The 144,179-nt window shown below is 38.3% G+C and overlaps 3 protein-coding genes across 5 annotated transcripts in view; 2 read left to right on the top strand and 1 right to left on the bottom strand.

The window, feature by feature from the left end:
• Window positions 1-34,516: 34,516 nt before the first annotated feature.
• ablim1b (actin binding LIM protein 1b) lies at window positions 34,517-105,074 on the top strand. The gene is made up of 27 exons (XM_073815363.1): window positions 34,517-34,776; window positions 47,145-47,279; window positions 57,825-58,008; window positions 59,582-59,691; window positions 67,607-67,733; window positions 67,923-68,016; window positions 78,601-78,688; window positions 80,945-81,003; window positions 83,550-83,627; window positions 85,533-85,691; window positions 87,040-87,084; window positions 87,629-87,667; window positions 91,271-91,306; window positions 91,486-91,615; window positions 91,842-91,934; window positions 92,179-92,193; window positions 97,320-97,412; window positions 97,743-97,790; window positions 98,640-98,786; window positions 99,212-99,297; window positions 101,304-101,427; window positions 101,509-101,558; window positions 101,656-101,716; window positions 101,963-101,970; window positions 102,295-102,369; window positions 103,102-103,182; window positions 103,622-105,074. Exons 1-27 carry the CDS (start codon window positions 34,755-34,757, stop codon window positions 103,733-103,735), a joined length of 2,301 nt encoding a protein of 766 aa, XP_073671464.1. The 5' UTR covers window positions 34,517-34,754; the 3' UTR covers window positions 103,736-105,074.
• A 10,040-nt stretch (window positions 105,075-115,114) lies between these two features.
• Window positions 115,115-144,179, top strand: part of afap1l2 (actin filament associated protein 1-like 2) — a 46,075-nt gene continuing 17,010 nt past the window's right edge. For 2 of the 3 annotated variants that reach the window (XM_065262546.2, XM_065262545.2), the window contains exons 1-5: window positions 115,116-115,278; window positions 130,470-130,598; window positions 133,711-133,773; window positions 135,693-135,781; window positions 141,277-141,385. In XM_065262546.2, coding sequence (XP_065118618.2) covers window positions 115,263-115,278; window positions 130,470-130,598; window positions 133,711-133,773; window positions 135,693-135,781; window positions 141,277-141,385 — 406 coding nt within the window. In that variant the 5' untranslated portion in view covers window positions 115,116-115,262. Of the gene's footprint in view, window positions 115,279-130,469; window positions 130,599-133,710; window positions 133,774-135,692; window positions 135,782-141,276; window positions 141,386-144,179 lie in introns of all 3 variants that reach the window. The other variant, XM_065262547.2, reaches the window with a different exon arrangement.
• On the bottom strand, window positions 136,063-138,360 carry LOC135744424 (kelch repeat and BTB domain-containing protein 13). Its single transcript, XM_065262548.2, has one exon. It carries the CDS (start codon window positions 138,328-138,330, stop codon window positions 136,777-136,779), a length of 1,554 nt encoding a protein of 517 aa, XP_065118620.2. The 5' UTR covers window positions 138,331-138,360; the 3' UTR covers window positions 136,063-136,776.

Below are 144,179 nucleotides of genomic sequence, written 5' to 3'. Positions count from 1 at the left end.
GAAAGCCACACTTTTTGACCGACGACGTATACGGGAGGCTTAGACCGGTGGCGATCGGCTTTAGCCTTGGTGCGCGCCCCCACCCGGAGTAGAGCTTCACGAGCTCTAGTCCAGGTGCGGTGACACCTCTGGACATAGGCGTGAGCGGAGGGAACCGCAATCTCGGATTCCATACTGGGAAAATTAGGTGGCTGGTAACCTAGACTACATTCAAACGGAGATAGGCCCGTAGATGACACTGGCAACGAATTGTGTGCGTACTCCACCATAGAGAGATGTTGGCTCCAGGACGAAGGATTCTTGGAGGCCAAACATCGTAACACTCTTACAACATCTTGGTTGGCTCGCTCGGTCTGACCATTGCTCTGGGGATGAAACCCGGAGGACAGACTAACAGTCGCTCCTAACAACTTAAAAAATTCTCTCCAAAATTTGGCCACAAATTGGGGACCCCTGTCGGAGACCACGTCTGTCGGAAGGCCATGTAACCGGAAGACGTGGTCTACGACAGTAACCGCTGTCTCCTTGGCTGATGGTAATTTGGGCAAGGGGATGAAATGAGTCGCCTTCGAGAATCGGTCCACTACGGTTAAAATCACCGTATTCCCCTGGGAGGGTGGGAGGGCGGTAATAAAATCTAGCGCAATGTGGGACCAGGGTCTCGAAGGGACTGGCAGCGGTAAAAGTAACCCGTCAGGAGGGCGATTCGAAGTCTTACCAGTGGCACACACCGAGCAAGCCAAAACAAAATCGTGAATGTCACGAGCCATACCTGGCCACCAGAATCGTTGTTTGACTAAAAACTTAGTGCGACTCACCCCTGGATGACAAGCTACCTTGGAACAATGACCCCACTGGATTACGTTGGACCGTAACTTCTCCGGCACAAATAAGCGGTTCGGTGGGCAACGAGACGGGGGCGTTACCCCTTCTAAGGCTGTCAAAACCTTCGATTCGACCTCCCATGTGAGCGCGGAGATGAATAGAGTCTCCGGTAAAATACGCTCGGGAGTAGAAGTGCGATCGGAACGCTCAAAAAGTCGAGACAAAGCATCGGGTTTAATGTTTTTGGAACCCGGACGGTATGAAAGAGTAAAATCGAAACGTCCGAAAAATAAAGCCCACCGAGCCTGCCTGGAGTTAAGTCTTTTGGCAGTTTTAATGTATTCGAGGTTCTTGTGGTCGGTCCAAACGATAAAAGGTACACCCGAACCTTCTAACCAGTGACGCCATTCCTCCAAAGCCAGTTTGACTGCCAATAACTCTCTGTTACCAATGTCATAATTACTTTCCGCCGGAGATAACCGATGAGACAAAAACGCGCAGGGATGAACCTTTCCGTCTGAGGGTGTGCGCTGGGAAAGCACTGCTCCTACCCCCACCTCTGATGCATCGACCTCCACTATGAACTGGCGTGTGCGATCAGGGGACACGAGAATGGGAGCTGAAACGAAGCAGCTCTTGATTTTGGCAAACGCAGCCTCGGCTGCGTCTGACCACCTGAATGCAGTACTAGGGGAGGTCAAGGCAGTCAGAGGAGCGGCTAGTTGGCTGAAATTGCGAATGAAACGCCTATAAAAATTGGCGAACCCCAGAAATCTCTGCAGGGTCTTGCGAGAATCTGGGGATGGCCAATTCACCACAGCCTTAACCTTATCAGGATCCATGCGGACACCCTCAGTCGAAATGATGTGCCCTAAAAAAGAAACAGACTGTGCATGAAAAACGCATTTTTCCGCCTTGACAAAAAGCCCATTCTCTAGCAACCGCAGAAGCACTCGTCGTACGTGTTGCACATGTTCCTGGAGAGACGACGAAAAAATCAATATGTCATCCAGGTAGACATATATGAACTGATCTATCATGTCTCGCAACACGTCATTAACGAGTGCTTGGAAGACCGCTGGCGAGTTCGTCAATCCGAAAGGCATGACGCAGTACTCAAAATGGCCACGAGGGGTGTTAAAAGCAGTCTTCCATTCATCCCCCTCCCTGATGCGGACCAAATGATAAGCATTACGTAAGTCCAATTTAGTGAAGACGGACGCTCCTTGCAACCTCTCGAAAGCTGAAGACATTAACGGCAAAGGATACGTATTCTTTACCGTAATGTTGTTCAACCCTCGGTAATCAATACAAGGTCGCAAGGATCCATCCTTCTTCCCCACAAAAAAGAACCCCGCCCCCGCTGGAGAAGAGGAAGGACGAATGAACCCCGTTGCTAGAGAATCAGAAATGTATTTCTCCATGGCCTTCATCTCAGGAACAGATAAAGAGTATAACTTGCCTTTAGGCGGAAAAGTACCGGGAAGTAACTCTATAGCACAGTCATAGGGACGGTGAGGAGGTAGAGAATCAGCCCGCGACTTACTGAACACCTCCTTCAGGTCATGGTACTCTGCGGGCACGTTAGATAAATCCACTGCTTCCCCCTGAAACACAGACTCAGAAACAGTTAGACACGCAGACAAAAGACAAGACTTGTGACACCCCTCACTCCAGCTGATAACAGTCCCAAGACGCCAGTCGATCTTCGGGTTGTGTTGGTGAAGCCAGGTGTGTCCAAGAACGATGGGTGAGAGAGGGGAGTCTGTGACGTAGAATGAAATGTTCTCGTGGTGATTGCCCGATGTGATGAGGGAGACAGGTTCCGTGATGTGGGTGATGGTGGGAAGCTTGTGTCCATTAAGTGCGAACGGGGCAATCTGGTGAGTAAGCTGTGTGAGTGGTATCTGAAGTTTACGTGCAGTGGCGTGATCGATGAAACTCCCCTCAGCTCCCGAATCCAAAAGTGCGTGACAGTCGTGAGAATGAGTGGACCACCGTAGTTTCACCGGGAGGAGCGTAGATGTCGATGAGGTCTTCATGGAGGAGATCCCGCCCGATAGTAGCCTCAGATTTACTATCGGGCTTGGTCTTTTACCGGGCACTGATGGATCTGGTGCCCGGCTTTACCGCAGTATAAGCACAATCCAAGGGACCTCCGCCGGAGCTTCTCCTCCCGGGAAAGCCGAGCTCGACCCACCTGCATGGGCTCGAGATCGTTGGAGGGGCTGACCGCACCGCTGTGGCTGGCCTGGAGATGATCCAGTCTTACGGGTAACGGCGTGGTAGCTCTCCGGCGTGCTGCTTGGCTGAGTCGGGCGTCGACCCTTATGGCCAGGTCGACGAGAGCATTCAGGGACGTGGGTAGATCCACCACATGAATTTCTTGTTGGATGCGGTCAGCCAGCCCATGCAGGAAATGATCCCACTGCGCTTCTTCGTTCCACCTACACTCCGCCGCCAGGGTGCGAAATTCGATCGCGTAGTCAGAGACTGTCCTCTCCTCCTGACGGAGCTCTGAGAGGCGTCTCGCGGCTTCCTTCCCGGCGACGGAGCGATCAAACACCCTCTTCATCTCATCGGATAGGGCGGAGAACGAAGAACAGCAGTCGTCACGGTTCTCCCACACCGCCGTCCCCCAGAGGGCAGCCTTCCCAGTCAGCAGCGAAAGCACGAATGCCACCTTGGTTTGTTCGTTGGAAAAAGTTCTGGGTTGTAATGCAAAATGGAGAGAACAGTGAGATAAGAATGTACGGCAAAAATTCGGCTCACCCGCATATTTGTCGGGGATAGGAAGTCTGGGCTCCGACTGGGAGGCGCCCTCTGGTGAAGAAGATGTAGCTGGGGGTGTGGGAGGCGCAGTGGGCGGTAGTTGTTGTTGTTGTTGTTGTAGGGCCAGCTCGGACACCTTCGTCACCATTACTTGGACTGCTCGACCCATCTCCTCTATAACCTTGTCCTGACGGTCCATCCTCTGAACCGCCCGCTGGAGAAACTCTTCGAGAGGAGATGGGGAGTGATTTCCCGCTGCTTCCATTTCTGGTCAGATCCTTCTGTAACGATAGAACACGCTGGAAGCAGATGCAGGAAAAATAACACAGGTTTATTTTTAAGATGCAGACAAACACAGGGACTTAAACAAACACAATGTCCAGATGATGGTAATGGTGCTCGAAGGACTACGGTGGTAAAGCGGGTGATGGTGGTTGTGATGGTCGTTGGTGGTGTAGGTCTGAAGTGGAATATAATCCTGGAACAGAGACCGGAACATCCAACACGAAGACGACACAAAAACAATCCACACACGCTGTACAAACAATCCAAAGAGACACGGAGGCCAAACAAAGAGTGAGGATCTGACGAGGAACAGAGAGCAGAGTGAGTTTATATGGAGAGTCTGTAATGATGAGCAGCTGGAGTGAGACAATCAACACAGGTGAAGGGAATCGGGATAACGAGCACATGACATCACAGGTGAGTAAACACCATACACGAGACACAGAGAGAGCAGTGTATTTACCCACCGTGACAGACCATCTCTGAGGAAAGCCAGATGAGATTTTGATAGAGCAAGAGGGAAGACATTGATGATTTCAACATGCTTTTCATTTAATTGGCAAAAAAGAGAATGTGTATTGCCATCTACTACATAAACTTTATGTGCATTTTTAGCACACAAAGATAACTTGCATATATTAAAATGCCAACTTCAGTGTAGCTCTTAGATTTATCACTGAGAGGCTGCTTTAATACTGCAGAGAAATTAAAATCTCTTTAAGTCTCTTTTGTCCACTTTTGACCACTTCTGATTACTTTGAGGGGCAATTTCTGAAATAAGATCGCGCAACTTTCACACGCTAGCAAAATGAAACTACGCGGAAATCAGCCGCTTTAATTTTATCAATGAAAGGCTAAAAATAGCGCTGAATATGAAAAGACGTAAAACATTGTTGTCAGTACCTCAGATTAGATAAATGGTCGGAGAGAAGGCGATCTCCTGTGGCTGTTGGAGCATATTCAACCCATAGACTGCAGTTCTATCTATTGTTTTATTTCCGCTGTCATCATAAGTAACATGAAATAAAAATATGTTTCCACACACCAAACTTACACGACGCTGGCGCATCCTCCAACTGCGGGCAGACTTCCTTTTCTCTCCCACTTGCCATTTCTACTAGAGCCCGACCGATATGCATTTTTTTGGGCCGATGCCGATACAGATATTACAGAGTAAAAAAAGACCGATAACGATATATCGGCCGATATTCATTATGTGCATATTATAGTACAGTAAACATATACTACAGTATATTATACTACTACAGTACTGTACATAGAATACACTATATACATTAACAGAATATACTATATATGAATACTTTTTGCAATGATCACTCTATGATCACACCACAAATGTGGTGATCAAACACTTAAAATGACGTGACAAAGATATGTAATATAGGCAGGTGTGTTTTACAAGTTAACAATAAACTTTATTATCCAAAATGATTCTGATATAAGTGCACAAAACAGTAAATTTGACTTATTATAAATAACTTTAAAACACAAACAAAACAAAATACATATAAATTAAACCATTGTCAGTTTTAACGAGAATAATGTTATATAGGGTTTATTTTAAAAAATGGAAACTTATAAAGTCATTGTTTATTAGCTTTAGAGTAAGTTATGGACTTCACAAATTAATTAAAAACTTACCGTTAAGACGACAATGCTTGAATTACTGACAACATACTGATGTAGGCTAATGTTTAATGTACTGCACAACTTTTTTATAACACGAACCCACAGTGTTCTGCCGGGACTTTAAACTTTTATAAAACTAAAGCGTCTGCTCTCCGCCTCTTTTATTTAAGAAAGGGTGTAAAGTTGCGCGAGCTTATTTAATCAATTGCTTTGAAATGAGCATGTAACAGCACAAGCAGCTGTACTCCCACAGACTGCGCGTCAGTTTAAGCGCGTCCTTTCTCCGCCTCGCGTCATTTCTTCCGCTTGCGTTTGAAACAACTCGCAAGTGGACAAAAAAGACTGATTAAAACCACCAAATGTAAACAGGAATGTGTCTCTCTCGTCCACTTATAATCCAATCGACCAAAGCGCGCCTTAATACCAGGTGTAAAATGTTTTGAAGAAACCGCGTGACTGCCGCGGCCGCCATCTGAACTGAGAGACTGACTGAAGTGAAGGGGGTGGGGGATTGGCTGATGTCACTACAGTGAGTGACCTGAGTCGCCATTAGCAACCAATAGGGCGCACTCTGCTGGACAAACAAGTACTTACATCTTTCAAAAGCATTTAATGTGTTCTGTAAGGAACGTTCATATCGGCTTCATATCTGCAGCTAATACGCCGATACAGATATATCTGCGACATGCTCATATCGGCCGATAAAATCGGCAAAACGATAAATCGGTCGGGCTCTAATTTCTACACGTAACATAACCCGCAGTATTTATACTCCAAACCAGTCACCTCTTCTTTCGCGCGAAAGGGAAACACGCTATCTGAGGTCACATACAGGGCATGAGACTACATTGCGCATGCCATGGACCGTTGAACCGTGCGGTACACACGCGCTCCGAACCGAGACAAGCGAACCGAACGGTTCGGATTTTTTTCATGGACCGTGCCACCCCTAATATATACAGTCTTGTTCAAAATAATAGCAGTACAATGTGACTAACCAGAATAATCAAGGTTTTTAGTATATTTTTTATTGCTACGTGGCAAACAAGTTACCAGTAGGTTCAGTAGATTCTCAGAAATCAAACAAGACCCAGCATTCATGATATGCACACTCTTAAGGCTTTTTGGCTAATTGGGCAATTAGTTGAAAGGGGTGTGTTCAAAAAAATAGCAGTGTCTACCTTTGACTGTACAAACTCAAAACTATTTTATACAAACATTTGTTTTCTCGGATTTAGCAATCCTGTGAATCACTAAACTAATATTTAGTTGTATGACCACAGTTTTTTAAAACTGCTTGACATCTGTGTGGCATGGAGTCAACCAACTTGTGGCACCTCTCAGCTGTTATTCCACTCCATGATTCTTTAACAATTCATTCACATTTCTTGGTTTTGCTTCAGAAACAGCATTTTTGATATCACCCCACAAGTTCTCAATTGGATTAAGGTCTGGAGATTGGGCTGGCCACTCCATAACATTAATTTTGTTGGTTTGGAACCAAGACTTTGCCCGTTTACTAGTGTGTTTTGGGTCATTGTCTTGTTGGGTCACCCCTTCAAGTATTTTAACATATGCAAACTGATCCATGATCCCTGGTATGCGATAAATAGGCCCAACACCATAGTAGGAGAAACATGCCCATATCATGCTCCATGCTTCACTGTCTTCACTGTGTACTGTGGCTTGAATTCAGAGTTTGGGGGTCGTCAAACAAACTGCCTGTGGCCCTTGGACCCAAAAAGAACAATTTACTCTCATCAGTCCACAAAATGTTCCTCCATTTCTCTTTAGGCCAGTTGATGTGTTCTTTGGCAAATTGTAACCTCTTCTGCACATGCCTTTTTTTTAACAGAGGGACTTTGCGGGGGATTCTTGAAAATAGATTAGCTTCACACAGACGTCTTCTAACTGTCACAGTACTAACAGGTAACTCCAGACTGTCTTTGATCATCCTGGAGGTGATCATTGGCTGAGCCTTTGCCATTCTGGTTATTCTTCTATCCATTTTGATGGTTGTCTTCCGTTTTCTTTCACGTCTCTCTGGTTTTGCTCTCCATTTTAAGGCATTGGAGATCATTTTAGTTGAACAGCCTATCATTTTTTGCACCTCTTTATAGGTTTTCCCCTCTCCAATCAACTTTTTAATCAAAGTACGCTGTTCTTCTGAACAATGTCTTGAACGACCCATTTTCCTCAGCTTTCAAATGCATGTTCAACAAGTGTTGGCTTCATCCTTAAATAGGGGCCACATGATTCACACCTGTTTCTTCACAAAATTGATTTCTCAGTGATTGAATGCCACACTGCTATTTTTTTGAACACACCCCTTTCAACTAATTGCCCAATTGCACAGCCTTAAGAGCGTGCATATCATGAATGCTGGGTCTCATTTGTTTTCTGAGAATCTACTGAACCTACTGGTAACTTGTTTGCCACGTAGCAATAAAAAATATACTAAAAACCTTGATTATTCTGGTTAGTCACATTGTACTGCTATTATTTTGAACAAGACTGTATATATACACACACATATTATTTAAATTGCATCTTGCTGATATTATTTGTAATACAAGAATTTGTTTTAACCTCCTAAGACCCGAGCTTTGGTTTTTTCCTTTTTTTCAGATTTCTTCCAGCTATTTTGGTGTTTGGAAGTAGGGATGCATAACGATTAATCGCGATTAATCTATAGCAGAATAAAAGTTTTTGTTTACATCATATATGTGTGTGAACTGTGTATAATAACTTTGTATAGATAAATGCACACACATGCATTTATATAGTTAAGAAATGTTAACATGTGTATATACATTTGTATATTTATGTTTAATTTATATTAGATATAAATACTTAATATATAAATATATATTTTTTCTTAAAATTATACATGCATATGTGCATATTTATATATACATTATTATTGTACACAGTTCACACACATATATGATGTAAACAAAAAGTTTTATTCTGCTTTAGATTAATCGTGATTAATCATTATGCATTCCTATTAGGAAGCACCAATAAATATAATACCCAAATATATTTCATTGAACATATGTGATGTCCACATATGTGGACATCCCAGTCTTAGGAGGTTAAATTAGAAATAGTGATGATCTCAATTTTTTGAGCCCTGCTGTATATATCCACATACAGTACTATTTATTTATTTATTAAATTGTTTCGTTTTTAATTCTGATAAAACACAGCTATGACTGCTGCACCCAATGATTGTGTGCATTGTGCAGCACCCTTAGTGGTGTATGTAAAACAGGGACTATTTGTTTCACCGGAAGGGAGGCTTTTAGTGATTTTACTTCATGAAAGTTGTATTGATTCATATTTTATTTGGCTTTAATATTTGTATTGTGTGATAACCGTTTTATAAAAGCTTATTCTACATTACAGCACAGCCTCTTGTACACACACACACATACACACACACATGTGAGAATGTATCCCTTGCAGGTGTGTGAGCACCAGATGGAGCCCATCACTTTGATTCCAGCTGACCCCACACTCCTGTGCTCTTTATTCCCCCTGGGCTGCTGATTTTGTGCTTCTGTGCTAAAAAAATGCCATCTAGCCTAATGTTTCATCTGCACTCAGCTCCAGAGCCACTCATGAGCCTGCAGAATAACTGCTCAGCTTCAGTTTAGCCTTTATCTTAGTGTTATTTGCTGAAACTTATCAAACCACGTTCTCCTGAGGTCTGGTTTGAATCAAAACCTGTCCCCCTTCCTAGCTTATCTTTCTCTCTGAACAGAAGTCAATGACTGCGTTTACATGCAGCCAATAACCCGTTCAAATCCGGAATATTAGCAATAACCCGGTCGCGCACGTCCATGTAAACACCGGCAAAAACCCGAATATGCTCATATTCCTGTTTTTAAAATCCCGAATATTACCCCTGGGTTACCTCTTTTCTAACCCGAAATTTTGGTCATGTAAACGCGCATCGGGATATTCCCATCAAAAGGAACATTGATTTGTGTACTGCGCATGTTTTATTCGCAAGGAATCTTGGTCTTTTGAGTAGAAGAACTTCTTGTATGCGCCAAAGAACCCACAGGGAGTAGAGGTAAGCATGGTGAGAGAGATGCGCCACACTTTTAGAGCGAGGAGGAAACCAATTGCAACAACCATGTTTTTCACGTTAAATTAATATATAGCTATTCTTGTTTTTCAAAGCATACATGTATAATAAAGGCCAAATAGATTGTCAATAGTTATGAGAGTAACTTGTGTGAATTTGAATTCAAAATGTAATATGCTATTCATATTTCGTTAAATACAGTGAATGTGTGAAAAAGTTAAAGATGACAGAATAACTGTAGCGTCGTCTGCATCTTGATGCAGTTTCTAAGATTAAAATTACTTTAATTTAACTGATCAACACAAATACAAAGCGGCATATAACTGATTGCTTACCAGCATTAAAACCACTTAAAATAAAAACCTTAGGTTTTTTCTTTGTATACAGCGTCCGCTCCGTGGATAAGGATGTTGCAATAACGCCGGTGGCTTTATTATTAACTGACTGAATACTTATACCTGACATTTAGATATGAAAGTTTATCATCAACAGTACCTGCATGAAACATTATAAACATTGGTGATCATCTGCCGACCAGGGGCGGGTCTAGAGAATTTTTCATGGGGGGGCCGGACTGGGGCACAGACTTAGAGAGGGGTGGCACATTTAAATACATATAAACAGTGAATTAGTGTAACTTGCCCTACATTAAAGTTAATAATACTGTATCCTGATACATTCAGTACATTTAAACCTCCTGATGTGTTTTTGTTTTAACCTCCCTCTGGTCTCTGCATGTAATACACATACCTTGGTTTGCAGAAAAGTCAGTGGACTACTGCTGCGTCTTCCTCTCTTCCCTCTCCTCATGCCTTTCTGCTTCTATCTCTCTTTTTTTCTTCAAAATGAAGAAATTCTGAATTTTTTGAGACCTTTTCATTGGTCCTATTGCCTGTATCTGACTGTCTGTCTGTCCCTAAAGAAATAATAATGCATTTTTCTCAGTTACTTTGTCAAGTCATAAACTAATTTATTTCCTAAAGTTGAATGTTGTCCGCATATCATCTTAATAAAGATATTACATTTGGTAGGGATGTTAACCGATGACCGTTTGACCGATGGTTGACCGACCGTATCAACGTTAACCGGTCAAAGTTGTCGGTTGTCCGTTAAAAAAAGGGATCTGTAAATTAGGCTATTATAGACAGTGGACTAAACCCTACTACAGTTAGTCATCTCTTTCTTTCCAAGATCTTTTTGTGTGAAGTGAACAAATCCCTCACACTCAGTTTTTCATAACTGGTCTGTTTGTACTTTATAAACCAATAAAAAAACATTTGGCGCGAGGTCACTGCTTTTGGTTTCGCATGTTCACAAGGTTTGCGAAAAGTAAATGCTACAGGCTATTTTTTGATAAATTCCTTTATTCGAATAGTAAATAAAATACAGTAATACAATAATTAAAATTAAAGTCTCTCCTGGTTGTGTTCCAAATTATTAACATTTATGTCTTTTAGGCTAACAGTAAAGTGCAGAGTAAGTTTTGTTTCTGTAAATCCTCAGCCATGATTTTTACCACTTTATTAAGTTTTGCTTTGTAGAAAGCATTTCTTTGAAGTGAATTTCGTTTTGTATAAATTGTATCTTAATTTTAATAAATGTTTAATCAACCAAATGCATGTATTTATTAAATAAAAACCAAATATAGCAGAGTATATAATTACCGGTCCGTGCATGAAGGCGCCGGCACTGCGCGTTCACTTGCATTGCATTGTTAATTAGAACGCACCTCATCATAAATAAATAAAACTCAGTGTAGGCCTATATGCCTCATACAAGCATTAAATATCTTTGCTGCATTTGTTCTAGAACAAAAACAGTGCGATACCTGCTTTGGCCGGTGCTTTTACACATTCTGAAGGTGCCCGTTTAATCCATTGGTTTTATCGTGTTGCAGTCTATTAGGCAACATTCCGCATAAGATGGGTTTAGATTTGGAAATACATTACATCTATATTTCAGTGGTAACAGAAAAGGTGATGATGATCATCCTATGTCTTTAATATTAGGCTACTACCCCAAACTAAAGCGCAGTCTCTGAGCTGTCATTTTATTAAATGAGCCGCGGCAATTTTCAAATGAGCTTCACAAACGCCTTTATTTTCAAGTTCAACGCGATCACCTAGTACCTAAACTATTTCGAAACTAAGCACGGCGCCGTTTGCAGGACTCATGTTTCGCGCTGTAGGGGATTTAAAAAGTATTGTGAGGTCTGTGTGTGTGTGTGAGCCGGAGGCAGAGCGCAGAGAGATGCGAGTTGCGAAATTGCAGGCGCGGCTCGAAATGGCTGTTTATTTTAAATAGCATAGCATATTTTAAACTAATAGGCCTATCAGTTAACCGGTTTCAACCGGCCTAACATTTGGTTGTATTAAATGGCATATTGCACAGAGCCCCAGTGAGTTAATGTATAGAAAAAAATAATGTTTATGTTGTTTTCTTTAAATATGCTTCTGAGGCTGTGGTCTGTTGCATGAAGCTATTTGAACAACAAACTCTTAATTTTCAAAATTCAGAGTAAGTTTGGAGTCGACAAATCCAGATAAATCCAAACTGGTTTAGATCAGGATCAGATGTTGGACAATGCTTGGTTTAAACTTTGTGTTTTATCTAGAGCTTGCAAAGCCTGTGCACCTGAAAGTGAAACCTGCTTCATGCAACAGAAAATGTACTTAACAAAAGGAAAACAGTTAATAGCAATGAAAGTTTAGAGGCTGAGGAAATTCTAGACGTTTATTCAGTCGTATGACATGTTAATGTTTTTGCATGCGCCGAATCAACGCAAAGCTCTCTCCGTGTGTCGACTATTGAGGGCACTTGTCGTCTTAAATAAACCCATGCACACACAGACGGCGCAGCTTAAACAGTCACTCCACATAAAAACGTTACGTTGTTTTTCATTGATCTATTCCATACACTATGAGATACAATAGCGCAACTCATTTACACATCAATATTTGAAGGATATAGGGAGGATTACGTCTGATTGGAACGGGACCGGACACATTTAACCTGTCATTGCATACAGCTACTCACTTAGTGCCTTTTTAGTGTTAAATTGCTTAAAAGCACTTGAAGGTTAACATTTTAAAACACGTGTAAATTATAAACTATCCCTGTTTAATCCGCGATCGAATCGCATGCGGGTTGAAACGTGGGTTCTGATCCGTATGGATAAACTGCGATCTAACACACGACTATTTATTACAAACGCAAAGGCAAACGTGACTTTATATATTCTTTTAATGTACCGTTAGGTTGTCTTCAACTTTAGTAATGAGCATTCTCGACAGTAACAGAGAGGAGCTAGCTCTAACTTACTAATCGCAGGTTTCCACATTTAAGGAAACATATCAAAACTCAGCTCACTCACCTATGACTTTGTTGTCCTTTTTCACTATCTGCATAAAACTCCTTTCTCCGTCCTCTGTGTTTTTCCTTGCTTTTCCTTGCTTTTTATTGGTGCCACCACCGTTCGTTACTATAAGTGTGCGCCTACTAATTGACTCCGATAACAACATGTCACGGTAGAGTGGTTCCTCGGGTCTAGACAATTTTTCATAGGCGGAGCCTCCACAAAAATTTATATTTTAATATTTTAAGCTAATAAAAAAAATGTAATATAAATAAATCAAAGCCCTGTAAAATATGAAGTTTTATTTTAAGAAAAGCAAAACCACTAGTACATAATTAATACTGACGAGACTGATGGTGTGGGAGGGGGGGCACTTGGGGTGGCCAATCAAATTGTGGGGGTGGCCCGTGCCCCCCCTGGCCCCCCCCCCTGGCCCCGCCCCTGCTGCCGACTCGACTGTTTCTGCACGTTCTCAGTCCGCTTAATTAACGGCTTTTCGTTCTATTCGCGTGAGGTAAACATTTTTGTTCTGTACTTTTTTACTTGCATGTATTTCTACATATTTTCGGCCAAGTAACACTCAGGATATACTGTAAGTTATTATAGATAGCATATAAGCTTGTTCTGAAAGGATGACAATTATAAAAATTATCCATCCAGCTTAATTTAGCCAAAATAATGATTTATTCGTTTTCATACTTTATAGATGTTAATTTATCTACTAATATATTATTGAAAATGCCATGAATAAATATTCATTGCCTTCTGTAAGCTATTGCATTCGTTTTGTACATTTCCAGGTGCATGAATAGCCTACTGTCTAATTTTAATTTCTTTAAGACACTGTTGTGTTCTGTATTTACCGATGCTCTGTAAATATGCACTTAAAAAACCTCCTCATAAAAGGAAAGACATGTAACTTAGCTTACCCTGCTTCTACATCGGTGCAGCTTGTTCTGGATTTAAATAATAATTTTATTTTAGTAAATGAAGGCGGTAAAACCGCATTGCGCAATAGTGAGCCACGCAAAATCACCGCATTTACCTTTTAATCACAGTTTACATCGGGATATTGCCAATTCCATGTATACAGGGGTAACTCTCTCTGCTCACGCATGTAAACGGGTTATTCCGAATGTTTCAGAAACCCGAAACCCGACCTTAACCTGACCATAACCCGAATATTTACAGCATGTAAACGTAGTCAATGTGCTAGGCAGTGGGAAAAAGGGTCGCTGATATTGGCTGTCAGCCAATTTTTTTCCCAGTTTTTATCACACAATTAGGAAGTGCATTTGAACTCTCTTTTGATTGGAGATAGTGTGGCTGGAGTATCTGAATGTATCTTACTTATTTCTATCTTACTTCATGTCAGCCAAGAAAATAGATAGAATTTTTTTTTTGAGTTATAAACATTGACTAAACAATGTTTTAGTCATTATCAATCTTATGGTGTGACGCAAATATTTATATTGTGATACTCGCTCTAGATTACTTGCGAGATTACTTGTTTCTCGTGTCACTCATGCAAAAATAGTTGTGTCATAAATACAATAGCTAGCTTCCCTCTATTTTCTGATACAACTGGATGTGTCGAATCGAACGCGTCCATAAGCTCTTTGCTCATTGGCTTGCACAAAAATTCTTCATGCTAATTTCCTACTTGAGTTGAATTTTTTTATATTATCTTAAGCGGAAGACGCGTCTATAGACCATTTCATCGAACAGTTTCAACGGACGCGTTTCATAGTCCGAACTTTACATCCGGTTTCTGTTTGTTTAATGGTCTGACTAGTTGTTAAACATATTTAGTTGTTATTAAAGGTATTGCGAAGGATTTTCTTTTTCCGGGTGGATCATCAAGACTATTGGTCCTCCTAGTTGTCAATCAGGAGTGTTGCGCAATTGCATTTTTTTAAAAAGTGGAGAAGGCGGTTCTAAAATTCGAGAAAATCCTCCGCTATACCTTTAATTCTTAGTGGAGTTTACCGGAAGTTACGTGTTTTTCACGAAAGCCGCTTGTTTATGTTGTTACTGCTGTAATAATCTATTCACACCTTTGCGTTGACTTGTATGTTATCTTACGTGAATAATTAAATTCGCATTTGGTGTGCACCAAGGGCGTTGGTTTGATTCTGGCATTGGTGGGGACATAAATAAAATGGTTGCATTGCAAAAACTGTTTATCACCGTTTACTTGACATAAACAACAGACAACTCAGTATGCACTTTACTCAGTGACATCTGACTCGCCACCCCCGGTGCCAAATTTGTTATGTCCTAGAGCCTAATAAACAGTATTTATAATAACAGACCGTGTGAAAAAAATAGTTTAAGTTTAAAATGCAACCTTACATTATGTCTACATTTGTGCAAGTAATGACCACGGTGCAGTAATGTAAAGTATTCAGCAATCATGACATGAATTCATGTTTTTACCATGTTGGGGTTATTTTCTTTCATGGATTAGGGACCCCCTAAATAACCTTGCCACCCCATTTATAAAAGGTTGACACAAGTTTGCAACTCCTCAGGTTAACATGGGATTGTCGTGTATTGGTGAAAACACTGTCCTTGAATCATTATGTGACACAACTTTTTTTGTGCATGAAACAGTTACAGTGGGTATAATAATACTTTCTTCCTCACTTACCTGTAGCCCGAATAATCGCGCGCGTCTTGTTGAGCGAACTTTGGCGCGTTGTACAAAAGTGAAACCATCCTATCACACGTAACGAGTAAAGACAAGCCCATCATAAAGTGATGTGAAATAGAGAGGCGGGACTCAAGAAATGCTAATCCAATCATATAAGCAATGTGAGTTAGAGATGCGGGACTAAAAAAATGCAAAGCCAATCATATTAGCGATTTGAGTTACGGAGGCGGGCATTGCAGAGAATGAAAGCTGTTAACCGTTTGTGTTCCACATAGAGCGTTATTTTTACAGAATGGGATTGCAAAAGATTTCTAATCTAATTTAAATGATTCCTGAAAAAAAAATATAATAAGTAAAAGATAGAAAACACAAGAATAATACGGAAATCAGTAGTTATATATAAATACAGATTAATTGATTGGTCGAAATTATTGCTAGGGACAATTCAGTCTTCCCTGAATATTGGTAGGGACATGTCCCTAGCGTCCCACCCTAAATCTACGCCCATGGTGTGCACACAACGTTAATAAATGCAAAAAAAAAAAGGTTTGTGGGTTAGGATACAATAAAAGTAGGAGTAAGGTCAGGAGTAGAAAATATCTCAATGTGAAAATTAAAGTCCGTGGAAAGTTCACTTCATACCATGACAAAAACAAATTTTTGTGTGGTTTCGTGTGGTTTGTTGTATCAGAATTGCACATTCTTTTAATTTGCTGCATTTTTAGACCATCTGTTTTTATATGTTTTGCATTAGAAAGCAGATTTTAGATAGATAGATATATAGATCTCATTTTCTAGCTTCTGATTGGTCCATTTGGGAACATTTATGCACATACTAAAACATAAACTGAAAACAAAATCAGACACTCAGGGGGCCCTATCTTGCACCCAGCGCAATTGACTTTCAGTGACGCATGTATCATTCGTATTTTGCAACGGCGCACAGCGGGTTTTTCCCTCCACAGACGCACGTCGGCAAACTAGGGAATGAACTTGCGCTCCCTGGGCGTTTCAGCGCAAAAAAAGAGGCGTGTTCCCACGCAAACCATCCCTGATGCTATTTTGCAGTTTCAAAAAACAATTGCGCCACTGACCAGAAAAAAAAAGTTTAAAGTCAGTGGCGCGTTGCGCGTTGTTCATTATGCTATTTTAAGGGCGCATGCTTGACCATAATGTATAGCCTGCACAACGCGCATACACTTTGAATCTAATCTACACAGATGCAACAGTTATTTTTGCAAATCATAAATTGTTACACTAAAAAATATTAACACATGAGATAAGGGGAATCATAGTGGTGAGCATTGTGGTGATAGTTTTTATTTATTGTGTGGCTGCGTTAAAAAATTCTCATGCAAATAACGATTAAAATATTTTCATAAGTTTGTTGTGTGGCTGTATTACGTTTATTTTATGTAAATAATAATTTAAATGTTTTCATAAGAAACTTTAATGTATATGAACATGATTTGTTAGTCTACTTTGGGGTTGGACCTTGCGTTTCTTTGGGTCCGATTTCAAAGCCCCCAAACCCTTTCAGCGGTGAGGGTGGACGCAGCGATGACCTCTGCTGGCGTCAGGTCCTGAGGCAGATCCACCTCCCGTTACACGGCGTGCCCGATTTATGCTGGCAAGCTTGGGATTCCCCCGTACAAGGACGTTGGTCTCCTTGGCTGTGAACCGCTCCTGGCGTGCGCCTGGTAAATCCGTCATAATAATAGCAACCCGCCACGGAACTTGCGCCCTTGCGTTTAAAGGGAATGTTGGATAGCGTTCTGATTGGTTTATTTGACGTTATGCCCAAACCACACCTATGAATAATGAACCTACTTCAGACCAACCCCTTATTGATTTGCGCCCGGCGCAAGAGTTATTTCTCACGCCGGGAAAATAGCAACAGCGCCCAAGATCCGCCCACAAACTCACTTGCGCGTTGCGCTTCGCACTTGCGTTTCAGATCGTTAAAATAGGGCCCAGGATCTTGTAATCTCTAGTTGAGCAACATTATAGAAGCCATATTTGCTGTGTTCCTGGCAAAAGTGGGTTTGTGGGTCATCCACAGGGTCAGGGCAGTATGAGGTCTTAACTACTGCATCCAAGACCACCTGCAGTAAGAGCAGCAGCAATCACATTAATTATATCTTAGCAGGGCACTGTTTCATTAATAACAGCTCTGCAGACTGTCAGTCGGAAGCAGCACATGAACTTCTAATAGGATTGGACAGAACTGTAACGCCAGCGTCCGTTTTCTTCCCAGGGCCTGCCCTGTGTATTTCATTTACTCATGCAGCTTTCTGTAAACCCATAGGGTATCGAGGCAGGCCTTTTTTGATCCCAAAACCGATGCTCTGGGAATGCTTGATGCCTATTTCTGGAGATATGTACTCTTCTCCATCCAGTGAGCTTTTCAGTTCATACGACTTATGTGCAGAATTTTATACATTTGGTAAACCCTTTGAAATCTCTTATAGAGTAATTATAATTTAGATTTCAAGCCTTCAGACTCCTTTTACTTTAGTACTACTGCTTCTTTTAAGATCAGCTAGCCATGTACCGCCATAGCTGCTATGATTACAATGGTAAAGGAGAGCAGATGAATAGTACTTTGTGCATGCGACAAGGCCGTTGCCAATGGCTACATGACATGGTTTTAAAGCTGCAGCTACATGCAACATCTTTGTGTTGCCAGATGCTATGTTTTCTCATTTGTGTCACACTTTTTTATGTCCTGCACACTGCAAAAAGACACATGATTTTTTTTCTTAATGCTACTAGTACTATGTGAAAGTATGAAAGAAAGTAGTGCATCAGATTTTGAGCCAGTCCTTTAAAAGGGACATAGCATGAAAATCTGACTTTTTCCATGTTTAAGTGCTATAATTGGATCCCCAGTGCTTCTATCAGCCTATTAAATGTGAATAGGATCAACCCAGTAACTTATTTTGATAAACCATTCTCTCCAAGCATGTGAAAAAATAGGTCATTGAAATTTGGCTCCCCCTGTGATGTCAGAAGGGGAAAATACAGTCCCTTAATCTGCACTATCCAACCACAGCACTGCCATTTACTGCAGAGATCAGCTCATTTGCATTTAAAAGGACACACCCAAAATGGCACAGAATTGCCTTATAGCATCATATGCTGTAGCTTTTTCACAATCACTGCAGACAGACAAACTGCTTGTCTTTACAAACTTGTTGTAATGCACCTGGTGGTTTATTTATCATTTTGTCTTGCTTGCTTGCGCCTTGTTCTCCCTTGAGACATTGTGAAGGGGCTAGATGGTTTTGATTCTGATCTTGGCTGAAGGTCTTAGGGTTATCTAAACAAATAAACAACCCCACACCCTTTTCGAAGAGCCGCTGCTACCCTCTCTATGTACACGGTAGAAACGCCAGGAACATAACTCGAACCAGCCCTGCATAAAATACAGAGAGGAAAAAGAAAAAAGATGGAAAAGATTACAACATTAAGAAAGAATTTCCCCACCATTTCCCCGGCTCTAAAGTGAGCATTGACTGAACAGTTGTTTAAAACTAAAAGCATGAGGTTTGGGTTTGTTACAATGTCCTATCAAGTGTAACCATTTTGTACAGGGTTGATAAGGCTCTCTCTCTTTCTCTTCTTCTTTTTTTACATTCACTTTCTCTCGCAGTGCTATTTATGGAACCGTGTGTTTTTGCATTTTACACTTCAGAACAGATGTGGCACATGCCTACTTTTCTTTGTTGCAGAGCGATTTATGATGAGCCAGTGTTTTTAGGTTCTGAACATTACAGTATATTCACCTCCATCGCTCCTGTAGAGCAGTCATCTGTGCCTGTAGGGATGCAGTCGTTAAATATGAGGAAATGTCCAGTTCCATGTTGTAAATTCTGCAGGCACCTTGGTCTACATTTCTCAATTCCTTCACATGCCTTTATCAGACAACAACATTCTTGTGGAGAGATATGCTTTCAAAATCTCTGTAATGTATTAAGGTCCAGCCAACTCCAAGTTCTCCAAGTTCAGGTTTTTGAGTTACGGCTATGGTTAGCGTGCACAAACTAACTTGGGGTTAATTGTAACACAACTATTTTACATACACTGTAGTTACACATGGTCGAGCAATTTGTGCTTTTGGTCTTTTTCTCGTATACTTTTAGAAGGCAATTTTGCGAAAGCTTTTTATTTTTATTTCTGAGTTGGGTGTGTAAGTCACCAAATCCAGCATTATATGATCTTAATCACTTACTTATTATCTAAAACATGCAACATGATATCATGAGAGTTTGTGTGTATTTTTGCGTAAAGTGTGGTTGTACCACACGTACTACGTTTTCATACACATTAAAATGTATGATATCAACGTATTGACAGGACTAATTCATTAATTATTTACTAACAGCTTTATAGGCATACAGATTTGTATGTTTCTCTAATAATATATTTTTAAAAGCACATATTTCATTGCTAAAAAACAACATTATTTTGTGTATTTGGTAAAATACAATGTGTTCACGTTGTTTATGGTTAAAGAAACAAAATTTTTGTAGCTACAGATTTCACTCTCTTCCTGAAATTTCACGGATTACAAAAGTTCTGGCCTGAATACCTCTGACGTCAGCCAGAAATGTGAAGCTCCTTACCATGTTTGAAAGATTCGGTCACAATGCAATGCAAACAGGAGTTTGCGGAATTATGAAGTTAGAGGAATTATGATAATGTCGGTCTTGTCTACATCACCAATCACAGGAAGTAAACTGTTGCCTACAATCCATGTGTTTGTTGTAGTCCAACAAAAGAGATTTACGTTGGAGACGATAACTCGCGTCATTGTTTACTTTGGGGTATGTACCTCTTGCATTTCGTTAACATGTACTAATACACACTTACACACTAGGGGTGTCCTCGACTAAGGATTTACATATTCGAATCAGAATTGTCGAATCTTTCCATAGTGGACCGATAGTCGAATCATCTTTGTTTGTGTGCATGGGTTGGGACGGGAACCAGACCAGGTACAAATTGGTAACTTTTATTTTCTTTCACAAGCAGCACACATAAACAACTTTCTGATAAAGTGACCAAAACTGTCTTTCAAGTGATGAACGAAGACCAAACTGACGATGCATTTATATATATATATATATATATATATATATTTTTTTTTTTAATAAAATGTAAGGCAACATTTGTTTAATTATTCCTCATAACATTTTAAAGCCACGATCTACAGAACATCACACACAAAAAAAAATTTGATAACTAAACCTAAAAAAAATAACAAAAGTGATCCTGCCTTGAAAACCCGGGCTACAATTCAGTGTTTTTATTTAATTTGGAGATTTAGTGCGTCAAAGCAGTCATGACCAAAAAAGAGAAATGACAAATAATTTGTGATTGTTACTGTAAATGATAAAAACTAAGCTTTATATACAATTCATTAAACGTTAATTTATAACAAGAAAACACTGAAATTAATGATTTTATAGACACTACGCATTATTATTTAGCACAGAAATACCTGCTTGCTTTGACTTTGATCATCTCTGTATTCACTTTAGATACAAAAAGACCTGATGATATTATTTATTTCAGGAATCTCTTTGCTATCATTTGAAAGTGAGCACCGATCATAATATTAAATCACAAGAAAGACAGCCGTGTCAGGCATAAATATAGGTTCGATGCAGATCGCCGAAATGTAAAGAAACGGCATATCTGTTTTGTAGTTTAACATTTGACAAGATAACCACTCTGTTTTAAATACATTTTAAAAACTTATACCCGTCGAAAAACATCCGTTTTTTAATGTTTAGTTTGATGAACTCCTAAATATGAGACGCAGAGTAGAGGTCTACACGGGTCCAAAAATTCCTACCCGAACCCGATCAGACCCGCAAATGTGCTACACTGAACCGACCCGGACCCGTCTGTTGTTATGAAAGCTGGACCCGGACCCGACCCGGACCCGTCTATTATTTAAAAGCTGGACCCGGATCCGACGAAGACCCGTCTATAATTTAATATCTGGACCCGAACCCGTCCGGGAAGACACAGACCCGACCGGCAAATATTCTTTAGCTAAATGTTATTAAAAAGTCAATAAACAAGTAGCGAAAATTAAACTTTTTGTCTTACCCATAGAAGTTAGTCTTCTCCCTCCTTGTACCTGTCTGTGTGATGCACAATCCTTATTTCCAAGAAAGTTCCATCCATGTTATTCCTATCTTGACGATTGAAATGTTTAATGCTTATTCCAGCTTTTAAAGTCCACTTTACAGTCATGGTGATTAATAACGCAGTTTCACATCGGGTCAACTTGCTTAATAATGTTTGCCCATTTGGATTATAATAACGATTGCTCGTTCAGTGCCATGGCTGCTTTCGTTTGCTTCTTTGCTATCATCTCTGTGCTCTTTGAGTCGCGAAAACTTTAGATATAACAGCAAGACGGTCAATTTATAATATTATTATAAAAATGAGAGAAGTCAGTGCAAAATGCGCGGTACGGCGGAATAGGTCCCGCCTTCTAAATAAAAGAGCCAATTGTCAAAGGTAAAGTCATTGCGTCTCACTGCAGAAGCTCCTGACTGGTAGCCAGAGAAACATTACAAGAGCACATGCGCGTTAGCTGCCTGGTTGGAGCAACCAAATATAAACTTTTTAACGCAATTTTAGCGTCATAGAAAAAATTTATGCTATGCGACAGTTCATCTAAGTTTTTGTTGCTGATTTTGAAATATTTTATTTAAATGTGAGTGTGTGTTCTCCGAGTCCGATTGACCTCGGGTATTATCCACAATGTTAAACAGACCCGGGACCCGAAGTAATAGATTGAGACCCGACCCGGACCCGGCTGATTATTTAAAATATAGACCCGAACCCGTACGGGTCCCGGGTCGGGTCCCGGGTCTTCGGGTCTCGGGTCTTCTGTGTAGACCTCTAACGCAGAGCATCTAGCCAATTCGGCTAAATTACATGCGCAAGCATGGCCAGCACGCAATAGCGCAAAATCGATACAACGAAAAGCAATCCAAAATGTACAGACTTAAATTAGATCAGAATTTACGTTTATAATAAATACCATTTTTTAATAAAATAAGGTCAGAAGTAACAAAGTGCAGAACAAATGTGCAAAATGCCTGAAGTGCACGGAAACAAAACACAAGCCAATAGATAAATCAGATAACCCGGAGTGATTTATAAATAAAATAAAGAAATTATTAAAAGAACAAAAGTATTGCCAGAATTGCCAGCTTTGTCTTTTAAATGTAGAAACAAAGAGGCAATGGTTTATTAACATAGAAACTCTGGCCGTGTAGCCCGGTCACAGGGGTTGTTGGATTTATTAACGCATTTTAAACATATTAATTACAGCATTATAATAATAGGCTGTATATTAATATATTGGGAGAAAGCTGTTATATGTGAAGTCAGATAATGTGTGCACCCATATACGGCCAAAATTGAATGATCCTTATTTCATAACACATCTGTGACGATTGGACTGTGAGATTGGTAGTCAAATCAGGCTTCTCCTATCGAAGCATCGAATCTTCGACTATTCGGGGTCACCCCTATTACACACTAAAGAAAATTTTAAAACGTGAATCAGACAATAGGAGCTCTTTAAAATCGCAGGCATTGGCATTTCTTATTTATATTAAAGACATGTTTCAGATGTATTTTCTGACTTATTTATTTAAGACGGTTTATTTATTTACCTAATAAAATGTTCATGACTTTCAGAGAATTACCTTATATTAAACAAGACCTTGAATAATATTTTTGTAATCATTTAACCATTTTGTAATATTTATTTTGTTTCATGACACACAAAATTAGTTTTCTCCTCTCATGCAACAATAAATACACCAAAAATTCTGTCTGTTTGTTATTTTTTATATTTATAACAGTACATGCTTTTAATATGTGCATTATACAAAAATAATACATTATATATTTAATTATTTAGTATAAAAAGGTTTTGGTTTAGGGTAAGGTTTGTGTTAGATTGTAACATTATCAAAGGGAAATTATACAGCAATCCTTATGGTATGAAACATTTGTAAATGTTTTTTAACGTTTTGTAGTTGCAAAAACGTTATTAAATGTTGCAAATACGTCTACATTGTACGCTTCAGCATTTTTTTTTTTTTTTTTTTTTTTAAATACCTCTCCTTGTGCACTGATGCATACAAGGATGGTAAGATGAAGGATCATGGATTTGTGGATATCTATTTGTTACAGATGTACAATATCCACCTCTAGGAATAATATTTAATTATTTTTGTGTTCAAATTGAATTTTCTAGCAAGTGTTACAACAAGCCCTCTGTCTGTTACAATTAATCCCACCAATGGGGTAAGTTGCAACATTTGCACTTTTGTCACTTTATGTGAATTGTACAAGAACGGTAAATTCAACATAAAAAACTTTAATTCATAATATATAGCAGAGATGCATGTGTTAAATGCTGTGTAAAATTAATCTAACTTTTTTTTTCAAAATAGGTTAGGTTGTGCTCTGCTCTCCCCTATAATCCATGCAATATTTATATGATTTTTTTCTGCAGACTACCTGTAGGAGGCATTACATTACTAAAAGACAAGCTAATATTATTGGGACCTGACTGCTCTATATTGGGTGCAGTTATGATTAGGTGTTTGCGTTTTCAAATTTGTTTTAGCACCTTATTATATTATGTGCATGGCATATTCATGATGTACATGCTTACAGATATTTCACACTAAGAGTGAAATTTATTTAAAACTGGTAATAGTCATGTTGTGCAGTGGACTGTTTTTTCATTGAATTAGATTTGCTGCAATTTTGTCCCACAGCTTCATGTTGTTGTTTGTCTTGCATTTTTAAGAAGTGCCGCTAGAGGGAGCAGCCCGTGAAGATAATACAAAGTGCAATTTAATACACAAATATCTGCAGTTATCTGTATTTTAATGTTTATGTACTCCCAAACGGGAGTTAAAATAAAAATAAATCACAAAAAATAATCAGTGTTGTATGAACACCAATCAGTAACATTTAGGCTTTTTAGCGTTATTTGTCTCTTTTAGATGAATAGTTATGTCAGTGTTCTTTTCGTTGTGATCGATGTTCATGTTGATGTAAAAATTTAGTACAGAAAAGCAGTGTTTGGCTGTGGTGACTGTGTGTGTAAACAATAGCAAACAGATACTCCGAGATCTCAGTAGCTACATTATGAATAGTAGTGTGTCGTGTTATATAATGCAGCTGTTCTTCATTTTGATGCATTCATCTGTCAAGCGATTTACCTTGGCTGGATACATTTTACAGTCTACGTCTATACTGAGCAAATGCATGAGCGGGAATGTTATGCAATGAGATTTGGGCTTATTTGATGATGAAAGGGAGGTTATTAAACCTCACGAAGCCTGTTTCAGAAAGCTGGGTCTAATGCAGTAAAACATCCCATCCCTTACTGCTGATTGGCTACAAGCGTGTTTTGGTAGTCGGCCCAGCTTCCTTTTCCAAAGTGTTTTTTTCAGAAATTGTGCACTCCGCCTTTAATTTACAGACTGTGAGTCAAAGCGGGAGGAATTATGATAATAATAATAGTCGGTCTTGTCCACGTCAACAGGCCCAGGAAGTAAACTGTTGCCTAAAATCAGTGTGTTTGTTGTAGTCCAAGAAAAGAGATTTAAGTTGGAAACCATAACTCACGTCATCGTTTACCTTGGGGTTTGTACCTTTTGCATATAGTTAACATTTACTAATAATTTGCATTTCTCTGATATTTTTAAGATGGTCCTTGATATAACTGAGAGTTTAGGTGTCTTTTCACAGGAATAATAGGCAAGGCAAGTTTATTTGTATAGCACATTTCATACACAGATGTCATTCAAAGTGCTTTACATAGAAATGAGTTAACAGTATATAAGAGAAAAAAAATATGCAGAAACAAGAGACACACAAAAAATATCAAAGATACATGAGAATTTAAAATATCAATTAATAGAAAATAAATGTGATTTTAATAAAGGTAATCGATTAAAAAATAATTATTCATCATAATTTTTTGTCATGCTGATATTTGTTTCTCATAGCTGTGTATTGGTTTAACCTTTATCTGTAAACTTGTGGCTCTGTGGTTGCTCGACACAGCAAGAGACTGACAAGAGAATGACAACACTTAAATGTCAGCAAGACTTAAGCTGCCATTGCGGTGCTATGTGTGGCATTTCGAGCATGTGTGTGCTTGTAACATAATGAGATAAAAATACTCAAATAATAGACAAGGAGTGTGTTTGAATGGTGTCTTTTTGCATGAGATAGACCCCTTACTGCATATAGACCTCACAGATGAGTGTTGTCTGAGTACTCAAAATTGTTTTGTCTATAAGCTTTGAGCCATCACTGGGACCATATAAGGTTTCCTCTTCCTAAAATAAGCAATGTGGAGCATAATACTGCTACATAGCGTTAAAAGAATGTGCGTGTGCGTGTATTGGGTGTTCGGTTTTTTATAAATATTCTGTATCAAAGCCCTAAACAATCTATAGCTGCCTTTAATGATTCTTCTATTTCATTTACATTTAATTTCATTTAAACTGATAGCTTTACTGCTAGTCTATACATATATAGCGGTGTATGTGACAAATACAAATCTTAATGTTTAATCTACACAGTGCCCAGAAAATGCCACAGTAGTTTTGACGTAGCTTTTTTAATACCAAACCAAAACCTGATACCGAAGCCTACCTAGACTTTCCTTCATGTGCAAAATTAGACACTGTATCTTTAAATTGAATCCACCCACCACTTTCGGACTGTTGAGCTTGTTGGCCCACGTACAACATAGACTATAGTCATCTCATAGAGTATATAGTGTGGTGGTTATGCATATAAAACTCCCTCATAACACTCTCTGTCTGGACCCTAAGTGGCCTGGACAATTACTATGCGGGACTCTGTCATAAAGACTCATTATTATATACAATGTATCCTTGCCCACATAACCTATAATGGATCATACTTAGCTTTATGCATTTGTAATGTCACATTCATTAACTTAATGTTCAAGGACACCCACAGGTGAGGAGCTTGCTCAGTGAAAAGTCTTGGTAAAGGAATCTGATTATCGCATTGTGACACTTAGGATATTTGGTTTGGAGTGTGAGTGATGTTAGAGGCTTTTGAGCAACAGAAAGGTCCTGTGGATGTTATTGTTTTTTTATGGAACCATACATAGGAACATTTTAGAAACTTTTGTTTATAAGAGTGTAATTTACAATGTGTAATCATTTTGGGTTTGTTTTGGGCAACCCAACCATGCACTCTTGCTGATCCTTTTATCATCTCCTCAGTCTATCGTGCCAGGAATCAATATGAAAATATGAGCGCAGTCAGAGACTGTGTGTGTGTTGTATGTGTGTGTGTTACAAGAGAGATAGAAATCATTAACTTTAATTTCAGCATATCGAATGAGCAAATATTGCACACACATCTTTCAATATATGACCACTGTAATGACTTATAACAAAAAATTGACATTTTGATATAACACTTCCTTTGAATACAAGTCTGGGGAGACCGCTTTATGGCTTTGAGAAAAAAATTGTAAACAAACATAGTAGTACATGTTAGTCAGGAAAAACCTTATAGACCCATACACGTAAAGTGATAGTTCACCCAAAAAAATAAAATTCTGTCACTCACGTTGTTACAAAAGATATTTTGAGCAATGTTTGTAACAAAACAGTTTTGGGGCACCATTGACTGCCATAGTAATATTTGTTTCTACTTTGGAAGTCAATGGTGTTCCTGTTTCCTGCTTACAGGGATTATATATATAATCCTATAATAGTCCTTTGTGTTCAGGAGAAGCAAGAAATTCATAGTTTCTTTTTTGGGTGAACTATAAGTGTCTTGAACTGTTTTGTTTGATTTGTTAAAGCCCCCCTAACCTAGAAAATGCACTTTTTAAATGTGTTTCTATCAGAAAACAAGTCATCAGTGTGTGTGCAGAAACATCGGGCCTTATCTTGCACCCAGCACAATTGACTTTGTCAGTGACGCATGTATCATTCGTATTTTGCACCGGCGCACAGCGGGTTTTTCCCTCCACAGATGCACGTCTACAAACTAGGGAATGAACTTGCGCTCCCTGGGCGGTTCAGCACAAAAAAGTAGGCGTGTTCCGGCATAAACCATCCCTGATGCTATTTTGCAGTTTCAAAAAACAATTGCGCAACTGACCAGAAAAAAATAGTCTTAAGTCAGTGGCGCACTGCGCATTGTTCATTATGCTATTTTAAGGGTGCATGATTGACCATAATGTATAGCGTGCACAACGTGGCTGTTTTACGTTTATTTTATGTAAATAATAATTAAAATGTTTTCATAAGAAACCTTAATGTATGTGAACTTGATTTGTAAGAGTACTTTGGGGTTAGACTGCTTGTGTTTCTTGGCTTTCAGCAGTGTGGGTGGACGCAGCGATGTCCTCTGCTGGCGTCAGGTCCTGTGTAGAGGCAGATCCACCTCCCGTTACACGGCGTGCCCGATTTATGCTGGCAAGCTTGGGATTCCCCCGTCTCCTGACATCATTGTAGCGTTTGTGGCGCAACGTCCTGGGGATGCCAGCTGATGAGACAATTGTGGCTATTTCCTCCCACGCCTATTTAAACTAGGCTGATTTGGGCGGGTTTCTCCTATCCCCATACAAAACAACTTCTCTGTCTTTGACTGCTCTTACAAAAACGTCGGTCTCCTCGGCTGTGAACCGCTCCTGGCGTGTGCCTGGTAAATCCGTCATAATTATAGCAACCCGCCATGGAACTTGCGCACTTGCGTTTAAAGGGAATCTTGGATGACGTTCTGATTGGTTTATTTGACGTTACGCCCAAACCACACCTATGAATAATGAACCTACTTCAGACCAACCCCTTATTGATTTGCGCATGGCGCAAGAGTTATTTCTCCCGCCGGTAAAATAGCAACAGCACCCAAGATCCGCCCACAAAGTCACTTGCGCTTTGCGCTTCGCACTTGCGTTTCAGATCGTTAAAATAGTGCACATCATGTTATTATAAAAATCCATCTTTTCTTCTTTGTGTTATCTCCTTTTAACCGCAACAGTCACACAAAACAGGCTGTTGGGGACCCCATCAATGTGATGTCACATTGATTCACTCCACCCATAACCGCTCACAGACTCTGCCTTATGAGCGAGTAGTTTAAACTTCTGCCAGACACACATATTTTGATGTAGTCCAAAGCACAATTGTAAGCGCTCAATCCCTACTTTGCATACGGGGCGGGGAACAGAAGCTTTCTTTGCATTTAAAGAAATTTTTTTTAAATTTTGACTTTAACTTTGTAACATTTACATTTATGCATTTTCGGACGAGTTACACATTTTTTTTTAGCGTTTATGTGTGTTCCCTGGTTTCGAACCCCTCGCTTTTTGAGCTATACAGGAACAAAACAAAGTTACTAAACAAAGTAAATGCTCCAGGGTTTGCAGTTCTAAAAGTACGACAAGGTGCCCTACGGATGCTTGGTGATGTGCCAGGTTAAATGTGGACGCTCATTTGGTCTAGGGTTTACATATAAGCTCAGATAAAATCATGTTCTGTCTGATAGGATCTATATTTTAATCATTGAACTGAGCCAACCAGTGCTTGATTTCCTATTATATCCTCAGTAAGCCTACAGAGATGTAAACAATTTAATTTAATTCCTTATAAAATAATCAAAGTCCATCGCGAATGGTTTTATTTAAACATGATCAAATTGTAATAATATGACCACAATACCAATAAATGTTAACCTGTGTAATCTTCTATAAGACGTACCCACTCATAGAGGATTAGGCTGTGATGCATCTGTATTCGATATTACAGATGATTGCAACTTTCAGTCGCAGGACACCCAGTCATAAAGTCTTGACTCTTACTGGCCCAGCCCCAGACAGGTGCTCCTTTTTCCCTCCTGTGAAGATAATCACTAAAAATACATTAGCCGTAATCTTCTTAAGGAAACCCAGAGGAGCTTTCTGCATATCCTCCGAGCTCCTTTACCAACCACACGTAAATAAACCCTGGCGATCTGGTTGGTTAATCTTGAACCCGGGCTTCCGCTCTCATATGGCTCACTGTTATGTGACCAGGTGATTCATCTTGTATACAGTAGTATCTTCATTCAACAACCCACTGGGCAAAATAGTTTTGCCATGCCCAATTTACCCAATCTGAACAGCTTTGGCAAAATGTGCGGCTCTGGCCGCAGTGACGACCAGGTAGTGCTGGATAGGGTCAAGAGGAAAAACTCAGTTCGGAGAATGTCCATTATTGAGGATGGGAATGTAGCCGAGGTGCTCTACCTCATTCCAAAACAGTCCATGATGGAGCAGCTGCCTTTCCTCAACCCTAGTGAATATATCATCCTCGAGAAAATCGCCGCTCCGGACATCGGACCCGGTAAGAGAGAATAGTAAAAACAGGGGAGATGCAGGACTCCACATTGAAACAAGAAGTTTAAGTTATGTTACTGCCTGTGTTTTCGTACAGTTAAGTAGACAATTGTGCCTTTGAAAAATAATTTGGAGAAAATTATCAAAAATACGTTTTTATTAAATTTATTTTGGAGTCGTGTGTTTTCTTTTCTTTGGTAGATCGAGTCACAATTAGGGTTTGAGATTGTCAACTTTCCGAAAGGAATATCAACTAGCTTTAATCAGATTAATTGAGATAAACAGATGTTGGCATGTTTGTTTGCATTGTAAAGTCAGCGGGATGGAGGACTAATCCAAAGCTTGAAATGGATCATGGCACTATCCTGCTGGGAAGCCGTACACACATTCCCTTAAAACAAAATGTTTGTAAAAAGATTCATGAAAGCAGTAAGGCACTGTGATAGCTTTCAGTGGGTTTGTCCAATCTCATGGCAATTCTTATGTATACGAGGTGGCTATTTAGTATTAATTCATACGACCACGTTTGTAAATTTTTGTATGATTCACTTTTGCCTTGTGACATTAGGGTTAGGGGTGTGGTTTCAATTCACTTAGTACAGATTCATATAGTTAGCTAATATTCATATGAATTCTTGTGAGATCAGGCTTGTTTGTCATCATATCCTAATGTACAGTAGCTTCCAAAATCCTCCAGTTTTGTAGATGATATTAAAAATCGCTGGCCATATATTGGTTAGGTTGTATTAATACAGTGTGAAACTTTCTTTATCTTTTTATTTTTATAATTCTTTCGTTACAGTTAATATCTCTTAACCTTCAGTTATGAATATTAATATTTTACTGTCACTGTGCAGTTGAAATTACATTTTAAGTTGTAATATGCTTTACTTGATCTAACCCTATTAAACGTTACTATGTTGTGTTTGTACTAGGGGTGTCCCGATTCTCCAAATCCTCGATTCGATTACATTTTCGATTCTAAGGTCACGATTCGATTCGATTTTTAAATTATTATTATTTTTGATAGACAAAAAAATGATATGCCTTTATTATTATTATTATATTAACATGCACATTGCGTGCTTTTCCTCACATGGGGGTTTGTGGGCTTCACTTTACGCGAGAGAGCTTGTATGTAGAGAGAGGATTCCTTCCTGCACGCACATGGACTTAATGCGCGCGTCTTGGACTCCTTCTAGCATCTGAAATAAAACCGGTGCGTCATGAGCAGCTGCGCTTCTTTCTGTCTCACATGCACGCACTCTTGCATCTGTCCAAAGTCTAAACATAAACTAAAGTAGTAATCCTTATGTATTTGTTCAGTTTTCATGCGTTTCATGCGAGCTGAGGCAAACTATCCCTTTTGTTTAAAATATAACCCGGTGCATTTTGGCGGGTCTCTCGCGCACGTGCAGAGTGAGATCTGGACTTTGTCCGAAGGCAGATCACTAGGTAGTAATCCTGTTTATGATATGCATTACAAGGAGTTGTAGCAATACATCCCTCGTGTTTAAAATACAAATCGCGTTCCGCTGGACCCATGTTTTTAAAGGCACCTCTGAGAGGTTTATTTTCCCCGCTTGATAAGCCGACCAGACGTGACATGGGGGCGTGGCAGCATCGACGATCCCATTTTTTAATCCGAAGTTCGAGGTTGTGACTTAATTTCGATCGATTTCGATTTAAGATCGAAATCGTGACACCCTTAGTTTGTACAGACTGATCTTACATGAATTTGTAACCTTGGTACGAGGTACTGTAATTGTATTCATTCGTACAATGTGATTTAGCCTATATGTTTTGTTGTAGAAAAAAGCAATAATGAAGCCCCGACCCAAAGACCAGTGTGACTGGGGGCAAAATCAGAAACATATGAGATCGTACAAATTCATGCGAATTAGGCCTCGTAAAATAGTTTAAAAGGTGCTATGAGATTGTGTTGGTGTGTGTTAAAGGAAAACACCACAGTTTTTCAATATTTTACTATGATCTTACCTCAACTTAGATGAATGAATACATACCTATCTTTTTCCAATGCGTGCACTTTTAATCTTTGTACAGCGCTTCGTGAATGTGTTAGCATTTAGCCTAGCCCCATTCATTCCTTTGGCTCCAAACAAAAGTTTTATTTTGTGTCACCATACCTACTCGAATAACTACTCATGTAACAGTCTTAAAATAGGAAAAACATGGAAGTGGTTGGTGGCTTCTAAATTCATCCCTGTTTGGATCCTAAGGGATGAATGGGGCTAGGCTAAATGCTAACACATTCACGACACGCTGTACAACGATTAAAGTGCATGCACTGAAAAGATAGGTATGTATTAATTCATCTAAGTTGAGGTAAGAACATGGTAAAATATTGAAAAACAGTGGTGTTTTCCTTTAATGTGTATTTGTCTATGTGTGTGTACACACGATATTTGATACAAGTATAGTCTGTGTGTTTAGAGACATGTTCAGATGGTTATCAGATAATAGCACACCGTAATTAGTACTTAATGATTTCCAGAAGATCTATTTGATAGGCCATTCCTAGATGCCTTGCTGCTTGTATATTGTTCATACTGGCATTTACTTGTACAGCTATTTTTCTGCATTATTGCTTGGCAAGCATCACTATTACAGTACTCATACATAGGGTTATGGATTTTTCAAATAGGAAAATAAAATCCCTTAGACTTGCATTAAACAAGGTCACCAGTTCATTATTAGGGTGAGAATGTTATAGAGCCTGACAGCCACACACAAAATCTTATCATCATGCTGGTTAGTTTTGCACAGGCAAGCAATTTTTTCTTTACATTGAAAAATATGGGTTATTAATCATTATTGTCTTTTGTCTTGTATAAGTTTTTTTAAAAAGTGTTGAAGAATGTCAGATAGATTTAAGAAATGATTTGATCATTTGCAACCAATTTAAAACCCAACACAGACTTTCAGTCAACCCAGGCTGATTTTGTTCAAAGCTCATCGATCTGAAAAGCGCCGTGTCCCTGAATGGCCAGCTAATCTGTACATTGTGATTGGCCTGAATACCTCTGACGTCAGCCGGAAATGTGACGCTCCTTACCATGTTTGAAAGATTCACTCACAATGCAATGTTAACCGGAGTTAACTTACAAGCCGAGTCCGAACGTTAGGAATTATGATAATATCGGTCTTGTGAACATCACCAATCCCAGGAAGTAAACTGTTGCCTACAATCCATGTGTTTGTTGTAGTCGAAGAAAAGAGATTTATGTTGGAGACGATAACTCGTGTCATCGTTTACTTTGGGGTTTGTACCTTTTGCATATTGTTAAAATGTACTAATTAATCGTGAATCGGAAGATAGGTACTCTTCAAGTCATACAATCATTGTACTTTTATTTTTACCTGGAAATATAACGGTTGCTTTTTTGAAATAGAACCTGACATATTAAACCTCGATGACGTATAAGGTCGACCAATGCAACCAGAGGACCCACCCGAAATCCTGGCCAGGACGTGTCCAAGAAAAATGGCACTTATGGTCACCCTAGATATTGCCATTGCAACACTGACGGGCTAAACACACCAAAAGTGAATTCAACACTTTGCGTGAATTGATCACATACAAAGTCAATGCAAAGACACGAATAGATGAAAACTCTTGCGGGCGATGCGAATGACGAGAATCGGGTGGCGCGATTGCAGCAAAAACATTCGCTATTAAGTTAAGTATACATACTTAACTTTGTTTTATTTTAGAATTGAGAACACAGTGAATTCTGGGTAATTTGTCAGAGCAGCCCCATTCTCTCAATGCTCGGTCGCCCCCAGTGACGCCACTGCACCAGTGTGAATATTAATAATGCCTCTCAATAAACTCCCAAATTCAATTGTTGGCCTAGTAATCCTATAATCTACTCCCATAGCTCGTGGATCGTCCATAGAGAGTCATGTTGATCCTTCAAAGGCCAGTAACTTTGTTTTGTTTCACATGCCACGTCTGTTTCACATCATCTGTGGATCAACGAAAATAAGTTATTTTCTGGAAAAATTCCTCATTTCAGTGTGGCACAGAGACGGCACGGCGAAACAGTTTTGAGAGGTATTAACGCCAGTCAGCAATTCACTGAAGTAAACACAGCTAATTAGTATATGAACAATGACAGATAGATGGTGTTTGTGTATGAGAGAGAGAGAGAGAGAGAGAGAGAGACCAGGAAGGATTAGAATTGTTCAAAAGATAAAAACAAGACATGGTTCCCATATCGGTCCCCTCCATGTTAAAAGAATTTAAGGTGGTGTCTGGGACTCGGAAAAGATTATAGCTATGGAATCTGCATTTGTCACACGGCAGCTGCAACCTGGTTATTTCAGAACAGCGAGGGCAGAGTCCACATGCACACACACACACATAGTATGCATGTGTATGAGGAGGGGGGGCTGCTTGAGAAGCAAAGACCAAGCCTGCAGTTGCTCATCGGCTGCTTAGTTCGAGAGTGCAATCTCTGTCTGCCTGTTCTTGAGCTTTCATCTCGCTTTTTCTATTGCCTTCTCTCTCTCTCTCTCTTGCTCTATCTCGCTCTGTCTCTCGCTCCCTACTGTCGTATCCTCACGTTTGGATTCACCAGAGGAATTAAAGAGCCCTCTCTTTCCCTGATCCTCCTCATCTGAGCACCAGCAGAGCATTGAGGAACCAATGGTCATGGTGAAGGAGAAAGGTAGCATGGCTTTTCACAGCTTCTGCATGGGTGGGGACCGGAAGAGGGCTACAGAGAAAGCTTATGCTCGGCCGGTGGGAGATTCTGTACAGGGTTGTTCGACAGAGTGTGAAATAGAAATGTGATACTGCGGTTTTGGGAAACATGGGACTGTGTTTATATCAGTCTGGCCGATTAATTTGGATCATTTGGAGATTATCGGCATTGGCAGAGACTTTAGCTGTGCTTGACTGGTGTTAGTTCTACAACCATGAAAGTGCTGTTTGGAGTTTCACATATATGTTGTTGTTATGTCGTGTGCAGCTTTTTAACCAGTTTCTATTGCATAATTCACATTGGCGTACCTGTTTCCTTGATGTTCGTATGCGATTTATTTAACACGAATCATGAATTGTAGTCTACAGTATGTGTGTGTGTTTGCTTGTCTCTGTCTCTATGTTGGGCTGGCGTTAAAGGTTTCAGATAAGGATTATTTCAACATCCAGCATGTGGGCTGCACATTGGGTTATACAAATATTACGTGGATGATTATCCAGAAGGCCATGTGTGGGTCTATTTATTTGTTTCTCTCCCTGTGCATGAGCTTTTGTTTTGATTTTGGCATGAAAATACAATGAATTCATCACAAGTCTATTCATTTACAAGTGCATCAGAATGCATAGTTAAATTTGGGTTAATATACGTTACATCATTGTTCCTGTGTTAGCAGTGCACAAGTTGTAGGTCTGATTCCCAGGACACATGCATGGTGATGAATGTATAACTTTAAAGGGATAGTATGGTAATAGGGTAAGCACACAGTTGAGAGTATCCATTGACTTCCATAGTAGGAAAAACAAATGAAATGGCAAAAACTAAAGTTTCAGTTTTATCGGTTGAGGGTAGCCGCATTAGATGAGAGCATCTGCTGAATCTTAAACATGAAGTCATCTTCACACAGGCCTCAGGACCACATCACCTGATTCAAAACAGTACTTGTTTACATCGAAAGGCACTTAGGACACAAGGGTTTGTTGTCCTTCATACCAGCAAAGCTTTGAGTAGAAATGTTGTGTAACACTACATTTAGAAGGCTATTGAATTATTTACAGAATGCATGTCCCCACAATGTTTGGAAATCCTCTCAGTAACGGTGAATGTTACGACTTGGAAAGTCAGCCGAAGGATGTTGTGAAGCAGTGATGTTCATGTGTTTTGAAAAGTAGATCACGTTTTCGTAAAGCTAATAGTGGTCTGCGCAGAATGTGGGAGGGGGAGACTGAGAGAGCGATGAGAGTGAACTCAATAATGCATTTAGACTATTGCTGTCGCCATGGCAACCGGGCGATGACTGGTCTGTTGCTGAGGCCGTACCCCATGTGAGTCATATCCCAGAAAAAACATTGTGCAATCTCACCTTACACACCTGTATTCACACACGCACACACATGTATGTTAATGTCTTCATATTGTGCACATGTATGCATAGGCTTTTAATCATTAATTCATCTGTCAGAAGCATCATGGTAACACTTTACAATAAAATTACATAGACATAAAGTTTACACTGAACTACTGTACCAATACACAATGCTTTTAAAGTATTTATTAATATTGCTTAATGTTATTTTTACATGTACATATTTAGCATTACAAGTTGTATTTGTGAAGTTAGTGTTACTGTACTGTAGTTCACGGGCGTTAACGCATACTTATCAAATTAATTGCTTAAATGCATTGTTAAGTCTCTTTGGGTGATACCCAAGAAATCCAGATTTAGAAGGTGTCCAGCATCAAATTTTTTAAAAAGCCCTTGAAGCCAAATTTACTTACTATCTATAACCATTATTTTTTGAGGATTTAAAAAATATTTCCTAGTATTATTTTTTAGATTATCATTATAAAAAATTATGATTAGTGCAACAGGATATTACATTATGCATTTACAAACTCATGCTTTGGCAATGAGAACGAAAAAGTTGTCTAGGTCAGTGGTTCCCAAACTTTTTCAGCGTGTGGCCCCCCTTGTGTACGTTGCATTCCTTCGCGGCCCCCCAAAGAAAATTTCTGACAAAAAACAGTTCTAAAACTCATTTTAATAAAACAAAAAAAAAAAAATTAAATTATACAAAAAAGTAGTGCTTTTGGTTAGTAGTCTTTTTTTAGGTTTAATTACACAGAATTCATGATAAATTAATGTATTTCATAAAATGTCATAAAACTGGGGCCCCCCTGGCACCATCTCGCGGCCCCCCTGGGGGCCCCGGCCCCCAGTTTGAAAACCACTGGTCTAGGTACTATGACAAACAAAATTTCAACTTTTATCTGGAGAGAAAAAATAAGAACTGCTTACCTGGTAGCCATCTTGAGTGTCACAGTCAATTATGTCCCTTCCAAAAAATTTTTTTTTAAATGTTAGGTCGTTGAGGGCTTAAACAATGATTGAAAATTGTTGCGGAGGATGAGAAAATTGGTCTGGGACACATTTATACTCCTTATTATTGTCTCTACATTTACTAATGATCCCCAAATACCGCATGTTTCTTTAATGTAAATGTTTATAGTATAACATGCACTGATGCTTTATATTTTTTTAATTTTTTTATTATAAATATTTAAATGTCAAAGAACCCAAATCCAGTCATGGACACGTTGTAACTGTATGCTTATTATTTTGATACTCTTACTGCATTTACTTTTTTTATCAAAATGTTTCATGACACCTCATAAATCGAATTTCGCAAGAATCACCCCTTTGAATAAGAGCGTCTTCCAAATTTCTAAGTGTTAACATAATGAATTATGAACTAACTTTTTTATGCATATAAATCAGTATACCGTCCCTATTGTTAGTGGCTCCTTTCAATTGTATTCTTTAAATATTTTCATTACAAATCATTCGCCAAATTGTATCTCAACCCCCCTTTGTGCTATAAGATTTGCAATGTCCTCCATGCATGCAGCAAGTATCTGAGCCTATGACATCACATATACACACACACATATGCGTATCTCCACTACACTCAGCACTTGCTACAACAGTATCTTGTCTATCAGTAGTAAAATGGGAATGCACAGTTGGACTCTACAAGGCTCATAACTCTGATAGCATTTTCCATGAATGGTCACATAGTGGTTTAGATGATTGTAATGTGATCACTGGTTTGTTAATAGTGCTATACTAGTATTAAAAACCTAGACATCAGATGCAAACATAATACATTTTATCAGGGTCTTATGTTTTAGGTTCAGTAATTTTCCTTTGGTGGCAATGAAAAGGTTATTAGTCAGTAACTGATGCCTTATTTTCAGAATGTTATTTTATTGGTATTTAACAAATTTGTTTTTTGCTGCAAAACCCTTTAAGTGCATGCAAGCTTTTTTGGCAAAAACCTCCACTTCTAAAAAAATTCCACTTCTTTGGACAGTACATAATAAACAATTGAAAGAAAGACACTAAAGATGGAACTAAAAACATTGCAAATGATTAAAGTAGGAATAAAAAGAGTAAAAATGAAGAAACTGAACCACACATGAGGGGGATATATACTATTTTTGTGTATATCTATATACTTTACATTCATGGATCTGTTTTAGTATGCAGTATATTATGTTAAATATAGTAAGCCAAAAACAGACCAAAGGCAGACCAATTTTAATATAATGGATCAAATGCATGTGCTAGATCTAAATGTAGCCTCACATGTGCACTAAATATCAGCTGTTTCACTAATGTGCCTTTGTCCTGACATTTAATTTTGTTGACTTGCTTCTTAGGGGATTAGCTGACCTGAAATGTCTCAATACTTTTAATGGCATTTTAATGTGAGGGAAAGTTCAGAATGATTGAGCTCATAAAATCATCTGTCAGACAGGAGATAACAGATCTGATACAGATATATGTGTGTGTGACCACATGGCCACTTCATTATTATTAGCTGTGGGTATATCAGTCAGTTATCTTCAGCACCTCATAGGCAGTACAGATATGCTTATCACATTTTTACTACGGTAAAAGTGTCCTTTGGCCACCTGGTGAGTTTGGTTTATATATTGCTGGACAAACAGAGAATTTACATTAACCATTACCTGTAAATAAATGTAAATTTGGAAGAGCTATACTGTATATTTAATATGTGTGATTCTTGGAATCAAACCCATAACTTACATGTTGCTAATGCACTGCTGAACACTACAGTAAGCTAGACAGGATACTTACGTAGCTACCAAAGCTATTAAAATCTCTGTATCTGCCCAGCCTCTTCTTTTTTCCTTTATTTTTTTAACACAATCGATTCTCAATCAGTGACAAAGCAAATCTTGATGAGGTGTCTGTAGGCCCCACCCACACTTAGTGACATCATTCATGTGTATTTTCATCTAGGTGTGATTAGGTCTAATGCACCTATAACCATATTTGAACCATGTCTTTTTTGTTTTTGCATTGTTTATATATTCTTACCTTTTTATATATCAGCCATTAATAATGCATGAATTAACCGGATTTAGTGAGTAAAAGGAAATTGTAGATTTACTAAAACATTGACTGTAAATGAAAGATATTTCACAGTGATTCTATATTGGAGTTTCTTGACCACGTTTTTATACAGTTTATACAAGAAAATGTCAAAAAATGGTCCCTAGCTGTCACTTGGGCGGTACCCTTTCAAAAGTGCAACTTTGCACCTAAAGAGTTTATATTAAAGGCAGCGTCCATGATCTCTGAAAGCCAATGTTGATATTTGAAATCACCTAAACAAACACGCCCCTACCCCAATTGAATCTGGACCTTCTGTTGATAGACGCGCCCCACACATACGCAACCCAGGCAACAATGTCGGTTAGTAGACACGCCCCTTACTGATGATTGCCTACAAGTGTGTTTTGGTAGTCAGTCTGACTCCCTTTTCCAAAGCATTTTTCAGATATCGTGCACTCCGCCTTTAATACCTCATACAGTACTGGTACCAAAGAGTACATATTAGTACCTTAAAGGTGCATATTGATACCAAATGTATACATATCTGTGCCTAAATGGTACATATGAAGACCGTTTTAAAGGGTATTGCACCAGTGACAAATTGGGAACATTGTTTGACCATTATTTTTATTTTTTTGACAGTGTATGTGACAATTTGGATCACTGCCAGATAGTCGATCACAAACATGCAATGCAAAATCGTTGTAGGTAACAGTGTTGCCAGATTGGAAATGTCCAAGGATCATACCAGTAGCTTAAAACTATGGTATTTGGAAAAAAATATACCCAAGTCAAATGTGTATAATGCAGCTATTTACCTAGACAAACAACTTTTGATAGCCTGCAGACTTGTCCAGTACACTGAAAAAAATTATTCATTCAATTTACTCAATTTTGTTAAGGTAAGTGTTTGCAATCAATTTATTTAAGCTACATTTAAACAAAAGTTTTTTTTATTTTATTTTATTTTACTTTACTAATCTTTTTTGCTTAAATTTAGCTTAAATAAATTGATTGCAACCACTTACCTTAAAAAATTGAATAAATTGAAAAAAATTGAGTAAATTGAATGAATCATTTTTTCCAGTGTAAATAAATAACTGGGTGTACCTTAGTAGGAGGGTCGAAACTACTGACCTAAGCGGCGTAGCGGAAACGATATGTCTGGAGAGAGAGATTCATTCTCAACGATGATTGGCTGAAAGACGTAATGTGAGAGGAAATAGAGTTGTAGCTAGAAGGGATACAGCAACCGACGAAATCTCACATGATGAGCATTGTTTTTATCGTAATCCCACCACCAAACCAAACCCTAAACCCAAAATTTCACTGGATTTAGGCATAGCTGTATGCCATCTCGCCAAAACTAAGATATGGAAGACATGCGCTGCGTAACACACATCTGAGTTCTCCTCACAATTTTAATGGTGGATGTAGTAGAATCCACAGCTAGATCAAAGAGTATAGACGCCGTATGATTTCAACGACCATTTGAAGTGTCAAAAAATTATCGAAATTATGAAATTTTTTTCATTATTGATTGTACAGACGTCAAAATGACGGTACAAATACGATAATTATCTTACATATGGCAACACTGGTAAGCAATGAAATTAGCTTTCATTAGCAGTCTCGCAAAGCATGTGTCTAAATAAATGCCTTATTGGTGTCCGTTGACGTGCATTTTGCAGAAGCCGCCGGGTCATTGTTTCTCTGAGGTCAAGTGTTGGGAGGTGCACTTATGCTGAGATTAGTACAGGGGTTGTTCTGAGGTTAAACTCGTATCCAAAGCAGCAGAAGTCAAACAGTATCCCTTAGATACTATTTACCTTATGAAGGGATGTATCATAGATGTTTGTAAAAGGTCAGATTTGTTTTAAAATGGCAGGAGGTAGCGGTTTATAGGAAAACATTGAGTCATGATGTTCACACATGTACACGCTTACTGTACTTTGAGTCAGAATGCCAGTTTAACACAAGACACATTTTTGCCTCAGGATTAGGGAAATCTCCCAATATTATTTCAATCTTAAAGCCTGATTTAAACCAACATAGGCAGTGTAAATCTGTGTTTATGTAGGAATGTATATAAAACCACCATGGGTCAGTGATTATTAGTAGAGTCACACCCCTTAGCTTAGACCAGCATGAATTGTCTATGATGATTTTTCAGTAGCACTTTACAATAAGGTTGTATTTGTTAAAGGGGACAGAGAATGAAAAACCATTTTTACCTTGTCTTTGTCGAATAATAGTAGTCTACCCGCATTCACAAACATACAAAAAGTGCTAGACATGCTAAACATCTCAGTCTCATAGCAATTCCTCCTTTAGAAATGTCAGCCAGAAAACAGCCCAATCTGCAAAACTGATGCTTATGACATCACAGGCATCTCACTGCCCCTCCACTTTAAAATAATTGGCTACATTTTTTGAATGGCAGCAAAGTCAGCCAATCAGTAATGAGATTGCAAGTTAAGCCAGCAGGGGGAACCAAATAAGTGCAAAACCACTTGTTTAAAATCTGAGAGAGGTTTTTAGGAAGCTTCTAAGGCATTACAGACTCAAACAAAAAAATTTTCTGTCTACATGTCACATCACAGAACAAGGATAAATACCCCGTTCAATCATTCTATGTCACCTTTAACAAAGTAAATGCTTTAGCTAACATAAACTAAAAACATGCAATATTCCTGTAATTCATCAGAGGGATGCATCGATTTATCGGCATTGGCTTTTCCCCCGACTATTGGACATTGGACGATTGTTTGAAAACAGGCAATGATCAGGGCAAAATTATATTTTGGAAATCAAAAAGGGCGAACATTTTGTTAATTTTTGAAGTTGGGCACTAGTGCTGCTGTGGTCATTAAAAATTATATTTAGTGTGACAATGATTATGAGTTTTGTGATTTTATAATGCACAAATGCACAAGCCTAGTTTGAATAAAAATTATGCTAAAACTAGGGCTGTCAAAAGATTAAGTGCGATTAATCGCATACAAAATAAAAGTTTTTTGCATAATTAATGTGTGTGCACTAATTATTTTATATATATAAATACAAACAAATTAATATTTGTATTAAAGAAACATTTACATTTATATTTATATACATTTTATATTATAAATATAAAAAATATATACCTAAATAAAAAATTTCTTAAATTCATACATGTATGTGTTTATTTATATATACATAATATATACACACAGAATTCACACATATATTATAATGTTTATTTTGTATGTGATTAATCATGATTAATCACATACAAAATAAACATTTGTGATTGCATAATATATGTGTGAATAATTAATCTTTTGACAGCTCTAGCTAATACATAAACAGTGACTTTATGTAAATATTGTGTGGCACTATGCTGCATTTATTACAGTTAAACTGTATTGTGGTTAGTTTGTAAATAAGATGTGGGTGCATTTGAAATTCATTGTTTAGCTGTGTTGTTTTTTACCACCTGCCCACATTCCCTCACACCGGCATCACCGATCACCGCGGTGGCATGCTCCTCATCCACGCTGTTTGGCAGAAAACAAAGATTGCATAGCTCATAAATGGACCAGTGTCCAAATGTGTCCCTTTTGTGTCTAATATGATACTGTAAAATCTCTTGTACGAGTGGCAGCACATCATGAGAATCTCAGCTTCAGTGTGTGATTGAAACAGGAAATGTTAATTCTTCCCTGTGTTGTCTATCACTTTGCAGCCTCACTCCAGGGTTTCACCGCATGAGCTCCTGGTGACACACTGTTGCCGCCCTGCTGAAGCCGGTTGCCATAGCAACAGCTGTTTCAGGCAAAGTGTGCTTGTTTGAGATGAAATCCCCTGCTTTAGTTTCAAGAGCCAAGGAACATTCCTGAATGACCAACTCTGCCAAAATCTTATCATAGCTACTTAGTGGCTCGCTCGCACCCCTCCTTCATCCAAATTCCTAAAAACTCCTGCCGTCCATTGAGTGTCACACATGAAACATGTAGAGTAAAACTTTAAGGCATTGTGATTATTTGGACAGGAATTAAAGCTTATTGAACATCAGGGCAGTTTTGCTAGTGACAATATGTTTGGTGGCAATATTATATAAGAAAACGTGGCCTAATAAGGACTCAAGAGTGATGCTGGGAGAAAGATTCTTCCCTGTTAATTTTACACAAGCATTTCAAGTGACCAGCGATTAGATTAAAGAGGCATGTATTAACCATCCAATAGAGACACACAGATAAAGAGCAGAAAAGTGGCTCCTGTTTTTATGAGGGCAAGAAGGGGCGATAGTGAATATAGAAAGAGTAAGAAGTGGGTGGGAAGACCATGAGTAAGAGAAGAGATTTGCAGTCGAAAGGTTCAGGGTTGCGTTTGAATTAACTTCAGCCACCTAAACTACCGCCCCGGTTTAGATCAGCAGCTTTGTGCTGACACAATCTTGCTGTGATGACCTTGAACAAATGGGTAAAACAGCATGTGTATACAATGAGAAACTGATTGTTGTTGGAAATGTCTGCTTCCTTGAGGGCATGAGATTGTCAGGATTTAAAGGGATAGTTCGGCCAAAAATGATATTAAACCCATGATTTACTCACCCCCAAGCTGTCCGAGTTGCATATGTCCATCGTTTTTTAGACAAACACATTTTTGGATATTTTAGAAAATATTTTAGATCTTTCAGTTGATTAAATGTAATGTTACGGGGTCCACCCATAGTCCACGACCTTCAAGTCCAAAAAAAGTGCATCAATCCTTAACAAATTAAATCCAAACGGCTCCAGGATGATAAACAAAGGTCTTCTGAGGGTAATCCGCGCGGCGTTGTTGTAGAAATATCCATATTTAAAACTTTATTAACGAAAATACCTTCCAGTAGCGCCGCCATCTTAGTCAGTCCGCATTCAGTATGAGAGCTTACGCAGCTTACGGAGGCTACTCTGCTGCTGCTCTGTGCCCCCGCCATCCGAATTTGTCATACGTCACTAAGAAAAGTGCGTACAGTACGCTAATACTCTCTCCTGAATACAGAGGAAAGGAACACAAATTTCATAAGCAACACAATGTTCCATCAAAGTAGAATATCTGAATCCATCTCAATACAAACATATCACGTACCTACCTTACCAAAATAAACAGTGCAACGACCCTTTCAGACCCTTTGCCTCCTGTAGCTGTTTGCATCTCGTGGTAAAGCAGTAAAGTTACCAATGTTCATTTGGGTTTTTGCTCTTGCTGATCCAGGCAGGTTTTGCTGTTGTTGTAATAAAAGATGTCTTTCGTTTTGTTGCTTCTGTGTAGGTTGTCAATTCAGCAGAAAAGTTTGCCATTCTTGCTGTTTACAGACAGGAGATGAGCGCACGTGAACGGGCCGATGACGTATGGTGTCTGCGTGGACTCGCTGTGCGGTGGGCATTCAAATTACGCTTACGTATGAGGGACAAAAAAGGAAACGTCCGTTCGGACTGAGATCTATGATTGGTTGAACATTTTTTGGTCCTACGCCTTTCACAGATGACATAAATTTCTGCAAATGCATTTAAACAACTTAACACAGTGATTGCTATCAGGATGTGAGGGGACTTTTAACCAGCATAACTAAAAATGTTTCAGGATCAAATCTGGTACCCTACCTTTAAAGGCGGGGTGTGTGATTTTTGAAAAACACTTTGGAAAAGAGAGTCGGGCCGCCTACCAAAACACACTTGTAGCCATTCAGCAGTAAGGGGTGTGTCTACTAACCGTCATCGTTGCCTGGGTTGCGTATGTGTGGGGCGGGTCTATCAAAAGAAGGTCCAGATTCTATAGGGGTAGGGGCGTGTTTGTTTAGGTGATTTCATATGTCAACATTAGCTTTCAGAGATCATGCACCCTGCCTAAGTACAATGTTGTTAGTACAATGCTAAAAACAAAGTTGTGACTGCTGTGTTAGTGCTACATGCTAGTTAATGCTATATGCTAGCATGTAGGCTGAAGTTGTACTATTGACATTACAGTTACTTTTTGCAGGTCCATACTTAAACACACACACAAACTTACACTCAGAAATGTTCATTAACAATCTCCAAACAGTTATTTGTTGCTCAAAATCTGTATTTTCATCTTATACAGGGTCAAACATATAAGGTCTTTTTACTAATGTGAGCTACCGACATGAGCCTCAGAGCAGAGCAATCAGAGCAGAGCTCAATATTATTATTCATGACCCTTCCAAAAATAGACAATTAATTCAAAGGACAAATCCTAGGGTTGTAAATGGACATGTAAAAACGTTTCTGGATAATTTTTTTACTTAATAAAGTTTAATACCTTCTATGTAGATATCAAAAAACAATTTTGTGATGTGTAAATATGTGATTTTTTTTTTACATTGACAGAAACAAAAGGTCTGTTAAAGGGGAAGTAACTAACCCTTTAAAAAGGTCCTAATACATTTGTTCATTCGGTATCAATATGTACTTCTGAAGTAAGTTACTAATATGGCCTCTTGGGTGGCATGGTGGCTCAATGGGTAGCACTGTTGTCCCACAGCAAGAAGGTCTGTGGTTCGAGTCTTGGCTGGTTCAGGTGGTCTTTCTGTGGGGATTTTACATGTTCTCCCTGTGTCAATGTGAGTTTACTTCTTGTACTCCGGTTTCCTCCCACAGTCCAAAAACATGCAGATTAGGAGAGTAGGAGATGACTGCCCCTTACCCCAACATGTGTATAGATCAAATTGTGTGGATTTTCACTTAAAGGTACACAATAGGTCCTTATGGTACAAATTTGTACCTAAAACAAAGTGTAATGGGAGAGGTACAAAACAGTACCACCCCAGAAATGGTTAATATCTGTGGCATTCTTCATATTATATATAATAACCTCTTCAGCTGGGTCTCGGTACGGGTGATTGGTCAGCGAGTTCGATTCCTGTATTCACACCTGCCCAAAAGGTCCGCAACAAGGGGGGGACGAGCTTGAGTTCGATTCAATCGAACCAAACGAGTGTGAATACGCCCTTACAGTACATTACAAAGAAATACATTTGATCAGTATACTGTATGTGTGTTCCCTGTGATTGAAACCAACATGAACACCTGTCCATGTGTACGTGATCACTACAGTGTGACTGCAAGCTAAAACACCTCCAAACACCTACTAACACTTCTCTAGCACCCACACTGTGTGATGATAATACCTAAACTGCTGGTGTTGGCCTGCTGAGCACTTTCTGATCGCTCGAGAGCGTTACGTAATTCAGGTTGGTTGAGGCGATTGCCTCTGTTAGTACAAACATAACATATTTCAGGTCAAACTTAAGCTGCTTTAGAAAATTAGACACTAATAATTGTTTAAACCTCCCCTACAATTAAATGTAATTTGTAAAGTTATTTTGTCATTAATTCAACTAATGATTTAATTTTAATTAAGTCATATATTATTATAAAAAATATATATATTTCATTTTAAGTCCATGTAATTGCACAAAGCCTCTTGCACCAATTTTTCATCGCAAAGCTGTCTTACTTTTATTGTCACGAGGATATTGTCAGGCACAGTATATACAAATAAATTAATTTATTTTAGCCCTTACAGGAACCTACGGATTTTACATGGGCAAAAACGTGTAATTACATGAAATTTGCACAATAATGGGATCTCACATGAAACTATGTTTTCCGCTTGTGATCACATTAAGTGACATAATGTGAATTTTAGGGGAGGTTTTAATTTCTGTACAAGATTTAAGTATGGGGTTGTATTGTCTTTTAATTAACTAAACACCCTTCAGCTACTATGTGCACTTGTAATATTGTACTGTATTTAATCATATTGTGTTTCATACAGCAGCATTCACTACATAAACACCTTGTATGTCCACATCCAATATAGAGGTTTTTGTTTATCCCACATCTCTGTGTTTTTTTTACAGTGGCCCATTCACAGGACCCTCACCACCCACCCGGAAAACTGGTCATCCAGTGCTATAAGTGTGGGGAGCCATGCAAAGGGGAGGTTCTCCGCGTGCAATCCAAGCACTTCCATATAAAATGTTTCACATGCAAAGGTAAGATCTGTTTCGAACTTAAACATTATTCATCTCTGTGCATCTGCTGTTAACAAACTAAGTAAAAAAGTAAAGCTTTCACTGGCTTTCTCCGATTATGAATGAAGCTAACGTGTGTAGTACTACTAAATTCCCAAGCAAAGTCTGAGCCTTGAGGAATGCAATTTAATAATATTAAGTGATAATTCCAGCTAAATTGTGACCATGGGATGGTGGAACAAAGACATCTTTGATAAAGCAGGAATTCAGTACTTTATTACCTGGTGAAGGAGGTCCTTGGTCTCTCCAAAGCTGTGTTACGACCCCTCTAAGTTACCAGGGTAATTGAATGTCCACTTTTTTCAGTTGTGTAGCTGATAGGAATTACAGAAAGGTGACCTTCACTGAGTTTGTACGTGAAGTCTGATGTGGTTATTGTGCACGAGTTTCTGACCATCCTCTTTATTTAGTGAGTTTGATGTTGTGTCTCCAAGTTTATTTTCACTCTTTTTGCTCTGTATGGTTTGACCAGCTGAGCCCTCTCTGGTCCTATAAAATATGAGTTTTATGTGGTGGCGCGTTGCCAGACAACTAATTTCCTTCTGGAAGCCAACAAGAGCTTTCAATCACTCTTAGTACCTGAGAAAAAGCTCTGAAATGTTTCTAATAGAAAGACGGTCAATTGCATTGCATTCCTGATAAATGTGCATCACTTCTGAATGTGAAACATCTATTTGAATGTCATTGCCATGGTAACCATAATACCAGGCGACTGCGGCTGGCTGTAATAACTGTGTATGAGGAGTCTAGACAATAAATGTCAGAGTGTCTATAAGCTTCTGTCCTCAACAATCCTTTAAAAAGCCATGTAAAGCAGAGGTCTCCCTGGTTTACCTTTTAAATTCTACCTGGGCAATTCAGTCCACCTGTAGCCGCTTTAGTTTAGTCACTAATCCCTGATGTTAAATTAGGGTCTCGGAACCGGGAGTGCTCTGTCATTACCCTGATGCTTATATCCCATCACACAATTGCTTTGATCTTAATACACTGTTGCCAAGCAGTTAATTTTTCAAAAGATATAATGTGGTCTGAAAGTTTGCTAAGAGCCATTTATGTCTACAACTAATCTGCATTTGGCTCCTCCCACTGTGGGTTATATTTATATATATTTATGCATTTGGCAGATGTTTTATCCAAACGACTTGCAGTGCATTACAAGCTATACATTTTTATCTGTACTTGAGTTCCATGGGTTTGAACCGATGACCTTTTGCGATGCAAACACAATGCTCTACCACTGAGTTATACAGGAACACTACAGGAACAGGGTTGACTACAAATGATCTGCATTTGGCTTCTCCCTCTAAGGGTGAAAACCAAAAACCTATATTTTGCCCCTCCCACTGAAAGTTGACTACAACCAATCTGCACTTGGCTCCTCACAAAACCAAAAATCTATTTTTGCCCCTCCCACTTTCTTATGACTACAACAAACCTATATTTGGCTCCTCCCACTGAGGGTTGACTGCAACCAATCTGCACTTGGCTCCTCCCACTGTGGGTTGAAAACCAATAACCTGTATTTTGCCCCTCCCACTTTCTGATGACTACAACAAACCTGTATTTGGCTCCTCCCAACGAGGGTTGACTGCAACCAAACTGCACTTGGCTCCTTCCACTGTGGGTTGAAAACCAAAAACCTATATTTTGCCCATCCCACTTTCTGATGTCTACAACAAATTGGCTCCTCCCACTGTAGTTTGATCACAAACAATCTGCACTTGGCTCCTCCCACTGTGGGTTGAAAACCAAAAACCTATATTTTGCCCCTCACATTTTCTAATGACTACAACAAACCTATATTTGGCTCCTCCCACTGAGGGTTGACTGCAACCAATCTGACCTTGGCTCCTCCCACTGTGGGTTGAAAACCAATAACCTATATTTTGCCCCTCCCACTTTCTGATGACTACAACAAACCTATATTTGGCTCCTCCCAATGAGGGTTGACTGCAACCAAACTGCACTTGGCTCCTTTCACTGTGGGTTGAAAACCAAAAACCTATATTTTGCCCATCCCACTTTCTGATGTCTACAACAAATTGGCTCCTCCCACTGTAGTTTGATCACAAACAATCTGTATTTGGCTCCTCCCACTGTGGGTTGAAAACCAAAAACCTATATTTTGCCCCTCCCACTTTCTGATGACTACAAAAAACTATATTTTGCCCCTCCCACTTTCTGATGACTACAACAAATCTATAGTTGGCTCCTCCTACTTAAAGTTGACTGTGGGTTGAAAACCAAAAACCTTTATTTTGCCCCTCCCAGTCTCTGATGACTACAACAAATTGGCTCCTCCCACTATGGTTTGAATACAAACAATCTGTATTTGGCTCCTCCCACTGTGAGTTGACAACCAAAATCTATATTTTGCCCCTCCCACTTTCTGATCCTTTCTTGCTCCTCCCACTCAGGATTGATTGCAACCAATCTGTATTTGGCTCCTCCCACTGTTGGTTGAAAACCAAAAAAACTATATTTGGCCCCTCCCACTATTTGTTGACCACTACAAACCTATATTTGGCCCCTCCCACTGTGGGTTGACTAAAACCAATCTGCATTTGGCTCCTCTCACTGTGCAATATCTGGCCCCTCCCACTCTCTGATGACTAAAACAAACCTATAATAGGCCCCTCCCACTCTTGTATTACTTCAATTTATTTGCTTTTGGCACCTCGCATTTTGGGGCACTTAATCCAGATTAGTTTTTTCAAGATAAGAGTGCAAGAAATGAATCCAACTGTGTTCATAACAATAATTAACACCACCAGATGTCTTTTTTGCATTTCATTGGCAAAACCAGTATATTATTGGAATGCCATTAAAATATTGTGCTCCTGTAGCTTACTTGTTCGAGTATTATGTGAAACACCAAGGTCATGGGCTTTATACCAGGGATATATACGTATAAAAGAAATGTATAGATTGAATGCACTGAGAGTCAAGTTGGATAAAAGCATCTCCCACTTAAATGTAAATGTATTGGTAAATGTAATGGTATTTGACTGTGCTAGACCAGCATAGTCCTGGACTTTGTCTGAACAGACAAATTAGGAATATTGAATTGCATTAATCTGATACTTTTTTTTAGAAATAGATTAGTCTTTTTTAAGATTAGTCTTTACAAATGTTGTTCTTCAAGTGGGTCTGTGACCTGTGATCCACCTACAATACATACAGTACATATATCTTATAGCTCCCTATAGGCCTAATCTATTAGTTCAATTCCTTGAAAGCGGGATTTAAATTGTTGCATAATGTTACTTTCTCTGTGGATACCTGGCCAAGGGCTTTGGCTGTGGTCACCTGCCAATACCTGAACCTTGGCAGGAGGATATACAGTGCTCTACAACTCACTTGTAAGCTAATGAGCCTTGCTCTGCTCTATTAGTTTCATTTGTACACTTTAAGCAGGCTCACTTAAACCACTATAGTGAGCATGTGCAGTGAATATCTACAGCTTCATGCACCCCCTCGTTAACGATCGCTTAATATTCCTGTCCACACATTCTCTCTCTCTCTCTTTGTATGTGAATGCTGTGTCAGTCGTAGCGGCTGTCTGTGCTATTTCTGGTGTAGTCTCTAGGATCCGTTAAAGCGCCGCAGTGCTGAAAATAGCTGTTCTGATCCCCATTGGGATGATAAGACGACAGAGGAGGGGTACGCACACCTCTGCAGAGATCGTCTGTATGTCTGTGAACACGCTTGTGTTTAACCGCTAATGAAAGTCACTCAGCAGCTGTGGGTCGACATTAATGAGGACTGGCAGAGGACCCCAGGGGTTCAGGGGTCGCACGCCTAAAGATGTCATTTCATGATGTCATTCTCACAGCCTTTTAAAGTGATGTCAGAGACTCACCCCCACGCAACAGATTCATTTCACAGGGCTTTGAGTATTTCATTGATATGCGAAGACATGCTTTCATCAGTTTTTATTGCTCTCAGTTTATTACGGTTTCTCTGTGATAGCCAAATAAATGACATACACATAAATATGATTTGAAGTGAATAAGATACAATTTGATTGCAAGTCTGCGGGTGCAGTTATAGGAATATTTAAAGTAAAATGCAACTTAAATGTGTATGTACAGTAGTGTTATATCTATACTATATCAGCAGGAATAGCAAGTTTACTTTCTACCCATCATGATGAGATCATATTTGGTGTAAACATTATGGAGATTTTGATGCATGTGTGTGGTTTATGTGTGTGGTATTCTTTGTTTAGAAGTTGAGGCTGTTGTTACTAAAATAGCAGAGAGGATTTTTTTTGTCACCTGTTCTCGTTGTCAAACAGTTGTAAGACAACCTCCTAGCTAATACAACCATACACGCACATATCTGTGGTCATGTTTTTTACACAATCTTTCAGTATAAGTCTCAAAGCAACTCATAAAACACTGGATACTCATAAAAGCTAATATAACTCATAACAAACTAAACCGATTACCTCCCTTAACATAAGTAAACTTGTTGCTTTTGTTGTGATGGGTGAATGAAGCATTACAACATAGGGACCGAAAGCTGTAATACTGTGGCTTCAGGGGTCACCAAGAGGAATGTTCATGCTAAATATTTGCCTTTAAGTTTTCAGCTGTGTTGACGAAAAAAGGAATTATTGATTTGTGTTTTTTTATATGCATGATAGATATGGATTGTGAAGTAATTAATATTAAGGTATTTTGTTTTAAGTTTAAATGGAGAGCAAATGAAGAAATTATTATTAATATAATCATAAACAATTGTATTGTATACAATTTAGCCATTACTTAGCCATAACAAATTAATATTCACAGAAAACACATGTATATAATAAATGTATGTGTCCACATAGATTTCTTTAAATGAACACAGGTCATTGCTTTGCTCCCCTTAAAAATGTGCAGGTATCTAATATCTCTTCAAGTCTGCAGAAAACCATTTGGCATTTTCACTGTGTATGTACAGTAGAGTCATTGTTCCAAAACATTTCACAGACCGAGTAGATATTACACAATGTTTGGCTAAGATCCACCACTTTCATTCAAAAAAATGAAAGAAAGTTTGGCAGTCGGTATAGCAGTTGAGTTGATGTTGTTCAAGTACACACTTTGTGGTTATTTTTATAGTGAACTCAAACAAACAAACAAACAAAGTATTCTTGTAATTTCTTCTGATTCAAGGTGAAGAGCAGTGCTCTCGAATGATCATTCAATAAAAAAAATGTTTGCCAGACAGGATTAGAACTCGGGACTTCTAGCACCAACAAACTGACTATATCATACACTTGCTAAAGAGTATATTTTACAGATATAATGCTAAAGAGTTTTGTTTTCCCTATATAATCTCACTTTTGAGACTAGACACAAAATCCCGGTCCTTGGTGAATCAGATATTTCTTATAAAAACCAATGACCTCCGTATTGTCTTCTGCAGATCTTCTGAATCTTGAACTGCGTGTTAACAAACACTATAAATAATTTGTCACCATCAGGATTTTCGTCAGTCAATACAGACCATCAGGTCCCCTCATGCCTGGGCTCTTGTTTATTAATTTATATGCTCCACTGGCTGAACATACTGTAAAGGGCTGGAAATCGATTGTTTGATTCTGCGGTGTTGGGAATAGAAGTTGATTCCAAAGGTTGGAATCGATTCCATAAAAGGAATGCATGTTTATGCATATGCATATCATTCATTAAGTTGTCTTATCTATAAGTATAGCATTATAGTATTTTCACGAGTTTCATTTATGAATAGATTGGAATTGGAGGAAAAGATGTAAATGACCCTTATACTAAAACGATCCAATCACATGAGGTTAAAACAATATTGATTTGCTAACAATAAAAGTGGGAGGCTTTGGGGCGTACAGTGCTGCGCCCCAAGGCGGATCTAAAACCAGCCAATTAGAGCTCAGCCTCATACACACTTTGGGTGGCGCCCCAGACACACACGCATGATACAAACACAACAAACTCAGTTTTTAATATAACATTTTTTATATTAATCATAACATGACTAACAGTGGAATAGTATAAGTAAATGATTTTATTTTGTATTCATTTGCACTATGTATTTAACTTTTTTGTAACATGTTAAAGGCGGGGTGCATGATTTTTGAAAAATACTTTGGAAAAGGGAGTCGGGCTGAGTACCAAAACCCACTTATAGCCAATCACCAGTAAGGGGGCGGCGTGTCTACTAAACTGTGTCTACTTTCCTCTCTGGCCAACTTTAAGGGGGCAGCGCCCCAGCAATTCAGACTTATCAATGCTTAACATCATTTATCAAAATATCTGTGTTTTAAACAACATAAGGGTTATTATTTTTATTTTTAGATAAACTTTCCCTTCAAAGGTGCAGTGTGTAATTTTTTGAAAGATCTTTTGACAGAAATGCAAAATAATATACAAAACTATATTATCAGGGGTATATAAAGACCTTATTACAGTGAACCGTTATGTTTTTATTACCATAGAATGAGACATTTTTATCTACATACACAAGGGTCCCCTTACATGGAAGTCGCCATTTTGTGCCGCCATGTTTCTACAGAAACCCTTAACGGGCAAACTTTTTCATTAAGTTTTATTAAGCCGACCAAGACATGTTTTTCCAGGGTGGCTACCGTAGCTTCTCTGTGAATTTTTAAAAGTGAGGGGGGAGCAGTGGACTGAGCCGTTGGTTGCAATTCGCAACCTCACCACTAGATTAGGGCTGCACGATGTGAGGAAAGTTGCGATGTGCGGTGACATTGTTTAATGTTGCGATGACGATGTGAGTTGCGATAAATATTTTATATTTTTTCATGTTTTAGGGGCCATTCACATGTCGCGCCTAAAACGCGTGGAAAACGCTGGACACGTAGGTTATTGTCACATGATCTGCACGCTGCGCTTGTGTCATTCTGAAAAGTTAAAATGTTTTTGAAAAGCCTGGAAAAACGAGCGTGTCGCACATACTGCGCGCCTACATTTGAAATAATGAACTTGAGCGCGCAATAGACGCAATATGTGAATCACCGCTTCCACAGTACCTGTGTTTGCGGCGTCATCTCTCCTAAATCCAAAATAATTCCATGATATAGCTGAAGTGCTGTTCCTTTTCACCACAAGGTCTTAGTCTGACAACACATTTTCCTCACTCTTCTCTCCTTTCTCCGCCATCGTTTTTGCTAACAGGCACAGCGTCGTAACTGACACCTCACAAATCAATCTGAGCAAGCTACTTGGGGGTTCCCCTGATTGGCCTAATAGCATGAACGCGCTAACCATCCGTGCGTCCCAAACTCCCTACTCCCATACTATATAGTATGCAAAGAGTATGAGAAGTAGTGCTTTTGCCTACTATATAGTATGGAAGTATGCGGTTTGGGACGCAGGGCATGTCTTCAGGACTAAACGTGATAGGTCAAACGTTTATTACATGCGCTTACCGTTTTCCCTTCATTCATCGCGTCAAGGCTGTCTGTTGCGATGTGTTTATCGCGTGAGTTCATATCGCGATGACGATGAAAATTCGATGTATCATTCAGCCCTACACTAGATGCCGCTAAAATTTACACACTGCACCTTTAATTCCATTCAAATGGATGTAGAGGGAAAGTGTGTACATGTTTGTGTGCAGATGAAGGGATTGACTCATTCAATGAGAGTCTGTATGAATGTTTGTTCAAGGAGGTTAACAGACCGTGTTGAGGAGGACTTTGAATGACAGTCGAGAGCATCATTGAACAAACTCACAGTTCAATTCCGTGCCACTCCATCCCTTGTTATTACCATTTCTCATTTGAGGTTAAGGAGATTGTATTGCTTTCCTGTAGCTTAACTGCAGTACATTTACATGAATGCATTTGCCAGACGATGACTTACAGTGTATTCAAAGTATGCATTTTTATAGACCCCTTCACGGTTCACGTCACAGGCGGTTCCCACTGCGCATGTCGGGGTCAGAAAAGTAATTACAGCAGATTGAGTTGCATGTTATTCGGTATCGTATAAATGCCTACTTACGTCGTGGGCTCTGAAAATCGCGCCAGGTCTTCCGTTAAGTTTTCGCGATTCATGCAGAATCTCAAAAACAAAAAAATACAACATCTGCGGCTGCAAGCTATTAACGTGCAGACTGGAACAATACAAATATCAAAGAGGCTTGTGATTGTAGTGCTCACTTCATTTGAGGTAAGTCATCATTTTTCAGCCCTGTTAGATTAAATTTTAAAGCCTCGCTTGTATGAACAGTTTGACCCCATTCTGCGCGCGCACCCGATAGTCATTCAATGTTTACAAACCTTGAAGGGGTCTATTAGCGTGTGCATTCCCGGGAATCAAACCCATGACCTTTGCACCTGCAACATTTTAGCTACCAGTGACTGCTAGGTAAAAGCATTGGCAACTCAAATTGGTTTGGACAATATTAAATTAAAGGATTCCCAGGATAGATTGAGGTAAAGGGCGGTTGTACAACCTATTCTGCATGATTCAACATTACTGGCTATGACATTTTCCAAACTGTACCCTGTCAGTAAAGGTTACCAAAATGCCACATATGGAGAGGACACAGACAGCGTTTATTACACAACTGTCTCTATCTTCAGCTAATGAGATGACTATACCCACACCACCTGCTTGTCACATTTGTCTGTCTGAATGGAGTAAAATGAGCCTAATCTTCCAGAACACCATTGAAGCGAAAGATATAAAGTAAAAATTGCAGTGACGAGAGCCGTGTAGATAGGAATGTAAATGTAATATCTTGGATTTATGGTGACATGTTAATAGAAAAACATTTTGCCACAGATTGATGATTTCAATGTGATTTAGTTTTGGCGTGTAACGGATGCGATCTTGAGAGCTGCTTGCTATCAATGTGTACAAGTTATGTGCTGTATATGCAAATATGCATACATCATAGTGCTCACGTGGGTTGAATCTGGTTTTGGATTATATTCTGTTCCTCCTCATAACTTTATTAACATGTCCACACTCAAGTTCCACTGTCAATGCAATGACCGTCTCACCCAAAAACTAAGATTTTACACCATAGGAGAGATATGAAAGAGAGAGAAAGGACAGAAAGGATGCAACAAAAAGGGGGCTTGTTCAGAAGGGGCTATCATGTGACACCAAACAAGCTGTTAAATATCAGTGCCGGTCTGCCAAGGAGCATTCAGGCAGATCTGGCATGTGTGGCGGCAGGATTAGAGACAGACACACTTGCCAAGAGGACACAGACAGACCAAAAACACCTTTACACACACACATACAAGTGTCTGAACTTGTGCCAGACCCTTAAAAGCATTTTCTAGCACAGGAAACCTCAAGTTAACCAAACCCTCTCTTTGTAATAAGCCAACATAAGCACAAGTCCACTGATCTCGTGTTTGCTGGCAGCCAAATTGTGTAACACTCTCTGAACTAGTGTAACACAACTAATGAGTTGTGCTACAAGACTCAATGAAAGCCATACTGAGGTGGTCTGTGTGGTTCTTGTCGAGTGCTGTTTATTTTGTTGAAAGTTAACAAATGTGTCACAGATTATTTCCCCAAAATTCACACACCCAGATGAAAATGCAATTGCTTAATTGTGGCTCTTTGTTGGTTTATGAAACCTAATGGGGTGGTTTCCCGGAAAGGGATTAGCTTAAGCCAGGACTAGACCTTAGTTTGATTAGGAAATATAACTAGTTTTAACAAACATGCCTTACTCAAACATTATTTGTGTGCATTTTGAGGCAAAACAAAGGACACTGATGTATTTTAAGATATGTCAGTGCAAGTTGTTTTCCGTTTGGACAGCTCTTACATTTATTTTTGTCCAGGACTATTCTAATCCCTGTCCGGGAAACTGCCCTAATGTGTTTCAATGTTTTAAAGTATCAGTTTTGTATTATATCAGTGTTTTTTGTATATGTACACCATTGACTGTAAAATTGAAAGACGTATTGTCTGTGACATCACCCATATGTTTATGAAGATCGTTTTTGAAGCTTAAAGTAGGCGGTGTCTGCCACTGGCATCTTGCCCTCGCGTCACCGTGCATCACTCGCGGATATCTGAAAATGGATAAAGAGGAGGGACGTGGGTGGAGCTAAAGTGGCTGTTTGCTGAAACCACGCCCCTAGCTCGACTCTTGTCACAGCAGTGGCAGTTCACCCCTCACAAAAGTGGCCACGCCCTTAATTATGCAGGCTTAATATCATTTAAACGGATAAGTTACAAAAAATTCACCCTCCTCACAATTTAAAATTAGCTCAAATTAGCTATACAGACCAAAAACACTTTTTACCAGACTGTAAACATATTATTTTCTACTCTAAAGTTGGCCATTTTAACATGGGGGTCTAAGAGGATTGACTCCCTTTTGGATCCCGTCAATGAATTGCAGTTTAAATCCGTATTGGCTTCATCAGAGAGGTCCGAACAGGTTGCACCTCGATCTACACAAAATTACACACAATGTGATACACAAATTGTGACCTATATTCTCTTTATTTATATTTCGCTGTGTGTTTGTTTTCAGTGTGCGGTTGCGATCTGGCCCAAGGAGGGTTCTTCATGAAAAACGGGGAATACCTGTGCACGCTAGACTACCAGAGACTTCACGGCACACGCTGCAACGGCTGCGGAGACTTTGTGGAGGGAGAGGTGGTCACGGCCCTGGGGAAAACATATCACCCTGCATGCTTCGTGTGTACCATTTGCAGGTAAGAATTACTCATACACTGTACTCTGAGTCCTTTGCAGACAGGATGCCCAAGTTTAACACATCCCTCGCTACGACGATACACGAAAAAACCACATCAGTTTCACATGTGAAAAACACATGTGATTACATGTGAAATGTGTGTTTTTGGAATATTTTTGTGTGAATCCCATGTAAATACACATGTGAAACCTATGTGATCCCTTTTCTGCAAGAGGGAGATGCGGTGCTTTGCGATGCTGTAAAGCGAGACGATATATTGGGGTGTTTCGTATTTTTTGGGCAGTGGCATTCTGTGCTTTTCACACCTAGGCCTTTTGTGGTGTGGTGTCCTATCTGAATTAATCCCTCTCGTAATACCATAATTATGACGCCATGGCAATAGAAACACCCCCAAGTACACCTTAACTCTTTCACCGCCATTGACGAGATATCTCGTCAATTAAGAGAAAACGCTTCCCCGCCAATGACAAGATTCTCCGTCTTTCAGCAATACCGGTATTATACAGAGGAGTCTAAGATGGCGGCGCTACCGGAAGGTATTTACTTTTGTTTATAAAGTTTTAAATATGGATATTTCTACAACAACACCACGCGGATTACTCTCAGAAGACTTTTGTTTATCATCCTGGAGCCGTTTGGATTTAATTTGTGAAGGATGGACGCACTTTTTTTGGACTTGAAGGTCGTGGATTATGGGTGGAACCCGTAACATTACATTTAATCAACTGAAAGATCTAAAACATTTTCTAAAATATCCGAAAATGTGTTTGTCTGAAAAACAATGGACATGTGCAACTCGGACAGCTTGGGGGTGAGTAAATCATGGGTTTAATATCATTTTTGGCCGAACTATCCCTTTAAACTGGTGGTCTTCTTCCTCCACTTAGATAGTTTTTCAGTTTACAAATTCCACTTTCTAAATAGGGATCAGGCATGATGCCAGGTGCAACTGGCTTTTAAAGGGGATGAGAGCTGAGACTCTCATTGGTTTATTGGACATTACGCCCAAAACACACCCATTACTTATTACGAGTGTGCTTGGCCATAAACCCGTCGTTAAATTAGCAAAAGTGAAATCGGACATGCCTGTTTAGACCATGTACCGTGTGCGCTTAAGACAATGCGCTTAGATCAATAAAATAGGACATTAAAAAATAATACTCAGCTACTATTATGCAGAAACCTGTTTGAAAGGTATTTAAAATGAAGGCAAACTTTTTTTTTTGCAAAAAATCGCATAAATGGTTCTTGTAAAAGCTTACCAAGTGTTTTGAAGAATTAAAAGTATAACAAATGACTTTGTTGAAAGTCTATTATTCATGTCCATCTGCGCAAAAATGGGCGCGAATCCATTTGCTATGTAAACAACGTGGGGCTGAACGTGAAAATGATAACTGCGCCGCAGCGCCAGGCTTAAATTACCTCTGGCTTTAGGATGTTGCATTCATTGAGAAGCATAGCAGTCATCATTGGCCGATTTATCGGCCCATCCCTAAGTATTATTGTAATAAATGTTAAGTAAAAGATTATGAGGTATGGCTAAATGTCTTCAATATGTGTTCTGTTGCCAGACGACCGTTTCCTGCTGGTGACCGAGTCACTTTTAATGGAAAAGACTGTCTATGCCAGAGTTGTGTCCAGCCAACATCCCCAACCCCTAAAGACATCAGCACCTCTAGCAGTAAGTACACACACACACACACACTTTTGGTTGGTTATGATTTAGTGTCCTACTTAGATTACATCTTGGCCAAATCGTTGTCTTTTTATAGATGTGTTAGCTTGTGTAGTGTTGTGCATGTGTTGCCAGATGCTATGGCGCACAGATCTCAAGGTCATTGCTGACTGGAAGCTCAGTCTCATCAGTGTCTAGGAAGTCTATGATCTGTTGACAAAGTGTGAGACTAAATCATGTCTTCTTCTTCTGTGTGACTTTTAGAAGGATCTTTTGACAGAAATGCAATATAATATACATAACTATATTACCAGTGGTATATAAAGACCTTACAAAATGAACTGTATTGTTTTTATTAGGGATGTCCCGATCCGATCACGTGATCGGAAATCGGCCCCGATCACGTGGTTTCAGACTCGATCGGAATCGGACGTTACCTCCCGATCAGGACTCGGATACATATGCAGGGTTTAAAATCCATTAAGTTCTCGCGCTGCTCCGCGCCAGTGTACGCGCTGCGCTGGTGCGTGTGAACTGAAGAGAATAGGCTTGTTCGACTTCATCCGGCTGCCGGTTCTTGTGGTGCTGCATGACGTCAAAGTTCCGCGAGAACGATTTAAAAGCAAACTCCTCCGTATGATTTCGGATCACTCTCGCGGTAGTTTGACGTCACCCGGCTGTCGATTGTTGCGGCGCCGCATGAAGTCGAACAAGCCTATTGATGTGCTTTCATTCATAGGCTTCACACTCGTGCGTGCAAGGAACTCACGACAAAACCGCGTTTTTACCGCTCATTTAAACGACGCGTTGATCGTTATTGTCAACATGTGCTAAGACGCAGTTCCGCGTCTCACTCAGAACCTCAAGAACGCGCATTCGCGCAGGATCATTTGACATTACTGTAGAGATGAGAGAGAGAGAGAGAGAGAGAGAGAGAGAGAGAGAGAGAGAGAGAGAGAGAGAAAGAGAGGTAAGAATGGTGCCTATGTCGAAAAAACTTAATAGAAGTCTAGAAACAAAGTATTAAAGTATGTATAGCCATGTCACTCATCTCATTACAAAATGTTAACTAGATAACTGGATACAACTGATTGTATAGTTTAATAAAATAATGTATTTTGATTATACAAATGAATCACGACCTAGCTATAGGTATTTTATAACTAACTGCTGACCAGCTTAGGGAATCTATGGCTAATTTATAAGACATATTGCTGAATCAGTATGTTGTTTTTCTTGTTAATTGAGTCTTTTTGGGTAGTCTATTAGTGCTGCACAATTAATCGCATCGCAATCGCAATCGCAATGTCAGCCTGTGCAATTATATGACAGCAAAATGTTGCAATTATATTAAATAAATCCATTTGTGGACTTGTTAACACCAACTTTCTGATAACAGTTTGATAATTTTCCTTGCTGTTTAAAAAAAAAGAAAGAAAACGAACAAAAAGGTAGTGCATGTGTGACATGCACCTGTGTGGTGTGCGTCGTCACTTGTGTGTGTGCAGCGCGGAAATACCAGAGCGAAGATGGATGCAGAGGAGGTTGACAGTGATCTGGTAGCTAAAAAAAAAACTCTACGTCTGTTGTATGGCAGTATTTTGGATTTAGGATTACTGACACTGAGCAGTTGCTACATCACGTGGCAATACGAAAACATTTCTAGTTTTAAAAATACACATTTTAGCATTATCACTAAACTGTGTGTGGATTTTCCTTAAAACCCATCAAGTTGACTCATGATACCATTTATTATAATCGCAATCGCACATCGCAATATTAGCATGAATAACCGCAATGGGAAAAATTACCCAAATCGTGCAGCCCTATAGTCTATCTTATGCCTAGAATGAGTCAAGGAGGTTAAGTCTTATAACTTCATTCAAAGTTTGATCAATTGTGCATAATGACATGTGCACCAAATGCATATAGGGTGTCAGACTCATAGATTTGCATTATTTAAAGTTCAGGTTTTAAAGTTTGGGTCAACATGTGGCACAGCTTTAAAACTGAAACTTATAAAATCCTATCAGAGATACAAAATGTCATTGAAACACACCCAGTGGCTTTGCTGTCATCAGGATTAAACATGTTACCCCTCGAACCCTCCCTCCTAACAGAGCCTCCCCACAAAACAAACCCCAATTTAACCCCTGAACATATATAGTATATATTCATTATTTTTTAACACATCTGTAGTTATGCGCTGGCACAGAGTTAGACTCTTTTGACTCCACACAGAAACAGCAATGTGTGCGGCATGACATAAGGAACATCCTGGACTGGTTCTGTTTTTTCGCTCTTCTTTATTCTTTTTTTTTATGTATTATAGAAGTATCGGATCGGGACTCGGTATCGGCAGATACTCAAAATCAAATGACTTGGACTCGGACTCGAGGGCAAAAAAACCTGATCGGGACATCCCTAGTTTTTATTACCTTAGAATAAGCCATCTTAATCTACATACACTACAGGTCTTCTTACATGTAAGTTGCTGCCATGCAGTACGCCTAAAAGGACAAACTGCATTGTCCCTACATTGTCTTACACAACAACATACTGTCGTATGGCAGCTCCCGTAGCTTCACTGTGAATTACGAAAGGGAGGATTGAGTATTTGGATGAAATTCACAGTCTCACCGCTAAAAATCTACACAGTGGATTGAATCATCAGATAAATGTGCATTCATCTTTGCCATATTATATTCATTTAGTTGACTAGTGGTATACACAAAAAAATAAACATTATTGGCTTTAGCTAAAACACTTACTTTGTCATATTAAGAACACTGTCATTGCTGCAGTTACTTGGGATGTTGTCGCTGAACTTTTTTTACAGCGATCAGCTGTAAAATGTTTTGGTCATGCTCGATTATCGTTGACTTGGAGTAAAATAATGGGATGTTTTTCATAAGATCCCCTGGGGTCAATGTGTTAGCATGACAGAAGCTTCATGCTGTCGGGAGAACAAGCAACAGCCAGCATTTTAAATTATTAGATGTTAATGGCTGTTTCTTTCCCATCACCAAAAACCATCACAGGTTTAGCAATGCCATCAAATTGTTATTTTGTTTTTGTCTGTTTGTTGATCACAAAGTACAAGATTAGGAAATTCTGTGCATTCAACGTGCCGCCATTGTTGTTTACAATGCATGGAATGGTGGGCTGTGATTGTTGAGGGGATTTATTGCATTCTGCAGAAAATGAGGAGTGGCGTTTATTGTGTTTGGGAATATAGGGAGAAATGAGGACAGAATAACACAATGGATATTGAATTTTGCGTAAAATTAAAAATGTACTTTCAACTACTGGCCTGATACAATACTGATTTTGGCGTTTTTAAAATGGCGTTTACCGCATTTTGGAACCAAACTCTTCAGTACCTTTGAAGTACTAATTATGCACTTTTTGGTACCTTCATGTACCTCTGAGGTACTAATAGGAACTCTTAAGGTACTTTTAGAAAGGGTACTGCCTCGGTGACAGCTAGGGATCATTTGTGACAAATTTTTTAGCTACCACTATGAACACTCTAGTAACTTAACACTTTAGCAACCCCTTAACAACATCCTGGCAACCCTTACCTACACCTACAGCATTTGGCACAAGACTTTTACTAAGATCAATTCCTGCGCTGTCAACCAATGTGAAACTGATCTCCTTGTAAATCTCTTTCCGTTTTCTCTTTGATTTTCCTCATTTTCTCAGTCTTTTATCTCACTTTGAGGAAGTTCTTCATCCTTCTCTGGTAGATTAGGGTTGCTCTTGGCGTAATTTAAGATGCAGGGCCCCAGGAATCAAACAGACAGGCAGAGAGGAAAAGAAGAGGCTCAGAGCCAACACAAAGCTCCTCTTCCTTCATTGAAATCCTGTGCATGCTGGTTGTGCCTTCTCTCTCTCTCTCTCTCTCTCTCTCTCTCTCTCTCTCTCTCTCTCTCTCTCTCTCTCTCTCTCTCTCTCTCTTCTGACAGTTTGATGTACACTGACAGGTCATGGCTTAATGGTGTTGAATGTGCATTGAGTTGTCGATGAGATTGCGGGGTTAAAGGCTCTAGAAATTAAAACGAAACTGTTGTAATGCAGGGATCTGTTAATGTTACATAACAACATTAGGTAATAAACAATAAAAGAAGCAATTTAGGATCTAACAGCTGCTGTGTTTCAGGAGATAATTAGTTTTTATTGAAAACGCAGTGCACCATGGGATTACGTTGATTCGTAAAACATTCTATAGATATGTACTTTTTCACATGTTCATCATTTTTCTTGCTTGCTTTACCAACAATAAACTTGCTTTTCTTACTCTTCTTCCAATGTAGGTAAAGTATCTTTATGTGGGTATTAATAATGTATACATTTTGACACAGAGGGGTTGGTAAAAAATTATAATCACATTAATGTCATAGATTGTTCTATTCTACCCCATTCTATACCATACATTTATATCATCTTATATATTATTATATAAATATATATTAAAAATGTTAATAAAATTTTTAAAGACTTAGAAATCTAGTGAATTATGTTCTGAAAATATTACTTTTAAATAATTTTTTACACTGTTTTTATACATTTAAAGTCCCAGTGTACCGAAATTCGCAATTGACTTTACTTCTGTGTACTGACATCATTTTGAGTAATAACAGAATATCAATGAGGAAAATAGTGGGCGTGGCTTGTGTTTTCCACTGTGCATTTAAAAATGGAACTGGCAGCAGACAGTTGGAGGGGGCGGAGTTAACAGGTGCTCCCGCCCAAGCCGTCTTGCTGAAGTCATCAGAGAAAGATCGCTACAAGAGGCCGGAAGTACATTTTCAGATTTTATTTGAAGTTTATGAGAGCACATTATTAAAAAAATAATGACTTGCACGGATAAATTGTTTATAGTAAACACTACAATTTTACATTAAAAAAAATTGTCAGTTTGGATTTCATTGAGAATTGGGACAAATAATTTTTTTATATACAAATCAGGTAACACTTTACTTGAAAGGGTGTTCAAAAGACTGACATGACATGACACCTTTTATGCACGTTTATGACATCTGTCATTTGTTTAATTATGTCATTTTTAATGCAAAGATGACATTGCTTGAATTTTTTTGTTATCACAACTTGACATAAACCAATACATGATAACTTGTCGTAAATCTGTCATAAACATGACATAGCAGAATAATTATCAAACTTAGGATACTACCTAGCTTTACATTTCATTAAACTGTCATTATACTTAAATATCATTAAGTGTTAATACGTCAAATAATTTTAAATACCTTAACAAAATGCAACAGACACGTCAAACTATTATACTTAACTTTATGGTGCACAATACATAAAAAACTGACAATCAACAGAACTTTTACTTCACACAGAGGGCTCTGAAATTTTCTGACAGAAGAAAAAACTAACAAAACATTTAATCAGTTTAATTCAATGTAATTACCTTTGCAGCGATATGGACCCAACGCTGCATGGCTTAACCCATTATTGTACTGTTTTTATTTAAGTTTATGTGAATCGGTCTCCAAATGCAATAAAATATAATTTTATCAGTTTAAATTATTATTATTATTATTATTGCATAATAATATTATTTAACACATGGAGGAAACTTATGAAGATTATGAACTGAAGAATATTCATGATGTTGTTATAAAACTATTTGACAGAGTATTAAAACTTAATGACAATTAATTATGACATTTAAATAACAAATTATATTTGTAGCACTGTAGTTGAGGTCAAGAAAAATATTTATCACGCTGTTATAAAACTATATAACAGAGTATTAACACTAAATGACCTTTTTATGACAAATTCAGTTTGTATCACTGGTAAAATTAGTCAGTTATGTTGTGTTGGTAATGTCAAGTTGTCATAACAAAGACATCTAAAACAATGTAATCTTTGCATTAAAAATGACATAATTAAACGAATGACACTTTATGACGGTTGTCATAAACGTGCATAAAATCTGTTCATAATAATGTTCATAGCATGAATGTGTCATGTCAGTCTTATGAACACCACTTCAAGAAAGCGTTACCAAAAAGCTTATAAAAAGTGTTCACTTCTATATTTCAAAAAGCCTTCAGGGCCAAAAATGCCAAAGTGGAGTTGAAGTACACACACACACACACACACACACACACACACGCACACACACACAACACACACACACACACACACACACACACACACACACACACACACACACACACACACACACACACACACACACACACACGCGCACATACACACACACACACGGCTCTGTCTCATTAAAGAGCGTCATTGAATATCTCTCTGTGTCATGCTTGGCTGATAATTTGTCATTTATGAGCCTCAGGAAAGGATCTGAGGTCAGTGAAAGACTTTAGCCCGGATAAGCTCTTTGTTTTACGGAGGTGGTGATTGTACGAGCAATGACAGCCATGCTGCTTTGGCCAACTCCACAAACTTGAACTTTATGACACTTTATGAAACTAACCATAAGTTTGAGGGTTTAGATAAATCTTATGTCAGGTGGATAAAATGTTTTTGTTGAACATTTGGTCTTTTGTAGTTATGTAGAATTTTTAATGAAGTTATGAAGTCATATTAGTTTTATTTTTTTTCATTAAAGGTGCAGTGTGTAAATTTTAGCGGCATCTAGTGGTGAAGTTGCAAATTGCAACCAGCGGCTCAGCCCACTGCTCAGCCCTCGCTTTTAAAACGCATAAAGAAGCTACGATAGCCACCACAAGACAAACATTTAATCGTCAGAGACAACTTCGTAAAAAACGTTTGTCCGTTAAGGGCTTCTGTCGAAACATGGTGGCACAAAATGGCGACCTCCATGTAAGGGAACCCTCGGTGTATGTAGATAAAAAACGTCTCATTCTAAGGTTATTAAAACATAACGGTTTATTATAAAAGGTCTTTATGCACCCCTGATAATATAGTTTTATATATTATTTTGCATTTCTTTCAAGAGATCCTTCAAAAAATGACACACTGCACCTTTAAGCTCACATCTGTTTATGAGAAACAACTGAGCTCTAAAAAAGACTTTATTTTGAAAATATAGTGATTATAAAGTGATTATTCTTATCTGTCTCTACGCACACATTGTCTCATTCTTATACATATAACACTGCAGGTCTCTTGTGCACACAGCGCTGAGAGAGGTTGAAGCTTAAATGATGCATTAGAAGGCAAAACGCAGCGCAATGCATCATATCAGTTCCTCTCTGTCAATGGCCGCATTAGCACCCCGAGCAACATCAGCAGCGTCTGGGATCTCCCTGCCCCTGCTCATCCATCTCTGCTTTTTAAAAAAGCTTTTGGGATCTCAGCCAAGGAACATAAATAGATGATGACAACCCTGAGCTATTTTTAGCCCTGAACCTTTTACACACATTAAACAAGTATAAATGAAATTCCCTTATATACCTACAGGACGAAGCCTCATCATGTGGATGTAGACTGAAAGAGTCCAACAGTATAGCATGATGATTTTATACTATTAATTATTCATTGGTAGATTTTGCATGAATTAGATGGAGATGCTATGTTGCTTTATGGGAGCATATATTTGGATATTTGTGGGTAGGGTACAGTGCATCAACAGGCCTGTCTTACATCTAAGAGAGGATTTCTGTGACTTTATACAGCCACCTAGTGGAGGGAGTTGTTAGTGCACACATGTGGGTATTTAAAGGAATAGTTCATCCAAAAATGAAAATTCTGTCATCATTTACTCACTCTCATGTCGTTACGAACCAGAAGGAATATTTTGAGGAATGTTCGGAATTAAACAAAAATGAACATGGCCTTTATTTGCTCCACTCCAACAGGAAATAAAAGCAAACTGTTTTCATCAAGCGATTTATACTGTGGGTGTGATGGGTCTGATCAGTGTGTGTCCTCTTTGCAGACTGTGCAGGTTGTGGCAGGGATATAAAAAATGGTCAAGCTCTTCTGGCCTTGGATAGCCAGTGGCATCTCGGCTGTTTCAAGTGCAAAGTCTGCGGAAAGGTGCTGAGTGGAGAGTACATCAGCAAGTGAGCTATGCCTTCATTATCTTTTATCTCTCACCATCTCATGACTCTATGTAATTCTCCCATACCTGACATCTTTTCTAATAACATTCAATTACCGCTCTTATCCAGATTTCAGTGAGGTGAAATACGATACAATTAAAACATAAAACTCTCTCTCTCTCTCTTCCTCTCCCATCGTACTTTCTAAAGGGATGGTGCTCCATACTGTGAGAAAGACTACCAGATCCATTTTGGCGTCCAGTGTGAGGCCTGTCATCAGTTTATCACGGGAAAAGTTTTGGAGGTGAGTAACAAATACGTATTTGAGCCTTTTCCATGGGGTGTGTTCGAAAATGCAGTGAGCTGGACCATGCTGGGTTGTTTTTACCCATTTATTGTTTCAAAAATAAACATTTCCTGGGTTGATTTAACCCAATGGCTGGGATTGTTTAGTTTTTTTTGACCCAACACTGCATTTTTTTAAAGGGAAGGGAACTATATTAAAGTGTATAGCTTGAATGCACTATATTAAATGTTAAATGTGAGCAAAAATGTAATGTGAGGCATCATCCATGTATTCTTTGTAGAAAACAATCCCATAATGCTTTGTAACAAGCTTTGCATCCAAGATGCAGTGACGGACGGTGACTTGTTTTTTTTCCACTGCACTTGATGCGAAGTTCGTCACAACATGTATGTAGCCCATCATGTCTGTGCTTCCGTTTTTCAAAATATGAAGAGTTTCGTTGCAAAACGAGATGATAAAAGAGACGCTCGCTTTTGCCAGAGACTCACATAATCTCATGCGTAGTTACTGTTAAGTGAGCATCTTTTGTGTTTATTTTGTGAACATGAGCATCTCTTTTACGTGATGCACATGGTTCACATAACACACCAAACACATTATTTTGAAAGTAACACACATTACACTCCGGACACTTATTTTGAATTTGCGCCCCTCGGATGAGCATTCAACAAGATGGAAGCCAAGCAAGGACAAAGTAAACTTTTGACCATGAATCACAAAACCAGTCATAAGATTTATCCATTGTCTGAAAGCAGAATAAGCTTTCCATTGATGTATGGTTTGTTAGGATAGGACAATATTTGGCAGAGATGCAACTATTTGAAATTCTGGAATCCGAACCTGTAAATCAAGATATTGAGAAATTCGCCTTGTCCAAATAAAGTCTGCAACACATATTACCAATGATAAGTTCATTTTTTATATATTTATGTAAAATGTACAAAATATCTTCATGGAACATGATCTTAATTTAACCCTCTGGGATCTTTAAGTTTATTGGCACACTTGAAAAGTTTTGACTTGCAATGACAATATTTTTTGTTGCTTATGAACATAATAATGGCATATATACAACATGTATGTACACATTTTTGTTTTTGAGAGAAAAATGTTTATGCATGGTCCACAAAACCCATACTAAACATGTTATTTATTTTTGGCATAGAAAAATTTATAATTTCGACCAATGCAATGTATAATTGACTATTGCTACAAATGTACCTGTGCAACTTATGACTGATTTTGTCATCCGTCACAAATCTAATGTAAAGCAATCCCATAAAAGCAAGGAAAATGTCAACTACAAATATATTTTAATCTCATGGAATACAAAAAGATAATGAAAAATAACCACTAAAGAGCAAAGTATGCAGTAGAAAGCTCAGTAGCAAGGAAGCTTAATTTGTGTATGAGGAATAAGATTTCCCAAAGCAGTTGTAGACCGGTTTTATTAATAATAATATGTCCAGCAAATTCATGTATGATATGTGTTGAGTCACCTAGAGGAAATGTTTATTGCTCAGAGGTTGCTCTTATAAAAACTTATTCAGTATCCCTTTACATTTGGTTGTAGACATTAGGCTCTTGGATTTGTACAGTTTGAGACGATCTGAGAAATCTCCATGCATTATATTAGAAAATTATGAAATAAGTTCAGAAAGGATACTTTTTTAAAATCTTAATTTACCTCATTAATTCTCATTCCTGCAGCAATAATTGAAATCCTAAATCCTAAAAATGGCATATTTCTGTTATATTTTGTTATCCATGTCAGCATGTGTCTAGTGTTCCACAATCTTACACTTCCTTTCCCACTGAACCTATGTGGTTGGATGCCCTTGGAGAGTTTTGTTAGTCTAAGTATAACACACACATGTATACGCACATAAATCTCATGTCACAGCTGCACTTACATTTTTAAACAGCTTCATGCACGGTTCATTCATCAAATGTTTGAGAACAGACACCGGTCCACTGGGAACAGAGCAGAGACCAAGAACCATCAATGCTGGACAGATTCCAAGGGACCGCCCAAACTATTGTACATGGGACGGCCCCTTTGAGGCTGGTCCCCTCTAATAGGGTGAGATACAGAGAGGTAGAGTTAGTGGAGAAATTTAGGAAAGTTCTCAAGGAAGATTGAAGAAGTGTGTGAAATGCAGGAATACTGACGTAAGAGAACGAGACTAGTATACATTTTTAAATAAAGGATTTGAACTACAAAGCTGCAGGTCTGGGGTGCCACACGAGCAGCCTGCCAAAGGTAAAGATATAAATTACGCTATTCCAGCTATTTGTACTTGGGTTGAAGTCATTTGACATGTGATTTAGTTTGAAAGCATTTGTCAAATACATTTATAGTTTTGTCATGCTGTTTGTTTTGGGCGTATGTTACATTGAGCTGGGTGTGATTCTAATGTAAGCATGCATGATGACTTTCTCTTTGCTGTTTAGGTCAATTTTGTCTGCATGATTATACTGACCTGTCAACAATTTATTAGGTAGTGTCAAAAGAGATGTTATGTTATCCACACACACAATCTCTGTCTGCACTCATGCACTCAAGTTGTGTTTATGGGGATCTGTGCAGCCGCAGATGGTGAGGGGAAGTGCACTGGAATCTTATGTATGTGACCGTAGGAGATCAAAGTTACAAGAATGTTTATATAAATCTACCAAATTTTGATTTAATGTCTAAAGCAACAGATGCATGCCGCTGGTCGGCAGATGGAATTTCACTTGTGTCAAAAAAGCAAATTTAGATTTGGAGAAACGGTGCATACTGTAAGTGCTTCTTTGGAATGCTGGGATTTTAGTAAACTTGAGGTTTGGTTATGACTACAATGAAGACTTTAATGAGTATGAATAGGATGAGAACAGAGAAACTAAATAGCAGGCACACAGGGTTATATTACAGGTTATATTATGGAAAATTGCATTGATCAGAGTTTGCTCTTTCATATTGTGGCTCAGGAGATTTGATGGAGATCTCAGTTGTGTTTCATTTAGGTCTCAACTTAGTTTCAAATGTTTCACCCCAAAAATTGAGAGCGAAGAGTCCATTAAGAGTCCATTAAGTGTATGGAGCTATACAATTCATGTAGAATTTATAGATAAAATTATCTAGATTTGGATAAATTTGATGAATTTTTTTTTTTAAATCACTTTGAAATCTTCAATTATATTTTATCTTGCCACATTTGAGCTCAGATTCTAAAATGGAGACATTGCGTGATAAATATTTGTGATACAGGAGACTTCCATTTGATCTCCATATAATCTGATTGTTGTCTAGAAGAAGTAACTGAGTTAAAGAGATCTTCTCTGTGACTTTTCTTAAGGTTTCAGTCATTGTTTACTCACCTTTTTGTTTTAAAACCTATATGAACATGAACATCCTTCTGCATGCAACATGAGCATACATTACTGGCCATACATAATCAATGATACTACACTTTAAACAGGGCTGGGTTATTTTTTACCCATGTTTGGTAAATATTGGACAGAACACACCACTGGGTTAAAATTGACCCAATGCTGGGTTATTATTAGCCATGGTTGCATAACAACAACAACCCAACATTAGGTCATTTTTAACCCAGCATTTGGTCATTTTTAACCCAGCATGTGTTTTGTCAAATGTTTACCCAACATGGGTAAAAAATAATCCAGCCCTGTTAAGAGCGTAGTATCAGTGATTTTGTATGGCTGTGTAAGCCAGTGCTTCTCAAACTTTTTCAGCGTGCGGCCCCCCTTGTGTACGGCGCATTGCTTTGCAGCCCCCCAAATAAAATTATAAAACTTAACATTTTTATTAAACAAAACATTAAATTATACAAAGTAGTGCTATTTTTTTAGGTTTAATTACACAGAATTCATGATAAATTAATTTATTTGATAAAATGTCATAAAACTGGGGCCCCCCTGGCACCATCTCACGGCCCCCAGTTTGAGAACCACTGGTGTAAGGTATAAAAGATCTCACTGGGGTGGTACCCGTTCAAAAAGTACAGAAGCCGCTTGTTTAGTGGGCAGTGCTCCAACACATAGCTTCGACACACATTCGGCCACCCGAGTTCGAGTCCTGGCTCTTGTCTCTCCTTACTGTACTGTCAATTAACTATTTCCCTGCCATTGATTTCATTTCATAACTCATTTCCCTGCTCGTCAATTAAGAAAAAACTTTTTTATCTGCCAATGATGCTTTCCTGACAAGTTTTTATGGTAATCTATAATTTCATAAAAAAACTGAAGCAAAAACTTTTTCAACATTTAAAAGCGGGGTGCATGATCTCTGAATGCCAATGTTGACATATGAAATCACCTTAACAAACACGCCCCTACCCCAATAGAATCGGGACCTTCTTTTGATAGCCCGCCCCACACAAACGGAACCCAGCCCCTTACTGCTGATTGGCTACAAGTGTGTTTTGGTACTGAGCCGACTCCCTTTTCCAAAGTGCTTTTTAAAAATCATGCACCCCACCTTTAAAACTCTGTGAATGTTTTGATGACCGTTCTGAATCTGATCTCTAACAAAATTCTTTTACAAAAACGCAATTATTTCAGATTTTTGCTAAAATTTGAAGAAACCTACTCATATTTAAAAGGTTATAAAAAAAACAAATGAAGATAGGATGAAAGATTTTTTCTTGTTTTGTTTGTTTGTTTGAAAACAGAGGGTATGTTCTTTCATATGATATATTTGTATGTTTATATATTTATAAACAAAAATTTTCCTTGAAGGCATTTTGTAAAAATCACAAAAAATGCGTGCAGGCAACTTTTTAAAAAAGGCTGTCGGGAATGAGTTAAAGCCGAGAAATGCCCCAAAAACAACAAAAAAGTACAACTTTGTACCTAAAGTGTACATGTTATTGCCACCTCAGAGGGTACATATTGGTAACTGCAAGATGCATATCTGCATCTTATTACACGGCTCTCTGGAAATCTTTGATTCTGATTGGTCAGTTGAGAGTGAGACATTTGCAGGTTCGTTCTTTTCAAATAATAACCGCTCCAAAATAATAACGCATAGCCGGTACTACTTGTACGAGTAAAATCGCTCCGCGCCAATAAAGATCAATAAAGATTACTGTTTGGCGCCATCTTGTGACAAACACTGGACAACCACGACAAGACACAGACAGCTTACTGAGACTGAACTTGACAAAATAGAGCATGACAGCTACGAAGCCAACACACAAAAAAATACAGAACGGGCATTAGAACTTCTCAAAGACTGGCTAAAAGAGATAAAATGGAGACAGACAAGTATGAAGCAGAGGATCTTAATAAGGTATTACGATCATTTTATGCATCTGTGCAAAGTTTTGCGGAAGGATAAAAATGTTCATTTAAAACAAATATGCCAATAAAATGTTTCAAATTCATATTCATGTCCGTTTTTTTTCTTATGTGACAAGTAGCCGTGTAATAAGCGGGATAATGTAGAGGCAGCCGGTAGTTATTGGGAAATAAGCCCCTTCAGTGTGATACAAGACCCTCCGCTTCGCGTCGGGTCCTGATCACACTGTCGGGGCTTATTTCCCGATAACTATACCGGCTGCCTCTACATTATCCCTTACTTAATAGTACATAAGGACCTTTTTGAAGGGTACTGTCCCTGTGACAGCTTTTGTACCTTTATTCTGACAGTGTATAAAAGTTAACTTAAGGGTTTATAAGTGTGCTGTATTCTGTGCTGTCAGCTTATGTATATCAGCTGTGGATAAGTTATTTAACATCACTGAATGTTTTGTCTATTAAACCTCAACTTTGAGTCTAATGAGACTCTCCAAAAATGACAAAGCAAGTCTGTCACGCCAGCTGGCCCTGCATTATTTCATCTTACACACTGTCTTTCTGCTGTGACTGTTGCTTTAGTTTCTGTTACAGTGCCAAATATCTCAGCAAAAAGCATCTTGTCTGGTTCTTGCTCATTGATTTGTAGATTAAAGAGTTTCTGTGGATAGTGCTTGTCGAGAATGCAGGCAGTCCTGTGCCTACTGTAGTTTAAGGGTGTTTTTCATCACGTGTTACAGTAACCAGCTAAACACCAGCTTGGCCTTTATCTCTCCCTCCCTTTGCATCGTTTAGCCATCACTCCTGTCCGCTGTTTTCTCTTTCCCCATCTCTCTGGCTCTGTGTTTCGTCCACACCCCTCCATCTGGTCTGACGCACAGACTGTTCTTGGCCCGTTCCTCACAGTTAGCTGGCCGTTCTTTGTTTTCCTCGTTGGCTCCGTATGATGCAATTAGAAATGAAATGCTAGCTGTCTCCTTCAGAGTGCTACAGAGAACATGTTGTCACTGAAGTTTGTGTACTGGAAAACTGTTGCATGCTCTTGTTGCCATGGCGATAGGGGGCCCGGGAGCCGAGGGGTCACATCTGTGTGAAATCATGCGTTTTAGCAGCATTGCCTCATAGTTCAAGACGGCGGTGCGCTATGGGATGTTTCCCCGACAGTGCGGCCAAACAGGCGACTCCCTCCTTGACGCTCAGAGCTCCAGCTGATAGAGGAACAGCCAAACAATTGAATTGTGTGCATGTGTGAAGCTCCACCTGAAAATAGCTAAAGATTTGGGTTTCTATTAGGAATTTTTAGGTGAAAAGTCATATCTAAATATTCTTTAGCCTTTTGATGATTATATCTCAGCAATTATTGAGTCATTTTGGTTACACAGTTACAATAAGGTTGTGTTTGTTCACATAACCAAACAATGAGTAATATAGTTTATTAGTATTTATTAATCTTTGTTAAAGGGACACTACACTTTTTTTGAAAATATGTTAATTTTCCAGCTCACCTAGAGTTAAACATTTAACCTGATAAGGAACACTGTGCCGTACATGGCACACCCCCTCCCTTGCACGTGAGGCTGCATTACGTCATTGTAACTTTGAAGCATTAAATCTTCAAAATATACGGTCATGCGGCACATCGTTGTAAAGCTTAGACTTTCGGGATTCCAATAAGCGCACACAGAAAGCATAATATGATTTTTAGCAGTCATAAAACTGTAATCTAGTTGTTAGTTACCTGAACCGGGCGGTGCCGATTTAGGATATTTACTTACCTTCAAAATCTTTCCTTTATCCGCTTCGGTAAAATTGTCCAAAACAAATTGTTCATAAATCCCCAAAAGTCCAAGGAAATGGAATATCCAAGCCTTTTAATCCAAAACGATTTGTTCATCTCACAATCTTGACGTTTCTGACCGAATTACGATATAAATAGTGTATACAATAAGTTCATTAACAGACATTCGTTCGAATTTCACTTTTCATTCACGATTTATAATGAATATATTCGGATGTCATGTTTATTGTGCAACGTCTGAGGAACAAATGCGCCCCCTTGTGGATTTTCAGCCGTTCCATAAGAGGTTAAACATTCAGCTGATCTTCGGGTGTGGCGGTAGCATTTTTAGCATAGCTTAGCACAATCCATTGAATCTGATTAGACCTTTAGCATCGCGCAAAATAAAATAACAGATCGTTTTGATATTTTTCCTATTTAAAACTTGACTCTTCTGTAGTTACATTGTGTACTAAAACCGACAGAAAATTAAAAGTTGCGATTTTCTAGACAGATATGGCTAGGAACTATACTCTCATTCTAGCGTAATAATCAAGGACTTTGCTGCTGTAACATGGCTGCAGCAGGCGTAGTGATATTACGCAGCACCTGAAAATTTTCTTTTAAAATTGCTATTGAAAGTAATCAAGGGGACTATTTTCGGGGAGTGCGTAATATCACTACGCCTACTGCAGCTATGAAACATCAGCAAATTCCTTGATTATTACGCCAGAATGAGAGTATAGTTCCCATATCAGCCTAGAAAATTGCAATTTTCCGTCGGTCTTAGCAAATGATGTAACTACAGAAGAGTCACGTTTTAAATAGGAAAAAAAAGAAACTATTTTGTTATTTTTTAGCACGATGCTAATGGTCTAATCAGATTCAATGGATTATGCTAAGCTAATCTAAAAGTGGTAGCGCCCGACCTGGAGGTCAACTGAATGGATTCCAAAACGGTAAAATTCAAATGTTTAACTCTAGTGGAGCTGGAAAAGGAGCATATTTTCAAAAAAAGTGGAGTGTCCGTTACTAATGTTAACAAATAAAACCTTAGTACAGAGTTTTACTAAAGCAATAAACCCCAAGAAGCAGTGGGTTAATCCGCTTCGCGTCGTGCCTAACAACGCCCCTTAGCTGTTATAAAATCCACTGGTAACCCAACGCTTCGAGGGGTTTATTGCGTTTATAAAACGGTTACTTCATATGCATAACGTTAGCGGGATTTTATAAAATAAAACACAAATAAGTTGTAATTATATTAGTACAAATATTACTCTTCCGCCAAACAAAGTAGTTCCTCAGAATCAAGTGTGACTGAAACAGAGCGCAGTTCCCAACCAACACAGAAGCAGCAAAGACACAATGAAAATATGATTTAAGACTGTGGTGTTTATTTTATAAATCAACATTCATTTAATTTATACATTAACATTTATATCATGCAACTGTTAAAGTGATGATCAAATATGCTTGAAAGCATGCTGAACTCTTTTCCCGTCAGCGTTTTTTTTTTTTAAGTTGCCACCCAGTTTTAGTTTAATGCCTTGCAGAAAAAATTATCTTCCTTAAATAAACATAAAATATCAAATGAAAGAACAGACCATCCGCTTTCAAACAAAAACAAACAAAAAAAAAACGTTTCATCCTACCTTCATTTGTTCTCTTATCACCTCTCAAATTTTTTAGCTAAAAGCGGAGATAATTCCATTTTTGTGAAGAACTTTTGTAAGAGATCAGATTCAGAGCCTGATGAAAACACGCTGTATTTTCAGTGTTGAGTGAATGCGTCAGTGTTTAAGTTGGGTAAGATCGCCACCCAGTGGATAATAGCGGACGTATGAACTTGAGTTATAAACTCCTCAGACAACGTTTTCTCTTTATCGTCGAGATGACTCAACAATATTTATTGACATTTATCTGGATATCGCCATTAATTGTGCAATTGTAAACAAATTTAAAATATGATTAAAGACTGGTGTTTATTTTCATAAATCAGTATGCAGCAACTGTGGCGCAGTGATACTTATGTAATGTGGTCTGAACCTTGAAGTTACCGGTGTATTTTATCACGGCTTAGAACGCGTTTCAACCAATCAGAATGAAGAACCAGAACTGCCCGTTTTATAATATTATTTTTATTTATATGGATTATAAGATATGTATATATTACTGTTCCTGCACACTTGATAAAAAATAATAGTGGTAAAGCTAACAAATTGTTAAATCAGAAATATGATTAAATTCATTTAAAATATCAATTTGAAATGATTCATGGAAATGATCCAAACTTACAAACTCTTCATCAGAAATGAAATAAAATATCTGTCTTAACACTTTTCACATCTGCAATATGTGAGACAGAGAGTTATCACGAAACAAATCTAATGACGCAAAATGTCTCAAGGAAGTCTAATGCCCAAATAGAAAGCACATTAAAGTGCTCTCAACTTTTTAATATGTTGGATTACGTTAAAACCTTGAAATGAAAACATATGATGTGAATTTCAGAAGAATAAACTTTTGGGCGGGATTCTTGTCCTTAAGAAGCAAAAGCAGCTTGAAGAGAAGGGTGAAAAATTTTGTGGAAAGAATTTACAAGCCAAAATACAAAGCATTTCCTGAAGTAAGATATGGTTTTAATGAGGTTTGAAGAAGAGAGATATCACCAGCATTCCCACAGCTAAATGAAACCGGCAGAATGATGACGAAATAGCTCGGCAGATGACTTGCAGCTGTGTGTTACATGCCCATAAGTGTGGATCTTACACATAACCATACACATATTGTGTGATACATGCACTGTCCTGACTTCTTATATGACTTATTTTATAGTATGGACTGTAAGATACAGTCAGTGATTTCCAACTTCTGATTTTTCTGAATGTTGTCAAGAATAACTTGCAGTCATTAAACAGGCGCAAAGATTGAAATGTTTCCAGCCCTTGCATATCAAACACTGCAGCTCACAGAGTAAAACAATAAAGCCAATGCTTGCTATTGAAGTCACGGTGTAGTGGTTAGCGCACATGCTTCTGACATAAAGCATTGCACATGAAACTGGATGGTTCAAGTTGGAGTCCTGTCTACAAGAACTGCCAATGATTTTAAGGACATTTTGTATAGTGCAGTTTTGTGTCAAAAACTATTGTGTTTGTATCTGTGTGTGGATACCTTTGTGCATATTATTTTCATGAACTGGAAACATCTGGGGGTCAGGAGGGTATTTTTCAGTGGTGGGGTAAGTTGATAGTGTTCAAACGGTGACTCTGCAGGTATTAACAGAAGTTCATTCACTAAAATCACACACACATGAAGCAGAACAGAAGACAGAGAATAAGAAAAGAAGGTCTGATAGCTTTCTTTATGAAGTGAGCTTTTGTTTTGTATTACAGGTCTTACATACTTTTTCACAGATTTCCCAAGTCTTGTCATCTGAGAACTGCTTCTTCTTCGAATAAAACTTTTGACCCTCGTATGTTGCCCTTTGGCCCTCACAGGCAGGAGATAAGCACTACCATCCCAGCTGTGCACGATGCAGCAGGTGCCATCAGATGTTCACAGAGGGAGAGGAGATGTACCTGCAAGGTGAGTATACTGTACTTGAGAAAAAGAATATGAGAATATTCTTACACTGTTAGAAAAAAATATCAAAATATGTAGCAAAATATGTAATATGTAGCTGTCACTGGGGCAGTACCCTTTTAAAGGGTCCTAATATGTACCATTTAGGTACAAGGCCCCAGCAACACCTTAGGGACCTTTTTTTTTACCTTTTTTTCTTTGACAGACAGTGTATGATTAATTTTAAGATTTAGCATTGCTACTTGAAGCTATACTTTAAAACATTTTGTGATTGCTGAAATTATCACTTTAGTTTGAGATACGTTTCTTTCTTTTTTTTTTGCTTTTTCTTATAAATCATAGAAAAAATATGTTTGATCATTTTTTTTTACAAAAACTTTTATAGTAAAGCAAAAAAAAATGGATATTTTTACAATATACAATATATTTCAAAATATTCAAAGCACATATTTGCTGCAATATATTTTTAAATATGTTTTTTTTTTATCATTGTATTGGGCCATTTTTTGTATATTTTGAAATATATTTTAAGCATTTATTTTCATGTTGGAAGAAAAACGTGTATGTTACAAACATGTAAACATAAATATATTTTAAACAGCAAAAATATACTTAATATTTATATAATTTTATGTTTGATACATAACTTTTATATTTCGGCCAGGAAAAATATGTTAATATATATTTTTTATTTGCAATATGGGATGTAAAATTAGAAATGTATTTGTTGCATCTACAAAAAACGTATTTTACACATATTTTTGGCCAGAGAAATTAATTTTTTGCTGTGTGGTTGAGTTTACTGTAACATGTGAAGGATTAAGACATAGAATAAAATGGTTTATTCGACTTGGCATCATGCTGTTTAAAAGCGGCAGATGATTACGTATATTACTTAAATTTTGTAATAGCTGAAATCATCACTTTAGTTTGAGATACGTTTGTTTGCTTTTTCTTATAAATCATAGAAAAATATATGTTTGATTACTTTTTCTAACAAAAAAAGAGGATATTTTTACAATATAATTTTAAATATATTTTGAAATACACAAAAATGGCCAAAATGTTTCCTAAAATATATTTTGAAATATTTTTATTACAAGAATGTATTTTTCACCATTGTAATGGGCCATTTTTTGTATATTTTGAAACATATTTTAAGCATTAATTTTCATGTGGTATTGGAAGAAAAATTTGTATGTTAAAAACCTATAAAATAAATATATTTTCAACTGTAAATATATTTTTGGCCACGAAAAATATATAAATATAGGAAGGTTAAAACTAAATATAAATTTTTATTCTAACATATATTTAATTAAGCTTTACTCTAAACAACATGTATTTGGCATATATTTAAAACATATTTTTGGCCAGAGAAATGTATTTTTTGCTGTGTGGTTGAGTTTACTGTAACATGTGAAGGATTAAGACAATAGAATAAAATGGTTTATTCGACTTGGTATCATGCTGTTTAAAAGCGTCAGATGATTACGTATATTACGTACATTTTGTAATAGCTGAATTTATCACTTTAGTTTGAGATACAACGTTTGTTTGCTTTTTCTTATAAATCATAGAAAAATATATGTTTGATCACTTTTTCTTACAAAAACTTTTATTATAAACCAAAAAAAAGGATATTTTTACAATATCATTTTAAATATATTTAAAAAAAATACAAAAATGGCCAAAATATTTCCTAAAATATATTTTGAAATATTTTTACAAGAATGTATTTTTCACCATTGTAATGGGCCATTTTTTTGTATATTTTGAAACATATTTTAAGCATTAATTTTCATGTTGTATTGGAAGAAAAACTAAATAAATATATTTTCAACTGCAAAAATATACTTTATATTTATATAATTTTATATTTTATACATAACTTTTATATTTTGGCCAGGAAAAATATATAAATATAGGAAGGTTAAAACTAAATATACATTTTTATTCTAACATATATTTAATTAAGCTTTACTCTAAAAAACATGTATTTGGCATATATTTAAAACATATTTTTCGCCAGAGAAATGTATTTTTTTGCTGTGTGGTTGAGTTTACTGTAACATGTAAAAGATTGAGACAATAGAGTAAAATCGTTTGTTCGAGTTGGCATCATGGTGTTAAAAAGAAGCAGATGAATATGCACATCATGTGTATCCAAATTATAAGGAAATTACATTTTTTACAGCTATGGGATAACTGGTTTCTGAGATATCACACTCACTTATTCAGTTTTTTTGTTTCTCTCAGGTTCAACAGTGTGGCATCCAGACTGTAAGAACAGCAGTAGAGCGGAAGAAAAGTACAGAGTGAGTGTCTATCTATCTATTTGAAAACTTCCTGTTACCCAGTCAACCCCTTCAGTCTCTGAAAACTCTCCAATAAGCTGTGTTGTTCCCATAAAGAACATCTGCATCCCGGGAAAAAACATTGTACAGACCCATGGGAGATGTCTTGAAAAAATTCTCACAAAGTCCTTGTCATGTTTGTGTACTAGAATTTCCACAGTTGTCCTATGTAGTTTTCATATAAGCTCAGGTGAATAGCTGGGGTGCAAAGAGAGTTCGTGTGTTTGTCCTTTGTCCATTCTGTTGTGATTCTCCTCCTTAGGCAGCTTGGCAGCATCGTAAAGGGAAACCAAGTCCGTTTGATATCTTTTACCCACAGTCTCAGATACAGAACCGGGGCCCAGGTGGCTCTCGGCCGGACCGGCGTCCCCTGGGCGGACGTGAGGTTTGGAGACTTCTGCTCTGCACTCCCTCCAGATTGCAACGCTTCCAGCTAATTCAACTTCTTCCAACTGTCCTGCTTTTTTTTAAAGCAAGACCAAGCTGCTGTGTTTTTAGTTTTTTAATATTAGTTCAGTGGTTATCAACTTCACACAGCACCGCGCATTTTGTATGTCACACTCAGATCAGTTCATGGATCTCGGTGCAGTTCAGGTGTGTCAAATACAAAATGTGCAGTGTGCGGTTGAAACCCTCGGCACGCATACACAATAAGAATACGCTTGCTTTCTCCTTCTGCAAAGTAGCTGCGAGGTAACACTTCTCATGGAGATAATAAATGCATTTCACTTAAATCGTAACCTCGTGTGCCACAAAGCCAGAAATCATGAAATGACCCGCATGCACAGGATCTTGGGCAGGTGACTGTAGATGTAGAGTTAGATGAGCAATGGCTGAGGTTTGCTAAGATGTCACAGTGTTTCGCTGAATGTGATGTCATATCTTGTAATACCTTTTCCTCCCTTTACAGCCCCTCCCACCCTCAGTAACCTCTCTGCACCAATCAGAAAGGCAGGTACTGTATTCTGCTTCTGGCAGCAGAGCGGTGGATCGCTGAGTGTGTCTTGCAGCTTGTGCACTTACAATCACCTACCAGTAAAGGGCAGACTCCTTGGCCACGCCCCCCTGTCCGACTTTCCATAACATGCCTGTGTGTGAATCACTGCGCTTTTTACGGCTGTGGACATGTGGTGTAAACCATGCAGGGCTTTATTTACCATATTTGGATTGACAGTGGTTTGACTGTACATGCAGAAGGTCTCAGATATGAGATCTGACCCAATAAAGGTGACCAATTCTGGATAAATGGGGAAACCAAGAGTCATGTCTGAGGTGTTGGCTGCAGTGGCTGCATTGATTGTATGGAATGAAACACAGTGCATTGTGGGAAGGCTTGCATGTATGTATTGGAGTATGAAAGAATACGGCTGGAAATCCTGCTATGCTTTCCACAACCAAAAGGTTGCTGGCATCTACAGGCCTGTCCCAAATGGCACACTCATTGTCAGCAAAGTACATGAGATCTTGTGACGCCTTTCCGTTGGATGGTACAGTCAGGAACTGCTTATTTTGGGAGGTTTTCCACTGTGTGCGGTACCTAGTACATTATACTTTTTTTAGTACCACCTTGGGTGAGGTTCCAAGTGAGCTGTACTGATACAAACGTGACGTGTAAACAGAAAGAATCATCATTGCTAAATGCAAGATTAGCTTACCCTTGCCTGCGTTGAGCAAACAAGTGATGTCGTCATCTGTGCTTTGTTGTACAAGTACAAGTACTCCGTTTAAGCAGTGAAAACCATTCACATGCCGAAAATCAAGAATGCTATTCCATTAAAGGAATAGTCTACACTTTTGCCATATTAAACTATGTTATTACCTCAACTTAGAAGAATTAATACATATCTATCTTTTTTCAATGCGTGCACTGTACAGCGCGTCAAGAATGTGTTAGCATTTAGCCTAGCCCCATTCATTCCTATGGTACCAAACAGGGAAGCCACCGAACACTTCCGTGTTTTCCCTATTTAAAGACTGTTACATGAGGAGTTATACCAGTAAGTATGGTGCCACAAAATACAACTTTTTTTTGTTACCATAGGAATGAATGGGGCTAGGCTAAATGCTAACACAACGCGCTGTACAGTGCGCGCATTGAAAAAAGATAGGTATGTATTAATTCGTCTAGGTTGAGGTAGTTTAATATGGCAAAAGGGTAGACTATTCCTTTAACATGCTCCCATGTTCTGAATTTATATCACATTTACGATGATGTCACAGCAGTAATGGCGGCACAACTGTAATGATAAGTCTATAATCTCACCCACTTGTGGAAAAGCAAACAGAGCCAAAGTAAAGCGAGCCGAGCGGTATGGAGCCGAGTCACGTCGTACCACACAATGAAAAAGCGACATTGGTACCATATGTCCATTATTCAATAGTTCATGACTTGTTGGAGAACCATGATGGGAGATGGTGCCATCTGGGACAGGGCTAGGAGAGTGTGTTTAGTAATATGTAAAGGCGCTCATTTTAGCTTACTGCTAACACATCTCGTTCTCCCGCAGCCCACAAGGTCTTCGTCTGAGAGTATCTGTTCCAGACCTGGTTCCAGTATCCCAGGATCTCCAGGTCACCCAATCTATGTGAGTCCTACCCGTCGGCATCCCCAGTCGTTTCCTGAATCTACAGTATCAGATCTTAATACTCAATGGACAATGAATACTAAATCTGATATATTTTCAGAATCACTATAAACAAACAGTTCGACATGCAGGGAAACCACAGGATAATGGATCATCTCCCCTTCACCCTCCGCACAAAGTGTGCTTTTATATCTAAAACATCTGCATTGTATTCGACTCCCGAACCTCTACTTTAGCGTTCTTGGGATTTCATTTAATCACACAAATGGTTACACTGGATCACAAGTTGAGATTTGTAATTGAGATTTATACATCGTCTGAAAGCAAAATAAAGCTTTCAATTGATGTATGGTTTGTTAGGATAGGACAATATTTGGATGGGATACAACTATTTGAAAATCTGGAATCTGAGACTGAAACAATCAAAATATTGAGAAAATCGCCTTTAAAGCTGTCCAAATGAAGTCCTTAGCAACATAAAATACTTATGATAAATATATTTTTGGTATATTTACGGTAGGAAATTTACAAAATATGTGATTTTTGGCATTAAAAAATCTATCATTTTGACTTGATCATGTATTGTTGGCTATTGCTACAAATGAAGAGTTTGGTTCCAAAACGTAATAAATCCATTTTGACAAATTTCGGTAAAAACGTGTTTTCTACCAGAAAGTGACTAGATGAAAACCACTATTTTCTGTTACAAACTTTCACATAGCATCTTTAGGTTACAAAAACATAAAAAATTCAAATCCATAACTTCATTTTCAAAGATTTATTATAAAAACGAATTATTTTTTCCACAAAATGCAATAGTTTTTTTTTTTTTTCAAAATTCTATAAATCTTATTCAATCAATGTATAAATGTGCATTCATCTTTGCCATTTTATATTCATTTAGTTGAACAGTTGTACACACTGATTAAAAAAAATAAACATGAATGGCATTAATCAAAACACTTACTTTGTCATATTAAGAACTCTGTCATTGCCGCGCGGTATACTTGACGTTGTCGCTTAGCATTTTTCACAGCGATCAGCTGTGATTCTTGTTGACTTTGAGTAAAATTATGGAAAGTTTTTCATAAGATCCCCTGGGGTCAATGTGTTAGCACGAGAGAAGCTAGATGCTGTCGGGAGAACAAGCGATCGTCTCCCGAGTGCCGTCTCGCGTAAATTATTAGATTTTGATGACTTACGTTTCTTTCCCGTCACAGAAAACCACAGTTTTCTCAATGCTATTAAAGTATTATTTTGTTTTTGTTTGTTTGTTGATCATGAAGTACAAAGTAGATGAGCACCACCATTGTTTGTTTACATTGCGTGGAATGGTGCGCTGTAATTTGTGGAGCGGATTTATTGCATTCTGTAGAAAAGTGTGTGTCATTTATTGCGTTTTGGGAAAAAAGGGAGAAAAGATGACAGAATAACACGGCGGATATTGGATTTTGCATAAAATTAAGAATTTACTTTTAAATATTGACATAATACTGACACAGAGCTTTTCAAATCCGTGCGTTTCAGGAAGAGAACACATGCAAACACATTGTATTATACCACATACACAGAATAACGTTGCTTTTTAGCAATGAAATAGGTGCTCTTTAAACATTTAGACAGCCAAGTAAGTAATCAATAAGTTATCAAAGTATCTATAGTCTGCATTTGTTGCTTGTAAAGTGTTCATTTCGAACCTTGAGCATACCTCCAAAACCAGCCATGCTTTTACCCTGTATGTTTAACCCTTGTGGTGACCTTTGTGATGGTCAGTAGCTCTGTTTGGATGTGATGTGAATGACCTTTGACCTGTGCCCTGACCTGTCTCTCATCAATACATTTTTCCTTGTGTCTGTCCACCTGTGCTTCCCCTCCCTTCCCCTCCTCATCCTCTCCTTCCTCCAGGCAAAAGTAGACAATGAGATTATTGATTACAAGGATCTAGCAGCCATCCCCAGAGTCAAGGCCATTTATGACATAGAGCGTCCAGATATGATATCCTATGAGACCCTCCATTCCACCTCCTCTACCCTGGACAGACAAGGGAAGCACAGCCCAGGAGAGGTAACCATAACCCCCTATATTTAATGTATTGATAAACAAACAATGTGCTGTTTATGAGAAATTGATTTTTTCCGACCCTATTTTGTACTATAGTTGCCTGTATATATGTATAATTTTAGTATTTAAAGGTGCACTGTGTAAATTTTAGAAGGATCTCTTGACAGAAATGCAATATAAAAACATAACTATATTATTAGTGGTAGATAAAGACCTTACAAAATGAACTGAATTGTTTTTATTACCTTACAATAAGACGTTTTTATCTACATACATCGCGGGTCCCTTACATGGAAGTCGTCATTTTGCGCCACCATGTTTCTACAGTAGCCCTAAACAGACAAACTGCTCTACAGAGCGCGCTTCGTCACTACATTGTCTCAGACGACGACATGTTTGTCCTGTGGCGGCTACCGTAGCTTGTCTATGCGTTTTGAATGAGCTGTGGACCGAGTAGTTGGTTGCAATTCGCAATCTCACCACTAGATGCCGCTAAAAATCTACACAGTGCACCTTTAAAATATCCAAGAATCACTAACACAGTGTTATATATTTTATTTATTTGTGTACTAACATTATCCCAAATTAATCTGCACAGCAGCACATATCGCATCATTTATTTAAAAAATGAAATAAAAAACATATAAAATGATCCAAATTACAGATTTGCAGCGTAAATTTGCTTTCTGTGCCATGTCCAAGGGTAAAGTCTCTATTACCAAACCTGCATGTGGGCTTAAGTCCCTTTTCTTTAACCCAGTATCGACTTTAGCTATCCCGATATAACAAGTCCAACTGATTATGTCCATCAGTAGCTTTCTGACCCCATGACCTCAATATTGTCCCAAAAAACCCTGTTTCGTGGGTGATCATATACATAGCATGTATTCATGTCAAAAAGTGAGTTGTATGTGTATGCATGAAATGATGTATATTTTTTTATTGACTGTGACTGCTCCGTTCCCTCTGTCATATTAAATGTTGCTCGCCTGTGAGCTTTTACTGTGTAGAGACAGCGCCCCCTGATGCCCACTATTAGGATTTCAGTCAGTCTGTGGACATAAAAATTGCACAATGAAAGAATATTCCAGATTATGTTCTATTGGTGACTTCCTGTCCAACACAACGGGACATAAACATAGTTTATAGTTCACAGAGTTTATATTACAGAACAATAAATGCATATTAAGTTTATAATTGTAAAACAAGCCACAAATGTTGTACATACACATTAAGTTAAAAATAACCATCAATATTTCTTTAACGCATGGGTTTCTTAACTCAAGATAGGTTACATACATAGGTTTCTGACAAGATCTCAGAGTAACTTAAAACCTTTCCTCCTTTACAGCCTGTCAGAGCATCAGGTGGCAGCCCACTAAGAGGCCGAGCCACAGTAAGTGTGTGCAGGAGAGATTTAAGACCACTGACACAGATCTCTACTAACATAGTCATTTACCTAATCTAATAAACATTAACATCTAATGCCTAACCTTTAACCTTTTACGCTCAGTTCCTCCCATCTCATTGGCCGCTATGTGCTGTCATTTGAAAACATTACTTCCTATCAGTGTACTGTAGGGATTATTACAAGAATTGTGCACCTAAAACGCCGAAGAGCATTAAAATGTCTTTTTGGCAATGATGTAGCAAAATGTTTTCTACTGTAGCAATGTTCGTCCTCAATGAAATATTATCATTTCCTCATTGATCATAACTCTGTCAAGTATCATTAATGCTTTAACATAGACAGCAACTAACATACCAGAGATACTCTTCATATGCCTACTGTCTGGGCTTCTCCTGACAGAATTCATTTCATTAAAAATAATGCATTTCATGTAATGCATGTAGTCGGCACAAAAAAAAACACCTGTTTCCATAACGTGTGATATCGTTTGTTATTTTTGGTGACTTTAAGTTTGTGTCCATATTCCCAGACCCTTCCACAAGACCCCTCCACGCTGTCCACGGAAACAGTAAGTGTTAGTGACCTTTGAACCCTGCACGCAATATATAAGAGATGTAGCTGGAGCCACACTGTTTATAGGCTCTTATCATTTTCATGCATTTTCTGGGTTAATTTAACCCAAAGGCTTGATTTGTCACTTTTTGACCCAAAGCTGGTTTAAAATTTGTTTTGTATTTTGCATGACGAAAATGAACCTATTAACCATTAAGTAACCATTTTCGCAAGATATTAGGATGTAAAAATAGCAGTGGCGGCTGGTGACTGCTCTTCCGAGGGGCGCAAATTAAAAATAAGTGTTCGGAGTGTCATGTGTGTTGCTTGTGTTTTCAAAATATGTGTTTATTGCATCATGTGAACCATGTGCACCATGTGTTTTTTGTCAAAATAAGTGCCTGCTGCACACGCTTCAAAACCATTTGTGATAAAAGAGACGCTCACGTTCACAAAATACACACAAGACACTCACTTAACAGTTAACTCTGATTACGCATGAGATTATGCGAGTATCTGGCAACACGAGTGTTTTTTTTTATAAACCCTTTAGACGGGTCTGCAGCAGGCACTTATTTTGACAAAACATGTGATGCACATAGGTTCACTCGGCGCACCGAACACATATTTTGACATGACGAACCACACACATGACACATGTAAAGGGGGTTTTCTATTTCATAAAGAGGATAATGCGATCATGCACCACTGTTATCCTATATAGACATACAGGATTTTTATGTTGCTGAGTTGACCAGTGTGTTATTTTTAGTCAGGATGTACCAAATTGTTGATCTGGTCACTCTTAATGTTCCTGCTATCTCTCTGATGGATTTGTTGTGTTTTTAAAACCTAAATATGGTCTGTATCACTTGCATGGAGATCTCCCTGAACCAAATGATTTTGCTTCACAGCCACAGCTTTCAAATGCAATTGCCACACTTAAAGCAACACCAAAGAGTTTTTTTTACCTTAAAATAACGTTTCCAAAAAAGTTTCAGTGGTTCATCCACTCAAAACAGGGTGAATGGCACTTTCACATTCGCTTTGCAGCCCTCTATCGGCCAAAACCGCACTAAAGAAGTTTCCAGCAACCGTCGGGTAGTGGTCCTGTAGTTCGAGTGAAAACTACAAAAATTTGCTTTACGGCAGACCTACAATCCAATCAGAGCCAGCTATGCTGCAGTATTTCTGACAGTTCTAATGAACAATTACACTTCTAACCTGTAGGGGGAGCAAAGAGTAATAACTCTTTAGTGTTGCTTTAAAATTAACTCCAGACCTTTAAAGGAATAGTCAATTTTCTTAAAAGAAAAATCCAGATTATTTAATCACCACCATGTCATCCAAAATGTTGATGTCTTTCTTTGTTCAGTCCAGAAGAAATTATGTTTTTTGAGCAAAAGATTGCAGGATTTTTCTCATTTTAATGGACTTTAATGGACACCACCACTTAACACTTAACAGTTTTTTCAACGGCGTTTCAAAGGACTCTAAACGATCCCAAACGAGGCATAAGGGTCTTATCTAGCGAAACGATTGTCATTTTTGACAAGAAAAATAACAAATATACACTTTTAAACCACAACTTTTCGTCTAGGTCCGGTCCAGCGTGACTTAACGTAAATGTGTAGTGATGTAGGGAGGTCACGTGTTACATATATAAAACGCACATTTGCGGACGCTTGTCAACAATAAACTGACACAAAGACATTAATTAGTATCAGTTGACATACAACAACATCGGAACGGTCCTCTTTCAAAGCACTTGTAAACACTGGGGCAGAGTTTCGCGTTCGTCCTCCGTGACCTCTTGACGTCATGACGTATTGCTTGAGGTCACGCTGACGCTTTCAGGACGGGATCTAGACGAGAAGTTGTGGTTTAAAAGTGTATATTTGTTATTTTTATTGTTAAAAATGACAATCGTTTCGCTAGATAAGACCCTTATGCCTCGTTTGGGATCGTTTAGAGTCTATTGAAACTCCGTTGAAAAAAACTGTTAAGTGTTGAGTTAAGTATTAAATGTTGGGCTCTATTAAAGTCCATTAAAATGAGAAAAATCCTGCAATGTTTTCCTCAAAAAACATAATTTCTTCTCGGCTGAACAAAGAAAGACATCAACATTTTGGATGACATGGTGGTGAGTAAATAATCTGGATTTTCCTTTTAAGAAAATGGAATATTCCTTTAACATCTGTCATTCATGAGGAAATTATTTAACAAATAGACAATACCTGTCCATAAAACAGCTTTTGAGGAAACTGTCCCATTACTTTTGACCCCTTTAAAAAGGGGGAAGCTACATATTAAACAGCTGTAATTCCTAAATCCTTCAGCCAATATGGATGTGAAAACCCCTCAAAATAAAGCTGAGAGTGTTCACTGTTAGCCAATATTTATAATATGACTGTAACTGGAATACATTTTGGTAAACAGCTAAAATAACACAAAATGTGCCTCTGTCCCAATATTTATGGACCTAACTGTACATGTTGTGACGAACTTCGCATCATGCGCCCTCGAAAAAAGAAGTCACCGGCCGCCACTAAAAAATAGGCTTGTTTCATTTTTTTTCGTTGGAATACTTGATTCTGATTGGCCAGTTGCGACATTTGCAGGTTTGTTATTTCCAGATAACAACCGCTCAAAACTAATAACACACGGTAACCCGGATACTGCAAATCATTTTGACAGGTACAGTTTAACATTACACAAAAAATTAATATAAATATATATTTTAATAACATAGATTACATTTACAAATGATTCAACCAAATGGCGTGTTTGTGACATTTGAATGTCTTGTCTTATCTTAAAACTAGGGATGCACCGATAGGATTTTTTTAGGCCGATACCGATTTAAACAGACAACTTCTGGCCGATACCGATACCGATATTAAACACTTGTATATAATACTATACAGTTGGTCTATTAGCTAGTTTATTTCTGCATCAAATTATTTTTACTGAACATGGATTTGATCTAATTAACATTCAACTGACCAACATAATAAGAGAGGCACAAATTAAGCTAAAACAAATATAAAAAGACAGCATGACAACCTTCAAAGGTGGTTTTAGCTATTCAATATTTATTTCATTAACAACATCAACTAATTTTGTACATAAAATGGATTTCTTTATGCAGTTAATTAATAAAAAAAAAAAATCGGTATCGGCCTTTCTCGTGCTATTGCCGATATGCCGATGGTTTCAAATTCATCAAAAATCGGCCGATAAATATCGGTGGCCGATACATCGGTGCATCACTACTTAAAAACAAAAGTAAACAGGTTTTCTTTGTGGAAGGGGTGCATTCGTTAATAAAATATATCAATATTTCATGTTCCTTACATTTCTTATGAGGTAAATAGTTGTGTAATAAGCGGGATAATGTACAGGCAGCTGGTTGTTTTCGTCAAATATCGTGGCTAATATCTGCAATAACAACCGTCTGCCTATAAATATGCCGGCCTGTTTTTTTTTTACCATATTCACCCAATCTTCCATGCAAGTAGCACATGCATGGAAATAAACAATGTATGCAATGTCGTAAAACAGCTTTATTACACAAGCATATTAACGTCATCAAGCACTTGTTCCTCTTCTCTTCCAGTCTCCGAGGACGCTGTCTCCCACCCCTTCTGCTGAGGTCAGTGACTCATACAACCTATACAAAATTCAGAAAACATGATTTTTTTTTGTCCATGTACAGTCGCTGTTCATTTGTGAACTACCGCTAAATAAGAAAGTTCATTTAGTAGTCAACATGTACAATCTCCTGAAACTTTCTCTGCTGTGTGTAATGGCACGTGTGCATGTGTGTGACAGGGTTGCTATGACATGAGGGAACGCATCATCCAGCGGTCCACCAGTCAGGGCTCCATCGGTTCTCCAGTCTATCACCGCCATAATTACATACCGTCCCTATCCAAATCTCCACAGCACTTTCACAGACCAGGTGAGTCAAATGAAATCATCCATTTAATTCTCCCTCCATAGGATTTCAGAGGAGTTTATGGGCCCGCGGACTACTTGTGTCACGCATCTCGCGTTACCTTTCCTCGCTCTCGGTTTCTTCCTGACCCTGTGACCTTTCTCCTTCCTCTGCTCATGTGTACTCCTCTTTTCTCCTCTTTTATTCTCCTTCTCCTCTGCTCCTCCTCATTTCCCTGAGCGGCTGGCAGGAATGCTGAAGCTCTCCTCTTCCTTGCGCTCCAGTCACAGCGATACTCGCCCCACCTCCCCTTTCCGACATCACTTTCTTCCCCACACCAAAGGTAAGGCTCCCGTCAACCTTACCTGTTCGCCTCATTCTCAATGTCAGTTTTGTAAACACAACATCACCTCCCTCACCTCGGTTTAAGGCCGCACTAATGACTCTATAGATGTAGCGCTACTGTATGAGAAAATCACATGTTGTTGTAATGCTTGAATGGCACAAGGTTCTGTGTTTGGTTTTTAATGCAAACACACATTACTAATGACATGCTCCTCTGTATAATGTCCCTTTCCTCTCCACAGATTCGTTCTGCATAGGTATGTCTTGACTTCACAGCTGTTATCGACTCATGTACATGTGTATAGCAGATGCATGCTGGTGTATTAACCCTTTCATCATGCTTTCATTCTGTCCATTCAGTGAGATGCTAGGTTGTTGTGGCTTTATTTTATACAAAAAACTTAGTAAACTGCCTTTAAATGCAATATCTGAAATAAAACCTTGTATGCAGCATCACAATGCAAAATTCTGGGTTGTTTCAACACAGTATTTTTTAATGATGTTACTAAGCTAGGCTATTATGCTATACTACTGTATACTTTACTATACTACTTATTTTACTCTGCTGTACCATGCTATGCTACACTATACCATACCATACAATTGCATAACACAGCATACTATACCATAAAATATTGTACCATAGAATACCATAAAATACTGTACTATAGCCTGTAAAACTATACCATAGCATAGCACACCATACCATACTATAACATACCATACTATACTATAGCATCCCATAAAAACTATACTACAGTATAACATACTATACCATACTATGGCATAACATACTTTACCATAGCATACTATACTATAGCAAAGCATACCATACTATACTATAACATACCATACTATGCTATATTGTACCATAGCATTCTTTACCATAGCATATGTTACATGCATACTATAGCACACCACATTATACCATAGCACACCATACTATACTATAGCATACATATTACATTATATTATACCATACTATACTATACCATAGCATTCTATACCATAGCGTTCCATAATATACTATAGCTGCCATACTATACCATAGCACACCATACTATACCATAGCACACCATACTATACCATAGCACACCATACTATACTGTACCATAGCCTTCCATACTATACTATACCATAGCATACATACTATACCATAACATACTATACTATAGCATATCATGCTATACTATAACATACTATACTATGCTATACTATACCCTAGCATTCTATACAACAGCATACCATAACATACCATAGCATACCATATTATACTGTACCATAGCCTACCATACTATACTATACCCAAGCATACATACTATAACAAACTATACTATAGCATATCATGCTATACTATAATACTATACTATGCTATTCTATACCATAGCATTTATACAATAGCATACCATAACATACCATAGCACACCACACTACACCATAGCACACCACACCACATAAAATACTATACTTTAACATAGCTTACTATACCCAGTGTTTCCCATACATAGGCTCTACTTGGGCGCTGCGCCCAGGTAAATTGCGACCCACCCAGGTAAAAAAAAATCACTTTACGAATTTCCGTATTTTCTGAACTCGACTGGATGACCCGTGTTTTGGAGAGAGAGAGAGAGAGAGAGCGCGAAAGAGAGAGCGCGAGAGGGAGAGCGCGAGAGAGAGCGTCGGGTGACCGTGAAGATGATGCACGCGTCATAAACTCATCATCCAGCGCGGCAAACTGGATCAACTGCAGCAGCACATACGGAGCAGCCAGGGAACACACTGCGACCAAAATGGTCGCATATGCTTATGTGCATATGTGTTTATAGCATCTAAGTTGGCTTCATTTTGCGTGCAAGCACGTTGTGTCTCTCCGGTTGAGTGTCCGTTCACGTGCTCTGTTTCTCAATGAATTGGGCGCGACGCGAAGCAACCTCAGTGTCACATTGTATCCTTTCATGTTTCTAAACTTGAGCAGAGTTTTACCATTAGAGGTCTTTCTTCACTGAGGACGCGGGACCCGTACGGTTCCGGGTTTATATTTTAAATGGTCAGATGGGTCCGGGTCGGTCCTAGTTCATTACTTCGGGTCCCAAGTCTGATTAATATTGTGTGTAAAACCCGAGTCGATCGGAGAACGGCCGTGAGCGCTACCGCGCTAAAGCTCGAGTGCTGTTTTAGCGTGCCTCCGGTTTCTATGGCGATAGCAACTGGCTCTTGTCACGACCACGCGCCGCTTCATTTTCTTTATCCCATTTTTTAATAATCTTACTATTAATAGACAATATCTTTACTAAAATCTAAACAGTTTGCACAGAGATTGTAGCAAAAAGCAGTGCTAATACTGAATGAGCAAAGCTCTAGCTGACTCAGGATATAAAAAACGCAAAGCTGTAATGTAAAGTCTGTCATCGGGACAGCAAGTAGACTTTTAAATCTGAAATAATTAGTGGATTAAGCTTTTTTTAATCGGCAAAAGAGAAATAGAAAGCAGAAGCAGTAAAAGTGCCTATCTTATAGAAGTTATTAACATTATAACATCAGTCACATTTATAATCTATAGACCTGCACTGTCTATATAGGCTATAGTATACATAGTATTGTATATAATTGAGTTTGATAAAAGGGGTCATCAAATTGCTTCATATATCAGTGCAAAAACATAAAGTGTTTTCGTGGTGCTTTGACAAACAGTGTCAGCTTTGTTTATGGCAAGAAAAGTTTGGGGTGGTTAGATTAATGAACTATAATGTGAAATTAATATGAATGTTTTATAAATCAAAGTATTGTGTTGTGTCACACATTATTAGTTCTTTGTTACATGTATAGTAGACCATTTTTTGTCGGTGGATAATAATGATTGCCCTTTTCACCAGCTACCACCACAAGTAAATTTCAGATCTGTGGGAAACACTGCTATACCATATGGCATAACATACTTTACCATAGCATACCATACTATACTATTACATACCATACTATACTATACCATAGCATACATACTATAACATATCATACTATACTATAGCAAAGCATACCATACTATACTATAACATACCATACTATGCTATACTGTACCATAGCATTCTATACCATAGCATACCATAATATACTATAGCACACCACATTATTCCATAGCACACCATACTATACCATAGCACACCATACTATACTATAGCATACATATTACATTATATTATACCATACAATACTATACTATACCATAGCATAACATAATATACTATAGCTGCCATACTATACCATAGCACACCACACTATACAATAGCATACCATACTATACCATAGCATACCATACTATACTATACCATAGCATACATACTATACCATAGCATACTATACTATAGCATAGCATGTGATACTATAATACTATACTATGCTATACTAAACCATAGCATTCTATACATTAGCATACCATAACATACCATACCATACTACACCATAGCACACCACACTATACAATAGAAAACCATACTATACTATAGCATACCATACCATACTATAACATACTATACAATAGCATATCATGCTATACTATAATACTATACTATGCTATACTATACCATAGCATTCTATACAATAGCATACCATAACATACTATAACATACCATACTATGCTATACTGTACCATATCATTCTATACCATAGCATACCATATTATACTATAGCACACCACATTATACCATAGCACACCATGCTATACCAAAGCACACCATACTATACTATAGCATACATATTACATTATATTATACCATACAATACTATACTATACCATAGCATACCATAATATACTATAGTTGCCATACTATACCATAGCACACCACACTATACAATAGCACACCATACTATACCATAGCATACCATACTTTACTGTACCATAGCACACCATACTATACTATAGCATACATATTACATTATATTATACCATACAATACTATACTATACCATAGCATACCATAATATACTATAGTTGCCATACTATACCATAGCACACCACACTATACAATAGCACACCATACTATACCATAGCATTTTATACAATAGCATACCATAGCATACCATACTACACCATAGCACACCACACTATACAATAGAAAACCATACTATACCATATCCTACCATATTATACTATACCATAGCATACATACTATACCATAACATACTATACTATAGCATATCATGCTACACTATAATACTATGCTATACTATACCATAGCATTCTATACAATAGCACACCACACTATACCATAGCACGCCATACTATACCATAGCAGCATACCATACTATACTGTACCATAGCCTAACATATTATACTATACCATAGCATATATATACTATACCATAACATACTATACTATGCTATACTACACCATAGCATTTTATACCATATCATACCATAAAATACCATAGCATACCATACTATACCATAGCACACCACACTATACCATAGCACACCATACTATACCATAGCACACCACACTATACCATAGCACACCATACTATACCATAGCATACCATAATATATTTTGCCATGCCATACTATACTATGCCATACTGTACTATACCATAGCAAAGCATACCATAAAATACTGTACCACACCATACTATAGCATACTATTCTGTACCATAGCCTTACATACCATCCTATACTATAGCATACTATACTATACCATAGCATACCATAAAATACTGGACCATACCATACTATAGCATACTATACTGTACCATAGCCTACCATACCATACTATACTATACTATACCATAGTACAGCATACCATTACATTCTGTACCATACTATACTATAGCATATAATACTATAGCATAGCATACCATGCTAAACTATTCTGTACTTTACCACATAACTAAATGCTATATAGCGCAGCTAGTGTATAATGCTCTAAAATGCTCCCTATCTAGGCAGCTCACTAAGTTTTTGACAAAGTAAATTTATTTTGCATGTCTTTTTATGTATGTTGCACAAATTGTTTTTATCCCAGGCTTAACTAACTCTTTGCAAAAACTAATCCTTCCATGTCCAGACACCAAAAAATATTTTACTAACAAGTGAGTGACCTTCAGATTTTGAAGTTGAACTTTGGCCCCTGATGTCGAGTGTCACTGTGCTCATGATTGTGAAGCGTTCGCATGTCGTCTCTTTCCACGTCATACCCGTTTCTTATTCGTGGGGCCGACACGCGGCCCAGTCCGTCCCACCCTCTCACCTCTCGGTCAACGTCTTTTTCTGTTTGCCCATCTATCCGTCAGTGAAGATGTATTCCAGCATTATTCTCTCTTTCTTTTCTTCTTTCATTCATTCTTTTTGCTTTCGTTTCGTTTCTCCCGCTTATTCTCTTCTTCTTGTTTGGAGGCACTGAGCCGTCCAGTGGCCGGAGTTCTCCCCTTTCCTCTCGGCCGGCCACCCCGACCCTCTCTCTGACCCCTAAACATTTCCACATCCCAGGTAGGAGCTGGAGCCATCCGTTTAAATCAGCCTCTTACGGTTGATTTCTCTGTTTTTTATACTTTTAATCTCTATTTTTCTCTCATACTCACCACATTATGTTGATTTATTCATTTGTGCTTTTGATTGCCTTTTCATAGTAGATTTTGATCACATCTTATGCTAAATACATGTATTTCCACATATAATGAGTTCTGGTTTATTTTATATGCATCAGTTTTTCCTGAATCATAATCAGCAGACAGTGATTGAATGATTGGAGCGTATTGTTTTTGGCCGGGTTTGCAATCAAATGTGTTACTGAAAAAAATATTTATTCTCAATCCACAGATCAAGGCATTAATATGTATAGAAAACCACCAATCTACAAACAGCATGGTATGGTTACTTTCAAAACTTGACAGACATTTGCTTTAACAAGTTCATTCAAATGTATAGTTTTGCATGTTGTGTGTTTATGATCTGTGGTCTATTAATTTATGTATAAATTAAAATATAAAGCAGGTATTTTAGATGTTAAGTTCACCTGCCATATTTAATTTTTGACTGTGTGTATGTGCTTGATGTCTGATTAATATTTATTTATATATGTTTATGTGCGTTGACTTCGTCATCCGTTAATATGTGGTTATGATGCTTGTCACATCACATCCTATGTTTACATGTAAGTATCATTTGACGTCATCATTTTTCTCATCTTTAAGAGTCTTCAGTTTCTCCACCATTTTTCTCTTTCACACGACTGACTCACCACAACAAACTAAAATTCCTTCTTCTTTAACAATCGCTGTTAATCTTATTCTGCCTTGCAACTGCATGGATTTATAGCCTTTCAGATCCCATAACAAATTCAATGAAACCTCAGATGACCCTGCTCTAGTCTCTTCACATACATTTAAAGTCAGACTGTCGTCTTTTACTGGTTCCAAAATACAGTTTACAAATCTACATTTTCTTCTTGCTTAATAATATACAGCACCATACATTTGCAAACAGTAGCATGAACAACAATTTAAATTGTCCTGTATTAAATATAGTGGTGGCCATTGATATATCAAAGCATTTTACACTTTTTAATCAATAAAAATAAAGCTACAAAAATAATAATACTGCTAAAAGAAATTGCATTAGCAGTTTAACCATTTCATGCTAAAATTGTAATGCTTTGATACTAAATGGCCAGCACTGTACATAAGCCGATCGACTGATAGTTTAGTACTGATTCAGATTCAGCTGCCCTGGCAGCCCAAAGCAAGTCTGCCGATGACATCATCAAATCATCCAAGTTCCCTGCTGCCCACGCCCCTCGAGCGGACGAAACCCCAAAGATTGAGACCGAATACTGGCCGTGTCCTCCATCCCTCGCTGCTTTAGGTACTGTATGCCTCCGCCTCTGACTCGTCCAATGGAAGCTAAATTTTGTAAACAATTCGGGGATTGAATGCCTTGGTCCTATTATATTTGGTCTTTGATTCTCATTTATCCTCTCAGAGTCAATCATAGTGGTGGTAAATCTGAGAAATGCTCTTCTGTAGCGTGCTATAAGTGGATTTACAGACACAAATAAATAAAATACAGCCATCTGTCCGAATAAAACAATAATTTCACAACTCAAACTGATCTTTTTTTATTTTTATTTGTTTCACTCATGTTGCCATTTTTATTTGTTTTCTACTGTATGTGTGTACACCACAAATTCCCATTGCAGGTTGCCATGGCTACAGCAATTTGACACAATTTTAATCAGCTTAATCATTACTCTTTCTTTCTTGTTTCATTTGACCATCCTGGACTGGCAGGCTCAGATGGGAGAAGTCGCTCACGAGATGAGGAAGAGGATGAACATCAGAAACGCAGGCAGCTTCAAGAAGAACATCTCAGCAAGGTAAATTATATTTTTTTCTATGATATATATATATATATATATATATACTTAAAGGAATATTCCATTTTCTTAAAAGAAAATTTACTCACCACCATGTCATCCAAAATGTTGATGTCTTTCTTTGTTCAGTCCAGAAGAAATTATGTTTTTTGAGGAAAACATTGCAGGATTTTTCTCATTTTAATGGACTTTAATAGAGCCCAACATTTAATACTTAACTCAACACTTAACAGTTTTTTTCAACGGAGTTTCAAAGGACTAAAAACGATCCCAAACGAGGCATAAGGGTCTTATCTAGCAATACCATTGTCATTTTTGACAAGAAAAATTTAAAATATGTACTTTTAAACCACAACTTTTCGTCAAGGTCCGGTCCAGTGCGACCTAACGTAAATGTGTAGTGACGTAGGGAGGTCACGTGTTACATATATAAAACGCACATTTGCGGACCATTTTAAACAATAAACTGACACAAAGACGTTAATTAGTATCAGTTGACATACAACAACGTAGGAACTGTCCTCTTTTAAGATGCTTGTAAACACTCGGGCGGAGTTTCGCGTTCGTCCTCTGTGACCTCTTGAAGTCATGACGTATTGCGTGGGGTCAGCTGGCGCATCACGACCGGATCTACATGACAAGAAGTTGTGATTTAAAAGTGTATATTTGTTATTTTTATGGTCAAAAATGACAATTGTTTTGCTAGATAAGACCCTTATGCCTCGTTTGGGATCGTTTATAGTCCTTTGAAACTCCGTTGAAAAAAAAACGTTAAGTGTTGAGTTAAGTATTAAATGTTGGGCTCTATTAAAGTCCATTAAAATTAGAAAAATCCTGCAATGGTTTCCTCAAAAAACATAATTTCTTCTCGACTGAACAAAGAACGACATCAACATTTTGGATGACATGGTGGTGAGTAAATTATATGGATTTTTCTTTTAAGAAAATGGACTAATCCTTTAATGCATTTGGCAGATGCTTTAATCCAAAGCAACTGTGTGCATCATTTTATCAGTATGTTCTCTGGGGATCACACCCATGACCTATGCATCGCAAACGTAATCCTCTACAAGTTGAGCTACAGGAACACTAAATATGCCATGAAATGTCTGGATTGTGCTAAGATTTTAAAGGGACACTCCACTTTTTTTGAAAATAGGCTTATTTTCCAGCTCTCCTAAAGTTAAACACTTAATTTTTACCATTTTGGAATCCATTCAGCCGATCTGGTTCTGGCGGTACCACTTTTAGCATAGCTTAGCATAATCTATTGAATCCGTTTAGACCATTAGCATCGCGATCAAAAATGACCTAATAGTTCCGATATTTTATTAATGATATTACGCAGTGCCTGAAAATAATCCCCTGCTATTAAAAGTTACCAAAGAGACTATTTTGGTTTGCTGCGTAATATCATTGCGCCTGCTGCAGCCATGTTACGTCAGCAAAGTCCTTGATTTTCACGCCAGAATGAGAGTATAGTTCCTAACCATATTGGCCTAGAAAATTGCAACTTTTAATTTTCTGTCAGTCTAAGTGGACGATGTAACTACAGAAGAGTCACAGTTTTAAATAGGAAAAATATCGAAACTCTATGGTTATTTTTGAGCGCAATGCTAATGGTCTAATCAGATTCAATGGATTATGCTAAGCTTTGCTAAAAGTGGTACCACCAGACCGTAATGGATTCCATAACGGTACAAATCTAATGTTTAACTCTAGAAATTGAGTATGCTGGAAAATGAGTATATTTAAAAAAAGTGGAGTGTCCCTTTAAAGGCGGAGTCCATGATGTTTGAAAGCCAATGTTGATATTTGAAATCACCTAAACAAACACGCCCCTACCCCAATAAAATCTGGACCTTCTGTTGATAGACCCGCCCCACACATACGCAACCCGGCATTTGATTTGATTTGATTGGCTATAAGTGTGTTTTGGTAGTCGGCCCGTCTCCTTTTCCAAACCGTTTTTCAAACATCGTGGATCGTCTCATGCTCAATTGCAGATCCAGTCTGGACTTGGGAAGCTGATTCTGAAGGAGGAAATGGAGAGGGAAATGAACAGAGAGAAATACCCACGCAGTATCGTCGCCCAACGTTTTGACTCCCAATATGCAAACTGTATCGCAGGTATATAATGCGAACTGCATGCACAAACAAGCATACAGTAGCTTACTCTGAAATTAATATAATGATTTTTCTCTGTTGCAGACTCTAAAACATCATCTCTGCCCGGATATGGACGCAATGGCCTGCATCGGGTAAGTCAGTTGTAAACCTACAAAGGCGTTCACAGCTAGAGAGGACCATAATTTGATGTAATTTAATGTTCAATTTTTCTTTTCTCTGTGCTTACAGCCACAATCTACTGAGCTCTCGCAGTATAACAGTTATGGGGATGTATGTGGAGGACAAAGAGGTAATGTGGTACTCTAGTGCACTAAACTAATAAAAAAGTTGGTTCAACTGTAAAAAGTGAATTACCTGGTTGCCTTAAAATTAAATTTTGAGTTCAACTTTTGTTTTTTGAGTCAGCTACTGTACAATTTTTAAGTTGAATAACCTCAAAATGTAAAAGCAACCTGGTAACTAAATTTTTTAAGTTGAAACCACAGTGTGTCATTACGTTCTAAGTAATGTCTTCATTGTTTTTCTCTTTTTACAGATTTCAAGGTATGTGACTGACACGCAACAAGCACTGAGCATGTGCATCAGCTCTCATGCACATATGAAAATGAAATCATGCTAATGGCACTCATGCCCTCATTGCTATGCTTGCATCTGAGTTTGAGCCATGGGCAAAAAGCACAGTCAAGCTTTGAAAAACATCTCCATCTCTCAGCACTGATGCCACATGACAGATCACAGGGATGATTTAGTGTTCACATCTCTTGAGAGCAATAGCTGTTAGGAATTAGAACCAGAAGTTTCCCCAAATTCTGATTTTTTGTTTTGTTTTTTATCATCTGCATCACATATATATGTTTTGTTCTGTAGCCCACCCAAGATGCCCAAGATTCCATTACACGAATGGACAGGGGAATATCAATGCCTAATATGTTGGAATATAAAGCAAGTATCCCAAATATTTTCTTTCATGAGAATTAGACATTTTATCTACATACTGAGGGTCCCCTTACATGGAAGTCGCCATTTTGTGCCACCATGTTCTACAGAAGCCCTTAACGGACAAAAGTTGTCTCCGAAGATGACATGTTTGTCCGGTGGCAGCTACTGTTGCTTCTCTATGCATTTTAAAAGCGAAGGGTAAGCAGTGGACTGAGCCATTGGTTGCAATTTGCAACCTCACCACTAGATGCAGCTAAAATTTACACACTGCACCTTTAAATCATAACAAAATCAAAAAGTTTTCCTGTCCAAAAGAACCAGATTGATTTGGATTTTTTATTTCACCCATATAAAGTAATTGACTATGGTAATCGGAATTTGTTTTCTCCAATTTATATATAATATATATATATATATATATATATATATATATATATATATATATATATATAAAACAATTGTATATATATGCAACAATTCTGGCCCCCTACACTTTTTCCAAAAACACAAACTTTCTGCACCCAAGGCATTGTACTTCAGTATATGTTTCACTGCATGCTCGCATCTCTGCTTTTACATGCGCTGTGTGCTGCAGTATTGTGTTTGTACGCTCATTGTTAGAATATAATGACTGTGCATCATTCCTCCATCCACCGCTGCTTTCAGCAGTTCATTGTGTTTGGCAAATGCCTTGCATAGCATCCTCATAACAACACAATCCCTCCTTTTATAAAGGTGTACCCATATGAAATGCTCACTGTCGCCAACAGAGGGCGTACTAAGCTACCGAAGGACGTGGACAGGTCGAGATTGGAGGTAGGAAAAAGCCAGTACAGGCTTTGTCCCAAATCGCACCCTTTATGTGGCCTTAAATTGTGCGTGCTCGCTTAGTCTACGAGTCCGTAGGGTGTCCTATCTGTCATTTTTATGCTTCGAAGTGTGCTCATCACCACTCCCTTTGCACCCTTGATGCGGTCTTCAGCGAAGCATGCACTGCAGACTACCAAATCAAAAGTCCTTGCAATCAGACGAATCAGATGACAGATGGGAGTTTACAATGAGTAAACGAGTTTGTCCCACAATACGAAATCGTAAACTTGCGTCAAGGGTCCCTAAGGTCTGCACTACATGATGTCATCAAAGTCCGGAGTGTGCCATTTGGGACAGGGCCATAGTAGTGTCACATTACTGAAAGGCAAAATAAAGTGATGATGTAAAATTGAATATTTTTGTTTGTCTTTCAATTTAAATCCAGCGTCACTTGGCTCCCGAGACGTTCTTTGACATTTTCGGCATGGGAATCCACGAGTTCGACAGACTTCCTCTTTGGAAGCGCAATGACATGAAGAAGAAAGCGAAACTTTTCTAGATGATGTGCATGTTTAATTTATCAGTCACTCATGTAATGTATTAGAGCTTTAGTCCTCTGATTGACATTTCCTTGTTTATTCCTTTGGTTTGTTTTAGTTCTTTGTTTGTTTGGTTTGCATCCAACAATTACACACATAAACATTCAGTTTCCCACTTTTTTTGTTTTCCCTGGATCTAGATATTACAATCGAGTCTTTGATATGAACAACATGAGGTTTGAGTGTAGCGTGTGCTTGCACTCATTAAACCCGCTTCCAGAGATTTCTCCCTCGTGGCCCTCTTGTAAAACAAAACTGTAATTTTTTTGGATAGGGGACCGCGGGGCTGTCAGCGGGGATCTCTCTCTAAACAGGCTGTTAAGGTGGTGAGGCTGGAGGAACCCCTGGTGACCCCTGCCGCTACAAACCTAACAAGAACTTTGATGTTTGTTGAAGTGGGGAAATGAGAGCTACTGAAGATGAGAGGCTTGAGCTCCACCCGCGGAGCCAAGGTCCCCGGCTCATCCGGGCCCCGGTTCTGGAAAACATTAGAACGTGTTGAAACTGGCGTTCATTCCCACCAGACCTCTCCTGCCTGGCCTGGTCTTCAAAAAACCATGTTACCCTGAAAAGTAGATAGCATATTTTCACCATACAGCACCTGATATAGATAAGTTTTTATCCAAAAATGTGTCTAATACATAGGCCGTGGTGGTTATTTAAAAAAATAAGCTTATTTTTATGGGACGTTTTACCACTAGAGGTCAGGCTCAAGTCATACGTATGATTGCTCTTCTCTTGCACAGAGTCCTCTGAATCAGACAGTCTGTTTATTATGACCACAGTTTGGTCCTTTCTGCGATATTTAATAACATATTGTTTTAAATAAAGCTGATTTTTAAAAGAAAAACGAAGAGGTGTTTCGATACTGCCAGCGTATTGCCGTGAGAATTGATGGAGCAGCCATATAGCATTCGTGCCTTTAGGGCCGTATCTCAGTCGTTCATTCATAATATTGCTGCCGAATAATCCCATGGACTCTGTTTCAGCTTGCAGATGCATTATGGGATGCCGTTGGCTATTATTCCCAACAGTTTCCTGTGTTACTAACAGGGTTAATGATGACAGAGAACTAGGACATATTACAGCATTGTGCTTTTATAGTATCACGAACATGCAACGATGATGAGTGTGATTACTAGAAACAAACGTGTATGTCACTTTAAAAGTATACGAAGAGTTGGTTTTGATAAAATCACCCCTACTATGTACCTCACCTTTTCTGTCTTTTTGAGGGAAAGGTTTGATGAAAAGGGTGTAAAAGCTCTGCTGAGTAATAAAAATCTGCTTCAGAACCTATTAGTGTTTTTCTTTATGTTGTCCAACATAATCATTGCTGTGTGCGGCGTGAAATATATGAGCGATCTCTGTGTGTGCATGCCATTATTTGTTCTGTCTCGAGAAATGTGGATCGAGGGGCCCGGCTTTCAAGTGGGAGGTCTGCGTGTTGAGTCACTTGGAAATCCCTGGTGCTTTCCTTCACGTTCTCTATGCCTGATAAATGGACCCTGCCGTATGACCCCTTTCCCACAATGCTCTCCTCCCAGGCTTCACAGTCTGATTCAAAATAAGCTTTGGCATCTTGATACACCAGAGCAGTCCCACTGTAACTTCAGCTTGACTGTTGTGGAGTTTTTATTATTGTTTTTTGTTACTGTCAACCCTACTGAAGATTTGTAATGAGATGATTTTCCATGGTTGACGGTTAGTTTACTTCCGGTTTCTGTTAGTTTAATGGTCTGACTAGTGCCTAAACTGAACAAATACCTAGTCTAAAATAACACATTATTTGGTTTCCTGAAGATAAGGGGAGATGGCGATCATAGATCACCACTATGTGAAGGAAGGTTTGTCAGCCGGTTTTTAACCCTCAAGAGTTCCTTTAAAAAACTTCCTTAAGTGTTCCTAAGGCCACAAAATGACACCTTCACAAAAACTGCTCTAAAAATAACATACATCAATATTTTTTTTCATTTTAAACGATGCAGTCTTTTAGAACTAGTTCTGCCTGAAACATAGATATCAAATATTGATACAATTTGTGGAAATTTTAACCATTTATATGCCTGTTTGTTTACATTAGCCCATGTTTTTTTAACAGAAAAAACAAAAAAACTAAATATTTTCCAAAAAACACATTTGAACCACCATGTGATTATTATTATTATTATACCCTGAGATGGGTCAAAGATTGGTAGCAACATTGATTTTCATGCATTGTTATTTTTTGAACAAGGTCAGATTTTATAAAAAACTTCCTTAAGTGTTCCTAAGGCCACAAAATGACACCTTTCTAAAAATTGCTCTAAAAATATCATACGTCAATACTTTTTTCATTTTAAACGATGCAGTCTTTTAGAACTACTTCTGCCTGAAACATACATATCAAATATTGATAAATTTTGTGGAAATTTTAACCATTTATATGCCTGCTTGTTTACATTAGCCCATGTTTTTTTAACAGAAAAAACAAAAAAACTAAATATTTTCCAAAAAACACATTTGAACCACCATGTGATTATTATTACTATTATACCCTGAGATGGGTCAAAGATTGGTAGCAACATTGATTTTCATGCTTTGTTATTTTTTGAACAAGGTCAGATTTTATAAAAAACTTCCTTAAGTGTTGCTAAGGCCACAAAATGACACCTTCCCAAAAATTGCTCTAAAAATAACATACATCAATATTTTTTTTTCATTTTAAACGATGCAGTCTTTTAGAACTACTTCTGCCTGAAACATAGATATCAAATATTGATTAAATTTGTGGAAATTTTAACCCTTTATATGCCTGTTTGTTTACATTAGCCCATGGTTTTTTTTACAGAAAAAACAAAAAAACTAAATATTTTCCAAAAAACACATTTGAACCACCATGTGATTATTATTATAATTATACCCTAGGATGGGTCAAAGATTGGTAGCACCATTGATTTTCATGCATTGTTATTTTTTGAACAAGGTCAGATTTTATAAAAAACTTCCTTAAGTGTTCCTAAGGCCACAAAATGACACCTTCCTAAAAATGCTCTAAAAATATCATATGTCAATATTTTTTTCCACTTTAAACGATTCAGTCTTTTAGAACAACTTCTGCCTGAAACATACATATGAAATATGAATTAAATTTGTGGAAATTTTTACCCTTTACATGCCAGTTTGTTTACATTAACCCATGTTTTTTTAACAGAAAAAACAAAAAAACTAAATATTTTCCCCCAAAAAACATTTGAACCACCATTTGATTATAATTATTATTAGACCCTAGGATGGGTCAAAGATTGGTAGCAACATTGATTTTGATGCATTGTTATTTTTTGAACAGGGTCAGATTTTATACAAAACTCACACTTCCTAAGGCCAAAATGATCCTAAGGCCAAAATGACACCTTCCCAAAAACTGCTCTAAAAATATCATACATCAATATTTTTTTCCACTTTAAACTATTAAATGTTTTAACACTACTTCTTCCTGAAACATATATGTCAAATATTAATTAAATTTGTGGAAATTTTAACCCTTTAAATGCCAATATGTTAACATTAATCGAACCACAGTGTTCGGCTGATGTCGTGAAACCTTTTGTGGGACATCATAGCCCAGATAGTGACCTGTCCTGATTTCTCACTCCAGAGACTGAGGGCTGATTCATTTTTTATCTGTAAACACCGGTCAGAATGAGAAGCCCCACATAAGCCTGTAGTTTCTCTGTCTCAAGATCTCTCCAGTCTGTGACTGTCTCCCATGTAGGTTTGTCATGGCCCCAATATACTGCAGGATTTCATGCATCAGCATCAATGAAAAGCTTGAAGTCAGGGCACTGATTCGGGCAGTGGCATAGTGTGTGAGCCCTGGGATCAAATCTCTGGCTGCTGGGAAGTAGCGGAGCATCTCCATGTTTGTGGGAGACCAGAAGATTTTTCCATATTTGACGTCCATCCTGCCGCCACTTCATCCATCTCCTCTCCGCTCTCACCTTCTGACAAGTCTTCTGAAGATCCCTCTAATGAATTAGACTCCAGCTGGTCTACTTCCACCTCTGAGGCCTCCGTGTAGACCTCAGAATCCTCGGAGGAAGATGAGGAGCCATCCTCGCTCTTGAAGTGCATGATTATTTCAGGAGCCTTATGTGTGCTGTAATGCCTTGCCATTTTCACTACTTCTGCTATACTGTTCATACTTATAGCAGTGTACTTGCATAAACAACATGAGCGAGAAACAAAATGAACATTGATTTTGTTTCGGTTCTGGCCTCTCATCGTTTTTATTACTGAATTAGTTTATAACGCAGAATGTGCCCTTCAAAGAGAGAAGAATTTGGATATGTTGAATATGCCCCCCTGCCCCACTCAACACCGACTCCACCCCGAAATCACCACCACCCCCTTACCACTCAGACACACTTTTTTTACACACACACCAATTTTCAACATTAAAGGTTTATCTTTTCAGCAGTTATGCGGTCCGCAGAAAACAGCACAAATTGTGACATTTTGATGAATGCATGAAATGGTAAAAAGTAGCGCCACCTGGTGGACAAGTATAAAAATTAAAACTTCAAGGCCAGTAGTTTAAAATGATATATTGACATAAAGGTATGTATTAGTTTATGTTAAGATAAATGGGGGGTCAAAAATTGTAGTTATAATGGTTTTCAATGGGGCAGTTTTTGTCCTTAGGAACACATTAGTCGTTTTTTGCGTAGCTTAGCCATTTTAAGCTAATTTAAAAAACTGAAACCAAAATTCAAAAATGTATCAAAAATGATTAACCTTTGGCAAGTTTGGGCAATATTCAATCATCACAGTCAAGATGGTTTAAAAATCAAAATCAAAATGGCACAAAATGTCCCTAGGAACTCTTAAGGGTTAATGTAACATTGTATACATTATACACTCACCTAAAGGATTATTAGGAACACCATACTAATACTGTTTTTTATCCCCTTTTGCCTTCAGAACTGCCTTAAGTCTACGTGGCATTTATTCAGCAAGGTACTGAAAGCATTCTTTAGACATGTTGGCCCATATTGATAGGAAAGCATCTTGCAGTTGATGGAGATTTGTGGGATGCACATCCAGGGCACGAAGCTCCTATTCCACCAAGATGCTCTATTGGGTTGAGATCTGGTGACTGTGGGGGCCATTTTAGTACAGTGAACTCATTGTCATGTTCAAGAAACCAAATTGAAATTATTCGAGCTTTGTGACATGGTGCATTATCCTGCTGGAAGTAGCCATCAGAAGATGGGTACATGGTGGTCGTAAAGGGATGGACATGGTCAGAAACAATGCTCAGGCAGGCCGTGGCATTTAAACGATGCCCACTCATCAGACCAGGCAATGTTTTTCCAGAGTTCAACTGTCCAATTTTGGTGAGCTTGTGCAAATTGTAGCCTCTTTTTCCTATTTGTAGTGGAGATGAGTGGTACCCGGTGGGGTCTTCTGCTGTTGTAGCCCATCCACCTCAAGGTTGTGCGTGTTGTGGCTTCACAAATGCTTTGCAGCATACCTCGGTTGTAACGAGTGGTTATTTCAGTCAAAGTTGCTCTTCTATCAGCTTGAATAAGTCGGCCCATTCTCCTCTGACCTCTAGCATAAACAAGGCATTTTCGCCCATAGGACTGCCGCATACTGGATGTTTTTTACTTTTCACACCATTCTTTGTAAACCCTAGAAATGGTTCACAGTAACTGAGCAGATTGTGAAACACTCAAACCAGCCCGTCTGGCACCAACAACCATGCCACACTCAAAATTGCTTAAATCACCTTTCTTTCCCATTCTGACATTCAGTTAGGAGTTCAGGAGATTGTCTTGACCAAGACCACATCCCTAAATGCATCGAAGCAACTGCCATGTGATTGGTTGATTAGATAATTGCATTAATCATTAATGAGAAATTGAACAGGTGTTCCTAATAATCCTTTAGGTGAGTGTATAGTACACATTTTACAATCAAAGTTAGCTCAGTGACATTTTTTATACGCTTTAACTATGAAATATAAACTAAGGTCATCTACTTGTTCGGCAAGACGCTGTTATCCAAATCAACTTCCAGTGCATAAAAATCTATACATTTCTCTTATCAGCATATGTCTTCCCTGGCCTTTAAACTCTGCGGAGCCGCTGGTGGGTCCAAAACTGCATTGTAATTATTTGTGGAGCACAAAGTTTTTTGTAAAATAAGACAATTTTTATCAATTTACTCCAAATTATTTGGGTAGATGACACTTAAATTAAGTCACGCCAATTCTGCAAAAATTTTAATTATACTGAAGAGCCTAAGTATGACCGTTCTGTTGCTAACACAATGCTCCACCAACTGAGCTCATTGTCATGCTTGGTTTAATTTGCTTAACTGTTTAGGACAGATCTTCAGTATTTTTATTATTTCAGATGTTGGCATGAAGAAATCTCTCTGGCAATTCACGACTTTGCTGGTTTACATTTTGAAATCATCATCATCATTGTGGCAAGGCTCCTATAACCACTGAACATTTGGTGATGTTGGGCCGGATATGTGATGGTCAGACCCCACAAGCTCCTATCTGAGTTGAATTTGATGAAAATGTGGAGGTAAAGAGGGGCTTTACTGCCACACATAAAGCCCAATGTTTCCTGAATGTTCTCAAAGAGCTTTGACCAGAAAGCTGTTTTTGCTTAGATGATCCAGACTGCACCTGATCACTCAGTGTAGGAGTGGCAGAATAATATTGTTTAATGACATAACGCCCTCCCCTCGGGGACCCAGGGCAGCGAAAACCAGAGTTTGATCAGGTGGCTCACTTTTTCTGGCGGTGTGAAAACCTACACTGACTTGACAAGGTGGGAAAAATATTGAGAGGCATTTGAGGTTATAGTCAACAGTCGGCAAAAAAGCACAATGCACAGCTGGCTAGTAGATCCTGGAAGATTTTATTGTAAGTGCTCAGAGGTTGCTGTATCTGATGAAACCTTAAATGTTCAGCTATGTTTCATTTATGCATAACTTCTTCTGTCCTAAGTGACTAAATCAAATTAGACATGATGCAATTGTTCACATACATTAAAACTGTAGAGTTATAGAGGGTTTCAAAAGCAACAACATAAATGGCTTTTGTAGCCATAACTTAACTTCTGGAAGACTAACACAAAGAATTAATAGCAACAGTGTCTTTCTAGAGCAGATTATTTTTGATAATAATCAAAATAAATAAATTATCTTAGTTTAAATCATAGCTAAAACATATCAACTACATGCACTGAGCTATTTACTGTCTAGAATTGATGTATACAGTGTTAGCTATGTCTGTAGCAAGCAATCTAGCTAATTCATACATATCCTTGAATTCTTGTTTGGCTGCCTCTCTTCACCCAGTGACCCATGCTCACCTTTTCACTTTGTATTTAGGAAATCGAAAGCTATATATATATATATTTTTTTTGACAAGGTATATGTTTCAGAGGTCAGTTTAGCCACTAGCCATACCGATAAACAAACACAGACCAGATAAACTTGTAACACTAGTCTTGTTTCTTTACTTCAAGACTGATCATAACGGACTGATTAGTCTTTACTATATGCTAGTTGGTCAGACTAGTTTTTAAAACAGTCAACTTCACGACTATGTTAATGCAACCATGCACAGAAGTTAACTTTGGACCATGCGCTTAACCTTGGAAACACATATGCATCCTATGAAACCGTCTATACGAGGGGTCTCCAACCTTTTTGTGAGCAAGGGCTACCACAATGGATAAAACAATCTGGAGGGCTACTTTTTGATAAAGTCTACTCCAAACTTTTTTATTTTACTTGTTGATTTTATTTTGTTTTACTTGTTGATATGTTTTAGTATTGTTTAAAATGTTAACATCCATAAACCAAGCCAAGCTAAAATAAAAAATATGTAATAAATAAATATTACAATTGAGACTATTAATAGAATGTGCTTTGACGGGCACGCTACAGACTGTGTGGGCGGGCACCACGTTGGAGACCCCTGGTCTATATCTATAAAATTTATGTGGATGTTATAGCGCTCATAACTTGGCCATGGGAGAATCTGATGAGAAATATTACATGAGAACTTCAAATTGAAATCTGACTTTTTATTGCAGACTTGATGTCTGAGCGCAGACTAAGGCAAACAGTAAAATATTTAAAACTAATAACATGCACTGTAAAAAATTATTTGCTGCCTTAACATTTTTATGTTTAATCAATTAACTATTATATTTTATATTTTACTTGTAATTTCAACCTACTATTATTTATCTTGAATAGAGATGAGTTGTTATAACTATGCATAAGTTATAAAATGAAGTTGAGGTTTTTATAATTTGTAGTAACTCATCTCTTGTCAAGATAAATAATAGTAAGTTGACATAACTTGTAAATCTGAGTTGATTCAACAAAAAATGTAAGGCAGCAAATTCTTTTTACAGTGTGTGATTACTGTTTCTAAGGATAAAACAAGCTGAGATCCAGCTAGATCTCCATTTGGTCTCCACGTAATGCTGTCTAGGTGAAACAATTTAGTTATTTTGCATTCCTACTTGAGGTATTTCATCTTGGACACACAATCTGGAATTACCCCTGTTGTTCATGTGTTCCTTTTATCCACCTACTGGTTGTTGTGTTCAATAAAGAAGAGCATCTCATCTCCCCCATGTCGTCTTCAGTCTCTCCTCTGACTGATGTACTTGGCACATCCTGAGCACCTCTTTGTGTACGGTGCCTGCGATGGTGTTTTTGTGAGTGTATTTCTGTATTTGTAACATGGGAAAGGTCCTTGAATCAAAAGCCCTCAAGTGGTGGGATGAGGCTGATTCGGTGACCCCTGCTCTCTGAATCACAGCTGAGGAATTTTCTTTGTGCTCTAACCAGTGGCAGCCAGGAGGATCTGCCAATGTCTGCACCCACCCAATCCAGCTGATACACAGCATCCAAACAATTTCCACAATGCATCAGAAACCTTTTTAAACATCTGAGTTGTATTCCCAACTTCTGTTATTTATTCTGAAAGCCTTTGAGGTTTAAAAAATGAACGCCTTATACATTCCAGATAAATTGCAGCAGTGTACAAAAGTGTTTTCTCATTGTTTCTGCTCTTGTGTGTAAACAGCCTTTATGCTCTATGAGTATGAACATATGACCCCCCTCTTCATGCTCTACAGACAAACTTTTGGGAGGCAGACCACCCTCTGTCAAGTCCCTCACCACACACGTCTCGCAGACAGTTTCTCATTCACACATCAACCTCTAAAGCCACAAGATCAGCTGAGCCTGACCGCTGACTGGAAACCTGGTAGATTAACTGCATGCATTTTGTATAGGGGCCACCTCACAGTTTTTCAACACTAATTTAGTTAGTGGGGATTACCCTGTCAATCAACCACTGTCGCTCAACGTGATTGTTGGATAGTCTTTCTATGAGGTCACCACTGTTACAAAGAAAGCATTTATGGTGGGGGTTTTCCAAAAATGATAGGTGTAATTTAACTTATGCTTTCTCAACTATAAGTATACCATTAATCTCTCCAAAAAGTGAACAAAAACTTTCTCTTTGATTCATGCTGAGAAAGGAGGTCATTTTGGTATGGGACTTCCTTTCTGTCTGACCAATATCAACAGAGTTTTAGAGTTTGCAAGGGACCTGTTAGGTTATTTAAAAGTTTTGCAGACTATAAGATGTTTTAAAATATTCATCAGATGATATATGGGAAAATAATATGGACGTTTTACATCACCATTTTAGGAAATTCAATTCTATATGTATATGATCTACAGACAGTTCGTGCTGGGAAAACAAATGTGGCATTTTACGAATTATGATTTATACAAATCTAATCCCCTAGTTCACTGAGAAGGTCTTGACAGGGAAGAGTGGAGACGGAAACTTTTGCAACCCCTTGGGGTTTGGTGGAGGGGTCAGCAACTCGGAGCATGTGACTCTTATTTATCCAGTTCACAGTGATACAAGAAGGAATTCACACACTAACTGAACAATGGACAAAAATATGATATAAATTATTATGTTTATCTAGAGCAAACAAGTTTCACAAAAAATTGTTGTAAAAATTAATCCATAAAAATGATTTGCCAAGGGTCAATATTTACCCCATAAAAACATAATCCTTGGTGATTTTGTTTCCTGCTGAACTCTTTACTTAACTCTGGGTTAATAATTATCCTGAATTTTACTGTAGTAGATGTGTAACCATATGTTAACAGGTAAATGGCATTAATTGGATCAACAACATTTTTACTTACAAATAATAAGGTAAGGGACATGGATTGGATAAATAACATTGCAAATTGCAAAATGAGGTCATCAGTGATGAAAACAACTTGAAAGGGCACCCAACTTGTTTAAATTACTTTCTGCTTCCCCAGGCTTCTTGTGTGAATGCACAGTAATCGGTTTTAAAGGCAGGGTCTATGATCTCTGAAAGCCACTGTTGACATTTGAAATCACCTAAACAAACACGCCCCTACCCCAATTGAATCTGGACCTTCTGTTGATAGACCCGCCCCACAGATACGCAACAATGTCGGTTGTAGCCTGGCCAAGCTGGTGGGTCAGCTGGTCTACCAGTCTGACTAGCTAGACCAGCTTAAAGTGACCAAAACATAGCACACCAGCTTATTTTGATCTTATCTGAAGACTGGCCCTAACCATTTATACAATGTAAAAATGTATTTTAATTCTCTAATCAGTTAACTTAGTTTACAAGACTTAATTTGTGGAATCTTTTTATACATAATTGTTCTGTACATTAAAGTTCAGTAGCCTATAAAGTTATTTTCTGTAATATATTTGGAGCTATATATAACGTTATATGCCTTTTTCCATATTTTGCTGTACAATATGTGAAGTATTTTTTGTTCACTTTTAAGACTGTATTAAATACAGTGCATGTAAAACTCTATTATACTTGGAATTGAATACATGTATTTAATATACAGTAGACTTATTTCTATATTTAAAACTACAATCTGTAACTTTTGCCATCTATGTTAGGACCATAAAATTGCAGGTTTCTTCACGTACTTATTTACGTAGTTTGAAGTCAAATGACGTCAAATTGACATTTACCGCCAAATCTTACCTGACAGCTCAACTTATTACAGTCCTGAATCGGGGTAAGACAAGACAATTTAGTTTTTAATCCCAGTAAATATTGTTTATTTGATTTTTAATTTAATAAAAATCAGGGATTGCAGTTTTAGATAGGTAAATACTGTGCAGCAAAATGACAGTTTATGATTTGACGTACAGTATTGGGCAATGACGCGATCCTGAGGAGGCGTGGCAGTCGGCACGACAGTGCGAGCGAAGCGCATCAGACAACACAACAGAGTTGGACAAGAGGAGAGGAAAACAGTACACCATCAGCCTGAGGATTCAAGACTGTTCAAGTTTAGTTTAACCTGTCTCGGACCGGTCTGATTTGCATCACATAGAGAGAGCTGGCACGCGTGGACGACGTGTGAAGAATGGATAAGCACAAAGGTATGTGAAAATGTATTTCACTGAAGTGTTTGCCGCTTGTAATTCATGTTGTTTGTTTGCACGGATTCGTGTCACGTTCCTTTAAGTTTTTGTAAATGAAAACAGGCTTCTGTAAGCTATTTTAAGCAGTTGCAATGTCTTGCAATCCTTCGCTATATGGAATAACGGAGCGTGGGAATCTGTGGGAATCTCTCTACAGAGGTATGCAATATAAGTGTAATGTGTTTTCAGTCAGACTTCACTTTTTCTTCGCTGATTCATCTATATTCTCTCTCTCTCTCTCTCTCTCTCTCTCTCTCTCTCTCTCTCTCTCTCTCTCTCTCTCTCTCTCTTTCTCTCTCTCTCTTTCTCTCTCTGTTTTTTTGCTGTATTTTTTCTTACTATAATGATGTGGGTTAAGGTACATAAATAAACAAGCATTTATTGGAGATTTTGTCCAGTAACAACAATTGAGCTTCACAAATTCTTTGGATTCCAGTGGTTTAAGCTTTTCATATTCATGGGAATGCAGACCCTTAATAATTCATGACAATTCCTGATAAGACTTCTGTATGGGAGGGACAGCAGCCTAATTTTTATTCTGTAAGCCTTCGTAAGTTGCACATTTAGTCTATAATGTTTTTAAAAATCATACATTAAGTGTCCATCATCTTTTTTTAGTGTTGACAGTGTGTTGTCCAACTTACTGTAGGGAGCAATAAACTAAAGTTCACAGAGTCTGTAAAAATGGTAGCATTTGGACAAAGGTTTTCACTTCATAATTCCACTTCCTTTCCTGGAGACCTCAGCTTGCTGTAGTTTTAAGTCAGGTTTCTGTTTACCATAAAACACTCAATAACTCACCAGTTCTTGGGATTTGTAAAACAGGTTTGTGTCAACATTTTTGCCACATTTTTGAGTGACTCTGATTATGCCACTATTACATGGTCTGCAGCGTAATGATCAGTTTGGCTGATATTCACACTATTAATAAGAATCATCAGATACTGAGGTGTTGTTGAACAAACTAATTCCCTAAACTGTAGTTCAACTAACTAGTACGTGTATGTTTTATGATCCATGAATTATTTGGCATTTTCTCATAATGTACAGTAAACATGTGCTATGACAAGTAAACACACTTTTATCAGTCTCAGTTGTTAGCATGCATGTTTGTATTGATTGAATGGGATAAGCATTGTATTGGCCCTAACTCACATGTAACTACATGGTGTCAGTGACAGGGCTGCAGTTGTTATGGTTAGACGGTTGTAGGCTTTGTGCATTTTGTTTTTGTGAGATAAGACTAAGAGGGAGGGAAGGAAGATAGAAGGAGGGAAATGGATGGTGGGAGCATGTCGAGGAGTATTGCATAATTCCCCCCATGATAAAACACGGAGGGGGTGGCATACTGTAATTTCCAGTGTCATATACTATGCTTTGTTTTGCAATGTAGCATTCTGTAAATAAGCTCTGTATGTTCATATAATTCATTTACTAGTGTTGTCGACACATAAAATGCTATGACTTTATATTTTTTTGTCTCTACTACTGTACTGTAGATCATTTTAAATTGTATGTTACACAGCAGCATGCAACTTCCTAAAATTGTTTGGACTTTGGATTAGTATTAAAACTGTTGTGCTTTGTCCGCAAAACTCTTTTGATAGCATATTCTGCGTTTTGGATCTAGTAATTTGGGATACAGTTTTGGATTGTGATTTTTGGATAACACTACAGAGTTCACCCTACAGTATCATTGTTGATTCTGGCCTGTTCAGTTTTTACTTTTACATGAAACCGTGCCTTTGTGTTAAACCTTTGGTTGATATTCAAGCCAGTGATTCTGACCTAAGAGGCTTAGTTCAAACTCTTGTTCTCTGTTTATAACTGTAATTATACTTTATGATTAGATGGAATAGCAAGAACAAAAAAAAAATGGTAAAAACGAGAACTCAATGATTCTAGTTCTACCTGATTCAGTGAAAAATTAGGTTAAGGCATCAAACATCTGAATCTGATAGGTACCCTGATGTTTGGCATAGGCCAAGAGTATTTAAATCCTTCCTTGACGTACTCTTCCTATCCCTTTGGTTTCCTCCCTTCCCACCCTAGTTTCTGTCTTCAAAGGGGCTCTGTGAAACCAGATCTCACCCCTGAGGTCCGGCATGATACCAGTGCGCTTCCTGATCCACCCACGAGCCCCTCTGCCTGGCCCGGCGCTCGGAGCGTGTGAGCTTTCCAGATTGTTGCCGGGGACACAGGGACGTCTCGTGCATCTTGTGCCGACTGGATGCTGGAAACGGCTCCAAAGGCGTTCCAGAATGAGAGCTCAGCAGTTTTTTAAAACCGGTGCCTCGGTCTCTGAGTTCACGTCCTCGTTATTCTCACTTCTAAAGAGAAGCAACAGGGAAGCGGCATGCTTGTTGGTATATGCAGAGCACAGTGGAGCCAGGACTCAGCACTTTCCTTGGACCAGATTTACAGAGAACAGATCAGATAGTTTTCCCTTAAGGGGTCAACTGCTCCCACTAGTGATTTGGCCACTGTAATTCTTATCCTGTGTGTAAAGTTGGCAGAGAGTTGTGTATAATCTTCACACAGTGTTATCGCAATGACTGTTTATCGGTTAATTCAGCCATGGAGGTTGTGATTTCGAGATGGCTTATCTTGTAGCAAGGGCGTCAGGTCTGACTTGTCCAGGATTAGGATGACAGCCCGCCGTGTTGCTGTAAATGGCCAGACAATAAAGTTTTTGGTTGTAACTGTCAGTCAGCGTGACGTCACGCCTGTTTCAGATCCTGTCTCACTCAGGGCTTTGGGATTTGAGGGTTCAGATGAAGGCGGAACAAAGACTCATTTGTTGTGACTGTTTTGATTTGACGCCCTTATCTTGCTTTGACTATTGCAACGCGAAAGGATTCTTGGAATTGTGTTACGCAAGTTTCGCCTGCATAATATGTAATTAGCATTTGTTAAAAGTCAATTACAGTGATCTAAAGAGATGCCGGCTGCTGCTGGCCGCGATGTGTTTTTTCATGAATTGGAAATCCTTTTGGAAATTTTTGTCACATTGTGGTGTCCCAAAGTTTGACCTGTCAACATCCATTTTTGATTAGCCTTATTTATTATATTTATCTTCTGCTAAAATGATGAGGTCAATAGCAGTGTGGTCGAGTGAAACAGGGGTGAGCCAATAACCAGTTGGAGGAGTTCAGTCAGGTCGTAAATATGTTAATGTGGCTTCTGTTTCGCAATAAATGATAACGGCATGTTCATGTAGTCATGTAGTATACCACCTTTTAAACTATCTTATTTTTAAAGCTTATTATAATTGAAGTATTATTATAGGTATTATTTGGTGTTTATTTTTGGTGTCATTTGCTTGCTTTAGTCCTGTCCTGTTTGCTCAAAGTACTAAAGCTGACCTAGCATTCAAAACATATATAAACATAAATTTAGATCAGTGACTGGAATAGGAACCAGCCAAAACTGAGGTACATATACAGGTATACGTTAATGTCATCCTTAATGTAAAGAACATCCTGTAAATATATAACCTTGATATCTTTAATATTGACGGAGTAAAATCATGTCATACATTTAAATTAAAGTTAAATCGATGATTGAAATCAAACTTTTATTTCCCTGAATTAGACTATAAACTTCATGAGGGTAAAAGCTGTGTATTAAGATGTTCAGATGTGTGCTCTATTTGTGACACAAGGGCTTGATAATGTGTTTCTGTGGCCTGTTGTGGAGACTGAGTCTGACTCATTCACACTTTTAAACTCAGTCCCCTTTCAAATGAAATTGCACTGCATCCAAAACTGTCACCGGCTATCCAAAATAGTTTTTTTATTATTATCATCTGTGCAGCAAATGTCAGTCCAAGTCAAGATCTGTGTGCAAGGTCTTAACCAACATATCTGTGTCAAAGAGGGGTTTAATCAAACTAGGGATGCTAAACAATTAATCGTGATTAATCGTTAGCAGAATAAAAGTTTTTGTTTACATCACATATGTGTGTAAACTGTGTATTATAAATATGTATATATATAAATATGAACACATTCATGTATAATTTTAAGAAAAAAAATGTATATATTAAGTATTTATATTTATATATAATATAAATTATACATAAATATACAAATGTATATACACATGTACACATTTCTAAAACATATACATGCATGTGTGTACATTTATTTATACAAATTTATTATACACAGTTCACACACATATATGATGTAAACAAAAACTTTTATTCTGCTAACGATTAATCGCGATTAATTGTTTGCCATCCCTAAATCAAACATATTTTCAAACTATAATGTCAGAAAAATTGGTCCCTAGTTGTAACTGGGGTGGTAACCTTTCAAAACATACACCTTTGCAACTACAGAGTACCAAAGAGTGCATTAGTAAAGGTACAGTACATAGTGGTAACAAATGTATAGATATCGGTACCTAAATGGTACATATTAGGACTTTTTAAGGGCAGAATGCACTGCCCCAGTGACATTTTTTACCACTTTTCTGACCGTATAAACTGCCAAATGCATGCATGTATATGTAAAATAAGAATAGTAAACAAACAGATACAGTGTGCATGCATTGCCAGGGCTCCAGACTGCCACCAAATGGGGGCATTTTGCCACCAAAATTTGAGATTGTGCCACTAAATTTTACATCCAGTCGCACATGTGCGACCAGTAAATTTGACCTTTTTTTTGTGATGTGACACTGAATTTGAAACAGCACATTGTACTTTCTGCATCTATCGTCAAAGTATTTATTAGTAATGCAGTGGAAATTTGTAGAAATGTGATTATTTGGTTAGCATGTTGATTTACAGTGTGTGCCCCTAAATTTTTTGGTTGCGCCCCTAAAATTTTCAGTTGGGGGCCACTGTGCTCCTAGTAAAAAAAGTTAGTCTGGAGCCCTGATTGCTTAATGGCCTACTTAAAATGCAGTCATTAGACAAATCTCGAGACGCATACAAAGTAAATTTTTCAATGAGACACCTGCAGATAGGTAAATTATTTTCTTCAGTCGTTTCAGCATCATAAGATGCACACTTGCATCCAAATCCTTAACAAAATAACTAGTGGATTTATCAGCCTTGCAAATGTTAAAGACAACAGTTATTTTAAGTCAATTTATTGTGGCTATTATGTAATAATCTGTTCACTACAACCTTAGACACTGTTTTAAAACAAGACTTAGCATCAGTCCATCCAAGAGATGGAGGTTGTATTGTTCTTTCTGTGTATTTTGGCAGATGTCTTAAAGACACTGCTCTTCACCATAGATTATGGTGATATATTTAGACATGGTTTCCAGCAGATCTCATCCATAACTAGTTCTCTGTCCAAGCTTGTGATTATAAATGGCCCAGACAAAAGAAAACATTTGGCTCCATTTGATAAGAAGTAATTGTAGAAATGGAATTTGTATTGCAGTTTTTCCTGTGCAGTCTGATTTTCTGTGGCCGGCTGTACTGATTGCTCAACTTGAATAAACTGAAAAGTGAAGCTGGTGGGCCAGACCATTATTTAACATTCAGAGTTATTATACATGCTGTATATTAGGACACACATAGTTAGATTTTAACCTGTTGGCCAGTAGATGTATGGTGCATGCATGGGTGTGACTACAGTAGCATTACATACTGAAACTGAAACTTAATAAAGTATGTTTTTATTTCAATTTGTTTGGAATGCATTTGTGTTTCTTTAGTAGACAATTATGTTTAATTGATGCTTTTATGTTATGTAATGTCAGTGCATAAACATTTGCTTAGGTAAACAATGGGTGTTGCCATCAAGAGGAGTATTACACCATCTCATTTAACATGATGAAATCAATGAATAACCTCATTACTTGTGGCTTAAAAGTGCTTGTGGGGTGTGTGTTTTGTGTGATAATAATCCGAAACAAAAGGCACAGTTGTTTGCTACTCTGGATCATTCTGAGTCAGTAAAATTATGGAGTTATGGGAAAAAACCTTTTAGGAAGAAACACAATTTGTTTTTTTTTTAGTCTAGGTTAAGGACTTATAACTGTCACTGTCTAATATATTATACAAATTTTCTTTAAAGGGAGATTTTTTTTGAAAATATGCTAATTTTCTAAATGCTAAATATGCTACTAGAAGATATGGCTAGGAACTATACTCTCATTCTGGCGGAAATCAGCTGAATGGATTCCAAAACGTTTAAAATCAAATGTTTAAAGGGCAGCTTGAAAATGAGCATATTTTCAAAAAAAGTGGAGTGTCCCTTAAAAAGGATAGTTCACCCAAAAATTTTAATTAAGTCATCATTTACTCACCCTCATGTTGTTCTAAACCTACATGAGTTTCCTTATTTTGTTTAACACAAAAGAAGATATTTAGCTGGTACACATTGACTTCCACATCAACCGTGTGGTTACAATTATTTATCAAAATATATTTTCTTAAACAGGATAAAGAAACTCATAAAGGTTTGTAACAACATAAGGGTGAGTAAATGGTGACATCATTTTTCATTTTTGATGAAACTTTCCCTTTAAGACAGACTAAACACTAAACTAACCACCTAGTTAAATGGTTTTGCACAACAAGTCATGGTTTCAACAAGTCATGGTTTCATTCTGTTTTTCTGTCATCTTTATCATTGGTCAGTGTCATTTTGTTTGCTTCAAAGACAAGACAATGCTATAATAGGTCGAAAAACATGCCACCAGTCTGGTGATGGCTTGCCCACATGCTTGACAGCCTGTCATTTTAGAGATTGAGGGTTTGCATGAAATAAATGATGTGCTATGATCTATTGCCTTGGGCTGTGCTAAGTATATGAGCCACAACAGTATTTTAAGTGACAGGCGGGAATATCCAGGACACCAAAATCATCAAAAATCCAGTTAGACCAGCTCGGTATAAGCTCGTGTTTATTATCCCTGCTCTGATACATAAAGCAGTTTGTGGCTTTGATTCCGGGAAAAATAGTACTTAACCCAGCAAATTACCGTGGGCATGTGTCTAAAGTCACATTAACAGCAACTGTAAAAGAGGAAGACAAACAAGCGCAGCAACAATGTGCACAGTATGAGACACGTTTTTATCAAGGTGTTCCTCATTCCATCAAACACTTCACTTCCACATCAGCTCTGGGTATCAGCCAAAGTATTTCTTTGTTTGGCTGCAAACTGATTGTCCAAAAATAGAGGAGGGGTTACAAAACATGATCAAACAATTTTTTCAAATACTTGTCTTTGTAAGAAGGAAGTTCAATGGAATTCTCTGCAGTTTCAGGCAGACAGGTTCTCAGGGTTCCCAGGTCCCTGAAATCCTTGAAAGTTTGTGAATCTGGGGTGGGGATTCAAGGCCCTGGGAAGTTTTTGAAAATATACATACATAGATACAAGTCATTGAAAGTGCTTGAATCTATTTTATGCCAAAAGTGTTAAAAATCCATATTATTCCCTCTGTAGTGTAGGATAATATCATAAAATTTCTAGACTTATAAGCACACATGCTAAACTGTTCGCTTTCAATGCTTATATCTTCTGTATGCCAATGTTTATTCATACCCAAAGCCTTTTTGGATAATTGTGTTGAACACATGATAATGTCTCGGTTTATGTATGTTACTGTTGGTCCCTAAGAAGGGAACGAGACGCTGGGTCTCCCTTGCCATACTTCCTGCGTCCCTGTAACGCCATCTTTGGCAATATTTCAGATAGCAATATACTTCCTGGCTCCGCGTCACCCTGTCTTTGTCGTTAAGCTTCACCATTGGTTGAATTTGATATACACATTCAGACGCACTTACCCCTGGAGCCATCCTAAAGTGTCACCGCAGTGAAGCAGCGTGAGTTCCCTCGAAAAGGAACTGCAACAATGTATCTTAAAAGGTAACACAATGTAACCTTGCTCTCACTTGAAATGTGCCCCACATTTAGCCATTGAATTTGTTGGTATTGGACCTGGAAAGTCCTTGAAAGGTCCTTGAATTTGAAGTTAACATTTTGTTAAGTGTATTGTTTATTCTATTGTATGCACTTTGGATAAAAGTGTTTGTCAAATGCATAAATGTAACCAAAATGTCTTATCCAAAGTGACATAAGGTGCATACATGTGAGTTCCCTGGGAATGAAACCCACAATCTTGGTGCTGATGCAACTCTCTACCAGTTGAGCAATAGGAAAACAAATGTATGCTTTATTTTAGGTCTCCAGTGGCTACCGTGTTGGGCGGTCCACGAGTCACTGACAAACCCAGGTTTCGTTATTCTGAGGAAGTGTGAGCAATTATAGTACTTACAGGAATGTAACGTACTGAAGTAGTTCTCAGGCGTTGAATGGGCTTAGGGCCAAGCTGTAACCAATGGAAACTCAGTCCTCTTCAGACTGGAGTCAGCTGACTTCATATTCCCAGGGTCCCTCTGGAGAAGGCCATCTAAGTCAATCTCTGAAAACAAGGCAGAGAAAATGTTTGGACAAAAGCTTAGGCAAACATCATGGGAAGAGAATACAGGATACTAATGTTTTAGGGTCCTACGAAAATAATGTAAAATAACCCAGCAAGCAATAGCCATAATTTATCCGTCAAAGTTAACTAGTCACGATACTGTACTGTAGTCTGGCTATGAGTAACCCACTTTTAGCCAAAATAACCCTAGATTTGGTTACATGTTGTTTTTGAGAAAATAACATGTGAGATGTATGATGTAGATGTATTCCATCATGTAAGCAAAGTCAATAGTGATTACGAGGTGTTTGGTTTTATTTACTTATTTTATGTTATTTATGTTTTGGGCTGTGGTGGTTAGACGTCTCTTAAATTTTCCCTGACAGCCCAAATTTAGCTTTTTTTAGCCTAGACGTCTGGGCTATGGATGGCTATTAAACATCTTTAAAATGCTGGGAAGATATTACTGTATATGCACTAATGTTTAAAGCGTCATGCACTAACCAACACTTTTTTTTAGATGTTAACAAAGTTGGGTTGCACATCATAGAAGACAATATTAGTATCTGTTAATTTGAACATTTGTTTTAGTATAATATATATTTAATTTAATTATTTCTGTAATACTGCTAATCTTAGTAAGTCTTAGTTTATATCAGTTGCCCCGCCCACTCATCGCCGTTCTTCTCACAGCGTCCACGCCCATTTAAGTAAAAAAAATTTAAATGACAGTGAGGTAGACTGGAGCTGAAACAGCGGGGTTTCATGACGCTTTAACAAAATACCATGGAAAAAGACTGTATAAGAAACAATTATTTATTGTATGTGCTTGAATGTAAAGGTCGTGGTTTTGATAGTAAGGTTGTGGAGAGCCGTAAATTGCTGTAGATAAAAGTATCTTCCAAATGCATAAATATAAATGTGCATATGCAACCCTGAACGAGCACCTTTTAGTGGGTGAAAAACCAAAGCAATGTGTTGATTCTTGATAACGTGATGTTTGAGCTTAGTTAGGCCACAAGATGTTTGAGTTTCAATTCATCAGAATTTCCCACAGTATTTTACACAGTTACACACAATTGCATAACAATATTATAATTAACTATGAAAATATAATACATCCTTTACTTAAAGGAGTCAAAAATGCGATTTTTTTTAAGATGTAAAAAAAAGTCTTTGGTGTCCCCAGAGTACAAATGTGAGGATTTAGCTCAAATTACCCAACAGATAATTCAATATAGCATGTTAAAATTGCCACTTTGTAGGTGCAAGCAAACGTGCCGTTTTTGTGTGTGTCCTTTAAAATGCAAATAAGCTGATAAAATGCAATGATGTTTTTGTTTGAAAATTTATTAATGCACTAAATGACTAAATGAGTGCAGATAAAGGGGCGGTATTATTGTAATAAGACTCCCTACCTTCTTTAAAAAAACAAGCGAAATCTAAATGACCTAATTTTTCACGTTTTCTAGGTTGATAGAAGCACTGCGTACCCAATTATAGCAATTAAAGGGGACATTTCACAAGACTTTTTTAAGATGTAAAAAAAACTTTGGTGTCCCGACCCCAGAGTATGTATGTGAAGTTTTAGCTCAAAATATCATATAGATTATTTTGTATAGTATGTTAAAATTGCCACTTTGTACTGTAGGTGTGAGCATACATGTGCTGTTTTGGGTGTGTCATTTTAAATGCAAATAAGCTGATCTCTGCACTAAATGGCAGTGCTGTGTTTGGATAGTGCTGATTAAGGGGCAGTGACATCACAAGGGGAGCCAAATTTCAATGAGCTATTTTTTCACATGTTTGCAGAGAATGATTTACAAAAAACAAAGTTAGTGGGTTGATCTTTTTCACATTTTCCTGGTTGATGGAAGCACTGGGGACCCAATTATAGCACTGAAACATGGAAAAAGTCAGATTTTCATGATATGTCCCCTTTAAAGCAACACCAAAGAGTTTTTTTCCTTAAAATAACGTTTTCAAAAAAGTTTCAGTTGTTCATCCACTCGAAACAGGGTGAACGGCACTTTCAGATTCGCCTTGCAGCCCTCTATCGGCCAAAACCGCACTAAAGAAGTTTCCAACCGTCGGGTCATGGTCTTGTAGTTGGAGTGAAAACTACAAAAACTACGGCAGTGGAGCATCCTGCTGGCTGTGGGTGGAGCATACTTGGCAGGTACATATAAAAGAAAGATAAGATACCATTATTATTATGGGGCGTGTTTCAACCGAAGCAGGAAAAATGCCTTTGCACGCAATTGGAAAATTAGAGACAGGTAGACTTTGGCTGTGCTAATGAAGGCAGTTTGCATCTAGGCAAGGTTGCGCTTTTGATGTCCCAAGGTCTTCAAATCACCCAATACCAATAACTTCAAATTACGTTACTGTTACATTTGAAATATTACCATTTTACTTAACTTTTAATGTAACATTCATTATGTTTATTTCTTTTTGTTATACCGCTGTTAATATTCTTAGTACATTTTACATTCAATACTCGCTGATATTTAGGCGTGAGGCGACTGACAGATAGATGACAGTTTTTTTGCTCTTTCTCCAATGCCCCGCCCACTCCCTGCCCTTCTTAACACAACGTACATACCCATTTAAGTTAAATATTTCAAAATAATAGTGAGGTGGACTGAAACTGAAAGAGCAGGGTTTCATGACCCTTTACAAATTGTAAACGCCAGCAAAGGTTAAACAGAACAAGTTGGCTTGTTTGTTTGTTGTTTTGGCAGCTTTTTCAGACAAATCTATCTTGTTTACAGGATAAGGAGTTTTTCTCGGGAGCTATTTGTGCGTGCAGAAATGAATACAAAGATGTTATCTGCTCTGGAGGCGGCCAAGACTTGATTAAATCCTGCCTCCCTAAGCTATGACTTCCTATTGTTCTGCATACTATCACTTTTGACATGCTCCAAAACACACCCTAGTCTCCCAATAATCACCCAGCAATCATTACTAATGATACTACTACTGTTTTAAATCTTGTGTGCTTTTGCTGCAGTCATTTTATTATTTTAAATTAAAAATAAAAATTGAGGGCAGTAAAAATTTTACAATGTGTTCATTTGCCATTTATTTGCAAAATGAGGACAAAAAACACATTTCTGTTTAGAGGTTTTGACTGGGACTTTAAGAAGATTAATTGGCTGCCTAGCTTACTTTATGTGGCATTTAATACATTTTAACGTTTGAATGTCACATAAGAATCAAGCTGACTACAATATTTGTTTTTTCCCTCTGTTATTCATGAAAGGAAAAGAACAAAGTTAAGTCTTATAGTCTAGTTTGGGACGCCCAGTTTGCTGCTGAACCATGAGGGTGTTGGGGTCACGTTCATATGTATGGTGACAAAGCGTGTCCATTCACCATTTTCTGGTTCTTCATTCATCCCATAAACACAAACTGCAGTTCAAACAGACAGCACAAAAGACAATGAAATGCAAAAAATCGGTCACAATTAGCATAACTTTTAGCACTTAGCCAACAGTGCTAATTGTAAACTGTGTACGGGTGGATCCGTGTGAAGGCTTTTACTTAGTTTAAAACATTAAGCGCTAGTGTAACTAAAACAGAAATAATAAAATCAGCCATTTAAAGGCGTTCTAAGCGAATCTGCGAGACGTTAGTTTTTGTTGACGTTTGAATTGTTTTCAAACAGACGGAGCGTAGCTAACTCCTCCCCCTCCCTTCCGTGCTTTCATGAATGCGCCCAACCCCCACCCCCAAATCCTATTTGTCGTTTATTGGCTGGAACCCTTTGTTTTGTTTTGTGGTGCTAGGTTTGGCCACTATGTTGATATTGCCGTTTGTGAAGCCTGGGCTGTCTACAGAGATCGCGTTTTTTACAGTTTGATCAGCGGACAGGCAGCAAGCAGATAGTGAGGAGATGTTTGCTGTATGTAACAAAAAATGTTTTATGGTCTAAAACGCGTCAATTCGCTTAGAGCGCCTTTAAGTGCCCATATTATATAAAATCTACTTTTACAAGGTGTTGAACATAAATGTGTGTTGACAGTGTGCAAACAAAACAACCTTACAATGAAAAAATCCACCAACTTCTCATTTATTAATCTTCATTAAACCAGAGCAGGGTCATTTGACATGCTGTTTTGATTCTCTTGTTAATGTGATGTCACACAAACAAAGGCGAGCCCACAGCCACTCACAGACTGGTTATCTTTACCCAAAAAACTTTTCTAAATGTGTTTGTAAGCTAGTTGTAGCACATCAAGCAGGCATGTTTTCTTTACATGTTATTTTTCCTTTACACTTGGGTTTTAAAAGTTTGAAACAGTTAAACTGTCATGCAGCTCTCAACCAAAAAACTTTTATTATATAACAAAAACACCCTTGAGGGGGCAAACAAAGACAATAATCCAAATAAATAACATAACGTGACACTTAGCATGGCAGGACGGACGAGACAAGCCAGGAACACACAACACACACAACCACAAAACAGCAAACACAAGAGCAATAAATAAGGGGAACTAAACTAGGGAACAAGGACACACAAGTGAAGGGCATTACCAAATAATGAATAATTAACAGGAGGGCAGGTTCAACACTTAAGACAGGAGAGAACGAGGTACACAAAACACAGGGCACATGAATCTCCACACAAAACAAGACAACAATTATAAGGGCTACCATGATCCTGTCACATAAAAATCATAACAGGGTGACAGGGTCATAGGCCACATTTACACATAGCCGCATAAATACACTGTCGAGGGCCATAACAACTATGCCAAACCTATGGGCGGCAGTGTAGGGAGAGGATAAAAGCCATGCAAGCCAATCAGAATCGACACCAACGAATAACATAAGCGACTTCCTGTTCCTTTCAAAAAAGCAAACATAGGGCGCTCACATGACGTTAAGCATTTTCTGGTGCCTAATGTGACGTTTCAGAACCTAAAACTCTGTTTCTCCCAGTTGACATGGCAACACATAACCAGAGTTATTAGAAATTTCCACTTTGGCCGGAGGTTTTAGAATTAATAGTTTTCTGTGTAAATGAGAGGCCAAACCGCAGGGATATATCTGCGTCTTTCCTTCGTGTAAACATGACAGATAATTTACAGGGTTGTCAAAAAACGTATTTGCATTTAAACACCCATGAACACAGAACAGGTTCACTTGAGGAGGTAACCATAGCAACAATACAAGATTGGTTTTATTCTGATAATCTTTTGGACGCATCATTTTCCAAGCGTAGTACATTTACTATAAATACATATACATATCATAAATAACTAAACATAGTGTAACATAACATAGTGTTCATTTTGTTAAAAAAGTAATTTGTCTAATTGTGTTACAGGACATAAATTAAAGCAATAAGCCCCAAGAAGTAGTGGGTTACCAGTGCATTTTATAACAGCTAAAGGGGCGTTGTGCCTAAAACCCCCTAAGCTGTTATAAAATGCACTGTAACCCCACTGCTTCACGGGGGTTATTGCTTTTATAAAACGGTTACTTCATATGCATAACGTTAGCGGGATTTTATAAAATAAAACAAATAAGCGGTAATTATTTTAGAACAAATATTACTCTTCCGCCAAAAACAAAGTAGTTCCTCAGAATCAAGTGTGACTGAAAAGGAGCGCAGTTCCCAACCAACACAGACACAGCAAAGACACAATGAAAATATGATTTAAGACTGTGGTGTTTATTTTTGTAAATCAACATTCATCTAATTTATACATTAACATTTATATCGTGCAACTGTTGAAGTGATGATCAAATATGCTTGGAAGCATGCGTAACTCTTTCCCCGTCAGCGTTTTTTATTAAGTTGCCACCCAGTTTTAGTTTAATGCCTTGCAGAAAAATTATCTTCTTTAAATAAACATAAAATATCAAATGAAAGGGTGTATTGTTCACTCTGTTTTGTTTGATTACGTATGTCTATGTCTTTGTTTAAGGTGTTTATTTTTATTGTATCTGGTGGCTGTTTGTGGGGGGTGGGGGCGGTTCTCCTTTCTTTTTTTCTGTTTGTTCTTTGTTTTTCATTCTGTATTGTATTTCTTTTTATACAATGCATACATTATTTCATCTGTTTTATGTTTATATAAAAAACGGTTATAAAATAAAAATATCAAATGAAAGAACAGACCATCCTCTTTCAAACAACAACAAAAAAAACTTTCATCCTCTCAGATTTTTTAGCTAAAAGCGGAGATAATTCCATTTATGTGATAACTTTTGTAAGAGATCAGATTCAGAGCCTGATCAAAACACCCTGTTTTTAGTGTTGAGTGAATGCGTCAGTGTTTAAGTTGGGTAAGATCACCACCCAGTGGATAGCGGAAATATGAATTTAAGGTAGAAACTCCTCAGGGAGCGTTTTCTCTTTATTGATTAGATGACTCAACAATATTTATTGACATGTATCTGGATATCACCATAATTGTGCAATTGTATACATATAAAAAATATGATTAAGGACTGCGGTGTTTATTTTCATAAATCAGTACGCAGCAACAGTGGCGCAGTGGTACTTCTGTAATGCGGTTTAAACCTTGGGATTATCGGGGTATTTTATCACTGCTTAGAACGCGTTTCAACCAATCAGAATGAAGAACCAGAACTGCCCGTTTTTAAAAAAAGATTTGGGTTGCGTAAGATGAGCCTAAACAGATATATCTCATAATAAAACCTAGTGTGGGAAACCAAGTGCACATCATGTTTGTTTCTCAATACTAACTTTGTGTTTTTGTGTGTGTGTAAGCAGTGCTGGAGCAGCTGTTGGAGCAGCTTCAGAGGTTTCTGAAGATCCTGGATGGAGAGAAGCTGAGTGGAAATGCCGAAGTACAGAAAGGCCTTCTGACAGAGCTGCTACAATCTTACAAGTCTTTCACCGGTACATGAAAACATCATAATTCATAAACCAAACATGTCATTTATACACACTTAATGCACAATTAAATGACACGCTTTTATTGGAGCCGTGGCATGGTGGTTAGTGCACATGCTTTACGTATGTTGAGTGATGGGTGACACAAGTCTCTGTGGAAAAAGTCCTGAAATAAAAAAGTTTGACAGATTAATAAAATAAAAAGATGTATTTGAACATAAAGTGCCACTTGCTTAGCAAAATTGTGTTTCTGAGTAAATGTGTATACAGTAACTTCTGTATTTTCAATCCTCTATGTTCTGTCCTATTAAAAAGCCCATAATTTTGGTTCACGCATGTGCCACTGTCTTCACACAAGCACGGCTGTAGGTTTTTCATGTTCTGGTGTTGGGCTTGTGCCTTTCCTCCCCTGGCTTCAAACTGTATCATTTTCCAGGGCTGTTTTTATTCACTTGGGACACTCACTTCCTTTGAGTAGCAGCTTATAAATAGCTTCATTTCCATCCTCAAAATCCCAATCTATTTTCACTGTACCATTGTAGCTTAAGTCCAGGTTTTTGTAAAACACATTAAAATTAAATTGCACCTACTTGACACTTGGATGGTTCAGCTGACATGTTCCACCTGTCTGCCATCCGATTTAAACGAATGTAGTTTTGAATTATGAAAATCCAAACCAATAGCAAAATTCGACCCATGCTAAAGTGTTATCTGTGGCCAAATGCTATAAAAGAGACTTATACAGGCTAGGACTAAATCAGCACTTTTATTATGATAGAACAGTGGTTCCCAACCTTTTTTGCCCTAAGTACCCCCACAGCCCTATCAGTAAGGCTCAAGTACCCCTTCATCGAAACTAAACCTAAGTTGTGTTTTAAAGACAAATAATAGTAATATTTATTAATTCTAAACATTAAAGTAAAAAGCACTGACTGATGAAGCATGTTTATTTTAACAAACCACTATCATTGTGATCAGTGTTTGCATTTTATCAGCTCATTTGCATTTTAAAAGACACACCCAAAAACGGCACATTTTACTCAGCCCTACAAAATGGCAATTTTGACATGCTATAGTTAATTATCTGTAGGGTGTTTTGAGATAAAACTTCACATATGGACTCTGGGAACGCCAAAGACTTATTTTACAAATTACAAAATGTCATCATATGACCCCTTTAAGGGCCAGATTTACTAACAGCTTGCGCAAACCATCATTTTGTCGTTAAATAACAACTGAACTTACTAAAGACACGCAGTAGATATTTAGCTCTGAAAAGGTGTTATTTTTGCGACATTATTGCATTTGCGGATGTTTTCCTTTTGAAGCAACATTAATGCGAGGAGAGTATTACATTTTGCCAGAGGAACATACTTAAAAAAAATATATAGAGTTTGCCAAGCCAAGCTATGTTTAATTTGCTGGAGAAAAGAGGAGGAGAAGTCAAATCAGGTATTTCAAACCTTCTTTTACCGTTCATCTTTCGTCTTACTTTCACTTAGCTGGAATTTCACACTCCGCAGTCCGCATTTTCATTGCGATGTCCTGCCGAGTTCTCTTATTTGCGACCCTGTACTAATTTGCGCTGTAGATTGCAATGGTCATTATAGAAATGTACATATGTCATTATTGTGCCTGTGTATTTTATTTGCGCCTTTGTAGTAAATCACACGCAAATTATCCATTTCGGCGCTTATTTGGAATTGAGCTCTCACGTCCTTTTTAGTAAATGCCCTAAATTTACTAAAATCTCAATTTAAGTTACTGATAATTAAAGTGTGCAAATAAGTTAAATTATTCTGTTCAAATATAAAGAGAAACAAAATGTGTTAAGACATTCTTTATAAATACAAAAGACATCATACGGGACAATATATGTTAGCCAAAAACAATGCAAAAGTTTTTTTGCATTATTTGAAAATGTAATGGCAGCGGGAATGAATATTATAGCATTATTTGAACATTATTTATAGTTAAACTTTGTGTCTTTAGAAACTATTCAGGTTCATTGAAAATAGTCAGATCGTTCTTGAGTTGGACATCGCTATTGCTTTTTGGATCATGCAACGCATTTACTCTTGACGGCTAATTATATTAATGATAAGATTAAAATTACAAAGTTTTCCTTTTTACAATGCTTTCCTCACAAAAATCAATCTTAGGTAAATGACTGGACAAACTAAAGACATTTTTATTAAAAGTAAATGAGATCAAAGCAAAATGTAAATCTTTTTGCGTACCCCCTGGAAACTCTTCACGTACCCCCTGGGGTACGCGTACCCCCGGTTGGGAATCACTGTGATAGAATATAACCTCTCTATGTCTCCAACTGGCCTGCCTTTGATGTGTACAAAAGAAGAGGCCCTGGAGACGCCTAAAGACTCTTGAAGAAGAGAAGCACAAAACTCTCTTTGTTCCTCCTTATAACAAAAACCTAATACATGTTCTGTAAAATAAGTAACATGTGGATGAAAATGTCTTAAAATGATTTAAATACAGGGAATAGGAAGAAAAGCTGTAAAAAGTGCAACATTAAAGTTAAAGGAACAGTATGTAAGAAATGTATATCAATAAATCATAAAATGGCCCTGATATGTCACTAGACATTAAGAAATCATTTTCATTTCAAATACTTGTATCACTGACAACAGTGGTCCGGCCAGGATATTGTCATTTAAAAAGTTAAGTTGCAGCCCTCAACTGATGTTTATGTTGTCATGTTGTGTATTGGCCACCAGTTTTGTGATTGCAGTACCAGTTTTGGCCACAATCCTACATACTGTTCCTTCAATTTTTATACAGTGGCACCAAAACATGTCCAGATACTTGAATGAATTTTACTGGATAAATAAAAAATTTAAGTGGTTTCCTTATGGAGCCAATTGGACAATACCTGTAGGTTCACACAGGTGACCTATCAGAGTAACCAGAGGTGTAGTATAACAAAAACTAGGGACACTGTGGATTTTTCTCTTAAAAAACACATTTTCTCTTAATTTTGAACAATGCAAAATCAAACAAATTTTCTTTGGTTATATCTTCTTACCATAGTGGGATGCTGTTATATAAACAAGTTTCAAAATTGCAATTCAGCCTTTAATCGTAAATGTTTTTGCAGGAGGAGATGAAGAATACATTTACATGAACAAGGTCCTAGTCCCAGATCAATACCCAAACAAAGGTGAGTCCATGTTCTTCATCACCATTAACAAAAAACAAGCCACAACTTGTGCAGGTGTGAAGATGAAAATACCCGTAGTTTTCACACGTTTTTTTTTTTACATATCACTGTGGTTTACCTTGCTTTAGCAGTCCTGCTGAGAATATGTGTCATGTTCAAGGAGGCGTTTGGGTTACGGCTGAAGTGTTGCACCCCCCCGTCCACTTCCTGTCTGTTTCTCAGTAACTCCCGATCTTGCTCTGTCTCTCGGCCAGACCCCCATCTGAGGCCGAGCTGCTTTGTTTAGATTTCACTGAAGAATGTAGAGTAACAATAAAACTAGACTTAACATTCAGTTCGCAAGCGTCTGCGCCAAAAAGACAGATAGATGAGTAAACTGCGTGGCATCCTTTGATCGTGTTCATGACTGACACCAGTGCAGAAAAACGTTAGTATCGATAAACAAAATGTTATGAAGCAAAGGCTCATCAGGAGAAACAACCTTTGAAGTTCACTACCATGAATATGGATGGTTTTCATCATTTCCTGTCCATATGTGAACATTTCTGCAGCCTTATTTTATTTGCATCTGACAAATCAGAAATTAAAATGAACTACTGAAGTTAGATATCCAGCACTAGGACTAGATAAAAAATATTAGATTATATACTATGAAAAGCATGTCCTGACTCCTTAGTGACTCTTAGCTGTGTGGATTTGGTATCCGTCTTGCGTTCCTACGGCAACCCAGATGTTACCGTTTGGAGAGGAAGTCAAAGGAATGTCTGATGGGAAGCAACAGAATATGGCCATCAGCACTATACGGACGCCACAGGCCAGGCAACATTACCACAGCTGGGCCACCAGCTTATGCAAACAGTGGCAATTATTACATTGGCTTGTTAAGTTGCATAGACAGTATTGCTTCACTTGATGAACACTTCTTTTCAAGGCACGTTTACATGACAACGTTTGTACTACTACAGATGGCACAGTTCACTCGGATCCACAAAAAATGACTAAAATGCTTTATTATGTTCACCAGGCCAGTAGATGGCGATGTTACTTTGTAAAGAAACACTACACATATGCACTCTTCTATAGAGCGATAAACACAAACAATCAAGACGATGAAAGCATTAGGGGCGGTTCACATTTCACGTCTAAAACCGCATGGAAAACGCGACCGTCGCTTGGATCTTGTCACATGACCCGCTAGCGGCATTCAGAAAAGTTGAGATGTTTTAACTTGATGCGGTGCGGACGCGCCTGGAAAAATAAGCGCGGCGCACCGTGTGCAAGTCGCGACCATGTAGCTTCCATTATGACCGTCAGTTGGTTCTTGTAATATGACCCGCTTGCAGCATTCAGAAAAGTTAAGATGCTTTTAACTCGATGCGGTGCGGACGTGCTCGGAAAAAAACGAGCGCATCGCGTGCAAGTCGCGACCATGTCACTTCCATTATGAGCATGCATACCGTGCGCCTACATATGAAATAACGAACTTGAGCGTGCAAAAGACACGATATGTGAATTGCCCCTTAAGCAGTTTTTTTTTGACGGATGATGAGGTAAGTTTATTACTTCAAGTGACCCTGGACTAAATAACTACAAAATGTCGTAAACTTTGTTGTAGAAGCGTTAATACACTCAGTATCGTAAGTAGCACACACACAGCCCTGTAAGCCGCCGTAATTGTCCAGTACTTGCGCATGCCTGTAGACTAAACACGTAATATGCACGCCCATGACATAGTTCTATTGTTTTCAAAGATTTCCGTTTTTCTTATTAAAACTGTAATTTTTTAAAACATGCACTTTGAAACAAATTTTCAAATGATGCATAAAATGCATAAAAAGTTTCCCATTTCGGTTGTGCAAATGTCCATTTAGTAATCACCCCTGTTGTATTATATAAAAATGTTTTTGCCCCCCCCCCAGAGCACAGACCAGAAGAAGCCAATGGAGATCTGGGAAGACACTTCGCCATACCCGTAAAGAGCCCACCAGAGCCCCCTCCTCCTAGATCAGTGAGTTACCTTCAGCATTGTCTTATACCCCCCGTTTATATCTGGTATTAAGATGCATTTTGATCGGTTCACAAGTGGACGAGAGAGACACATTTCTGTGTACCCCTTGTACTTTAACCTGTCTCTTTTGTCTGCTTTTGACCGCTTCTACTTTTGAATGTGTTTTCCACTACCTATGAATGTGGTCGAAAGTGCTCAAAATGTATTACCCCCCGTATGACCACCACTTGTTAAAGATGTTTGTATAAATAGAAATGCAACACTCAGCACAATCTCCTATTTGATCTCACAAATTTTATTGCAAGACACTGATGTAAATACACTATATGTTATCATTTACTTTGCATTATGCATTAGCTTTTGTCCTTTTGACTTCATGTTTTCTGATTATAATGTAAGAAAAGAAGCAAAAAGTGATGCTATGTTGTCTACGTGGTGCGTTGAGATGCTTTGTAGCTCCTGTATCAATCCCAGGGTGCAGTGGGAGTGAGCAGTCAGTCAGACAGACAGCAGGATGGAGGGTATTAAAGCTCTCCAGTGAGAAGACTTTGAACTTCAGACCCTTCTGCGGGGTGCTGGGTCTGATTAACAGCAGCTGCTTAAGTGATCGGCGAGCTGTTTATAGAGGCCGAAGAACCGCAGTTAGAGCAGTAACACGTGTGCACGTCCACAAGAGTGTTTGTGAATGAGGCAAGACATGTTCACACCTGCTTATTTATTGGACTTCTCTCATTTGCCAAAGTGAATATACACAGATGTATAGCGACAATTACTACAGAAGACATTTGTGCAGTTGTGCATTTTAATTATTTAAAGTAATTTACCTCAAATTGAAAGTTCTGTCATTATTTCTTTTGTGAAACCACACAAAATAAGTTGAATATGCTAATGCATGTTTTGAATGACATGATGGTAAAAAAGAACATAATTTTCCTCTTTGGATGAGCTATATGTGACTACCGAAAAAAATGAAATATCATATATATCCAAAAGTCCTAGGGTGGCTGTTTAGCCTCTACAAGATCTTCCACAGTTTCCCCATCACCATCCATCTCCATTGTATCCTCTGCATCATTGCCCTCCTGTGTATCTCTGCTCTTGGGCAGTCGGAGTAAACATGTCCAAAGTGAGCCACTTTTTGGGAACCCCGTCATCTGTCTGCGGGGCTTCCACTGATCACCGCAAATATGATATTCCAGAGTTAAATTGCGGTTCACTGTAAATGCAGAGTCCCCCCTTACTATAGCGGTAAAGAGGGCGCCCCTACTGTTAACGTAGTGTCCCGGCATGGCCGTCCATTGGCCCGTGGTGATGTTGTAGCAGTCCATTAGGCAGCGTAAAAAATCATCACACGGGCCGTTCCTCATAACGTACAAGTTGTCACCGTGAGCCACCATACAGTGTCCATAACTCTGAGGCTTGACCATAGTGGTGGTCAGCGTCCATTCATCTTTGACCGGTGTGTATTCGTAGATGTCTGTAGTGTCTGGAGGCTTCCAAAAGCACACAAATATCCTACGCCTGGCAACAGCGCTCGCGGCTGCAGCCACCGAACGTGGTGTGTGCTTGCAAAGCGTCCAAACACCTGTGGAAACGTCACAGGCCTCTACTGAGGACATGATCCTTTTATCGAATTCACCTCCGATTGCGTACAAGTGTCCGTTGTGGCCCACTAAGGTGAAGTTGTACCTCGATTGCAGTGGGCCGTCAAACTCATTCCAAGTGTTGGTTTCTGTGTCGTAAGAATAGCTGCAGTTTACGGTCTCCTTGCTAACTCCTCGAACCCCACCAACGATATACAACCGATTTTCCACAACAGCAACACCAGCCATGGAGGTGCTGGCGTCTGTCGGTAAATCAGTCAGGTATTTCCAAGCTCCCAGTTTCTCATCAAGGTAGAAGACTGTCCTGAAGGAGTCCTGAAGCATCTTCATGGATGGCGAATGGGTGCCCAGAGCGACGAACGATGCAGGTGAAAGAGACTCAACGTAGCAAATCATCTCCTCTGGCAGCACTTTGACAGCATCCTGCAGGTCAATGGAAGCATCGCAGATAAACACAGCAGCACTATGAAACAACCTCCACAATCCATACACCGCTGCTGTATGGTACAGAAGAATGCAGTTGTCTGTGTCAAGGATTTCTATTAAGTGCTGAACCAAGACGTTCACTTGCAAGAAGGCTGCACATTCAGCGGCGTCCACAATCTCATCCGGATCCTGGATAACAGGCCGCTCACCCCTGGAAACGGCCAAAGCGATGAGGAAACCCCTCGCTTTTAGACCCCCTCGCAAGTGAAACTCGTTCTGCTGGCTGTCTTTCATCCCCGAGCGGAAGAGAGCTCGAAAATACTCAAAGTTTTGCCCAAGGACGGCTCTGTCTACGATGAAAACAGTGTCCTCTACCCATACTTTCAAAACTCCAGATTCTTCACCTTGCTCTTCCCCAGAATCTTTGTCCCTGTCCCTGCACGACCATGAACCGCAGGGTGGCCCCATAACACTTCTGTTGTACCTTTCTAAATGCAAAATGCTCTGTACACAAACCATGAAGATAGGCAGCGTTCAGTTTATTCAGTGTTTCTGTTGACTGTAAACAGACGTGTGCAAGCAGTGCAGTTGTGTCATGCAGCCTGGCGACACTGAAAATAGCAACACGCTAAAGATAGCACGGGTGGTCAAAGGAATCAACGACCCCATGGATTGGCACAAGTTTTAGGAAAAGATTTATTATACTAGAATTTAAGGTATTGACATTGTATAGAGTACAAGTACAAACCTGTTGAAGTACAGTAAGCATGTCAGTACTGGGAAGTGCATGGATTGTTGTAGTGCTAAGAATTTCAGTGTTATCCTAAATAAATCGCACTGTGTTAAGTTAAATTGAATTAACAACTTAATTAAATAATGATACAATCAAACACTGTAATAGACATACTGTTTCCCCATACTTATTTTAAAATCTCTATTAACTGTGCTTTAATTGACCCATCAAATGCCACTGATAATAGTTTGTCTTGTTTTAATAAGACTACAAAGATTATTTGTCTTCAGTACCCTCTCTACCTCAACAGCTATTTGGCTCGGGTGGGTTACATTTTTTCCACGCTGGATTTTTGGCTTTGGAACGAGGGATTTTCCATGTTCTGGGTGTTCATTTGGAACGTTGCCCACTTGCTTTTTCTTCTTTTTCCCAAAGACTCGTGCTTTATCGGTTTTCATTTGTACCTTATTCTTGAAAGACCTCCTACATAGAGTATATTACCATTAATTTATTTTACTGGAAGGTGGGGAAATTCACAGATTACAGTATGAAAACAAGGTAAAGGTGAACGTAAGATGCTGGCTTTAAATTTGAACTTGTCCCTATTCTTGCTTGATGGTTTTTACACCTATTTGACCTTACATAAACAGTACTGTATCTCTATTGCCATGGAGATACTGTGATGTGCTTTGCCTCATGATCCTGACCCCTGGCAATGGCCGGCAAGGCAACGAAACTAAGTGTGAGAGGGAGGAGGCTTCCCTAAAATGCCTTTGCTTTCTGTTTAATCATTGTCAGATGCCTGAGGTCTCACAAACTGCTGTTCCTAGCAGCTTTCTTTTTGTTTCACAGATTTTTTTATGGAGTAAGAAATGTGGGGGTTGTATGTGTGAATTGAGGTCAGCGTCTTCCAGGGGTGCTTTTCTCTTTTCCCACCAAAACCCTGTTTTGTTGTGGTCCCTTTTCAGTGACGATCGCATAACTCTTTAGTGTGTATTTTACCTTTTTTTTCATCACTCAATGCATGGCCAGCTTTTACTGTTTAACTTCCTGTGTCCTTGAGATCTGGTTGTTTATGTACATGTTTCCTATTGCTCAGTCTGCCTATTGCTCTACAACAGTAGTGCAAGCAGGAGGTTTCAATCAAACCACTTACTCTAACCTGTCATCAGCATTTATCTTTATGGTTCCCGAGCTACTGCTGGCCCTCATCGGTCCTGTGTTTGTTAGAGGATGTACAAGAGAGGTCCTCGGTTCTTGAGTTTGCCCAGGGGCTGTCACCACTTTTGCGGGTATCAGGGGGAATTTAGTAATGATACGAAACGGCTGATTTGGGAAACCTCATAGTAGCTCCACACCCTTTTTAAAAGCATTACTCCTGCAGGCAAACACGTGTGGAATTGCTTTTCCTAGCCGAGCAAGGCTGAGGTCAGAAACAGATCGGTTTCAGGGAAGAATCCCCCGCTGGTCAGAAAGAAAGGAGCACATGAAAGACAGGTGCACAAATGACCTGTTCTCAAGAGCCCCTTTTCTCTGAGTCATTACATTGAAGTGCATAATACAGAAACGTTTAGTGTTTATTTATACACGGGCCTCTTGAATGCTTTATTCTGATTGGCTGAGAAATTTTCCATGGGTGTTGATTATTTTTTTCTGTAAATGCAAACCTAACCTGTCAAATGTCTTAAAAATAGGCACCAGAGCAATGTTTGTGGTAACCGTGGTATAAGAGGTATAACTGACTCCAGTCCTTTGCGTTGTCGTGCCGCATTACCACCTTGAGTGTGCATTATTTTCTTATAATTCAATGGCCCACCGTCAATTATTCCTTACATATGTGTGTTGTGCACTCGAGGTACGGAAACTAGAGGTCCGACCCGAGACCCATCTCGGGTTTGGGTCTAAAAAAGTTTCACGTGTGCCTCGGACACCGGGCAGATATAATAATACTGGTCTCGGGTAATTTAAAATGAATGTGTTTTTGCCGAACAAACCCGAAGACCCGAACTCTCGCGTATGTGCGTCAATGTGCTTTTCAAACCTCTTCTCTGTTTGCCAAGAGCGCTTGCGACATACACCGATCAGCCATAACATTATGACCACCTGCCTAATATTGTGTAGGTCCCCGTTTTGCCACCAAAACAGTCCTGACCAGTCAAGACATGGACTCCACTAGACTTTCTATCAGAACCAGCATTCCCTTTTTAAGCAATTTCAGCTACAATAGCTCGTCTTTTGGATCGGACCACACGGGTCAGCCTTCGCTCCTCACGTGCATCAATGAGCCTTGGCCGCCCATGGCCCTGTCGCTTTTCCTTCCTTGGACCACCTTTAAAAGGTACTGACCTGGCCATTGTTTCAGCTTCTAACACATCAACTACACTTGTCCTCAAAGTTGATGTGTTAGAAGCCAGAAAAATGGGCAGCTCTTGTGGGGTGTTCCCAGTCTGCAGTGGTCAGTACCTATTTAAAGTGGTCCAAGAAAGGAAAAGCTGTGAACCGGCGACAGGGTCATGGATGGCCAAGGATCATTGATGCATGTGTGGAGCGAAGGCCTTTGTGGTCCGATCCAACAGACGAGCTCTAGCTGAAATTGCTAATAAGGTAAATGCTTGGATGATTTATGTAGGATGATTTTTTGGAGAAAAGTAAATCACAAAAAAAGACTTCAGCTGGGTTTTCACAGACCAGGTGGTCACATTTACCTGTTTCTCTTGTTCTTCTTCACTCAGAGCAACATCGGGAGAGAACCTTTCCCCCTTCCACCTGCTCCCGATCCTGCGTCTCTAGACACTGAAGGCTATTATGAAGAGGCTCAACCATATGACTCAACCATCAATGGTAGGCTACGTCCCATCTTTTATCCAAAGGTCATTTTATTACATGTGATGAAGTAGTCTATTATGTTCTATGTTTTAATAAAATCTCTTCCAGCTGAGTTTTGTTCTAAACAATGCTGACATTTTTAAACATTTTGTCAAAAACTGGTTGACTGATTTGCCTACTGTGATCTTTGCTGGTAATTATCTGCGTATAAACCTCTGGTCATTGACCAGTCTGTTTCACTGTTGCTATGTCTGTATGCAACTGCACTCTACCTCATATAATCAACACCAACTATCTTCAAATTTGGGCTTTGCAAACACCCCCTCCCAGCTTTACTGTGACAGAAGCCTGCAGGCAGTGAAAACGGAACAGTGGTGGTCTTTGTTTAAGCAATAAGCGGCCGTCTGGATCTGGACACACGGTGACGGAACATTGACCGTGAGCCCAGGAAATGAGGCCAACGGTGATTGGGCATTTAGCTGAGGTTGCAAAGTTCAACGCAGTGTGGGGACAATCATTCACAATCATCTTCAGCAGATGACGTATGTTCCTGGTCAGATTATACTGTGGCATTATCACGCAGCTGTGCTGTGAAATAATGACTGCACAAATGATGCACACAACAATATATAGGACCCCAAGGCCAAAATTGAAGATAGTGACAAAAAAACATGATGGTACACTGTCAATGTAGACCATTTTGCAAGATGTAAACAACACTGGTCCAGAAACACTTCCTGTTTCAGTTTGTAACTATTTTCTTTATTTCAAATCTATCTTAAAGATGTTTGTTTAACTTTTTGATTAAGTTCTATGTTTTGTTGGTTGTATTTTATCCCAACGTTTTTTTGTAGTGTTAAAAAACTGGAACAGGAAGTGCTTCTGGACCAGTGTTGTTTACATCTTGCAAAAGGGTGGAGCTCAGATGGAAAAGCCATTAAACGCTACCCCTGTCAAAAATGAGATAATGATATTAATCGAAAGCTCTTGGCAGGTATTATATGTTCATCAAATACTTTCGCTTTAATTCTGCTTAATCTCGGCCTCAGGTCATTCAGAACAATGTGATCTCACAAATTTCTGTGGTATAGTCACGGAATATTTTGCTAATTTATCCGTGTCTTTGTCACGGATCTTCGCATTTTTCTGTGTCCGTACCACGGACTTTCTTTTTCGTGTCAGATTCACATATTGGAGGCTGTTTACACTTGGTATTAAGATGTGTTTTCATCTAACTGATCACAAGTGGACGAGAGAGACACATTACGTTTACACCTGGTATTTAAATCCGTCTCTTTTGTCCTGAATACTGTGAGGAGGCGGTCTGTGATCATTCAAACGCGAGCGGGAGTAATTATGAGTTTATATGGACATAAACTAATATTATGTCGGAGTCCGCTGCTTGTTTAGCAAGTAAACATGCTGCACAGTGTTTTGTACGTGTATATGTTAGAGCTTTCTCTGAATTTTCAGCGCAATTGATGAAATGGGATCGCGCAACTTTCACACGTTTTCAAAACGAAACTACGGAGATCAGCTGCTTTAGTTGTATCAATGAAAGGCTAAAAATAGCACTGTTCACCGTGTGTTCACGGCAGAAGTCAGAAAAGACCTATAACTTGTGTTTAGTACCTCAGATTAGATAAATGGGCGGAGAGAAGGCGGTCGCGTGTGGGTGTTCGAACACATTCAACCACATGTGCGTTTACACAAGCAAAAGCAATCCGACTACCTCTGAATGTGGTAGAAAGTGGTCGAAAGTGGACAAGCTCAAAACGTTTTGAACACCGTTTACACCAGGCATTAACGTTGTCCACTTGTGATCCGATCGATAAAAACGCATGTTAATGCCAAGTGTAAACAGCCTCTTGGTTATTAAAATGTTTTTTTCTATTATAAAACCATTGTTGTTTGGGGTTAGATTTGGGATTTGGGTTAGGATGTCACTTTAAATATTGGTTTATACAAATTTTTCCAGATTTTTAAACAATTGTCACCTGACGTTAGGGTTAGAGTTGGGTTTGGATGTCATTTTATGTAACAGAAAGTGGTTCTAACCCCAAACCCAAGCGACAATGGTAAGAAAATAGGAAAAACAATTGAGTAACCAATACGTACGGACAGGAAAAATGCGGAGATCCGTGACAATGACACGGATAAATGAGCAAAATATTCTGTGACTATAACGCGAACATTCGTAAGATCAGGCTGTTCAGAAATACTGGTTTGTGGCCAGATTCCTTTAAGAGTCTTATAAAAACATGTCATGTTCATTTACAAGAAAACATGTCAGACGCACTTCTAGTCAACTAAAATAAAGGCTAAAGGTAATGCATCAAAAAGATGAAACAGTCATGCGGTTCTTGTTTAAACCAATTTGCTCTTCCTGTTTCATAGGTTAGTTTCTCTACCTGTAGCTTCTTACTTACATATTTTTTCTCTTCCTCACTTTTTGCTATTCCTCTTTCATTCTCCTCCTCTGTAGATTTTGGTTGCTTTGCCATCATCACAGGTACCAGGAATCGCATAGAAGCTTCAAACAATGCGATCAATGCTGCGATCTCTCCGGGTATCTATCCCTCTTTCTCTCAATGTGCAAAATCAGGAGAAAAACAAACAAACAATATTAACTTCATTGCATGGCTTGGAATCACATCCATCCCAAACCTCAATGTTCAGCTCATCCAAGCTTGAGGTCACTGACTTTGCATTCGCTCACTGCTTTATAGGCAAGCACACAGGCATGGCATGCATGCTTTTCCTACTTACTGCTCACTCTCTCCTACTCATATTTTAATCGGTGATGTAA

Source organism: Paramisgurnus dabryanus, chromosome 1, assembly GCF_030506205.2.
Source record: "Paramisgurnus dabryanus chromosome 1, PD_genome_1.1, whole genome shotgun sequence".
In the NCBI taxonomy this organism is placed as follows: Eukaryota; Metazoa; Chordata; class Actinopteri; order Cypriniformes; family Cobitidae; genus Paramisgurnus; species Paramisgurnus dabryanus.
This window is presented reverse-complemented; position numbering and strand designations above follow the sequence as displayed.

Excerpts from the sequence above, each read along its gene's own strand:
- ablim1b (XM_073815363.1), top strand. The coding sequence starts at position 34,755 with ATGGTCATGGTGAAGGAGAAAG. Across the intron at positions 47,280-57,824 it reads AAAATGTTTCACATGCAAAG|TGTGCGGTTGCGATCTGGCC; the intron begins GTAAGATCTGTT and ends GTTTGTTTTCAG. Across the intron at positions 67,734-67,922 it reads AGTGGAGAGTACATCAGCAA|GGATGGTGCTCCATACTGTG; the intron begins GTGAGCTATGCC and ends TACTTTCTAAAG.
- LOC135744424 (XM_065262548.2), bottom strand. The coding sequence starts at position 138,330 with ATGGTTTGTGTACAGAGCATTTTGCATTTAGAAAGGTACAACAGAAGT.